Source organism: Agelaius tricolor, unplaced genomic scaffold (assembly GCF_023055355.1).
Source record: "Agelaius tricolor isolate 1412-34295 unplaced genomic scaffold, bAgeTri1.0.p SCAF_27, whole genome shotgun sequence".
NCBI lineage: Eukaryota > Metazoa > Chordata > Aves > Passeriformes > Icteridae > Agelaius > Agelaius tricolor.
Window position 1 is genome coordinate 4,681,111 of NW_027269287.1, and position 144,179 is coordinate 4,825,289.

Below are 144,179 nucleotides of genomic sequence, written 5' to 3' on the forward strand. Positions count from 1 at the left end.
GACGGACACTGAAATGCAATTATTTAGAATAACTCTAGAAACAAACCTGTCTAGTGACATCTTAGAATTTTTATTCTTCTTTGAAGTAATTTAATTAATTCTGTCAGGAGAATTGGTTATTGGTTCTTATGGTGAACTTGGCAAATACAAAACAAACTGCAGAAAGAACTGGTATTTTTTCTTAATGCTTTTACGACACTAGTGCTTACGTGACGCATTTTCATATTAAATACACGACAAACCGTGTTCTTAGTAATAAACAAATCCTACATTCCCTCTTGATATCTGTTTATTGTTAAACTTATGTGAATTTGCAGACATTTCACAATGAGGCAAAAACATTTCCATCATAGCTCGCATTCTTCTTAGTTTAAGATACTTTTCATTTTTAATCAAGGAAGCCCAGGGTTTCAACTCTGAAGACCCTTTAGGAATGGGTTGCATGATCCATAAATATTTCTTCCTTTCTTTTCCCTGTTCTGACTTTACCCATGTATGGCGGGAAGTCTCCCTGCACTAGAAAGTCCTATCTGTTGCAAATCAGTTGGTATAATAATTCAGGGCATTTTCCCTCTCCTATTAATTTGCTAATTGTTGAAATAACTCAGTCAACAGAACTTCACTGTAAATCTCAAAACCTGGCAAAATTTCAGTTCTGAAATAATAACAAGAGGATTAAAAGTACTTCTGAATAATGGAGGATTAATATGAACCTTACAGAAAAAATTCTGGAAATGTCCTGGACATGTGAGTTTCCTATTTCTAGACCTTTTCTGGTAGAATGTGCTTTTCCATGGGGAAAGCACAGAATTTCTCTGAAGTTAGCAGTACACAAAAATAAATTACTCTGCATGGAGCATATTCAAATAGAAGATTTTATTGCTTTCGGTATTCATTACACGAGCGAACTAAAACAGCTCTTTCAATATCTCAGGCATCTTCAGTAAAAAGTGTGAAAAAAATTTTCATCGATTAGTTTTCTTAGTTGCCTTACATGTAATCTGCCCTATAGCTGACTCTACAAATAAGCTACAGGTATTTTATATAAACTTGCCTTCTGATACAAGAATACAGTTTTCAGAGTCTCTGGAACCATAGTTGTAAAGGTATATTAGAAAAAAGAGAGAATTTAAGACTTTTTATTATTACCAAATAAACAAAAATTAGTAACAAGCACCACGTACAGAGAAAAGCAGCTTTCATCACCAGTCACTCTGGGACTTCGCCAGGAGGTAAAATTAAATTATCTATGATAAGAAGTGTTCTTCAGAATGGAATGCATTTTTCTCCCTGGAATTCTGGCTATACTTTTGTTGTAAAAAATACAGGCAGGTCTTATTTTACTGACTACCTTCAATATCTGCTCTGCTCTATACTAAAGAGAAACATAGTTGGCTTGAAATAAAAGGGTTTTTAAGTGTGTCTCAACATTGATGCATCTGAATAAAAAGGCAAATATTTACAGCAATGGATATTTAAGTAGGGAAAGAGTTAAAGATCTCTTCCAAGGTTTGTCCACGCAAGTCATCAACACAGGAAATTAAATTATGCTGATTATATGTGTTCTTACATATTGTTGGTGCAGCATTATTAATGCCAGTATTCTGATTTCGAGAAAAATACTGTCATTGTTATAGTGTAGCTCAGAAAAACAGTTATATTTAATTACTTTCTGAAAAACCTTCATAGGAGTAGAGTTCATAATTGTATCAAATGTATCCCTCCTTTATGCATTTTTATTTCTTTGGTTGGTTTGGTTTTGTTTAGTTATAGCACCTGGACACTAAAAAAATGGAAGCTGAAATTCTGAAGACCAGAACAGAGATTGGGAAATATGTATATTCGTGGGCACACAGACTACGTTTTATCTGACTAAATGTAAAGATTTATTTTCAGGACCTAAATTTTTACTCCGTGTATAATAAAAAAGAAGACACATGCTCTCTAGAGAATATTTAGATTCTTACCAAGAAACATTTCTAAGATATTGTTCTGGAAATTACTGAATTTAGTCTCCATCGGGGTACACGGTGAATCATTTATCAATAGGTTTTACTAAAAGTACCCTAGAATGACTGTCTTACAGATAAACAAGAAGGGCTAGAAGCCATGGTGCAGGAGAAAAACTATGATATTGCCATCACAGAAATATGGTGGAACGACTCAAATAGCTGGAGCGCTGCACTGGATGGTTACAAGTTTTTCAGAAAAGTCAGGAGAAAGAGAAGAGGTGGAGGGGTGGCCTTTTATATTTGGGAGTATTTAGATACCATTTGTATTGAATCAGACAATGGTGAAGTTGAATGGCTACAAGTAGGACTAAAGGGGGAAGGCCAAAAGGATGCTATACAACTGGGAGTCTGTTATGATCCACCCAAAAAGAGGGAGTGGGCAACATATTGTACAAGCAGCTGGCAAATGTTTCAGGATCACCAGCCCTTGTTCTTGTGGGTAAGGAGAACATTTTATTCTTACATTTTATTCTGGTATTTTAACATACCAGACATCTGCTGGGAACTTAATACAGCAGAAAAGAGGCAGTCCAGGAAGTTTTTAGAGTATGTGGAAGACAGTATTTTGTCACAGTTTGTGAGTGAGCCCACCAAGGGAGGGACATTTTTAGACCTCTTGTTTACAAATAGAGATTGACTGATGGGAGATGTGGTGATTGGAGGCCGCTTGGGGCATAGTGATAATGAAATTATAGAGTTCTCCATATTTGGTGCAATCAGGAGGAACTTCAATAAGACTATTGCATTAGACTTCTGGAAGACAGGCTTTGGCCTGTTTAGGAGACTTATTCAAAGTTCCTTGCTAAGAAACCCTGAAAATCAAAGGAGTCAAGGAAAGTTGGACGTGTTTCAAAGCAGAGATATTGAGGGCACGGGAACAGACTGTCCCTGTGTGCTGAAAGATGAGATGACAAGGAAAATATCCAGCCTGGATGGGCAACTAAGTTTTGAAGAAACTCAGAAATAAAAAGAAAACATCATCTTTGGAAGGAGGGTCAGATTTCTCAGGAAGTATTTAAGGGCATTGTCAGGGCATATAGGAAAAGATTTGGGAGACCAAAGCTCAGTTCAGACTTAATTTGACAATTTCTGTAAGGGATAATAAAAAATGTTTTTACAAATATATTAATGGTAATTGAAGGGCACCAACATTTGTTCTCTATTAGATGTGAGAGGGAACTTAATAACTGCAGTTGAGAAGAAGGAGGAATGTTTTAAATCATCTTTGACCCAATCTTTAGTGATAAGTCCACTTGTCCTTAGGAAAACTGTCCTCTTGAGTAGGTAGAGGTGTCAGGGAGCAGAATGCTCCCTGTTATCCTAGAGAAGGCAGTACGAAAACTGCTGACCTTCTTGGATATTTGTGCATCTATGGGTCCATGTAGGATACATCCCCGGGTGATGAGGAAGCTGGTAGATGAGCTTGCAAAACCACTATCCATCCTAGCTCACTGTTGAAGTTCCAGATGACTGGAAGCTGGCCAATGTGACGCCCATCTACAGAAAGGGCAGGAAGGAGGATGCTGGTAACTACAGCCCAGTTGGCCTGACCTCAATATCTAGAAAGGTAATGGAGCTGTATATATTGAATGATATTACGCTGCATTATCAAGATGGTCCGACAGCATGTGTTTAAGCGGGATAGGTCATGTTTGGCCAACTGGGTCACTGTACATGACCAGGTGACCCGCCTGGTGGGTGCAGGAAAAATTGTGGATGTTGTCTATTTGAACTTCAGCATGCCTTTGGCATTGTTTCCCACAGCATACCCCTTGAAAAGCTGGCAGCACATGGCTTGGACAGGACTACTCCTTGCTGGGTTATGAACTGGCTGGATAGTCAGGTCCAGAGAATAGTGGTGTTCTGTTGAGAACCAAGAAATTCCTCTGGCTGCCCTAGAAGACTCAAGCTCCTGTCCAGGGGGCTCAGAGACCTTGGCACAGAGGCCAAGACCCTTGTGCCTTAGATTTAGCCTTAGAAAAAACAATTACCAAACTTTTATGAAGAATTAAAAGCCACAACAGTTTAAGTAATGATAGGGAATTTATCACAGGATGAAAAATAGAATTTTTTGTGTTTTAAAAGGGGGCAAGATAGAAGAATCTTAGTCTGTCCAACCTTTCTCCTTCTTCTTCGTAGCCTCCATCTTCTCATGTGGTTAGCACTTTTAGATAAGTTTAGAGTAGAAGCACAGTGTCTAACATAAATGACAGGTATTAGAAATTGTAAATATTGTACACGTAGCTTTTAGTATAAAAAGATAACACCGCCCCAAAGCAAGTAGAGAGCGCCTCTGACTGTCTTTCTGAGCAGACCTCGGCAAGACAGAAAAAGAATTTTAACGATAAGATACAATAAACAACCTTGAGACCTAGAAATGAAGAATTCTGACTTCTTCTTCGAGCGCTGAGCTAAGAGATTTTCTAACATATCTCAAAGTCACCAGCTAGAGATCCTGAGTGAACTGTGTTGCATCCACTTGGCAGTCACCAGTGGTGTCCCTCAGGGGTCTGTGAGTGCTTAATTAGTAAAGTAAATTTGCAGACGACGCTAAGCTGGGACCATCTGTCGGAAGGTAGAAGGGCTTTGCAGAGAGACCTCTGCAGAGAGGTTGGATGGATGAGTGGAAACCAACGTGATGACATTTAATGAATCCAAGTTCTGAGTCCTGCATTTTGGTCACAATAACCCCCTGCAATATAATCAGCTGGGGATTGTGTGGCTGGACAGTGCCCAGGTGGAAAGGGACCTGGTGGCACTGATCAACAGCTGACTGAATATGAGTCAGCACTGTGCCCTGGTGGCCAAGAAGGCCCACGGCATCCTGGCCTGTATCAGGAATAGTGGGGCCAGCATGACCAAAGTGTAATTACAATTTGTGCTATCATCCCTAAAATTGCAAAAATAATCTTTGGAAACCTGTAGGAAAGAAATTTCCATTCGATTATCAGTAAGATATCCCTCTCAGAGAGGTTCAATTGAAAAATGAGACCAAAAAGTCACATTTTTTAAAGGAGGAAGTCCAGGCTTAAGAGGTCATAAAGCAACATCCAGGAACCTGATCTCTTCTTGTGGATGACAGATATTGGTGAATTCCAGGGACTATTAGTGAGTGTGATGTGACCTTGTTGTAATTGTTCCTTTACCAATTATTAAGGACATTAATCTTTTCTATGATCAATCCATAGAGAATTATCAATTTTGCAGTTCAGTTTTAAAGTGGCAGGTTTCGACACGGTTTCCATCACAGGCCCACTTACATTTTTGTTCCCCTTTGGGACAGGACATCTCTCCCCCCCAGATGGTGAGAGGCTTCTGAACAATAAGAAGACATGCTATTGCTATCCTTACTTCAGGACCTGTAATGTTAATCATGGATGTACTTTGCAAATGCACAATAACAACGTGTGTGGGGGAACCTGCCGGAGGTACCAAATCCCAATCACTGGGCCAAAACATGTGAGAAATTACATTGACATCTGCATCAGCGTCCAGCATGCCTGTAATGTAAATAGTTTCCAAAGTGAGTCAGCCTGCAAGTCAATTTTGGTTGGTTGTGGTCCAAATGTTGCATCCAAAAGACCTCAGAACCTGAGGTTCCAAATAGCACACACATAACTGAATACTCTGGAAAGTTGTTTTGTTTAGGTGTATTCATGAGCAAAAGAAATGCAATAGCTATAGTTGTTTTTGGTGGAATTACCATAGGAGGATTAAATGCAAGAAAGAAAATAACTAGCTCTTCTTTACAATTTACTGAAACAAAACCTGTAAGGATTGAAACTTTGAAAATTTTTTTCTGGCCTTGGCTAGAATAAAAAAATCTTTGTTTTTGTTGAAAAAAACTAATAATTCCACCAGTCCAACTGTACAGTAGCAACAGATTTTTCAAAACTTTTTGTTTTTTCAAGCTTTTCCTTTTTTGTCCTATGTTGTCTCTCAAAGTTTTTCCCAAATTATTTCCCAATGTTTTTCTCAACTTTTCTTTAGATTCAACAATCTGCTTTCCAAAAGCATTGACTTGCACATTAGCAATATGGTATGGATAGGTGAGCTTACTCCAAGTTTTTAGCATCTGTGTTACAGTGGGAGGCTGATCAGGTAAAGTTAAAATAATTTTTTTAATGATATCCTTCTAAGTTCTTTGAGAAAGATTTTCGTATTGTAGATTTACATCATTACTACCGTATCTTACAGGTAAGGCAAGAAATTGTTCATTTGAATCCAAATTATTTTATAAATTCAATGACTATAGACCAATGAATTCGTGGAAACTGAGGATTTACCTCTGCTTTAGACTAGTTTTTTTCTCTCTCACCACTGCTTTACCTGACACAGAAGAACAGGGAGTGTTACTAAGGTCACCAGTCCCGGAAACTCGGCCAAGAAGGTGAGGGAGCAGATCTCCATATTCTTCATAGTCTCTCTCCTGCTGTGAGGGAGCAGCTGTGGAATGTATTGCCTCAGAGACGGGAAGAAAGCCAGAACCTGGTGATTCGTGTCTCAATTCGCTAGATTGAGTCTTTTTAGAATTATTTATCAGCTTGCAAAATTTGGGCTGCTCGTGTGCCACAGAGCCCGAATTTGTGTCACTTTACAATAAAGTGTTACAAATTCCACAACTATGCCCTTGCCCGCAGGCACTCAGCTGAAAAGCTCTCAAGTGTTAGCTGCAATCTCGACATTCTTTTTCTCCCTTCAACAATGAATGGGACAGGCTTCAAGGCTTCTAAATGAACTCTCTATATCTCCACAGAAACTCTCCTGAGCTGTCCTGCCTCCACCCTACCTATCTCTCTGGGCAGAGCCATCCCGACCCATCTTGACCCCTAGCTGCTGCCCACCGCCTCTGTCAACCTCCCTGACCTCTTTCTGCAGGCAGAGCCAAATCCAAAACCCCCCCACCAGCTGTAACAGAAGGCTGAGGAGCTAAAAGTGTCAAAAACCCTGGAAGAGCCTTGGCAGAGGAATTTGTTATGAAGAAAGTCTTCAGAACTGCAAAGCAAACTGCCAGTTCGAGTCTTCTCTGAAAGAGTGGCTTCTCATTAAGGGGAAACCGTGGCATGTGTGTCCCCCACAGACCCTTGGCCAAGCAGAGTGGATCCAGAGCCCGTGGCAGACCCTGCCAGCAGTTTCAGAACAAGATATCGCCGCATCACCAGCAGGAGAAAAGGAGCAGCACAAAGGAACAACCCCTGTTATCCAAAGCTTCCCCAAACTCTTATCTGCCGGACCTGTTTGACTCCCAGCCTGACCCGAATGCAACTGCAAACCTCCCAAATTCTCGGAATGCAACAAAAATTCCAAATTCTGCTTTCCCAGAAACCGTGGCGGTAGACGAGTCCGCAGAGGAATGGGAAGATGCCCCCTAGCAGCACCATTGACACAGGGTATCTCAGAAGACACCAAGGATATAACCAAAGATAGAAGTTGATTTGATTTCCTCTTTTTGCGAACTGGGGCATTTCCACTGCCTGGAGAAAGATCAGATGTGCAAGGAGAAGGGAAGGAACCCTGAGCAAAACTCAAATTCCCCTCAGAGGAGGATGAAGGCTAAGTACAACTCAGAATTAGAGTCCCAGAACCAGGTACCTTGTTTCAATGTTCTAGAAAGTCTCTGTTGCGACCATTCTGTTTAAATTTATCCAGTAAAACTCTAGATACAGGCATTAGTTTGACCAAAGTCTCTTCCTTTTTAAGAGTGTGTGTAAGTTTTCTCGTTTATCTGATCCCAGAAATTAAAGGTAAAAGGAGATTTCAAGTCTTAATTTAAGAATTCGCTTTTAATCAGAATAACAAGTCTTTTGGTTCATATTTTGAGTGTCTGAATGTCTTTCATCCTGGAAAACTGACTCAAGCCAACAAAAGACCTCCCATTCTACTTTAGATAAATTGTTTCCCATCTCATTACCCAGGAGCCCCCAAAGTTACTATTTATTACTTGCAAGTATATCAGCTACAGATGAGGAGGAGGATAGTCCATTCCCCCTTCTAACAGATTGGGCCTTTGCCACTGGAACTGTCTGTGGTCTTCTTTTTGATTTTTTATATTCCTCTAATCTATAATTCCTAACACACGAGGAGCACCATTTAATGCCAGCCACAGGTTTATATGCAAAATCATAAATGGGATGGGATGCTGTGGAACGGATTTCGACCTGTTTATTTTCCACCATCAGTCTCATTACATTGTTAGGACAATGGGAAGATCCCAGAAGCTCATATCCCAACCTGCTGACAAAGAACTCAATACTACAACTCGCTTTAAAATTTTTTGACCAATCACACAAAGCAAAAGCATATTGACAGTAGTTTTATCCAGCCACTATAAGAACATGTACCTTTTTTAAAGCACTGCTTGCTCATTTTTAATATAATAACTGCTTGTAAGCCTTGAAATACAATGCACAGGGTTCCATCATTAAGCCCAGAACTTCCTAATATCCTGGTAGATATATTTTTTTGTAGTTTAGGGACTTATTCTAGCCAAGTATTAATACATAGACCATTGTTCTATTTGTTTCCTTGTTTCTCAGGCTGTTTCCTTATAGTCCTTAGGTCTAGCTACCACTTAGCTTTAACCGCAGTTCTTCTGTTTCTGAACCCTTCCTTTTGCAGCCTTCCCAAAACCCTCTGATTTGAACGATTCCCACATAAATGACTGTGTCCCCTTCTCTTCATGTCTTAGGGGTAGTAGTGTATAATGTTATCAAGGGCCTCATTGAAAGTGTCTTATTAGTATTGATCTGTAATATTAGGTATAGTTTTGACTTTGGTGAAGTTTTGCCATTATTTAGTGCTATTTTGCAAGTACTTTATCAGCTCCTATACAGGAGAGTAAGATGGCTTTTTACCACCCAGGTAAATAGCAGGTCAATATTTTTGACTTGTTATTTGCCATGTTTTTGTGTTAATCGCTTGTGAGCCCAAGTAATGTAGAGAGTCTTCAACTGTGAATAACAAGTGACTTGTCAACAGATCCAGCAGGAGAGTATCAATTTTGTTTGACAGTTTGCTTCTTTCACCCTATAATACTTAAAATGTTTCAGCTTGGCAGGCTAAAATTTTCAGTCACTAACAAAAGAGTGGGGGGAAAAATCAGGTAGTAGGCAATGTGTTTGAGGCAGTGGGAAGCCTTAGATTTCTTTTATTTTACAGCTTTTCATTCTTTAGTACAGGACTCAAGGCAAGAAGGGAATATCAAAAATTGTATTTTATTTCTCATTATAAATTTTAACGATAAGCATCTGGAATATGCACAGAGCATCACGCTGCTTCAGAAAGCCCTTTACTGGAAGTAGCACCTGAGCAGAAGGCTTTCCTGACAGCTGGATTTATGAGAGAGAGACTAGGGCAGATTGCTTAATTTCTAAGATGAGCCACAAAAAAACTGTCACCTTTTAACTTTTCTTTACTTTCCTCCTATTCCAGTGAAGAAGAAGAAAAAAAAATAATAGGAGGCAAAGAAATCATTACCTTTTTTTTATTGCTCATGAAACCATATGGAAGAGTGAACACTGAAAGAACATACTTTCTAAACTTTGCTGTATTTGCAAAATGTACTGCTATAACTCGTGTGAGAGAAATAAATGCAGCCGAGATAATTCATAGAAGACTTGTGCTGTACTGAAGGACCTGATGGTCTTTGTCAGGACCATCCTCAAGATTAGCTAGTCCTCTTTTTGCACCAAGACTTCCTTTTCCTTAAACTGTGACTATGTGAAATATGCACCCTTATTTTTTTTTTCTCTAATTTAATAAACAAGAGCTGTTTTATCAGAATGATATTTGATATCTGTTTAGTAGAAACAGAAAACCAGATAATAATTAAAAATACTTTTGTATTTATTACTGGTTTTTTTTAATTCCACCTTCTTGTGGAGCTAATGTCTTAATAACTGGGTTGTTAAAAGCAAGAGACTTCTGTGAGAAACTATTCTCAATTTCAAAGATTAATTAGACTTTAACAAAATACAACCAATGACTGAATAAGGAGAAAAAAACAGCAGAGGGAGCCTGGAACTAAGCGGCCATGTGCTCAATCATAAAATGTTTGTTCCACTTTTACTCTCCCAGCGTTTCTCAGTCAACTCTTCTTTGTCATCCAAAGATGGCTGCTTTCTTGCAATTTGATTGAAGGTCAGGAGTTGACATGCTGTGGCTCCTAGTAACAAACCTGCCCTCCCATCAAATGCCCCCACTACCAAGCCCATCCAGTGTCAACAATACAAGGGGGAGGGGAAAGAGGACTATGTGGAGAACATATCACAATAACATAACTGTACACCAGTAAAACTTCTCTTAACTTACACATAAGGTTTGTCCTTTAATTGTGAGAAGCAACCATCACATTACCCACCTACAACCCTGCTTTTCTATAAGTCATTTGGCTTGAGAAATTAATTTTCATTTTCAATTTCTGTGATCCACTCCTACTTCTCTTGAGTCAAAATTTAATTTTGGATGAGTCATAATTGCATCTGTTGGATGTGAGTGAGGACAGTGGAAACAGGAAAAAAATTCTCAGGTTTTTCTTAAGCCCAATGATTGGTGGAATTTGTGGCATGACCTGGTTGGGGAAGACAAAGGGAATCACAGACCTCTGGTATGGTGGTGAGCACAAAGGACAATTTGGTCTTTTATATTCTATTTGTCAATTATATCTATATTGGATTCTGGAGGGAAAAGACTATAGAGGAATGACAGAAGTCCGGTATATCTTCTGCTCCCACTTTACCATGCCTATGCCTGTAGCAGGGCTATATAGCATTCTTGGTATCAAGCACAGGAGACAGCCTGGTCTTGCCCTCTAGTTTCTGTCTTACTTCATGTCTTGGTTTTGAAATACAGGTCTGAGGAAGGTAGGAGCCTCCCCTGAAATGGAAAATGTAAATTGCTATAAATTTTAAATTAAGGGACTCTTGGGAAATTAAAGAAACAATATGAGCAGGAATAACAGTTCTTTAGTAGAGAAGAAAATAAAAAAAATACAATACACAATGCAGTAAACTAAAACAGCATTGACATAGAACAAAACATGACACGCCGTTGGTCAAGTTGTTGGTAGGAGTCTAATTGGAATTGTGTCTGCAGTCCTTCTATAGTGTCAGGTGTAGTTCTGTTGGAGCAGAGATCCTGTAGAAAGGCGCAATCTTCCTCGGAAGATCCAGTGGAAGAGGCAGCTGCTCTTTTAGGAAGTCCAGTGGAGAAAGCTGTGCTGGTATTCTAGAATCTCAAGCTATATCTTGGAAATGCTTGGCTCTTCCCTCTGGGCGGAGCATCATACAATATGATGCTATAGTTCTTATCAGTCATGCAGTGACATTCAACAGCCTGTCATCATCAGATATCTCTCCCCAGAAGGAAGAGCGGTTATAGAAGAGATAAGGAAAACTGCCCAATTAACAGAAGACAACTGCCATACAGATGGCAAATAGAATAAAATTTGCTTGGCAATCCAAGACACTCCACTTGTCAATTTATAAGTAAACCACCCCACCGTTTCTCACTGTTCTCCCTGTCCTTCTCCTCAACAGATACTAGCAATCATTATCTATTAAAATAGGACAATTACATCAGTAACTAATAGGGTTCAAATTCCCCGCCCATGGTGTTACTTAAAAGAGTCCTTGAGCTGGATGGTGAAAGCTCTCCTTTTGGGACATCCTGATGCTTCTCTGATTATCTCTTGGTCTCTGCTTAAGAGCCAGGCATGTCTCATTGGATTCTTTGGGTTTTTTTCCACCGGGCTTCTTAATTTTCTCTTGGAGAGCATTTTGAATAGGAGAAGCAGCAGGGGTCAGGCAATCTTCCTGGCAGCCTGGCCAGAACTGCAATGCTGACTTATGAACCATTGCAGACAGATGTCTCTTGGCCTTCACATCTGGCAGAGACATTGCAGTTATCTTAGTTGAGCTTACATGGGAAAATAAATCCATCAGCATAAAGAAAAAAGAAAAGTAATAAATGTGTTTATCCAAGCTCTGATTTTTCGTACCAGCTATGCTTACTAGCTTACATATACCCTCTCTCTTCCTTTCCCACTGCTCCCAGTCTTTGGTTCTCATCTCTAAGACACTCCAGGCTTGTCTGCGCTGGCAAGACGTGGGTGTCTGCCACTCTAGGCTGTAGAGATGTGCCAGTGACATGGACTTCTCCTGGGACAAGAGAAAATGCTGTGGTTTTGTGCTGGCAAGTGAAAGGCACAAGCAGCAGCTGTCACTGAACTGGTTATTGCTGTCACCAATGGGTGCACTGCTACAATTACACCATGGGCTGCATACAGGATGGAAGAGGGTGACTTTGTGAGAAAGGTGACAAAGAGGAAACTTCTTAAAAAGGCAAAAGAGATCTCCTTTTCGGTCAAGGTAGAGTAGGTCCAGGGAGGAAGAACATCCTCGACAGTTATGCACCCACCAGCACAGGGACAGTGACCAGAGGAAGGCAACACCACATCAGGATTGCCATCAACATCCCCTCAAATTTTCTGGGTGTAGCAAAATATTTTCGGCCATAGCTCCCGATTTTCTTGTACCCGGCCAGGTCCTCGGCTGTGATAGGCTGTCAAGACCTTGGGATCATGGAAAAGATAGTTCTCCTAGGTAAAAGGATGAAAGGGACTGGCTGTGCCTAGGATGTCTCTCCTTTTTTCTAGGGCAGGCAGCCCGCCTTTAAAAGTTATAAAAGGGAAATGCAGAAGCAAATTCCTCTTTCTATGAGAACAGAGTGTGCACAGCAAGCTAGGGGCCACTCTAGCCAGCAGAAATCAGAATGACAGACACACACACAAACAGAGACACATGTTTTTCTCAAGTGAGACAGCAACTGGATGCACAGAGCTGTGCATCCAGAACCGTGTTTCTGGAGCCATGTCTCTCGACGTGCCTAGCTCGTGTGTGCACCCAGGGACATGTGCAGAGCTAGTGCGCATTTTCAGGCATCTGCTGACCTGCACAGGCCCCTGGTACTTGCTAGTAGCACACACTTGCATACATGTATGGAACAATGCACTCCTAACCTGCACACACAAGCACAATGTACATATAGAGCTGTGCACATCAATGTGTACACATCAACAAAATGCATATCTCACACAGGGCTATGCTCACATTTGCAGAGCCTGTGCACGCTCAAAAGCACAGAGCTATGTAAAACCTACTCACACTTGAGAATGTGCAATTCAAGACACGTGCACATAGGCACTTACCCTGACACACGTGCACCTCAGCACCTGTGTGTGCCACAGAGCCATGCCCACTGTCACACACATGAACAGCACTCCCATAGAGCTCTCCTGGCCCTGACTTCTCCGTGAGTCTCTCTCTGTGGGATTATGACACAGTGGGGATGGGGGCAGAGGGAATTATTGGGTGGGACATTGTGGCACGGTCTTAACAAATAAGAAGGGCTAGGCCAGTCTTCACATGAGATGAATCACATTTACTGCCTGTTACCATCTGGGCAATATTTAACTGTTTAGACTCATAGACCTACGGTCCAGCACTGCCAGTGCGGTTTTGGAACAGCATCCTCTGTGCCTTTGGGGTGGGAAACAGACAGTGCTGTCTTAAAGAAAAGGTCAAAGAGAGACCATGATGGATTCTTGCCTCCTGCCTCTTAACTCACAAGAGCAGGAGGGCAGAAAACTGAGCAGTTTTTGCTGTCCCGTCTTCTCCAAGGACTTGATGAGCACGAAGGATAGGATGAAAAGGATTTATTGAGGACCACTGCTAGTGCATAGTACACATGGCATTCTTTACTCTGTCCATCATGAGATGCTGCAATAGGAACTAAAACCAGCTCTACTTTACTGCTCTGCAAGTCAAAATTTCTATGGAAGCATTTAGTTCTGGCGTCTTTAGAGAGTTATATTCATACGCCCATCTCCTTTTTTGCAGCAGCTAACTTTTACAGAAACTATCAGAGTAGATGGGGGTTTTTGCCTTGGTTGGTTTCCTGGAGTTAACACAGCAGCAGAAGGCCTCTGGTGAACCTCTCTTTCTCCCATGCAGGTAGTACTGGCCATAGGAGGGGGGCATGTACTCTAAAGGAGGTAGTTCTTAGGCCTAGGTCTCACCATCCTTGTGGGCCTGTTCAGTGGTTTACGAGAGGAAGAGAAGGGGAAAGTGTAGGTGACAGTAGACAAACTGTTGTGATTTTTCAAGGGGTACCTCTTACCCTTTAACTGAGGTGGGTGGTGGGGGTCTGTTCTGTGGTCTCTTTTTCTGTGGAGGGCAACTCATAGTCACTTGGAGATGAGGCAGACACAGTAAGGAAAGCGCAAGGCCACTCCGTAGGGGTGACAGTGACTTTGAAACAGAGTCCATCAAGATATTATTTTGGACTGAAGGAGGGCAAGGTAAATCACTGTACATGCATGGAAAAATATCTAAGCCTTTGACACGTAAGCTCTTCTCTTAACTTGAAAGAGAAGTAGCACATGAAAATATTAAATTTTAATGGAGAATGACTGTTCTGTTATACACTTGATTAAAAAGTAGTGTTCACAGTGAAAGAAAAAAAAGGTAGAAAATGGCATAAGGAAGGAGAAAAGCAAAACATACCCCAAAACATTGTTTTTCTCAAATCCAGGATTTTTTTTGTTTGGACAGAGTGGGGTGTAAAACAGCCTTCTTTTGAAATTCAGCACTGAGAGGCTATAGTTAGAATGTTATTCAATGAGAAGTCCCCTATCCCTGTTCTGTACCGGGGTTGTTCTTTAATTTTTATCTGGATACCCTGACACAGCTGGTCTTCCTTCGAATCACATCACAGCCAGTACACATGCTTGGAATCAATCTCCCTCTCAGTCCAGTCTATTTCACAATACTGCATAACCTTGTCTTCACTCTTGGTGTTGGGGTCACACCTCCACTTGGTTAGTTTACTTCCTGGGGGGCTATTTATAGGTATACCTGACATCTCTTCACTTCTCCCCTTGGGGATTCCCTACTTGTTCCTAGCCCAATTGTTCAGCAGCCAGTTAAAGGTCCTCCCAGCAAGATTCACCTGCCCAAGAGGCCCTCCCAACAAGGCCCGTCTTCCCAGTCAGCTAGAAGGAAAAAGAAAGAAAAAGAAAAGAAGAAAAAAGAGCACGAGGAAGGAAAGGAGGGGAAAAAAAAGCACCTTAATTTATTTCCGGAAAACAAAAATAAACGACCCGTCTGTAATCTGGGGTACCTTGCACTACCGTGTCTGTTCCACCACTCCTCTTGCTGCCGTGCCTCGGGGCCCTCGTCCCTTTTGATGCAAGCAGGGCACCTGCCAAAATCCACCCATGTGTTCCCATGTGTGGCTTTATGCCTGTGAATTCCACAGGGAAACCAGCATGGTCTGAGACCCCGGTGCCTTCTGGTACAATGGAGGGCAGCTGCTGAAAGCCACTGAGGTGGTCTTATGCTTGCATGGCTTTATGCCAGCAGATGGATACTGCAGGGAAACCGCTGCAGTTTCTAAGACCTCCTATGTTGCAGCGTGTTTTTATTTTGCAGGTTATTGTTTATTATTATTTTTTTGAGTTGCTCTTTGATAATTTTTTGGGTTTTTTTCTCCCCCTGCTGTTAGAGTGACACAGACCTTCGTTATTCAATTGAGCCAGGTGCCTTATCTGTGGTTACTTAGCAACTTTCCTGCCTAATTTCAAACCCCTTCCTCCCACATCCAGTTATTAACTCCTTCTTTCCCAAGCAGTTTTTTCCCTTGTATTCCCTGCCTTGCGTTCCACCCACAGTTCTCTTGATTAGCTGAATATTGTATCCTCCATTGAGACCTGCCCCCCCTTTATAAGTTTTTATTCTCCCCCAGTCCTTTGCCTGGGACTGCGGAGCTCGGGGAGTTTACAATCAAATAAAGTAACCCAGTGCCATCCAGGTCCGTACTGTGCCTTTTTTTTCCGCACTGCTCCTCCACTGGTAGCTGGTATTCGGCGGAGACTTGAAAGAGAGGGACTGTCGGCCCCCCACTGTCACCATCTAGTCAGGACGTGCAACACTCGTACACAACCAATCTAGCCCCCGACCTTCAGCAGCACCATACACAAACTGCGTTCAGCACTGCTGATGCCTCAGTTCGGTTAGTGAGCGACATGAGTTACTGTGCTAGGGTCCTGCTGGCCACTACCTACATGGGCTCCTGCCAGTGGTTTCCAAGACCCCCCCCTACACAACCGAGCTACCCCCTGAACCTCAGCAGCTGGTGAGGGTGACCAAACGCAGTGTGAGCTGCGTTTCAGCGCCGCCACCTCCCCAGTTGAGTTAGCAAGTGCTGGGAGCTACTGTGCGGTGTTCCTGCTGGCCACTACGCATGTGAATCCCTGCGGCCCCTGGTCTGGCAACCCCACAACACTGGGTCAACCCTGCTGGGTGCTACCATACTCTCTGCCTCCCAGTCTCTGCAACACCTAGTGGCAGTCTCTTGCCGCCCGTGGTGCCTCACTACCTCTGGTCCCTGCCACCTGGCTGTTTCTGCCACCGCCTTCGCTTTTTCTACCCCTCTTTTGTTCGCATCCCGTTGTCCACAGTTCTGCCACTTCTCTCTTACTCCACATCCCGCCCACAGATTCTCTGCCTTCTTTCACTCACGGCCAGCCTTTTGCAGCTGCCCGCTTTCCTCTTACTTTATGTCCTGCCCTGTATCATCCCAACAGTCCAGTATCCTTAAGCTCCAAAGGTCTAGGTAGAGGTCCTGTGCACTACCACCTGGTGCTAGGGTTAATGCACTTGAATTATGGGTTATTAATCTGGCCAAAATATTCTGAGAATGGTACTCATCTTCGCCCTCTTCTTTTTTGTTGTTCAGTCTTTAGTTGTCCCTGGGGTGCTAACCTGACAATCACAGTTGACCCAATGAGAAATTGATCCAGCTACTGGATTCGGTGAGGCACATGCCTCCCTTTTAAAATGTCCTAGGGCCACAGAGACAAGGTATTTATCCCGAACTGGGCCCCCATTTGTGAGAAATGACTCTGACTTTCAAAATTTCAAAGGTTTATTAAACTTTAACAAAATACCACAAATGACTGAATAAGGAGAAAGAACAGCGCTGGGAGCATAAAACTAAAACGCCGTGTTTTCAACCAAAAAATGGTTGCTCCACCTTTTATACTATGGTGTTGCACCAGGTAACCTAACCTCTCCCAAAGTCCATCAGTCAACTCTTCTTTGCTGTCCACTGGTGGAGACTGCTTTCTTGCAATTTGATTGAAGGTCAGGTGTTGCCATACCACACTTCCTAGCAACAAACTTGCCCTCCCCCCCAAATGCCCTGACTACCAATGCCATCCAGTGGCAACAATACAAGAGGGAGGGGAAAGAGGACTGTGGGGACAGCATATTACAATAACATAACATCAATAAAGCTTCTCATAACATATATATAATACTCATCCCTTAATTGTGAGAGCCAAACATCGCATTACCACCTCCAACGATTTGGAATTCTAGGCTGATTTTCCAAGTACTCCCTACTTTTCAGCTACAATCTATATGAAAGGGCTGTCGGATTACATTGTAACCTATGTGTGCTTAAGTCCTATTGTTTCACACAGAAATGCATAAGGGATATTTTGGAGGTACAGGATTCTGTGAGAAGCTTTGTTCTTGTCAGTCTTCTATAGTGGAGTTATCAAAAGCCAGTGCATTTTTTTTGCACGGCCTGGTTTTGGTATTTGGGTGTGGCTTACAGAGGTGGCTTTCTGTAAGAAGCTGATAGAAGCATCTTCCATGTCCATCAGAACCAATCACTGGTGTCTCCAAAGATGAAAGTGCAATGAACAAAGGCTGGGGCAACTAGAAATGCTGATAGAAACCTCTGTGACAACATATTTAAGAAGAAATGGAGACAAAAGATGTGGGGCTGTATTTTAAGCCGGAGAAGAGTGGAGGGAGAACATGTGAGAAGAACAACTGTGCAGATACCAAGGTCAATGGAGAAGGAGGGGACAGAGATCCACTTGGTACGAGAACTGAGATCCACTTGCAGTTGTGGTGAAGACTATGGTGAAACAGCTGTCCTCCTGCAGCCCATGGAAATCCACAGGGATGATTCACAAAGATCTACCCACAACCCATGGAGGAGCCCCTGCCGGAGCAGGTGGATGCCTAGGAGGAGACTGTGACTCTGTGGGAGACCTGTGGAGAGAGGGGTGTCTCTGCAGCAGCCTATCCTTGAAAGACTGTAGCTTGTGGAAGAGTGATCCACACTGCAACAGTTTTGGAAAGATCGTTGCCCATGCAATGGACTCACATAGTAGAAGTTCCCAGAGAGCGGCTTTTTTGTGAGATTGACTTATATTGGAGATGTCAGTGGAGAACCCCATGAAGCCATGGGTGATGAACTCACCGTAAACCCCTATTCTCTGTCTCCTACCACCGCTAGGAGGTAGGGTTGGAAGGAGAGAGGGGTGGGGGGAAGGTGTTTCTAATGGTTTCGTTTTACTTTTCATTATCTTGCTCTGATCTTGTTAAACAATTTCATAAGTTTGCCTGTGACAGTATTTGATGATTTCTCCTGGTCCTTACATCCACCCATGTATCCATTGGTGTATTTTCTCTCCTCTGTCCAGTTGTGGGTGGGAGTGAGGGAGTAGCTTTTGAGGGTGCCTGATACCGGGCCAGTATCAACCCACAACAGCCAGGTTCAACCACATGGCCTCTCCAGGCATAAACTGCTCACTCCATGCTTATGGCTGACACTGAGGGGAGTGCTGGTCTTCATTTCCTTGTTATTGGCCTCCTGAGAGGCAGCTAATGCTGACTCGTAGGATTTCTAGTGCCCTATCAAACAATGAGAATTCTCCAGTAAATACTGCACCCTAAGTTCTGAACAATATAACAGGGTGTTTGTCGCAAGGATGTCTGGAGTGTGTGTCATCTCCCTCTCCAACCCACATCCCCACCATAACACTATTCTGTTCTCACCGTATGTGTGTATGAGCACACATATCTCACTGATGATGTACAAACTTCTGTCTACATGTTCCATAGCTGGGACATTAGATTTTTCCTTAGGCAGTGTTTGCATGACGTAGCCAGAAAAAGCCCGCTTATAAAGACACTGAAAAGCAGTCAAGTTGGAATTTCCTGAGAGAGTTTGAAGTATGGGAATCAGAAAGATAAAAATCTTCACAGACTCAAGATGATTTGATTTACAGCCTTAGAAGAAGTCTAGATTGGTGTGAAAGCACGTTACACAGGCATCCTACACAGGAGAAATCATAAACTTATATTTGTATAGTTAGAAGGAAGAATATGCCTTAAGTAAGAAACTTTATTAGATAAGATGATAAAAGGTTATATAATACAGTAATGTAGTAATGTGATTGTAATAGAATAAACTGAGTTTAGATATTATAATAGAGCCATATATGTGTACATGTAATAAGATTTTTTGGACAAAATTATCCACATTGCAGTAGAAAGAAGTAGAGATGATAGGTTAAAAAAAAACAAAACATACTCAGTGGTGACTGTCCATTGGATAAGAAAGTTATATATTGTCTTGCAACAAAGATCTTTTGACCATCTTGGATTTTGGCCAACTGCTTGCTGTCTTATAAGTCTCATGGCCTTTGAGACTGATGGTATCAAAGCAATAAATCGTTTTAGTCTGATCGTGGTCCCATGCCTTTGATTAATGCCACAGCTCCTTATGCCTCTTCCTGACCCTCTGTGGAAATAATTGCGCCTACATTCAAGAACTGAGATCCAGAGAACACACTGGTAGATCCAGTGGAGAAGGGAAGGACAAAATGCTCCGGTAAATGTGTTGTGGTTTACGTGTGGCACACAAATGTGCAGCCCTGCACTGGCTTTTACTTCTAGAACCTTTTTTGGTCAGAATAGTTGTAGTATGTTTATCACATCATTATTCCCTTCAAAGGGGTGTTTGCCTCAAGTCTCTTTTTGCTGATTTTCTGCTTGTTCATTTTCGTGATGGCAAGAGGTGTTTTGTAATAGCAAGCGCACAGTCCTATAGCTTGCTTTTCTTTTTATTTAGTCTGTCTAGAAAAGGGAATGACTGACGATCTCAGACAGGATTTTCTCTCCACAATTAGTTTCACTTGGCGGGAATGGATTTGCATCTGTAAGATCATCTACCTAGACTCTTAGCACTGAAGAACCTAGTGTTTTTTTCTTGCATATAGGTAAAACCTTACAAAAGGCCTTGTAAAACCATGGCTCAGGCATGTTATTTTGGCTGAATAGAAAGTGACACAGCTGAATTAGAAGTAGAAATCAAGTTGTGTAATCATCATGTATTCACGTGGTGTATGGTTATTGTCTGAATTATGTTTGTTATGATTTAAAGCTATGTAACCGAGAATGGCCTGACTGCTTTAAAAGCCTTGTTTTGCAATAAATCAGCTCTCCTTTGAACTTGCCTGGCAACTCTGCGTCATTACGGCCCTTCAATCACAGTTTGCCAAGGAGATAGATGATGAGTAGAAATGTTGCAGAGCTGCTATGTGCATATTAACGGAATGGCAAATAGCAAAGTGGTGGACATTTCTGGGGTTTAGTACAATGCTGCTCCATTGATGCCAGTTTAGTCAGTTTTCCATCAGTGGCCATTCGATCTATAGGTGTGCTGCCCAGAGTCTTTTTAGCATTTGATGCCATATCCAGTCTGTCATTTTGATACCCTCCTTCAGTTTAAAGGATGACACAATCTTTACATTTTGAAGCTCCTTCTTGGGAAACGCTATGCCAGAGTAGTCTTGCTCCCTTTTCTTTTTCCTGGTTTGTAATTTTCATAGACTCATTGCAAATTTCTGCAAATGTCAGTAAGAATACTGACACTATATAATAAGGTTGATGCTCTCAGCTGCTTTCCTCTTTCATACTGCTTCATACTGTGTGTAACCTAATGGCTTCTTTTTGTCATCAGCATTTTGCTGTGGTTTGGCAAGAACTGGCATACCCTGCCAACTCACAACGTGTGTTGGGATTTCAAGGGTTTTGATGTGTTCTTTTCTGAGGCTGCCATGCACTAGTCTTTCACATTCCCAAAGACTTCATCTTCCATAGGTCGTTTCAGTATTTAATACTCTTTCCTGGAATGTAGACAAGCAATTACGAAATTCCCTACAAGCCCCGTCTTCCCAAAGGACTATTTAAAAAGATTGTTTTTCTCCTCTGACTAATCTGCCAATATTTGCATAGAGAATTTGGTACCTTAAGCAAACCTCTTAGAAGGGATCTCATCACAAGCAATATCTCGGGCTTTCTGGAAATAATTTCTCCTCTGGATCCTAATTCTATTTAGAGTAAATTTAAGATTTTTTTCACTGAAGCCACTCAACAATGCCGCTTCTCTTATAAAATGTGATGTGCGTGACAAAGATGGATCCCCATGAAAGGTTATAGAGGCTAATTTTAATAATGGTGGCTCCCTCCTGCAGTTAAATTTCTAATTGAATTGATATTCCAAATCTAAATATTCCAGGCCTTTGAACACCAAAGGAAGTCTTTGTCTTCAGCAAAATTTACCCCTAGGAGGATTTGTGTTAATTTTGATTTCTATGGTCTTAGGCCTGTTGCAGAGAAAAAGTAGATCATACTCTCTTCTTGTGTACTCTCTTCTTGTCCTCTCATCCTTCCCTCTCTGCTTTGTGTGCCCTAGTTAATCTACCAGTATGACTCATTTGGTATCATCTCATATTCCCAGTTCTGCATAATTTCATGTACTTACAAATGCTGGTTGCCAAGGATCGTAATCATTCAAAGGGGCAAAGGATTGTAGGGCTGGGCAGCTTCAGTTGCTGAAACTGTAAGAGGTTGAAGTCATGCCATATTAAAGTGACAGAGCGAATCAGTTGATCCAGGACGTCCAGCTGGACACCTCTGAGAATAGCAGCTTGTCAGCAATGACACAGTGATCTTTCTAGCTACAGTAGAGAAAGAGAAAAGGGACACCTTCAGTGATTAAGCTGTTTAGCATGAGAAAATAGCAAGAAATATGCCACAAAATACTTGAGTCAGATAAATTGCATTTTTCTAGTGAGAGTTTTGCTCTTGTTCTTTCTTGTCTATGCCTTTACTTTTCACAGAAAATGGTGGGAGTTTTGATTATTATTTTTCTTTCTTAGTTTCTATCTGCCTCCCTCTTTCCACACACAATTAACAATTTTCCCTTCTTTTCTGGCTTCTCTTTCTTTACTTCTATAAGGTTGCATGAGGTCATCCAACCCTGTCATCATAAATATTCTCATACTGTGGGAAAAAGTGTAAGGTTCATTTAAAGGGTTAAAACAAACCCAAAAAATAGAGGTTTTTTACAGTCCTCTGTGAGAACATCAGCACAAAAGACATCTTTGACTTATGTTAAGCTGTGTTGATTTAACTTTTAGTCCACTAATTACTATTATAAGTGTTTGGCCTTTAGTACATAGCCTTAGAAATCAAGCCAAATATTTTGTCTAATTTTTTTTTTTTTCCTTAGAGAAAAGGCTTTGTTTCTTAAGTAATATACAAGAGCAAGAGCATCCATGGTAGAGTTATGCTGTCACAATCAAAATAAATTCTGGTACAGTTTGTGCTGGTAATACATCTAGAAATGAAAGATTTTAGATCTTTTTTTACTTCTAAATGTACCCATTCTTTGAAATATTTAAGAGTTGAGGTTTCCTGCCCCCCAATAATAGCTCTCTTTGAAATATTTCTTAGGATTTACACATAAAAGCTCACCCTGTAAAATATGTTGTTGTTACTCTGTAGCAACTGCAGCTGAGCAACTAGGATGATAATGTGGGTTAAATGACATTCCTTCTGCAGTGATGGAAACTGGGACTGTCTTCGCAGAGGTTCTCAACAAAGGTTACAATGGCTTAGCTCCTCTCCTAAACTTCATGTGCATTTTAAAACTTCCCAAGAAGGTGAATTCAAGCTCTTTCATTGCTCTGTGCTGGAGTCCCAAGAGAATTTCAATGTGCTTTTTGTCATTTACGGCTGTCATTGCTTAGCTCTTGAATGTGAGATTCCCTCATGACTGATGAAAGTTGTCTAGTTAAGAATGGGTCAAAGACATGATCCTGTTCTAGAAGGAGATGAGAAGGTTTCTGCAGTCTTTGTCATCTCTACTGCTTGTGCTTTCTATACAAAACTAGTGGAAATTTTTCTGAAGGTAGTCTAGGGTCTGGCAATATGGACAGCTTAGAATGGAACACTTGCTGCAGTGCTACCATAGTGATAATAAAAAGGACTTAAAAAATTTAAAAGGGCAAACAAAGCAATTGAAAGGAAAAGAAAATTAACCATTATTCCATTCTTCAACTATATCATGCTTTAAATCATCATTTTCATGCAGTTTCACAGCTTGAGTTGGTATGCTTGAAAAGGAATCTGAGACAGAGCAAGCTTTTTAATGGAGTAGATGTGATAAATGCAGGCTAAGTCACCTTTTTTACATAAATACAGTCATGCTTTAGTTACTCTTTGCTTAAGGTATTTATCTCACGCTTGCTCAAAATTTTACTGTCATGATTGTCATTGAAACTTTTCAAGAAAAGCTCTGATTAAAAATGTTTGTGAAAAAAGAGTAATTTATCTCCTGTATTTGTGTGAAGCAGAAGAGATTTTTGCCATCCACAGTTCTGCCTAACCTTTTAAGGTCGTACCTTTCTTCCATATCCTGCTTAAGGTGTATTAATCGACTTCAGAATTGGCACGGGGAGTACTACTTTTTCTTTTTGAAATCTCATGCAATTTAACCTACTTACAGCAAATATTTCATCAATTTTATGTCCCCAGCTAGCATATTTTATGCACATTCTAACCTTCTAAATAACAAAAGCACTCTAAAATACTTTACATTATTAAGCACAAAAAATGCATCCCTCCTTCGCAGTTGGCAACTCTAAAATGAACTACATGTCTGCAGCCTTTTAACATGTGCCATATTTAGCCAAGTAATTCAAAACAAATAAAATTTTCAATCTGAAAATACTTTAAAATTATTTTTGAATATAAAAAATACACCCAAGCTTACACATTACCTGCTGATTTTGATCGTCGTGAAAGCAAATCCAATTTTTATGTCTGGATGGCACACTTTTCCACAGTTTTCCACAATTGTTCTTGGCACAGTTTTCTGCTTACATGACTGTTAAGACACTCTAAGGTGCTTCTAAGTTACTGTAGTAAGCAGAAAAGGAGGAGAGGTTGTGCATTATTTCTGACTTCCTTTGGTTTTCTTTTCTTGTTACTTCCTCTTGTTGGTTTTCATGTCACCTTTCTAAATACTGTGATTTAGATTTAGAGTTGCAGTTTACTAAACTACATTTTTTTTTCTGGGATTCTTGGAAATTTTAAAAGGAATCCAACCTGTAAATATGCATTTTTTATGATTTGCTACCTACATATAAAATCTTCCTTCTGCTTTAAAATGCTTTTATTTAATATTCATTTTTTCATCATTCAAATTAAAAGAGAACAGTTCCTATATTCACTGCTTTTGTACTGGATTCAGTTCAACGTGCACTAACAGTACAAAAAGGTCCTGATGGAAAAAGGATCTGCATACAAATTGACCAAGACACATGGTACAAGGGTCTTTTAAAGGTTCGAAGTTTCTTTACCTTTCTGGCACTCTGTTTTCACAGCAAGATTTGATGAGGTATTTGGCTAGTATTTATTTGACAGAAGATAGCAGCAAAATGTACATTATCCTCTCTGCTATTTATAATTGTCTAAACAAATTTATTCTTGCTGTATTACATAAAGTCTACTTATGACAACACCATAAAGATGTTCTCACAAATTTGTCCACTCAGATGACAGATGCACCTTAGGTCACTTCTACAGACCAGTTTTCATAAATGTCTTTTTACAGATTCTGTTAGCATTTTAAAAGTGGGAATATTGCTGCAGTGGTTTAAAATATAGCTCACGATCTTTATGCTAGTTTTCTGCCAGACACAAAGCATAAATCCTGCCTGCACTGCCACCATCCCAATTAACAGTGTAGTAGTGCCAGTAAAACCTGATGATGTTACCCTCCAATAGATACATGCTGACAAATGCTGAGAAGCAGGAGTAGTCCTGACAGTCAGCAGCCCATAGTCAAAGGGTCTGTCATTTCTATGGACAGAAATGTGTCACAACTATTCAGTTATTCAGAGTTTTGCCCAGTTAATTACTTGGCCATTACAAAATATTTACTTGGCCATCAATAATATCTGCAATGTTCTTCCCTATTTCTTAAACATCTGCAATGTTCTTCCCTATTTCTTAAACAGCAGATGTTAATGGAATATACAGTTCATGTTCTGAATGAATGGAGATTACATATATGTGGTCAGTGACTTAACAATATTCCAGAGAGATCTGCAATTATTACACTGTACACAAGTACTGTATTTTTTGTTACTCTGCATTGACAACATTTTTTGTTTGTGCTTTTTTTTTTTTAATTCTGAGCTATTTTGCCTTTGTTTTTTCTCTTACTAATTCTACTTTTAGCTTCCATAAGAAGGTGATAGTCCCTTAATTGTGGACAAAGGGAGATCCAACTTCGTCACAAAAGCTTAGAAACAACAGAGAAAAATTACTTTTCTGTAATGTTTAGCGGACAATTAGGCATTTTGAGCAATTGGCTTTATTAAAAACTTAAATATAATTACAACAACACATAAGGCTTAAGTAGTTTTAAAATTGACTAGTTTTTACCAGATGATTTACAACCTAGCTTCAATATGCTACCCAATGATTTCATCATCTTCCCTGAATACTAGGGATTGTGAAAATCTCACCGGTCAGAATAGGCTTCTTCTGTTGCAAGTTTATGATCAAACTCCAATTTGATTTTAGTTCTCAACTTTCTTCTTTTGTATACTACAATCAACAACTTTTGCATACTGCTAAGCAGCAAGTGTAAATTAATACTCAAAGTTCCATTTCCCATAAAATTAATTTAATTGTATTGAACTCCTTTGTAAACACATAGCAGGAAAATCTAGCCCTGTCATTTGTCTCTGAGGAAAACATGGTCAAGTTCCCAAATCTGCTGTCACACCTTTACTTAAATAGGCCAACTTGTTGTGAACAGTTCATCATCTGAGACCTTACCACAAGTTTCTTATATACCACAACATTCTTATAAGCCCTTCTCAAGTAGAAGAATTAATTTTCTTCTTAAACAAAAAAATACAAAAAATTTGCAGTTAAACAGCAGCCATGGACTCTTTCTTACTGACACCTTCTCTTGTGCACAGGCAGTTTCCCAAGACAAGATAATCAGTTCTCTGATAAACCCAGGCTTAATTTTTTTTCTCTCTCCCAAAGAAAATTCCTGCCTAGACATATTTATTTATGCACTCTTACTCTTGTTCACAGAAGTGAAAAAAAAAAAAAACAAACAACCTTTCCTGGAATTAGTTTTAGATGTTCTGCAAAAGCCTGTAGGTAAGGCATCACATTAGGAAGACCTGGGCTTTTCTCCTTGATACATGTTTTTTGTGGACTTTTATGCCAGCATTTACTTCCTCCTCCTTTCTCCCTTCTCTAAACATTAATGTATTCAAATTCAAGGTAGTTTATTACACTCTAGTACACGTATGCTACAAAGCAGTTAAAATTAAACAACAATTTACCTGGATAATACACATAAATTGCCACAACCCCAACCATTAAAGAAAAAACAGAGCACCTACCAAGAAAAGGACCATGTCCTTCCTACTATTCAAATAATCATCTGTTGAAAATTATATATGCCTTTGGGACAATTAACAATACATTAAGGAACTGGATTTACTTGACATGCAACTGAAGGAAATTTAAAAGAACATTCAGACCAGCAATGACTTAAGTCCTTATTCTCACCCTCCTTCTGTTTACTTTAAACTCTATGTTTCTGAATAATACAACAAAAAATGTGTTAGAGATGGCTAATCATTGTATTTGAAAAGAAAGCTTTCTTGTGAAAAATAAACCTGCCTAAAGTCTTCATTTACTAAATTCTGAATAGGTTGGATGAAAAAGAACAGAAAATCCAACAGCTTGTTTTTCCTTGTAGAAAACTTTTGTAGAAAACTAGAGAGTAAAATTTTGCTTTTCCTGCTTTGCCTTGGAAAAAAGAAAATAAACCAGAAATTTTTCAAAATATTGACAAATTATGGAAAAGAATAGCCTTCTGCTCAAACAATATTAAAGGTACCTTCTTGTGCCTCTGCCAATTTTTTATAATCACTTTAAGCAGAGCTGTGTCATCTAGGAGAAATAGTTTATAAACCACACCAACAGAGCTTGAGATCGATCTGAGAAGTTCTTCTTCAGGTGAACATTGTCAACAATGCCATTATTCTGTTCCTTTGACAATGTTATTGTTTTCTTTTATGTTATTTTGCTATATTCCTTCATTTTCTTCTTTCACTTGGCTGTTCTATCCTTCTCTTAAAAAAAAAAAAAGAAGAAAAGAAAAATAAAGTTGGTCTAACCCAGCTAGAAACAGTATAGGGGCACTCAGAGTCCACTTCTCTGCAGAACTGGATCTGACTTTTTTTTTTAATTCTCCCTTCTTTTTCCCACTCCATCTATTTTTGTCCATCTCTTTTGATTATTTTTATTAATTTGAGTATTCACAAGTATTTTAATGTAAAAGAAATAGCTGTTAAAAATTTAAAAAAAGCAAAATAAACACAAACGAAAAACCAGAATGAAACCCCTCACACCAACAGCTGTCAATCTTACTGCAGCTTTTCCTTCTATATACTTGTACAGCAATAAATTTTTTAAAACTCCTAAGGAAATTGCAGCATGAGAGTTCTTTTAGCTTAATAAAGATTATCCACTTCTGACACTTCATGTCAGCCTAGTTCTGCATTGGTTGCCTTGTGTAGCAGAATTGAGGCCCTGCAGTGCATTAGTCAAACATCCTTCAATGATTTTCTCATTGTATCTGTATGGGTGACCCAATCTGCCACAGTAATAATGATGCCTTTTTTCACTAGAGGGAGCCAAAATCCCTCTGTATATAATTAAATATGATATTTCCAAGTTTTCAATCCAGTCTTTTTGTTAGCAGTTACTGGGTAAAAGATAAATGTGCTACTCCTGGAATATTATTTTTATTATCAATAATTTTAATATGTAATTACAACAGAAAAAGGAGCAAATTCAAAATATACAGGCTTAGTCCTGCTAGTACAAGTTTACAGAATTTTGGCAGCTGAACTTAAACATCTTGGCTATAGCAACAAATTTTGACTTTGCATCCTAATACTAGTAAGGAAGTCACTTTACAGCTAATCATCTCACACTAATTCATGCTCAGAACAGGGTTGTCTCAGTGTCTCTGTTTTCACTGACAGACATTAGTCCAGAAGATATGCTAACTTTAAATATGGTAACTAATTGCTAATAATTGCTATGGGACAGGCATATTTGAGGCTCAGTTTTCACAAGGCAAAACAGGGGTAGTGATTATATGGAAGAACAAGAAGTAGAGGGACAGCACAACAAAAAGCTAAAGTAAATCACCACTCAACTTTGGCAGTCCTTCTAAGATGAATATTTTGTACCAGACCTCAGAGCTGAGGAGGAGTTGTACAACAGGATCAGCAACATTACTGCAGCTTGGCTTCATGACATGTATGTTGTGCAGTAACTCAAAGGCAGCATTCACCAAGCAAGCACTTGGGGAAACTACACAACTTAACAAGGCTTAACCATAAAATCACAGCTGGAGAACACAGTGCTAATTTTGAGTGTAACAAGGAGAATGCTCAAATGGGTTTTTGGTTAAAAAACTGATCTTCTCCATCATTTTGATAATGTGAGAAAGGTCAATTTTTTCGTATGTATGTTTGACAATTCCAGTGATGTTGCAATACCGGATTTCTATTTGGCAAAAGGCTTCATACAAAGAATGAAAGAATTGTATTTGGGGACTTCAAAGTTTGGAGTTCTCTTTCAGGTTTTCTTTTTTTTCCTCTTTCCTTTTTTCCCCCGGTTCCTTAATAGCTTCTGAAAACTATGGCCTTAAGTTACTGAAAATCAAATCTACATTTTCTTAGCTAGACATCCTCTTTAAGCCTCTAAAAAATTTATACAAGACAGTTTAGTTTTCATTTGTTATCTAGATTACTATTATATTTTGGGTTATATTTGGTTTTAGCTGTTTAAAAAAATTTATTTATGACTAACTACAACTCACATCAACTCCATTGTATACACCATCACACATTGCTGTTTCTTTAGATTATTTACTGCATGAAATGGATATAACGGAAAAAATGCTGATGCTGGTGGAAAAAGACCCCTATCAACCCAAACCATTCTCTGAATCTATGACATTAGAAAAAAATTTGTTAATAATAATAATAAATATAGCATCTGATCACTTGTTAATCTTGAAAGCAACATGTCTTAATTTCTAATTGAGAAGGAAATCGTGCTATTTTTCAGGCAAATTTTTATTGACCACATCAAAATATCTTTTAGAGGATCCTCAATAGAGTTCCTTTGTTTTTTATCTTCTCAGTCAATTTCAGTCATTTCAGTCAATTTTTTTTCCCAGTCAATTTTTTTTTACCTAAAAAAGTTTTACCTTTTATCCAATCTCATTGCTTTGGAGGGGGAAAACATGCAAGAGAGTAGGGGAAATAATTGCCCTTTACCAGGCAAAAGTAACTCTCATAGATTTGCGAATATAGCAGAAGGACAGCAAAGTCATATTCTGATATCTTTATTGCACTGCATTTATGCTTTGGACATATACTTGTAAAGGTTTGATGAGATTATTGTTTTAAGAATTTACATAAATAATTTGGACACAAAAGTGGAAATTTCTACACATGATAGGAATTAAGGAGAGGTAACATTTTTTATTTTAAAACATCATCTTGGTCTAATCAAAAAACAAAGTGAACAAAATCAAAATATAAGAACATAACATTCGCTTCAGAATCTAAAATCTCTTCAATCTTCAGTGGACAGTGTCAGATTGTGAATGCATATCTAGTGTCTACATATTAATGACCACTGCAGCTTCAGCTCTCTGTGCTGATGACTCATGACAGTCACTCTTGCCCCTCCACTATGTTAGTGAATTTAAGAGCACTTACAGCTGTCTCTGTTAATGACACAGTTTCCTTGTCCATAATATCTCTCCAAAGTCCAATTGCCTTTTCTCCTTCACCCTTCACCTCTGCACTGTCCAAGTCTGGGTGCAAACACAGTGCACCTGGGGATACCTTTTAAGGAAGCTCTCTTGGTGAACCCTAAAGGGGTTCAAACCTTACTTTGCATAACAGAACTGTGCTTGAAAGCCCATTATAGATCAAATAAAGCTCTCTAAGTACAGAAGGAGGAAGTAGGGCTAAGCAAATAAAGACTGCCTAATAATAATTTGCACTATAATAATAGAGTTATGCATTACCATCTGTATACCTGTATTGTCCCTGCTTGGTATATAATTGTTTCTTAATTTCATAAAGCAGGCTTTATGGTGCCCCACTCTGCATCTGTGACCAAAATGTTTTGGTTATTGAACCAGGCTTGCACAGTCCAGGGCCTCTCTGTTTGTCACTCTGTCCCTGCAGCAAGCACACCAGGGGTGAGCAAGAACCAGGGAAGAGAAGCAGCCAGGACAGGTGACCCAGCTGAAGAAATGCAAACGCCGTATGCCATACAATGACATGCTCAGCAGTCAGATGCAGGGGTGTAGTCTGTCCAAAATAGCCAATCCTCAGACACAAGCTGGGCACTGATATGCTGTTTGGAGATGGCAAGTCACTGCCATAACAATATTTGCTCTTTTTCCTCCTCTCTTGTTCATTATCTATCTGTTCTTATCTCAACCTATAACTTTCTCTTCATACAAAAAGAAAGAAGTACCTCTTTAATTACTGTGCCTATTCAGTCCATGGATCACCTTGCAGAATTTTCATACAAGAGGAAGAGGAATGTGGGGGTTGATGTAGGAAATGTATTTACTCTTTATGTCAAATTAGTATGTAGCCTCTTCACATTTTCTCTGAAGGAATAAATTAATTACACAGAAAATAATTTTCTCCATCTTTCATTCTATTAAAATAAAATAAAATTGTTGATTAACAAATTCAGTTTTGTTAAGACCAGAATCATCGGTCTTTATACTTCAGTATGTTATAAATGATCAATCGAAAGCTAAATTATAAAAAATGCGAAAAGATTTGGTTATCTTTTTTTCTGGGACCAAAATATGGTCCTCAAAACCACCATGGCCAAAGAGACAGCATAGAGTCCAAGATCGGCACTGGGTGAACCTGGATCTGACCTCTATCGCATTGAATCCCCCCATTCATGAAAGTCGCTTCTAGTGGTGTGTTTTATACAGTTTATTTTGCCCGAGGTGAAGGAGTCCCAATTTCTTTTGTAACTCTTCACATTCATAGTTGGTTCTTTCACTGCGCAGAGCTGGACAAAGGCCATCTCCTGGTTGATAACCAGTGTTGATCGATGTCCGGTTCGGCTGTCTTTGTCTGCCTGGACACGGGTAGGGTGGTTCTTGGGTAGCACGCGTTTCAAAGGACGAGTCTGGACTCTTCAGCTTTTCGATCTTCAGATTGTTTATTGTTTCTTATCTACAAAATTTTCTGTCTGCCCAACAGAGGTCTGATCTGCAAGGCAGCCAAGGGCACTCTGACCACTCACGGGGCGGTCATGTCTTTTTATACTAAAATCTACGTACATGATATTTACTTTTATTTTCCAATACTTTTCACCCATGTTGGCAAGTACACCTTCACCATAAACCAATCCCCAAGTGCCAACATCACCACAGAAGATGGAAGACAAGAAGAAGAAAGAAGAAGGATGAGACACACCCTGATCCCTCCATCTTGTCTCTATAACCCCCCTGTACCAAAAACCTTAAAGTTTATATTTCACCCTATAAATGTGTCCCTTTTACACCCTTCATTCTAAAGTGATTCTCATGTCCTCAAACTGCTGTCACTTCTGTGGATGGATCAAAATCAAGCCACCAAGCACTCTTGGCAACATTCCAGGATTTCCGAGACCCCCCAAGGGTTCTCCTGGCAACTCTGGACATCGGGAGCGACGTGCTGAGTTCCCACAGATCGAATCCCGGGAAGTCGCATATTCACATGTATCTTTCTGGTGACTTCGGCTATCTTCATCAATGTTATCCACAGGGCGATGATTGCTCTTAGACGGTTTTCGATTACTCAAGATACTGGTGATAATCGCGTTGGGTGGTCTATTCTTGGGCTAAATGCCGATTGTTATCTGTCCAATTCCAGGAATTTTGGAGTTTGAATAGACACCCACCTCTCAGGCTGCTTGTGGTAGAGACTCATTTGGATTTCACCATCTTTATAAAATACATTCTTTTATAGCATGAATTATTTCTAACATATATTACAAGTATAAGAATGTCAAGAATCTTAACGTCTTTGACTCCTAATTTTAGAGATCTTAGGGAATAGAATCATAGAATCACAGAATATGCTGACTTGGAAGGGACCTATCATTGAGTCCAAGTCTGGGGCTTACACAGGACACCCCAAGAATCACACTATAGGCCTGAGAGCATTGTCCAAACACTTCTTGAACTATTTCAGGCTATTTGTTGTGACAATTTCCCTGGGGATCCTGCCCCAATGCCCAACTATCCTGTGGATTAAAAACATTTTTCTGATATCCAACCAAAACCTTCCCTGACCCAACTTCATGCCATTTACTTGAGTCCGGTCACCACAGAGAAGAGATCATTGTCTGTTTCTAACGATGATCACAAACAGACAATGTGCCTCATAAGGAAGTTTTAGAGTCTGATCAGGTGTCTCCTCAGTCAGATCAAGTGACCTTAGCTGCTTCTTGTATGGCTTCCCCTCCAGACCCTTCTTCATTCTCATGACCCTCCTTTGGATGCTCTCTAATAGTTTAATGTCTTTCTTATATTGCAGTGCCCAAAACTACCCCCAGTGCTCAAGGTGAGGCTGCCCTACTGCAGAGCAGAGTGGAACAATCCCCTCCCTTGCCCACTGGCAATGCTGGGGCAGGCTACAGTTGGCCACTTGGGCCGCCAAGACACTGCTGACTCATGTTCAACTTGCCATCAACCAAGACCCCATGTCCCTTTCCATGGCACTGCTGTCCAGCACCTCATTCCCCATTGTATACACACAGCCATGGTTGCCCTGTCCCAGAAGCAGAATCCAGCATCTGTCCTTGTTAAAACTTCATAGTAACATATTCTTGATAAATTAGAGGATTAGGCTAATCCTTATCCTCCAATTTGTCAAGAATACCTTCTTTTATAAGATTTTCCTACTAGGTTACCACTATTGGATCATATGTTTCTCCATAAGCAACACCTTTCACTATCACTGATTTAAAATTTATGATGCAAAAAAACCAGTGACATATCTTATATTCTATTTAGAATATAGAAGCAGATTGATATCTGCTTCTAACAAAATCATTTTTTCCATAGAGGTTTATGTAACAAATTATGTTTCAAAACATTATAGTGAAACTCCCTCCTCTATTTCAGACCTTGTAAAGAACATTAGGCATACTGAGATTCTCTATAGATAACTAATGATTGATTAATGTACATCCTAATGCATTTTAACATTCTTTACTATAATCAATTTACCCTGCTTAAAGCAGTAATTTGCCAGAGCTGTTCATTCAATCAAGAAAGAGCATGACAACACTCTGAAGGATAGAGTCAGTAAGATACTTATTCCAAAATTGACTCACTGTTATGTCCTCAGTGACAAGGCATCTGCATTTTTCAAAAATCAAATAATTTTCTAGTTAGTGATCCAACTAGCCATTTCTTTGTCCCTTTCCAGTATCCATGTTGTCAGATTAGATATCAAAAAGATCAGCAATGAGAGATGAAAGATAAAGGTCTCAATTATAATTTAGTCATTTTGCTTTAATTATCTGTAGACTTCATCCTTCTAGAAAGGAATAAGATCTTCCAGTTTTTTAGTTAATGTAAGTTACCCTTAACAATCTAGGAAAAAAAAAAAACAACCCCAAAACAACAAACCCAGTAAAATCAAAAGGCAAATCAACAGCAGTGGTTTAGAATTAGCGGACCCACATAGCAGTTTAATAAATATCTTCTGTAGAACATCATCATGTGAGTTATTACCGCTCAACTATGACTACTTCAGGACTATCAGTTCTGATTAAAGTAATACAAAGATATGTAAAACTAACACTTAAAAACTATACTGAAGATTCAATTGAATAATTCTGTTGGGTCTAGCTGGAATTCTCACTGGTGCTCCTTCTATTGCACACTGGCAAATTGTACCAAATTTCATCAAGTTTCAGAATACAAACACAAGAACATGTTACATCATGGTTTTTTTCCATTTAGTCTGAATTAAAGTTCAAGTGCCAGTAGTATCTCACACTGTAACTCATCAATGTTACAACACAGATGTAAAAATTATTACAAAAACGATTCCCATTATTATTAAGAATTATAAACTAAAATAGGGCAGATACTTTACTAGTATAAACAGTTCCAACATTACAGAAGTAGATCAATTTAGTAATGAATAAAAGACTGTCATTGGAGAACATCCACAATTCTAGTTTTTACAAATGCTGATAATTCCACTTATGGTTTTCCAGGGCTTGTTTCATAATAAAATTGTTAATAATGTGGGTGATTTCCCCCAGAATTTTAGTGTGTGTTATGAAAAACTAGTATTTCAAACAAATTAAAATTACTAATACTACTACAACTACTACTACCAATTGTAAACTAACTGTGAAAGGCTGTAGTTACATACTTGGAAAAAAAAGTTTAAAAACACAGACAAACTACTTACATTAAATTAGTTTCCAAGTAGAATTTCCAATGAAGAACAGTTTACTTCAAGAAGTAAAAGAGACATCTGTTAATAAAAGAAAATTTACTTATTTCATTTCAAAAATCACTGATTTTTACTGATGCAAGGAATCAACACGAACTACATCTCAGATTTCAGGGACATACAAGTACTAGAAGGTACTGAATACAGACTTCTGCATAACAACTACACAATACCCAGAATCTCTAAGTAAGAGCTACTATTTTTAATTTACCAACAGCTTTCCAAAGTGGAACAGCTGCATAGCATATTTCTTTTTTATCTTCTTAATGTTGGGTAATGTTGGCCACCATAATAATTCCATTTTCTTCTTAAGAATGACCAACAGGATAGTATAAACCTTATAACTCAATATAATTTATAGTACAAAGAAAGACATGATACGGCTATGGATCCATCCAGATGGAGGCAACTTAACTTGGAAATGAAACTTCAGCAAGTCATTACCCCATACTTAATTAGCACTTTCACATAAGCATAAAATAGGCAATTCCTAAGATTTTAAATTACAGCACTACTTTTCTCAACATGTCACAGAATGTTGACAACTCTTTTCAATTAAATTGTTGAACGTGATTCTCAGTAACATAAAAGTGATCATCTGTTTCTTACACAAATATACACTCCAGCTGAAGGCTGAAGTCTTGTAAGTTTCAGTTTGCTCATTCTTTTATACCATATTACATCAACACTTTAACCATAGGCTGCAGTATTCACTAACTGTCTTGTTTTCCTTCCATGTCCTGACTTTGACTCATTGAATTTTCTTAGAAGAAAGAAACTAACATTTTGGGATTTCCTTCTTTATCCAAAATGAGGATAAAATCTGACTTCATAATGAAAAAGGTTACATCTTGCAAGAAAAATCTACCAGAACTTAGATTCAACAGTTTAATTACTAGGTCCCAACACAAGAAAAATGCATGTGCAAAATCTACTACTGGGTCAGAGACAAAAAAATTAAACCAATGTTCTAAATGACAGAGGAGGAGCCAAACAATGGATTTACTACCTTTTCTGATTAGTTTTAACTTTTTCTTTCTTAAACATCCTTTGCTCCTCTGCTGGCTGATTCCCAAGGTTACATACTTGTAAGGAAGAAACTACACAATCTGCTGTTTCCTTTTTGGTAGAAATATGCTTTGTAAATACAAAGGACAAACACTATTAAAATCATTATTTGCAAGCAGCTTTCCCAATCTTCCATTTAGGATAATACAATTACTTCTGAGTCCTAGATCCCTTAAATATATGAAATAATCAGTGTGTATTGAAGGAAGCAACACCTATTCATATTATAATCCAGGCTTTTCTACCAAAGATAGAGATACTGTGGCTCTCATTTACAAGCTGTACATGGACCCCCAAGGTTGTTTTTGAAGGGCTGATTTTCAAAACCATTTAAAATACAAACAAACAAACAAATAAAGCCCTCAAAATCACAGCACTGTAACAGCAAATATTTCTTAGCTAGAAGAAGAATGACTTTAAGACATATTTATTTAGGGACAAATTGATTCAATTATTTGTTACAAAACCGTATCTTAATTTTCCAACAGAAGAAATGATGTTTTGGAATTTTAAGAAATTTTTTTCAGGTTTGACTTACCTCATGATTGTGACAGTAAAGAAAAAGTTTTAAAATAGATACTATTTTAAAATCAGTATCAGAAATCCTCAATCACATGATTTGGAAGGTGTATCTCTATTGTCCACTTATCAAGTATAATCCATTCCTGTATCTAGGAGAATTTTGCTTAATTGCCAGAATTGTCTCACACAGCTCTGTGATCTCAAGCAATTCACAATTGCTATTTATCATCCCACTTCCATAAATGCAGCTCTGAAATTTTTTCATAGCATTAGTATGCACCAAAGCACTCTGAACCAAAAGCATTCTGTATGTTGAAGCACCTTTCTCACTTGTCTTTACATTTCTCTTATTTTTGGTGCTCAGGAATAAAGTTTAGTAATATACAGCCTAAGTAAGTAGCTTTCTCCCTTTGACTGTGTACTTCCTTAATGCCAACATAGATTTTAAATGATTTATCAAACTGTTTGGTAAACAATGTGAAAGACCCTCATTCCTATTCAACACTTCCTTCTTATTTAAAATTATGAAAATATTTTCCTGTCTGGTATTCTCAGCAAAGTTAAGAGTTAAAAGCACTATTGAATTTATCTTTCCTGGACTTTTAAAACAGAAAGTGCCATTTTATTTTGATCTAGGACTTCTTTCTTCAATTAAAACTCAGAATTTTGTCTATTTCAAATTCAGTAATTGAACTTAGTTTTTCTTTAAGTTCTGACCTTGAAAAGAAGGAGGGAGGCAAAAGCAGAATCTCTTTAAGTCCCTCTTTATAGAAAGATGTGGTAGGACTTCTAGTGTATGAAAGTATCTTCAATCAACAACAACAAAAAAGAAAAGCAGCATTTTGGGGGACCAACTAAACTGAGGTGGTAATTTACCTTGAACACTTTTTTTACATTTGCAATACTAGTGAGAATCATCATGATTCCATGGCCAGATTAAGAGAACTAACTGACAACTAGAGATTTATTTGAAATGAAGGCACCTGGTATGGTTCATTGATTTGGTCATATTATTGTATTCTCCATGCCTTCAATGAAAAAAAAGAAATAACAGTTACATCAATAGCGAAGTTTTGGGGGTTGGGAGTTTTTTTCTTTTTCTTTTTTAAATGGGTATTCTAAAAACATCTATTAATGTATTTTTGCAGTAAGATTTCTAATTTATGTATCTGGAAATGTATTTCAAACTAAAAAGTTAAATTAAGACTCTCCAGATACACTTGGTTTGAAGAGACAGTGTCTGCTAAGGAAGGCAGGAGCCTCCCCTGAAATTGAAAATGTAAATCCTCTCCCTCCAAATTGTTATAATTTTGAAATTAAGGGGGCTCTCAGGGAAAGATGCCTGGCAAAGTTGGGAGCAGGAATAACGGTTCTTTATTTGGGAAGAAAATTAAAAACAAAACCAAACCAAACAATGCAGTAATACAAAACAACACTGACAGAGTCAGAATATGACCTGACACCCTGTTGGTCAGGGTGTCGGTAGCAGTCCAATTGAAATGGTGGCTGCAGTCCTCCTGGAATGACAGATGGGGTTCTGTTGAAGCAGTGATCCTGCAGAAGGGTGTTATCTTCTGTTGTGTTGTGTTCTTGTATGTTTTAGTTGCATTAAGTTGTACTTTGGTTTACCCAGTTCCCCCCTGTAATAATGGTTCTGCCCCTACTGCCTCCGCCCTTCTTTTTAATGTCAATCTCCCTAACTCCTCCCCCTGTTCCCCAAAAGAGGCTGAATCCTTCCCTTAACCCCTCCCCAGTGTCCTGTCCTTCACTTGACAGTCCATCCCCTGCTCTAGAAACTTCTACCAAGGGCGTAAAGTGATAGGTTCAAGGCACTGGGGCCCCTTTCTCGGGTGGCCCTTATTGGTCCCCCTACCTGCTTGTTTTCCTGATCCCCACACCCTCCTATATCCCCATTGGCAGGCAGGCAAACCCCTCCCTGGTTTACTTCCCCCTTTATAACACCCTGCAGACCCCACTTTGGTTTTCATTTGGCTGGATTCCGTGCTTTAGAGATTTCGTTTGAGTTCCGGAATAAATGTGGACTTTGCCCTCAACTGGAGTCCACTCTTCTACCTACATCATGCTGCTGTCTTGTCTGAAAGGTGAAAGCCTTAGCTGCTCTCCTGACTTCCCGAGGAACGGGAGAGTGTCCCCCGCTGCTCGCTGTGCCAGAGCAAGCTGGGGTTGACTCCAAGCGCACACTCAGAGAGGCACTGGGACAGTCTTCCTCTGAAGATTCAGCCCCACTGACCAATATGACCCATCCTCTCCACCTCCCTACCCCAACTGGCCCCAGATGCTCATTCCTCCCCTGAGGATTCCCTCTTGGTTAGCTGTTTGTATCCACCCCCTGACTTGTATCTGTACAAAACCCCTTGGAAATATAGCTAGGGGCTTCTTGTCCTGCTCCCTTCACCTGGAATAAACCGTTCCTTGTGGAACCTCAAGACGGGGAGCCTCTTCTTTCTCCTCTGCCTGGTCTCTGTCGTGGCTTGTGTCTAGCATCTTGGAGCAAGTGGCTCTAAAGGTTCTGCCTCTGGTAGATCCTCACACCGAGGCAGTTCCCCATGCCTGGTGTGGCAGTGGAGTTCTAAGAGCTAGCCCAGGTTCCGGCAGTCACATCACAGTCCCACATTCAAATTATATGATACTCTTGCTTTACCAAGTAGTTTGGTATCTGTATCACTGAATGTTCTCAGTTTAGAAACACAGAATGACCAAATACAGTCCTGCCAAGTATTAATTTCCTGTGATGCTTTTCCTTAGGAAACAATATTATTGCATCTTCCTGCTTCATAATAATTTACTAAGTTGATGAAATGTCTCTGACTTACAGCAGTGCTTTTACTTCCTATCTCCACCTAAAGGGCCATACCATTGAAAGTTCAATGCTGCACAGCAGCTGAGAGAGAGGAGTAAGGAATATGTGAAACCAAGATCAGAGAGCAAGGGGATGAGGCGCTCCAGGCACTGGTCAAGTGATTTCTGTACAGCCCATGCTGGAGTAAGTTTATCTTGATAGAACTGTGGCCCATGTTGAAGCAGTTGGGAAGGACTGTATCCACAGAAAGGACCCACTTGGGAGTAGTGGAAGAGTGTGATAAGGAAAAAGGGAAAGTGAGGAGCTGCTACAGGTTGATCCGAGCAGCCATTTCCTGTATCCTGGCACCACTCAGGGAGAGGAGTCAGGATTAAAGGACTGAAGTTGAGCCTGAGAAAAAGCAGGAGCATGAAGGGAAGGCATGTATAGATATTCTGAATTTGTTTTTCACCATCCACCTCTATTTTAATTGGCAATAAATTAAATTATTTCTCCCATGTTCGTCTGTTTCCCCTGTGATGTTACTTAGTAGGTTTTTTCTCTGTCTTTTATCTTGACCCATGAATTTATTCTATATTTCTCTCCATCCTGCTGATGTTCAGGAATGAGAAAACCACTCTGTGTGTGTCTTGCAGGCAGCCAAAGTCAACCCACCTCGTGTAGTGGAATTTGTCACAAAGAAGAAACAGAAAAATCAGATAAAAGGATTTGAATTCATTGACAGACAAGCTATAAGGACAAAAATACCCTGCTCACTTAAAATTGCAAACTGTAGCAGAAACAGAAAATGTTAAAACTCACATTAGAAAGTCTTGTTACTCATGACACCTTCTAAGAAAGTCTATGACACTTTATAACTTCATGGTTCACAACTGCCAAGAATTCACAGAACTTTATCTTTTTTGCTCCTGCCCTCACATACATCTTCATATTTTCTAGCACGTGATGTAAACCCTCTTATACTTCCTTGCCTTGTATGATTGGACAATGGAGTCTTACATGCTAGTCTGACAGCAAAGGTATTTCTCTTACATTTCTTCAAGTTTTAGGGTTGACTTAGCTCTCTTCTGCCTCAAGTAACAAATCCCTGTCTCTAAGGTGTTTCTTCCTACTAAACTGAGTTCTCAGCTCTACTTCTAAAGCTAAATCATTAACTTCTATAATAATCCTTTGGAAGAATTAAGGCTTGGTATCAATAATTTCAGAATTTTTATCCAATCTTGTTGGTAAAACCTGGAGACAGAGATCTATATTTTAATACATTAATGATCTGTCTTAGACAAGACCTCAGAAATCTGAGGTCCCATTGCCCTTCTTTTATTTACATTAGCAGTAAATGAATTATGTAATTAGTTTAAAAATCAACCTGAGAAAACAGATACAGAGACACTGTTACGTCTTCAATGTCTTGCTGTAAAGTACATGCAGTTAACACTTTGTAGCCATTTTTTCTTCTAATGCTATTGTATCCTTTTAATTCTTATTTACTGTTTCTTGCAGGAATATTTTGAGGATTAAATTCTGAATGACAGTACAAACACTGAAGGAATAAATATATTCTTCATTTTTGCAACTCTTCTCAGCTTCAAAATCACTGCTTTCCATCACTCTCTCTATCAAATAATTGATTGGTTTTGTTGTACAGAGCAATATAGTGCAGGTCTTTTCCAAACATGCCTTCATATTTTATATGTTACATGTCAGGTACAGAAGCACGATTCCTCTTTCAGACAGCGCTCCTGCTTATCCTTCATTTAGTAACTGCAATGAACTCTTCACATATGATTCCTTCAAATTCTTTAGTATATTTTTCCTAACAGCATTAGGATTAAATAACAAATCTTAGCTTTGAGCTGAATTCTGCACACTCAAATAGCTCTTCTCAGAAAGAGACTCAGACACTGAAAACTGTGACTCTTTATAAACTTATTTATACCTAGAAGTACTGAAGTACCAAAAGACTACTCATTAGTATAACTTCTAGTATGACCTACCCATTATACCTCCACAACTCAGAGAGAAAAAAACAGTCTTACACAACTTGCACTAAGTCTAATGTAATACATTTTTTCAGTTGGTCCAGTTAGAGAATTGCATTACTTCATACAAAGGGCATAGTTTTCAAGGTTTTGGCCAAATGTAACCAATATGCTAGCATAAAATATGTTGGTTTGCTAGAACTGATGCCTAAGAGTGGCCTTCCTGTAGCAGAGAGGAAGCTCCAAACATCTGCATTTGTAAACACTTGTAGTGCAAGCTCTGTCAGATTGGAATATGAGCAGGGGAAACTTGTGAATGAAATAGGCATGCAAATAAAATTTCCAGGTGTAAATATAGTGTTACACATAGTAGCATATAGTTATGCCACTTTATGCTTCTTAACTTCAGTAAATTAGAAAAACTAAGGCTGACACGTTACAAAGAATTGGCATTATATGCATAAGGCTACATAACAATGCTTATCAAATGAAAAACAGGTTCCTGCTAAAACATGGTCACAGAGGAGGGCCTGCAGCACAAGAAATGCCTTATGATGGGAGCTCATTAAGCAAGGGTGCAAATTCCAACAGACCTGCCCAGTATAATGCCTCTTGCTGGGATATTCTACCTGCCAAGTGTACCTGATCAATGCTTTACAAACCAGGCCAGCTGGCCAGCCATGTGAATTTGGGAAGACAAATCATGAATGAGACCTCTAGAAGTTCATGATACACAACCAAGCAAACAAGGAAAGCAAGAAAGGTGCCAGATGAACAAGACTTGGATGATACGACTGTTGCAAACCCTGAAAAAGACACTCTGCCCTAGAAATAGTATAACAGATCTGTAAAGGAGAGTTATGGCATATTAAACCTACCAACATGTAGAACCTGACATATTTTGATTACTCAGGTTAATATCTAAGAAGAGAAAGAAAAGTACAGTTTACACTCAATTTATACTTTTGTTAGCTAAACATTGAGAAGGAAACAATAATAGACATAACGCTTATTTGACATCTATGGTCTACACCCTGCAGCTGCTTCTGGAGAGAATTAATGCTTCCAACAATCTCTGGTAAATTAGACCAAACAAAACAGTACTTCAAAGAAAAGTGTGGACTTTTCTCAGATGTCCTGATGCATATTAACTTTAAAGGCTTATTGTAACCATATAAATGCCCCTGTTTATATTAGTAATTTCAGCTATTCAGCCAATGCAGAGATACAGTGTTTCTGTAGAGGTCCAATTGTGTATAGATACTCTGTTCAGACAAGGTAGCAATCTGTTAAAACTTTAGTTGCTTGTAATGTGTAGTTTTAAGTGAAGCATTAGTCATGCTTGTCCAGCGACCAGTTTGTTGTTCAATTTAATTAAATCCATATAGTTAAGAAATTTTATGCATACATTTGTACCAGCCAAAGGTGTTATTTTTAAATTGAAAATAATTTAAATTATGTACTGACATATTTTTTACTAATCACACTAATAATGTAAGAAATTTATAATTAAGTAATGAAAAAAATCTCTATGCTTAGTTGGTCAAACTTAACCAATATATCTAACTACTCACTCTTTCTTTTTTCTTCCATAATTCCAGTTTCTGTGCACTGCAGTTGACAAATCTACCTGCACTTTAAGTATTGGCAGATAATTGATATTTAAATCTAACAAGACTTTGCATATTACATAAAATTCTTTTGGAATAACCACTTCTGATCAACTGTTTGTGAAGACCTAAGCAAGTCGCAGATCTAAACTAAACTGATTTCTAACAAGAGTAATCTGAAAGAGGCCCACAGACTAAATTGATAAAAAAATTCAGACTTGCTTTTCCCCCTAGACCTGAATGCACTGAATCAAATTATTTTTCTTTCAACTAATTCTATAAAATAACTGGGGTTTTTGTCACTGTTGTTTTTCTCTAAATCTTATCTCTCTAGTCTTTAGCAGTTTGCAGCTGGCTGGTTGGTTAGGCCCAAGTGAGGACAGGATTCTGGGTATCGTAAAAATAAAAGGAGTGTGAGAGGCAAAGAAAGGAAGAAAGAAGGCAAGAAAGACTCAAGTCACAGGATAATGACTGTGTTACTTACATAAATTGCTATTGATTCCTTCTTAGTAGAAGAGAGAATGTAAAATTAAATGGAATAACAGTAGGGATACAAAATGAACAAAAAGAAGCAAACTAGACAATACCTGGTACATTTAACAGCTACTCAAGAGAAAGAAAATCTTTGCTATGAAATTATATCTCAAGTTATGGTCTTTGAGATCTTCAGGACATGTTTCAGAACTACCTGAAGGGTAGAAGCAGAAGAATCAAAGTACTAAGTGTAGTGAAGGAGTTGTTTAGAAAGAAGAGAACAAAAAGCAAAGAAACCAGAATATAATTTAGTGCATAGTTAAATCTTAAGGCTATTTCTTGCATCTATCTTGCCTCACTAAAACTGCTAGATGCAGTATTGAAGGCTTCAATACTTTAAAAAGAAAAAGCTTCTTTATCCAGAATTCTAAATGTTAAGAATAGAACAGTGGTAAGTCCTTTCTTAAACATAAGTTACTGTGATAAACATGAACCCCTACCAGTGTTAGAAAGATAAATAACCTGAAAACATAGACATTGAAAGTGATTCTGTTCACTGCATAACAGTGCAACTGTGTTGTACAGTGCATTGATTTTCTCTTGTCTATAAGCAAAAATCCAGCTCACAAACTGCTGGGGTGAGGTAAATTGGTGACTCCTTAGGCACAATAAATATTCTCACCCACACCCTGGTGAGGTGCCAGAAACTTGCAATACAGCTTCACAAAAAAAACAATTTAATTCTTTATTTTATATTTAATTATAATTTATTCCACAGGTGGTAGCTTTCTGTAACGAGAAAAAGCTTTGTCCATCTGTCCCTAAAATGTTGTGCATTACGTGTATTTCTTTCTTGATGCAGACTGAAAGCTGTGCGTACCAAAAGTCAGTTTTACTTACAGTATAAAATGCTGCTAAGATAGCAATGTCAGCTATACTTTACTATGGCATCTGGGAAAGAAGGAATTAGTTAAAGATGCAATATGAAGAAAAGTGAAAGAAAAGTCCTTCTCTCACATGGAAGTGGAGAAAGATCTCCAGACAATGTTTTGGCAATTTTTAAGCACTCTAAGTAACAACTGCTGTTACTATCACACTGCACAGGGATCATTGCATGTGCAGCTGCATGGTGACCTAGTTCAGACAGTTAAGGGGCTAATTTTTGGCTCTCATAGCAGATGAGGTTGGTATCACAGCAGTTCTGACTCCAGTTATTTAAATCATTGTAAAAATATACCTTCAAAAGGGATTTCCAAGGCTCAGAACTGAGAAACTCTACTAAACATATCTAGGGTAAAGAAAACTGAAAAAGCCAAGAAGATTATTAAGTAAAATACAACAAACATGTAGGTGTGCTAGTTTTGGCTGGGATAAAATTAGTTTTATTTACAATAGCTGGAATGGGGCTATGTTTTGGATTTGTGCTGGAAACAGTGTTGATAAAGCAAGTATGTTTTAATTACTGCTGAGCAGGGGTTATGCAGAATCAGTGCTTTTCATGCTCCTCCTCCCATCCCACCAGTGAGGAGGCTGGAGGTGCCCAAGGAGTGGAAGCCAGGATGGTGGAGCCCGAAAGACCACAGGGTCAGACCATATGGTGTCATGCTCAGTATATAAAACTGAGGGGAAAAGAAGGATGGTAGGATAGGTGATAGGGCGCTGCTCCTCTAGGGATGGCTGAACAAGCACCTGCCCATGGAAGGGGATAAGTATTTTTTTTAAATTTACCTTAATTACAAGTTATTTTTATTTTGACACTCTTCAATTCAAACTTGATTCCATTCCTCTTTGCAGCACTCTTATCTATCACAAAATATTCTCTGTTAAGATGACTTAGGCAAACTTCAGTGCTTCAGTAAGGAACATAGTATAATTATCCTCTTGTTGTAAACTTTCAAGCTGTTTTCTTGTCCAAGCAATTCCTAAATGCATCTTTCTTAACTCCAGAGGGAAATTTTTTTTCTCTGCCATCTATCACTGAGATTTTGTCGTAATCTCCTATACAGTGCTCGATAACTGAGACAATGTATGTGCCTCATCTGGCCTCTGCAGCTCCTCAGACAGGGAACTGAGTGTGACAGCCAACACCACATCATACTTGGTGCACTGAAGGTTCCTTGGTAGGCTCCAGGAAACCTAACCAACTCAGCTGCAGGGTGGTGTGTGCAACAGCTGTCCCACACATCACTGAGCACCAAGGCAGCCAGCATTGTTCACCCTGGAAGAGTAACCATGACTTAAGGCCTCCAGCTGAGTGACTGTGGCTCACGTGTGGGTTCAAGCCAACACAACTCTTCAATCCTGAATTAATTTGACAGCTGCTGTGACTATCTTTCTCTCGTATACCTACAGGGTGAGTAGCTTCCTTCAAGATCTCCTCCACTGATGACAGAACTGTTTTCCTGCTGATCTGACCTCTTTCACCCTTGCAGGGTGTTCAATGGTCTGGTGCCAGATGTCAGTCAGTAATGCCCCCATGTTATAAATGATCAAATCTGTAGTCAGATTTATAAAAATTTAACAGATTTATTAGATTGAATAACAAAAAAATAGAAAATTTCGAAATCCCACCACAGCCAAGTCAGCCTCGGGTGCAGCCGCTGGGTGATCTTGGGTTCCTGCTGACAGAGTGACAGTGTTTCCCCTAAGGTTCACCCCGAGTGCTCTTCGCAGCCAGCTTATATACAGTTTATTCTGCCTGAGGCAGAGATGACCACATATTTCTTTGTGTCTCCTTGCATGTAAAGTTGAATCCATACATGTGCAGAAACAGACAAGGACAGTGCCCAAGACCCAGACAAGTGTCTGAGTACCCAGGCAGAAGACGTATTCACATGGAGTAGGTGATGCCGGGCTCCTTGAGTACCATAGATTTAATCAGTCCAGGTGTATGGTCTTGTGAGCTTCTCGAGACATTCCATTAATCATCTCCAGGAAGGTCCAGATGATATGTTCCATATGCTGGTGCCAGAGGAAACCCCGTCTGATAGCTCCAGTCTGTCCTATTCAGATCTGGTATTGTCTCCCCGTTGTCCGGGAATCGTTTACAATGTGCATAATTCCGTTCCCAGTCAGAGCAACTGCAAACCTAGCTCATGGCCCAGGGCTTCCCCATTCATACGGTAACAGGTTTGATATTATCTTAACGCCTTCCGGGAATTGGTTATAATGTGAATAGAATGCTGTCCCCGGCCAGAGTGGTTACAAACATAAGTTTGATTTTCTCCTAATATTTTATACATACATATATCTATTTCTACAGCATGAATTATCTCTGTCATATATAACACCCCACAATCCTCTTGCAGAGTGACAGAGCCTTACAGCGCAGGTGTGCTTTCATGGGGAAGAAGGAATGTAAGCTGCTTCCACTTTCCAGCGCCGTGCTGTGTTGTTTACAGCACTCTCTCGCTCAGCTGCTACTTTCCTTTGCCACTCACTCTAGGAACATTTGGACACACAAAATACTTTTTTGCTTGTCTGTTGCTTTTTTCGGGGTTGACTTGTTCGGTTTTTTCCAATAACAACCATGCGTCTCGTTAAACCATGCCGATCACGGGCAAGGAGCAGGTGTAGATATTTGGATTCAAGGAGGAAGGCCAGCTCCCTGCCTGGGAACAGTCCAAACCTCTTTAAGCACGCTTCATCACCGCTTGTGACCACGTAAAGTGAGAAACGCCGTTGCATTTGTCGTCGGGCCGTGATTTTACACCGAAAACCGCAAACAAAACCCCTGCGCAGCGCAGTATCAGGCAACCCTGCTCCTCGGGCAGCGCCCTGCGCCCGCACACCGGGATGGGAATATTCCCAGCACTAGGCAGAAGGGAGGTAAGGGCAGATGGCGAGCGGGAGCTGCAGCGAGCCCGCCGGCTCCCAGAGCGACCGCACGGCTTCGCCGGTGCTGTGCGAGGCCCAGCAGCGGGGCTGCTACTCATCGCCCCCGCCCGAGGCTCCTCCTCCCGCTGCCGGTCGGTCCCAGGGCGCAGGGCTGACATCACGCCCGGGGTTTCCATCCGACCGCGGGAGGGGGAGGCTGAACGGAGCGGCGGCGTGATGGCGGCGGTCGCCAGGACTTAGGAGTCGGCGGCGGAGCGGAGCTGCGCCCACCCCGGTTCTCCCTGCGCCCCTCCCAGCGTGGTCCTGACCCCATTGTTCGAGCGACAGAGCGAGCGAGCCCGCGGCGCGGGCAGAGCGGAGCCGGCAAGAGCAGCGGCGGCCGCACAGGCCCGGCCGCGGCCGCGGGAGCCGCCCGCGACCCGGGGCTGCGGTACGAGCGGCAGTACGCCCCGCGGGGCGCATCATCGGGGTCCCGGGGAGGGTTGGGCCAGTCGGGCCCTACGCACTGCAGGTAGGCAAAGGCCGCCATGGCTCCCTTCGCCGGCCGGGAGATGAAAGCCAGAGGGGGGCGGGCGGTGCGGAGGAAATGCGGGCCCGCTGCCGGTCTCGAGGGGGGTCGATGCCCGGCTGGCTCGTCGGGCCCTCTGCCTGTTCTCTGTGGAGAAGAGGGAGGGATTCTCCGGGATCGAGGTGGGCAGTGTGGCCGAGCTGCTCCCGCGCGCTCCTGCGGGGGGAGCCAGTGCGGAGCCACCCGGGCGGCCCGAGAGCGGCTTCGCTCCGGGCCGTGGGGGGCGCCGGGGGAAGCGATCGTGGAGGGCGGCGGCGATGGCCTTGGAAGCGCTGCCAGAGAGCGGCGCCCGTGCAGGCCGCGCCGATTGCCGTGCGAGCGGGCGGTGCTGCCCGCGCTCCCTGTGGGCGGGCAGCGAGAGAGAGGCGCGGGCGGTGGAGGATGAGAGTCAAGATCGGATCGGCCCGGAGCAGAGAGCAGGCGGCGGGGAGAAAGTTTTGCCGCCGCCCGCGATGTTTCCTGAGTGTCCACGGCGCGGCGGTTCGCGGGATCTCTCGGCGCCCCCCGACTTCCTCGCGGGGTCCCCAGTCGTTCTTCGCGGCCCCGCTGTGGCTGCGGGGCTCCTTCCGATCTCGCTGCCGTTCGTCATCGCCATTGTTCGCGGTCCGGAGCGGCCCGGTGGTGTCAGCGCAGTGTCCGCCTCAGGGCGAGAGTTCCCTCACCCCCGCCTCGATGGGCTCGGGTTTGGGCTGTAGCTTGTTCTTGGGGAGCACCCCGGGCAGGCAAGACCCTAATCGCCTTCACACCACTAAGTCCACGAGGGCGCGAGTTGATCTGATTATCACTGATCTTATACTTGCGGCCTATTTACCGTGAGCCTAAACTTTCTCTGGCTGCATCGAATACTGACTGCGTAGTAATCAGGCCTAGGAGACTAATGTATACGGTATAATGATCATTCCATCTCTGGGATCTTGCTGATTTGATTTTGTGGAAGCTCGTGTACAGTCTTTTATCTTCCTGCTCCTGCCCACAGCTGTAAGTCGGTAGCATTACTTGTGTTCCTGAAAATGCTTGCACTATATTTTGTGTATGAAATACATTTTACTAAGAAGATCTTAGCAGAATATTAATATTTACTTACCTCATCTAGTAGGCATTTTTTCTTTAATATTTAGATCTGTTTTGTCCTGCATTCAATACTATGCCCAAAGTTAAGACACGACGTATAGTGCAGATAGGCAGTAAATTGTTCTCACTCCACAGTACTACTGAAAATATAATTTCTGTAATTTTTCCTATTCTGGAGCTAGTAGTTCAGCAGAAACTGAGCACCATCCATGAAAAATTGCATAAAGAAGCATAATGGCAAAAAGAAGTGCGCTAGACCGCTGCTGCAGTCAAACAAAAAGCAAGACAATTTTTCCCTGCATTTTGTGTATTTTATTTAGATCTTCCAGTTTTTAAAAAAATAATTAATATGAAGACCTGTTGTTATCTGGACATTATTTTTTCTTGTTTTCACAGATAGTAGGAATTTTTTTGTTTTTCTTCAGAAAAGGAAATAGTGATAAAATGATCAGCCATGAACAGGTAACACACACACAAAAAAAAGTTTTTTTGAGTTACAGACATGATGTCAAACATGCCCCCTTTCACTGCTACTGGAAAAAAAAAGTTTATTTTTGGTATATCTTTAATTGCAAACATACTTTAAAATTGTGTTAATGTTTTCCTTTCCTGTTTTAGGTGTTTTGGGAGAAATCTTGAATACCCGCTGAGAACACTAACGCAAACTCATACAGTGTCCAGAAAACATACAGAGTAGCAAGAAGTGGATTCCTGATATCCACCTTGTACCTTGAGTGGACTTCTATTTATTTTTTTAAACTTTTTAATATTTACAATGAATGGGCACAGTGATGAAGAAAGTGTAGGAAACAGTAGTGGAGAGTCAAGGTAAGCACTTGTTTATTTCAGTTATTCTTGGCTATGTATTTTCTTACATTTTATTTACTAAAACTAATTTATATTTGAACTGAATGCTGAAATGTGGTGGTTAGCAGGCAGATCGTCGTAAGGAAGACTGGCTTTGCTTTCTTACAGGTGCTTTATCTGCTTGTTACGTTCACATCATTTCAGCTATGAATGGGAGTGATCATAATAAAGCTGAAGTAGCATTAAAGCCATGTCAGCATCCAGCAGCATAGTATCTCTCTTGAGGGAAAAAAGTGCCTGAAAAAACAAATTCAAAACCATTGAATTAAAGTGTTAAAGCTATCCTCTATAAAGTGCAAGGCACACACGCATAATATATGTTGTATAAAACGCTAATTAGGGTGTCTTTAAAGAAGCAGTGGTTCACGCCAGTTTTTGATATGAAATACTTTATGATTCTGTCATTCTTCAGAGCTGCCAGACTTGTGTAGCTGAAAGTGTTAACTTTGTTTTTGGAAGTGAAAGAACTGTTGTCCAGCTGTGTTCTTAACTAAAAGGAAACCTAAAATCAGTTCTCTAATGTCAAATTACAGGCTTCTATCAAGTGCAGAACATTAAGATGTTTGGAGAAGGATTAGAATGTCCTTGTGTTTATGCAGGGTGACAGCCAGTTTGTAGGGGGTGGAATTAAGTTCACTTACTGGAACAGTTCTAAGTTCAAAAAGCCCCTCCTGTGCTGCAAAGTTCAGATTTCTAAAACTGGAAATATGATAAACTTAGAGGTTTAAAAATCAACTTATCAATAAAAGGTGAGCATTAGACTTCTCTTCTAAGAGGTGGTTTGTGACTGTGCTGTTTTTCTGCCCCTCTTCCTGTCAGATTACAGCCTGTTCAACTGGTTAGCTAATTCTGTCAGTCAGAGGGCCATAAAGAAAACTACGTTCTGCAGACTATGAAACTTACAGCTGGTTAGAGAGAGATCTGAATTACTGCCTCAAGAGAAGAAATGCAAGAACAACATATAACTGCCAGCTAATCAGACAGCCTGTGCTGGCCATCAAACTTCTACAGTGTATGATGGACTGGGAAGACAGGGAAGAGAGAATTGTTTAGGAGACCCTGGGTACAAATCACAAGGAAATTTATGAACAGTGAAACTAAAGAGACTTTTATTATTGTGTATTCTTATGTCAAGATTCCGGTTATATGCAGAAGTGTCGTAGAAAGACAGTAGATTCTCAATTTTGTGAATAATTTGTAAGCTCTTAACACATAGTAATTTTTGAAGATTTCTGCTTCCTATAAAGTTGATACTGTTACAGTTAACAAACAAGTATGAAGTCTCTTATGGGAAATAATATTGCTTGTAGCTTAAAAAAAAAGGCAAAACAAAACCTTCCAAGGAACATGAACCTACCTGGGACAAGTTAGCATGTGAATTTTCTTACTGCTTGAAAGAAGCCACCTTGCTAAACGTCTATGGAGAATCTATTTTGTATTGAACTGTGATTGCTCATAACTATCTGTATATCAAAGTTACTTAAAAGCTGTAGCAGTTCATAAGACTAAAGTAATTAAATGTCATAAAGTTCCCACGAATTTAATGAAAAATAACTATCAGGAGGATGCACAGTGCTCAAAACTTCATTTTTGCCTGGAAAGTGAGGCTTTATTCTTCCTCTTAAATGTCCTGCTGAGCACATCTTAAAACTTTTAAAAATTTTAAAATCCAAACAACTCTGTTTCCTAGACTGTGTCACTTGATAACCCATAGTCTAATTCACAGGCAGGCCTTGGAAAGTTTATTTTCATGTTCATTATCAGAAAGCTGTTTGTATAAGTGAAGCAAGAAAACTTGGCATTTAAAATGATGGAACTCTCCTCAGTCTAACCTAATTCTGTTATTAAAATAATGCAAAATATTTTTATATGACTTAGCCTTGGTTTATAGCTGAGCAGTTTTTTACTTTAATGTGTAGATTTCGAGTACTCTAGATGATTTTCACCCTGAGGTGAGGTACCTTAGCAAGGTGCAGCTGTAGACAGATACTTTACTGTAACTTGGGATGTGTTGCTGTAATTATCCTTCTAATCTGGATGTATGAATTTTAGAGGATGGAGGTAGAAATTGGCAACAGAATATGTTTCCTAAGCTTATAGTGATCCCATTCTGTTCAGAATGCTAGGGGTGGAAATGAAATAAGGGAAGAAAGCAATTGAGAACTGCTGCTGGGAGTGAATTGCAAAGAAGATCAAATTCAAGAATTAGTAGGAAAAAAGAAGAGGTGAAGATGAGTACAGTGATCATCTAAGTGGCAGCATTGGTGTTAAGTAGGAGAAGTCTTTGAAAATTTGTGTCAGTTTGCAAATTTGATACTGCAGAAGTGCAGTAAAGCAGTTTGCTTGCCTTTGGTATATGGTGTCAAGTTCCATTCCTGTGTTGTTTTATTTTCATTACTTTCATTTATTTTCATTCATTTCAAATTTTCATTCATTTTACATTCATTTTATGGAAACACCATGACTTGAAAAAGTTGTTGAAAGCTTGTAGTATTCTCAGCAGTAGGAGGGCTGGAGAAGGGAATGATCATAGACCTTTGACTTGGTGCACTGTGGTAAGGGATTGTAGCTTGCCTTTATTCACTGTGTCTAGCTATGAAGGTGATTGTTTTTTCTTAAGTGAGAAGAATGAACAGTTTGCCACACTGCTTCATACCTTTCCAGCATTGAATCTATTCATCTGTCTGCTAGATCACTAGAAAACTTTCCCTGGTTGCAGGTATTCATCCTGAAGTTCTCTTTTGCTACAGGTGGAAAAGTGCATGGCCACACCATTTGGACTTTGCCTATTTCAGCCTCTGAAGCTCTAAATCACTACTAGAACTGAGCGTGATGGAAATTGTTGTAAACATTGTTAACTAATCTTGTTTCTTGGTATTCCAGTTTCTGTCCAATAATCACAATGGAGTCTAGTTTCCAGTTTCTTGTTTACTAGAAATAACTATTCTATAATGTTTTTATGTAGCTCAAGGTAAAATATCACAGATACTGTTTATCTGGATAGCAAGTGAGTGTAGACGCAGACTTATTAGCAGTATGCTGAGAAGCTTACTCAAGCAGAGTATCTTTGTATAGTGTTCTTGACGTCATTCAGTACAATTCATCATATAAACTTCAATATGAATACATACATTCAAGTTACATAGCAATAAGAAAGCTTAATCAGCAAGGAAGGGCAGTTGTACCTGAACTGCAAGACAAGTGCTAGGTAGAACAAGGACTGCAGTCCTTCCTTGCTGGGCACTATTTGAATAACAATCTGATTTCCTATCTCTTTGCTGTTATGTGTTTCTGCAGAACAAGGTATAGAGGACTTGAGCATACCTTTCTTTCCTAGGTAAAAAGGCATGTGCTCAGTGTTGCTTGACTGGAAGGTAGCTGGCCATTTTTACAGTAAGCAGGAAACAGCTGTTTATACCAAAGACTTCTACAAGTTTTTACACACTTGAAAGTTGATGTTAAAATAAGATAGGAGTTTCAGTGGGTTTAATTTGTTTTGTGAACTGCATAATCTCTGAGCCACATAATTAAGTAAAGAGTAAAGATGTGGTCAACAGGCTTCAATTTACTCTATAAATGCATGCCTTCCATAGAAAGTAAAGATGATTTGTTTAAAGCTGTGAGTTTAGGTTCTTGCTTTCCTGAAATCTAAGTAGGAGTTAAAATAGAGATTGACCAAGCATATTTGCAGAATTTTTTGTATGCACTGGCTTCTTTTTAGTTGGAGTTTAATAGATGGTATTAGTAAAAATGTGTGTATACATCAAGAGAGAGCCTATAAATAGAACTGTATATATTTAGATACATATTTACTGCACAGGAATTCTCAGATCAACAAAAGTACCTGAATGGTGAAGAAAACTGTTGGTAGCATGAACTGTAAATAGCTAGTGGATAAAGCAAGCTCTTTGCAGTATTTCTCTCCTTAATTTACAAATGGTTATTTTATCAGGAACAATCTCTTAAAAAATTAAGCATACTAAAGTATGATAAGGTGTCCAAATCCAAGTTAAAAGCATCTTTTCCCTTCTTTTTGGAAGAGTTCAGAGAGAGCATGTATCCAAGCCCAAGTATTTTTTTCCTAGAAACCTTTCTAACTAAAAGGAAAAATTAAAAATTCATGGTCTGGCTCTTGATCTGCATGTGATCTTAACTTTGGTTTTGTAACTCTTGCTGAGTTTATCCCTGTGTTTTGTGTAACCCAACTGGATGTCACATACCTGTACCACATATTTTGAATTAAATTCCTTTATTCTGAGAGTTTCAGGATTTTAGCTGATGCAAGCTTTTCATGTTCCTCAAAACAAAGTGTTACGATACCAGCAGTGTATACATCAGACCTGTCCAGATGTGGTCCCTCAGCTGTCTTCAACTGTTTTCTTTGGTTGGGTTTTTTTGTCTGTTTGTTTGTTGGTTGTTTGTTTGGGTTTTTAAAGGTTTGTTTTGTTTGTTTGTTAAATTCCATGTAATACTTTTTTGCCGGTAGTCTCTAAGGAGCTTCCAGTAAAGACATCATTGTGTTGCTGCTGGATCCAGCTATGTGTTGAAGGTTTCTCAGATTACACAACAAAGTAGTAGACCCCTGGTAATCACTGATACCTCCTGCATGTGAAGTGTTCCTGGAACAACTTTGTGCTCTTAAGATGTGTGACTTGCATCTTTCAAATAAAGACTTCCAATGTAGTTCATAGGTTCATGAAAGTTGGTAGGTAATCAGTTTAATTTTGATAACATTGCTTTGCTTACAGTAGCAGCAGCAAATAATTAGTCTGCAGGACAGGAAACACAATATTGGTGAATGTTAGCCCATACCAGGAAAATTCAATGCAGTTCATACTCTGTAACAGCTGAGAACAGGAAATAACATTTGGCAGATTGAACCTTGTACTCTTTGTGCCCTCTGTTCTTTACTGGCAGTGATGAATAAGATAAATCTGCCTTATGCATTGTAATTAAGTTAAATAGTTAAGATTTCTGGAAGAAATAAAACTGTTTACATAACATTTGCATATAGAAACTTATTTGTAATTTTATGAGTTTGGCATTTAGTATCTGTTACTTCTGCATATTTTGAATGGGCTCTTCATATTCCTATGCTTTTCTTCTTTCAGCTTTTTTTAACAAACCCAGTAACCAAGCATCAAAGGAGACAGTCCATTGTCATCTCAGATATCTAAGTTTCAAAAACTTTGCAGATAGAAATCTCTTTACTTTTTAGTGTGTTGAGTTTTAGTTTGCTTAAATAGTTACGCTCTGTCTTACTAGCCTTGAAACAGAAGATAACTAAGGTAACATTGTCTAATGAATGCACTTGAAATCAGTGATGTTAAATTAGCTGTTATTGGATCAGTTACTATCCTAGACAGGAGTCTAAATTTTCTGTCAGTTCCTCCAGAATGTGGCTTGTTTAGCTTTCCATTTTAGGATTTATATTCCTAGTGCCTAGTTTCTCAGTGTACGATCCTCTCAGGGGCATCTTGTTCTAAAGAATCAACTAGTGAAGCTGAACTTGAGACTGTGGCAGCTAAACTAATGGCTGTGTGGCAGGACTTGTTTTGAGCCTGTCATTTCCCCAAAGTGTTCCCCAGTTTCATTACATAGGTATTTATTCGGGGAAGTTGGGAAAAAAAAAATATTTGTTTTAACCTGTTACCTGCTTTGGTACCTTCTTTAACCTATGTTTCTTTTCTTTCAAAGAGTTCATAAATAAATACTGCATTCAGGCATAGATTTGAACATGTAGGGAGTACCCAGAGACAGTGTTCATTAAAACAACAGGCAAATTCTTTTCAGAGTGTTTCTAAATTCCATACGAAATCAGATTTGACATGTGCTGCTGTACAGTTGGAACTATCAAGGGCTAGAAGTAAGAGATTTCTTAAGTGTATATCCTGGAAAATGTTCTTTCTAGACTTTACACCTCAGTTTGTCAACATACACGAAACTAATTTTTCATGTACAACTTCCATCCTGACATCTGCTATTCATTTTCAGTATATGCTGTTGGCCTGCTACTGAAAGTTACTGCTGACTGGTAAATTTATCATCATTACTGGGGTTTGTGCACAGTAAAGAAATCGTCTCACTTTAGCAGTACCAAGAAGATCATTAGTGCTTTATCCATCATGCTTGTTTCTATTTTCCATATCCTTATGAAGGTCCACTGTTCTGCAAAGTCTTTTATACTAGTGTTAGTTTAGTTTGGAGAGGGGACATTCAGTGTTTTAGGAAATGCCTAATGTTCCTTGCCATCGTTCCCCTAGAGATATGGCACCAGAATCTCATTAATTTGTGATATCAATTCAGGTGCCTAATTTTGTGAAAGTCAGTGGTGCTGCTTTGCACTAATGGGCATTACTTGTTGCAAGGAAAGTTGGTCAAATTATGCACCTAGTTAAATTGTATTAGCTGACGCTTAAAGTTCTTTGGCTAGAAAATAAATTGCTTATAGACTGTGCCTGGAAAAATGAAGGTGAAGTTAAAGAATCCCATAGGCCAACATGGAAAAGAAAGCAATCAGATATTATGACTACCTCACTGCTATTATCTCCCTGTGTTATTAATACCTGCATTGCAGAACTTAGGTTCTGTTTCTTAAGTGCAGGTAAACCGCCTTTCTGTCAGACAGGTTTTTTGTCTTAATCGTAGCAATAATTTTAAAAGTCAAATTTTAGCATAGTGTGAAATATTCTCACTTATCATTTGGTTTGCATTAGTAGCTTCCATTGAATATTTTCAGAACATATATGTTTTCGTCTTATTTCACATTTCCTTTCCTTTTCCACTTCAAGGAATATTAAACCATTTCTGAAATTCTGCTAATACAAGTTGTTGAAATCAGAGATTACTTAAGAGATTATTTGTCTTCATGCTCTGAAAAGCTTTTAGATCTCTCTCCAGCTGATTATAATTATTTTTGCCTTGTTATAGCTGATTGTTGGGGTGTCCCATTTCAGCAGATGAAGAAAATGTCAGCTGAGCTACTAAAAATCTCTCTGAAACTTCTGTATGTATTTTCCTATGACCTTCAGAAACTGAAAACAATTGCATTTCAAAAACTGGTAAATGGGCTCTAAATTTGCAGTGGTGCTGCTAGACACTGCAGTGTGGTTTGAGTTGTCTATGCTGTTGCCTGTTTTATCAGTCACATCTGCAGTTCCATGTGCTAGGGAAAAGGAGAGAAGGTGTTACACCATGTAGTAGATGTGCTGAAATTGAATAATACAAAAGACGTCTTTTTCATTTGAAATTGGTTTAGTGTTTTTTCCTAGATTATATGTTGATTTCCACTGGTTTATGCCTTGGTTTCAGGACAGCAGTCTCAAGAAATACTGCCTGATTGTTCCTGCTTGTTTCTTCCACATTTTCATAGATGCTTAAGGATGTTTATGAGAACAAAAGTGGTTTTGAAAAGCTCTGTCTTCTCTTTGACACCGTAGGGGACATTGGAGAGGGCAAAAATATCAGTGTCAGAAAAAGTTGTTTTTATATATCCTCACCAATAGATGAATGTATTGGTGAGGACTGAATGTGTTTTCAAAGTGTGGCAGGGCATTCTGTTCCCAGTATGAATTGTGTAAATATTTCTGTAACTCAGAGCAAAGGTAGGAGCAGTTAAAGAAAAGTTTTACAGTTCTGTTTCTCGTTTCTGTGTTCCCCTTTTACTATGAGGAGATGACAGATGTAAATGCTCTCTTTGAATCTATGTGTGTAAATGTATATCCCTCTTCTTAAGTAATTCCCATTTCTATAAGTTTAGCATCTAGCATACTAGGATTTAATTACTGCTCATGTGGAAGAGGGTCATAGTTAATCTTGCAAAATAGATTACAGACTGATCTTTGTTTTTAATAACCAAGGCTTGCTCCTTGTCTGGGTGAAGGAGGACATCTCTCCTTTACCTTTTTTATTTAATGCCTTAGTGCAGTGGTCTCCAAAATTGTTGTTTGTGCACTCCTGTCAATATTTCAGCATGTATCTCAATGTATATATATTTCATTTATGAAGTATATAAATGTAATAATACTTGTACTAAAATCTACCTTTATAAAACATATTCAAGAATTAGAAAATTTAAAATTCTGAGATAAAGATTTAATATTTGAAAATATTAGATTTTTATTGATAAAAGAGCTCTTTTAGCACTTACTAAAAATATTAAGAATATTATCGTTTAGTAATATCTTGGTTTAACATTTTGTGACACAGTGGCTTGAAGGTATGGTTCCTCATTAAGTTTATTTTGTTACCTTATTTTAATGACTAGCACATCTAAGAAGATACCCAGCAAATATACATGGCTTCATATGGAGAAGTGCATTGTCAACTGCACTTACTAAGTTGTAGTACTATTTTTTTTCAATCCCATCAGCTAATTATGTGAAGCTTTTTATTATAATTTGTCTAGTAAATTTCCAAGTACCCTGTCAATCATTTCATGCCTGTTAATCTGAAGGGATAGCAGTTTTCGTGTTTTTAACAAATGGATTCAAAACCCACTGAAACTTCTTGGAAGATTTTTATAAAGGCTGGAAATTTTTATCTCCCAGCTTTTAATGTGTATATATACAATAGCTTTTTTAGGTAACAGGCATTGGTTTTAGTAATATCATATAATGATGGAAACCTTTCCAAATATGTGTTTTCAAAATGCTGTCTCTATGGAATGAGTTTCTTTTGAAAAGCACCTGCTTTCTCACTGTTAAAAATGTCACCTTCACTTAGAAGGGATACATAAAGTCTGTTTATTTTTTTCTAAAATATCTGCTAGGTAGCATACTACTGGTAACAAATTATTTCCACAGAAATGGTTAGTATATTTGAAGCACTCTTCTTTTTAAAACAAACACCCTCAGAGCTCACCTAGAACTAATATTCCTTGTCGACAGTGCTTCTTAGCAGTTAAACCTCTTATAGCATAAATAGTTTCATAAGTTAATTTTCTATCTTGTTACAAAATATGGTAAATATTTTACTATTGCATAGACTTATTTTCATAAAATTAAGAACATCAGTGACTTCCTGCGTTCTTCTGGCTCCAGATTCTTTGCTGCAATAGCTTACCTGTTGTTGATGGAGTGGATGAACATATTTTGTACTGCAATCTCTTACCACCCTTACTAGACTGTTTTTTATTCCAGTCAAAGCAACCACACATTCCTAGTTATATTTGCATAGTTTTTTCATAAAACTTTTTTTAACTTTTTTTAATTAAAGAAGTAGTTTACTGTTGATAAAGTAACTTCTCTAATGCTTTTCCTTTAATGGCTTAGGAAAAGTAATTTTTAATGTACCTCATTATTAAAATTCCAGAATTTGAGACATGTTAGAAGCATCTGTACTTTGATCCAATTGTAGAGCAAACCTTCTGAAATGGATGATTTGTTCTAGTACTTGTTTTTTTCAAATCTTCAGCAATGTTTTCTGTGTGTCTTTGAACAGCATTTCCTGACAAAGAAATGAGCTTCAGGTTGTCACTGTAGTTTTCCATGCATTATTTTACCTATTTTTAAGTCACAAAAATTCAATTCTCAGATGGCATGATGGTTTTTTCCCCCTTGATCTTAGGTAAGAAAATCTCAGAGTAGGCTGCTAGTTTAATTTATCATTAAAATAAGGGACATTTTTAAAAGTCCAAGATTTACTATTACTGTATTACTTGAAACATTGCTGGAAAAAAATGAAGGTTTATTTTTGTGTTTTGGATGGTTAGTTTTCAGATGTCTTGTTAATTGTGATGGTTTCATGCTACCATTGGCTAATAATCTCAAGATATGATACACATTTAGGGTATGAGTAATTGTTAACAATGGTCAACAAGTAATTGTTAACAATGAGTAATTGTTAAAAAGTAGTATTTTGAATAGTCTTGATAACTGAAATTTTCTTTAATCCAAATTCTTGTCAGATGTCACTAATAGTCATTGTTTGTTATCTTGGAGTGTGACTTATGAAGAGCTCCTACTGTAGTAGAAGTGTAGTGCTGCCATTTTCTTTTCACATGCATTCACAGTACTTTGAGTCCATTGTTTCCTTACAGGACTCTTTTTAAACTATTCCATTCTGTAAGGGTTAATTTGGTCAAAACTAAGTAATATGATCCAGGAATCCACCTCATCAGGCAGAGATAAGCTGCACACAAGTCTGTCTCACTTGCACACAGAAGGAATGGAGTGATTGTGCCACTGTCACCCTTCTGGGTGGTGGAGCACATACTTACTCCAGGGCCCCTCAACTGCCTTACTTGACACCGGGCCATCAGACAGACATACGGGCTGAGTGAGCTAACAGGTGTCAAACTGTTGGCGATGGAGAGAGACTGGGAAGACTGATTCGTTGATCAGAATCCAGTTTTATTGGTGGATACAAGCGCTTATATGCTATTTCAGAGAGACTAGTAATGTGTACTACAATGATCAAGTTAAAATCACATACACAAACCTAAGTATATAACATCTCTTGCTTGCAGAGTTTAGGTTTAGGTTTTTTTTCCGATAAACCTGTCTGATTTAGTCTTCTTGCAATTTAGGTCTAATTTTCAAAGTCCCGTTTGCTTTTGTCAAGGCATCCTGTATAATCAAATCTCTTATGTTAACCAGGTCCAAAGTCCATTATCTGTCTTATGTCCCTCAAGATTCCAACATCAAACCATTTATTTAATAGTTGAATGTTTGTAGAGTTGAATTTGTGGTTTGGGGTCTCCCTTCCTCCCCTTCCTTCCTTTCTGTCCCTTGCTGTCCTTCCCATCCTTTCCTTCTTGCATTTCATAGGTTGTTACTTTGGTTTGGGTGGGGTTTTTTGCTTTGTTTACTTGTTTTAGATAAAAATTAAATCTTAATATCAGTTCCAATATATTCTTTACATACCCCCACTGATTGTCTTGTCTGCTTATGTGCACTCCTCTTTGATAACCATTGTCTTCATGTGCCAGTTTTCTTTCATCTGCGAAGTGTTGGTGAGGCTGGGAGAGGGGGAAGCTATTTCTCATACATAAAACACCTTAGGGCAAATACTGCAGCTCCAAGGCTGGCTCCTTGGAGCATGATAAAGCCTTTAGGTAAATCCTGGCATTCCTCACATCAGTTTGAAGTATGGATTGTCTTTATCACTAGGAAGGCTGTCTTTAAGAGATAGTTTCTCAGCTAAGTCCTGAGGCAGGGTCAGTCTGGCTCATGCGATAATGTGAAGCAACGACTCATTGTTTTGTTCTGTGAAACAAAAGTAGAAGTACAGATAATGTCCCAGTGATGTTATATCTGCAGAGGCAAAGTGCTAGAAATCATTGGTATCTCTGTGTGTTAAATTGATATGATATAGTAACTGCTAGTATCTATGCTTAATAGAAGTTGAAATGGAAAACTGCTGCTACATTGGGTTTTCAGTAAGACTTAATTTTTACTTTCATTATGGACAGTGCTTAAGAGATATGGCTAGAAAATGCCACAGATATATTTAACTTTTCCATCTGTTGTGATGGGAAACGTAATTCTTTATTCTCCTCTTTACATAACTCTTCTCCCTTTGTCCCAAATAAGTCTGTGCACATTTTGGTGGATTTGTTCATTGTCAGAAAAAGTTACATAGGTCTATGCTTTTACTTCATTGCTGCTGCTTTTTTACAGGTGTTTTGTAAAAAACTAATAAGGTGCTCTGTTATATCGATAGTGGATTGTTAGTTGAGTCTGATATCAGTCTAAAACTGCTTTACATGAGATATGTGAAGAAATAAAAAAAAAAAAACAGTTGATAATCAACTCTTCTTTCTGTCTTGTAGATACAGAACTTTATAGCTAATTAAGAACTAATTCTTGGACTGAAAAATTATATTCAATTTCTGTTTGAATAGATACCTAGTCCTGTTAGACAACAGAGGTTTTGTTGTTGCTGTGTTTATACAAAAATGTTTTCTTTAAACTGCTGTGTTACACAAAATATTATAATTAAAAGTGCTAGACAAATATTTTATTTTTTTTAAGTAGGGGAAAAGCAAAAGGACAGTATGCATCCAGAAGTGTATAAAATTTTGATCTTGGCATAAACATGCTCTCTTTTGGGTCTTTGACTTATAGAAAGAAAAATACTAATTTTCTCTCTAATATTGAAAATATTTTACACACTGAAAACTGAGCCCTAAACCTGTAGTTCTTCCTGTAGATGTGTTTTTTGCCTTATGTGCCTCATCTCTGTTACTATTGCTTCAAATCCTTCATATTTCTGTGGAGGAAAGTCCTTTGAAGTATGGACTGTTGCAGCTGTCGGGGATTTGTAAGTGTTCTAGCTCATGCAGTGCTGCTTGTCTATACTGTCTTGAAGATCTGCAATTTGTCGTTATGCAGAGCTTATTTATTATTCAACTTTCTATCTCCTTTGCAAACAAGAGCTTTAGATTTCTGACTTATAGTGCTATCTTTGTAGAGTTTGTGCCTTCAGGTTTCAGGCTGAAAGAGTGTATGAAAGTACATGATAAAAGAAACATTGCTTTGGTAGCCCTCAAGAGAGCCTTTCAGTTACTTGTTCTGCGGTAAGTCAACCAAGAAGAAGTCAACAGGCAAGTCAACAGTAGAAATGAAAACCTATTTGTTATTCTTACCTAATTTTCTTAATACACATTGTAGTTCTATGAAGATATCTGAGATTTTTATCTGAAGATATCTGCACAGGCAGAACTTGTAGTTCACACAAGTTTCGCGCAACTGCATTAATTTTGATGATAATAGTTGAAGTAGGCTCTTCCCAACATAGAGTAGCCTTGTGTGTTTGAACTTCTGTAGTGCTTTTTGTGAGTTAATTTCAAATGTTTTATGCGTGTATGTAAACTGTCATGGATTACTAAGCTTTGATAAATATTTCAGCAAGTTGTTGCTGTTACCCTGATTGTAAAATTATTTTAGGCTACCTCAGTTTGTCATTTCCCCTTTCCTTGTTCTGATTTGACACTGTGGGATAAGAAAGCCTAGTAAGTTATTATTGGTGCTATAATGTTTGTATTTCATTTGACTATTTTTTCTATGTACCATATATTAATCTCTCGTAGGGATCCTACATTGTCCTTCGTGCATGGTATCGTGAGGGAAGCTCTAAATCAGTTGTGGTGAACTTTATTATTTGTTTTTTTCTTCTTGTAATTTCCTGTAATTTTCTTGTAATTTCTCTCCCCATTTCTTTTACTTCTGTGTGCAGGTTTGTTTTGTAGTCTTACATTTATTAGTAATGTGGTTGAATTAAGATTTTTACTCTTTGTCAGATGTTACTGTGTGTTGTGATGTGAGTTCTATTAGGCTGTTCTTCTCCAAATCAGGCCAATTTATTTTGAGAAACAAGGGTTATGTTTGCTGGTCCTTCTTATAAGCCTAGTGGAAATTTGTTACCAGACTCAGAGGTTCAATGAGAGGTAGCTGACAAGATAAGGAGGAGCCCATGTTCTTGTTTTCGAATACTACATGATCTACATCAAAATCCACATGTTGACATGTTGGTATTGTTTAACAGAGACCTTAGATGACAGGTAGCTGATCTCTTAATAAATAATAAAATCTGGCATTAGCTTTTTTTTTTTTGCATTGAACTCTACAGCAAATAGCATTACCCACTACAGTTTTATTTTCCCTATTTCAGTCCCCTTTGGTTTTGAACTTCACTCAATTTCTGGGAAGAACATAAAACAACTTAAAATTTCCCATCAATTGTTTATCCCTGGAGATGTCCAAGAGGCATTTCGTCTGGTGCTGGGTGAAGTGGTTTAGGAGTTAGAGTGATAGTGCTCGGTTCACTGGATGTTCTTGAAAGGCTCTTCCAATCTTGATGATTCTGTGCTTCTGTCTAATCAGTGTAATTCTTGCTTACTTATCTGAGTAAACTGAAATTTTTTTTGTATTTTCTTTTATCTCTCCACCATTCTCTTCTGTATCTGGTTTAGATATTTCTTACAGTGTTAGCAAGTTGACAAAGATGTATTATTCCAGTGTTAGTTTCCCCATGTTACCTTAGAAAACAGGCACTTTGTCTTGGTTGCCTCTGTCTCTGTTATGCTGTTAAACCTATGGTTAGCACTGTATTAGTATGTGTGAACAATTTTACTGCTATATGGAAAGCTAACTTAATTACCATCCATATGGCTTAGTGTTTTGCATAAGTTTTTGATTTGGTAATACATGTTATTAATGTCCTCTTCAGGCAAGCCTTGTCCTGCATGAAGGTACTTGATTCCTTTCCCCTCCTTCAAGGTTCTGTAGGATTTACATATTTTTGTTAGCTTTTTATGACTAGAACTTTGTCCGGTATCTACTTGTGTCTCTCCATGCTGAGTTTTCTTTTATATATCTTCATTTACAGTTAGTAAAGGCCTTCTGTAGTCTCTCTGGCATGTATTGATGGCACTTTGCTTTGCTGAGCAATATGGTTGTTTTATAAAGGTGCAATTCACCTAGGATTTAAGGTAAGGCAATACTTGTGTGCAAAAACTCTATTACAATAGTTTTTCCTTCTCTTAAGAAGACAGTCATGGAGTGTCATTAATTTCTGGTGATATTTAACCTCCAGTCATATATTGTAGCATCATATTCTGTAACCTGCTTTTTGGGCAGGTGGAGTTAGTGTTACAGCACCATGCCTGAAGTAAGACTTTAATGAAAGAAATTTCGGAGCAGCCTTCTTGTTTCCTAGCTTTCCTTTTGGCAAGTGCAAGGAACCCAGTAGCAACATGTTTCTCCACATCTTGCTCTTCAGAGCAAGGAAGCTTTACTGTGTTCACTTTGCCCCTCTTTCTTTTCCTGGTTGCTGGTTGCAGATGGCTGATGGAGGTGCATTCTGCAGGGATCTGTTAATGAATAGCTTCATTTCTTCTTTTCTGGCACGGTTTTGTTGGTGGCAGCAAAAGCAGAGGAGCGATTTTGCTTTGTTCTGCAGTTCTAAAATAGTCAGTTAAGTATATTCTGGGGCAAATGATCAATCTTCCCTCTCCCCCACCTCACCTCCAGCTGATTGTCAGCCAGATGAATTGTGCTGGCAGAGACAACTGGGCTTTGATATGGTTTTGGCTTTAACATTTTCAGTTCCAGCTTCATGTTTACTCTGGTTTTTAAGCATTTGTGTCAGTGTGTACATAATTTGAAATAATTTTGCTATGTGGTGTTTCTTTCTCATGATATCTTTGAAATATAGTATTAATCTAGTAAGGAATTTTACTAAAGTTTCAAACTCATCTTCTCTGTGAAAAACAAATGCTAAAATTTTAAAAGAAGTATCTTTAATTAATGCGTGTTCTAATTATGTTAAATGTGGTGTAAGATGAATATACAGATGAAGTAATTTAGACAGCTCAAGTGTATGCCAAGGAAAGTGCTTTGGCATAAGTCATACCACCTCTGACAAATTCAGAGTTGCCTGTGTGGGAAAAGTTTGTACTGCTCTTTTAACAGAAGACCACAATCTGTGTAGCTTTTTGTTTTGTTCTAAGGACTACCACAGCTTTATGAAGATTGAAAACAATATTGGATAGTCTTTTGTGAAGTAGACAAAACCATTAGCTAGTGTGGCATTTGATGGCACTAAAGCAGGGATTTTGAAGGGAGTGAAGCTTGTTTGTATGGCTACAAAGCATTTCTACCGCTTTTAATTTCCCTGTATGACACTGCTGTATTAATTTGATGGTTTTGCTTTATCTTTATTTTGGCTTCACATAAAGTATCTAATTACACTTTAAATTCTTATTCCCTGTTTATTTTTAGTTTTATTCAACTCAGCTTATGTAGTCTGGTCTGACTTAGCACTTGAGTTATAGGTAAAGCTAAGGTGACTTATTTTTTAATCTTAACTTTTAATCCTGTTACTTTGGCACTTGTGTAATATCCTACTAACTTGTCATTGCAGCCGATCAGATGATGATTCTGGGTCAGCATCAGCTTCTGGATCTGGTTCAAGCTCTGGAAGCAGTAGTGACGGAAGCAGCAGCCAGTCAGGCAGCAGTGACTCTGACTCTGGTTCAGAGTCAGGGACTCAGTCAGAATCAGAGTCTGACACATCTAGAGAGAAGAAACAAATTCAATCTAAACCACCAAAAGTTGACGGATCTGAGGTAAACAAGATATATAAATGAATTCTTTGTCAAGGAAATGGCAAAGGAAATACTAAAAAATTGGCAAGGAAATTATATTCAATTTTAATGTTAAAATTATTTTAAAGATCAGTGCTCATTAAAAAAAAAAACAGGTAATGAAATGTTCTTAATTAGATTTTAGCTTGATTGGGGCAGTGAAAGCATGTACTTTGCTGCCTTAAACATTGGGCAGGTTTCTCATATAAGTGTTTAGATTTGTGCTTTTAAAATTCTCACATTTGTAGGTATTTTCAGTTAAAAGGCTGCCTAAATTTCATCATACAGAAGCATGTGCTAATTTACTGGAACTTACTTAAGAGAAAAATAACATATACTGTTGTTCCTGAAATCTGTTTTTACATTGTTTCTCAAATGCTTGGTTTCATTGTATGTATACATAATTGTGTAAAAATTTCAAGCTTACATATGGTTAGCTTTCTTTATCAATAAGTCTGCTAAGAGCAGGAAAAAAGTGATGTTGAGAAATCTCTTCAATCCAGTGGGCCAGAATTACATGCACTCTCCCATGTTTATGGAGTGGTATACCATATTTATGAAGGTAGTCATGGATGAGTCACAGCAAGAACTGAAGATTGTTAAGGATTCTCTGTTAAATTTTTTCCCATATGTTTAACTATTACTGTATGAAACAAAATCATAGCAGTTGAGCAATCTGAAAGAATTTATCTGTGTGAATTTAAGAATGTACTTTACGAAGTTTTGCTTTAACAATTACCTACACAACTACGGTTAAACATGTTTCAGTAATCATCCTAGTGATTAGCATATAACATTCTGTTTTGTAGAAATCTTACGACTTTAAAAAGCTGTCTGATATTGTTAGTTAATGTTAGTGTTTTGTAGTGAATTTTTTTTGTAGTGAAATGTTTTAATTGATAAAATTAAGATGCTACTTAGGAAAAGTAAATATGTGGTAAACTGGAGATTTTCAGTATGTTTAACTGACTCTTGCATGTCTATTCCTGTTTAGTTTTGGAAGTCTAGTCCAAGTGTACTTGCCGTGCAAAGATCAGCAGTACTCAAGAAGCAGCAACAACAAAAGGCAGCCTCATCAGACAGTGTTTCAGAAGAGGTGATTAATGTAATTTTTAAAATGTACACATTGCAATAAAATTACATTGAGCGAATTTATATTCTCTGAGTGAGCATAGAAGCCTGGGCTTAGTCTATAAAATTAACATTCAAATAACTGACATTTTTATGCAGAAAAGTAAAGATACCTCTGGTTACTTGTTTCCAAGTGAGTTGTCCCAGAATTATAGCAGTGCTATTCTGTGCTTTTTTTAGGTAGCTATTCTGTGCTGTCTAGACAAAATTTTCAAGCCACACAGTACTGACTTACACTGTATTTCTGGCTTCTTGAGTTTATTGTAAAGACAAATAAAAATGCTAAATTATTTTTTCAACGTGTTTTTGGAAAAGATATCTGCTATAGTTTTCAGAAATTCCATATGAAGTAGAAAACTAATTTTTACAAGTCTTGTAATAGTTACTACAGAAGAATTCTTGTATTTTAAGTATGAGGCCTGTATTCCAGGTATTTCAAAACCTAAATCATAGGCTAAAGAAATACTGACTTTTTGCAGTAGGAATATCTTTTAAGAACACTAATCAAAACTATGAACTGTATTTTATTTGTAAAGATGTCTTTTTGTCCTGTATTACAAAGACTTTGTACTGTAGTCACACTCATTTGGTTGAATTTCTGGTTTTGTCTGATTTAGGAGCTCATCTTTTAAACAGAAAATTTAATCATGTATCATTAAAATTTTAATTTACACCTGTTAAGCACTCTCTTCCAGAAAGATGCTTTTCAGGATAAAAGTTATTCTAAACTAAGTTTAAGACAATGAGACTGGCCTTAAGAAAACCTAGCCTTAAGGGGGCTCTTGTTTTTACTTCTACTGTAAAGAAAGAAGGGATATGCTATTCTCAAAATATTCTTAAACTGGTGTTTTAATGTGAACGGATATGAAAAGTGGAAAAGCTCTTGAGGGTAGAAGATTTCATTAGGATTTTTATAGAGACGTCATCTTGAGTAATGTGGAGCAGTTTACACCATGACTGTTTTTATGTGGGCACAATGTTGATTTTTTAAGATGGGAGTTTTATGTGGTGTTCTTCAGAGCAGTATTTGCATGGTGTATTCATAGATGGATAAGTACAAAAACAATACCAGGATTCAAGCAGCTAAATTGGAAGGCATGAAGAGGGTAAAATTTGACAGTGGAAACTCAAATTTGGCAGTGGAAACTCAAATTTGGCAGTGGAAACTGATATATCTTTTCAAAATCTACTTGTTAGAAGATTTTTTTACATAATTGTTCTTGTAAAAATGAGTTGCCTTTGGTTTATTTCCTTTGGCTTTGGTTTATTTCCTTCCTCTGCAGGACTCCTCAAGTAGTGACGATTCAGCAGATGACTCATCCAGTGAAACCAAGAAAAAAACACATAAAGAGTAAGCTATTTTCCTAAGTAATAGCACACATTTTTTATTATAGAGACAGATGCTTATGTTTGATTTCCTCACTCTTAAGATGCTCAATTTCTCTTCTTGTCTTGATCTTTCATTTCTAATTTTGTAATTTTAAAATGAACTGTCAAATGAGCATCTCTATCACACTAGTTTCTCAGCATGAGTCTGCAATATGTTTGAAAACATTCATCAGTGCTTTTATTTCTAAAATACTTTGTTGCAGTTTAATAACTTCACTTGATTAAGTTGTTATTTAAGGTATTAAGATTGAATTTTCCTGTGTAAAGTAAGAGTTTGAGTCAAGATACTGTACATCATCTTTCCTGTCATGAAGTAAAAAATTTCAGTTAAGCAGAAATCAGGGGATCCTGCTACTCAAGAGTTCTCTGTTGAAAGCAAAACCAGTGAGAGACTCCAAGTCAGAAACACAGTTTATTAGGAAAAGGGAATAAAACCTGAAGCAGCCAGCTGGAGAAGGATTGTCCTTCTCCGACGTCCCTGCTAGCAATCCAGCACCGCTAGCAGTATTGGGGCACTATCCTGATTTCAGTGATCGAAGACAGCACCTAAGGCAATCGCCCTGTGCTATGACAGCAGCGATAGCCTTATTGAAGGACGTGGCTTGCAGCTACAATCAGCAGAAGACAGCTTACTCCAGCTGTGCTGAATCCAGGTTTATCGGGTCCCAGGGGAACCAACAGCCAGAGACAGTTTCAGAGAGGTTACAGCAGCTTATAAGGGGGGAAGGAGACAGGGAAAGAGTTGGTCCTCAGGCGAATAGAATTTCAGAGGGGAGTGAGATACAAAAGATTGACTTAGGGAAAGCACCAATGGGGATAACTTGAGGGGGGTCCAGCCCCTGAGCCAATCACTTGACGCTCTAGCTGGAAGTTTCTGGAGAGAAAGTTGGGAGCGCCAAGTGATGGACAGGGCACTGGGGAGGGATTTGAGATAGGATACATTAGTTGCCATGGCAACTGGGGAGGAGTTGGGATAACTGGCAGCACAAGGGAGGGAGGAGATAACCAGGGCTGAGCCATTACAAGAAAGGGGGAAACATAACAGTCCAACCTTAACAGACACAACACAACAAAAACCAAATACATGCAATAGTACAAAAGAAGAAAACCATTGACAAGAGTCAGAATACAACCTGACACCCTGCTAGTTAGGGTGGTGGTAGCAGTCTAGATAAAAGGGTCTTGTTGAAGTGGTGATCCTGTGAAAAAGATCTGGAAGCTCTTGTCCTCTGGAAACTGGTAAGGGCTGCCAGTTCTGTCCCAAAGCCCAGATTATATCCAGGTGGTGATGCTTAGCTCCTCCCCCCTGGGTGGAGCATCTCACAATGGGCTGATACCATTCTGAGTCATGCAGTGGGTTCTTGATTACCCATTAAATAGAAATGGCTCCTGGAGGGAGTTACCTCTGAGTCATGTGGCAAGGCATTGTTGGGCCCATTAAGAGGAGATGAGGAAAAAACAATGCCTCTCCTGGTTTCAGCAGCTTTTGAGGATGGGAATAGAATACATCTTTATATTGTAACCTAGGACACTCAGTCACAAGTGTCTTACTCGTAGTACTTTGCCTGGCTGTGAAGCACTAATTTGACAGTTTAGTAGAAGCTTTTGGGAGCCAGTGCTACTCACTAGTTGTTGCAGTTCAGGTTTTCAGGTTTTTCTGCATTTCTCAAATCTGCCTGTTATTTTTCATTTCTCGTGCCAAAAGTTGCTGATTCTTCACATGGGCCACAGAGACCATAGGCATTAGACAATATGTCAAATATGAGACTCTCCAGAATACAGTATGATAGAACTTTATGCTTTGAATACATCTAACTTCTGATGAATATGTATCTTACCAGGTAGACTTGTTTTCTTAATGTCACATTAACTCATTTCTTCATGCTGAAATTTATATAGAAATCCAGACTTTTGTTGTTATTTTAGATTTTAAATCTACCTCTTAGTCCAAATCCCTTTCATGCCATTGGACATTTTTTAACTTACCTAGTATTCACTGAGGACAAATTTCTGTCTCATCAATTGAAATAACTGTTACAAGATTTTTATTTCTGTGAAGGATCTTGAAATAACAGCAGGTCCCTCATGGGCGAATAACTGTTCTAAAAAATGCAACAATATGAAATTACTGTTTTGTCTTTCATCATGTACAGTGAAGACTGGCAAATGTCAGGATCAGGGTCAATGTCGGGAACAGGTTCAGATTCTGAATCGGAGGAAGACAGGGAGAAAAGCAGCTGTGAGGAGAGTGAATCTGACTATGAGCCAAAAAACAAGGTCAAAAGCCGTAAACCTCAAACCAGGTAAGAAGTTGGGCATTTGAATGCTCTATTCTAAACTATTTCTAAAAAGCAATTGAGTATTTACTACTACTATGCATGCAACTGAAAATGGTAGTACTTACTGATGGAAAAAAAAGGGTTTTTTTTAATATACATAATATGATAATATATTAATGCTTTCTAGTGACTGCCTTTTCCTTTGTGTTTTAAATGAGAGTAATTGAACATTCATTAAATACTTGTATTCAGAAAACAATGCAGAAAATTAATTGTTGCCTCCATTGAAACATCATTGTTGTGTCATACATTATTGTCTTGAAGAATTAAGCCAAAAAGTGGGAAAAAGAATGCAGGACCAAAAAAGAGGCAACTTGATTCTTCAGAGGATGATGATGAGGAGGAGGATGATGATGATTATGATAAGAGGGGATCTCGTCGTCAGGCAACCGTCAACATTAGTTACAAGGAAGCTGAAGAAACCAAGACAGATTCTGATGATTTACTAGAAGTTTGTGGAGAAGATGTTCCACAACCTGAAGAAGATGAATTTGAAACTATAGAGAAATTTATGGATAGTCGAGTTGGCCGTAAAGGAGGTATATTTTTTAAGTGTTTTTAAAATCCTTGTTAAGATCATGGTGCAACTTCAACGCATATTCTCATCTATAGGTTAAAAAGCAATCGTTTTAAAGTTACAAAGAAGTCGTACTGTTGCACCTTTTATATTCGTAAGAATGCTTCCGTTCCTTTCTAAGTATTGTAGAATACAGGAAAATTGCATACCTGAGTAGAATATAAAAATCAGGTGGAAGATAACTCTGTATTGCATGAATGCACACCATGTTGTTATGACACTGTTTGTACAGTTCAGTGGTCTTGATCAGTGCAAGTTATGTATGTGGAGAAAGTAGACTACATGGGAGAGCTGACTAGTAGTCGGAACATTGAAAGACAGTGTTGGTAAGGCTAAACCACTGAAATAATGATTTCAGGTACTGCAGTACAAATACAGAACAATGGGTGGAATGGCTACAAAAAATGCATCTAAAATTGCAATGGTATCTAGAATTCTGCTTTGTATTTGAGTTTGCAAGTTAAAATCATAGACTCACAGAATGGTTTTGGTTGGAAGGGACCTTAAAGATCAGCTAATTCCAACTCCTCTGCCATTGGCAAGTATACGTTTCACTACACCAGTTTGGTCAAAGACGCATCCAACCTGGTCTTGAACACTTACTTCCTGGGTTACAGCTTCTCTGGGTGTAGCCAGGCAACCAGTTATGGTGCCTCACCCCCCTCTTAGCAAAGAATTCTTCCAAATACCTAATCTAAGTCTCCTTCAGTTTAAAGTCATTACCTCTTGTCCTACTACTATGTGCCCTTGTCTAAAGTCCCTCTCCAGCCTTCTTATAGCCTGCTTTAGGTACTAGAAGGTGCTGCAAGGTCTCCCCAGAGGCTTCTCTTCTCCTGGCATAACAACCTCAACTGTCAGCCTGTTTTCATACCATAGCTATTCCAGCCCACTTTGCCGTGTTGGTGGCCTCCTCTGGATGTACTCCAGAAAGCCCATATCATTGTTACAGTGGGGACCCCAGAGCCTGGGGTCTTCCTTTTTTCTCTTTTTCGAAAATGAAGTTTATATTTCTCCTTTTCCAGTTAGTATGAACTTCCCTGGACCACCATGACCTCAAAGATTATGGTTGTGGCTTAGCTATTTCGTCTGCCAGTTCCCTCGGGACCTGTAGATGTATCTTATCTGGTCCCATGGACTTGAAACTTTGTTTCCTTAATTGGTCTCAAACCTGATCTTTTCCTGGAGTGGGTGATTCCTCCTTCTCTCATTCCCTCCCTGCCTTTGCTTTCTCTGGTGTGGTTTAGTCACTTGCCTAGTGAAGACTGAGGCAAAGCAGTTGTCGTGTATCTCAGCCTGCTCCTTGTCCCAAGTAACCAGTTCTCCCTTACTACTCTTAAATATCTAAACAAACACATGAAAAAACCCCACCCAAAGGCTGAGCCCCTTGCACTGCAGGGCTACCTTTCTCCATTAGTTATACGTACTGTCTTAAATGATTGACCCTTGTCAGAACTAGTATTCTTCTCTCAAATTCTCTCTCCTGTGCTATCCCATATCCTGCTCCAGTGTATGGTGTTACTGCTGTAGTCAAAGACTTAGGAACAAAGCTTCTTTTATTCTTCCTGCACAGATGATGTTGCTGCTTTTTTGGCATTACCTTTCTGGGCAGAGTTTATCTGCCCCAGCAGCTTGCTGGTCTCATTTCCTTATCAACACCACTGAGATAAGCTCACTTGGTTAGATCTGGATGGTAATAATGCCGGGGTTAGGGTTTGATCCCTATACAAGCTGAAGAGTTGGACTCCATGATCCTTGTGGGTCCCTCCCAGCTCAGAAATATTCTGTGATTCTGTACCCTGTCCTCACCAAAATGAGCCTGTTACCTGCTGCTAGTGTGCTGCAGCTACAGTACAGTCTGTGCTTAATCTGTACTTTATAATTGTTACCTCATAAGATAACAGAGGCAGGACAAGCAACAAACTTGTTTAGGAAGAAGGAGATTTATAGTGTCCCTGTTAGTAGGTTTTTCATGTCTTGAGGCTGATCAGACATAACATCAGATGTCTTTTTTATGCTCAGAGATAAGACTAGTGTAACAGAAGATGACAAGCATTGTTAGTGTGGAGCATTCCCTAGTGACTACTTTAAAAACCAGGAATACAAATAAAATTTTCATGAGGAAAGATAAGATATTGCAGTGTAGAAATGTTGGTTGCTCTTTTATTCTCTTGACTACTTGTGCATGTCTTAATATATCTACATCATAATCTTTCAAATAATAGTAATGACATGAGTCCAGTAGACAATGGTCAACTATATGCTCATCTAAAATTATCACCAATTACTTTGCTACATTTTAACTGGTTAACTTATGACAATGCACACTTACTCAAGGCATAGGATGTGGTTTCTTTCTTAGCCACAGGTGCTGCAACCACAATATATGCAGTTGAGGCCGATGGTGATCCAAATGCTGGGTTTGAAAAATCAAAGGAGCCGGCAGAAGTACAGTATCTTATTAAATGGAAAGGTTGGTCACACATCCACAACACTTGGGAAACTGAGGAAACACTGAAGCAACAAAATGTTAAAGGAATGAAGAAACTGGACAATTACAAGAAAAAGGATCAGGAAACAAAACGATGGTGAATACATTTTTTTAATTATACTTATTTTGAAACACTGTAGGTATTCTATTGTGTTTCTGAGACCTGTTATCTGGTTTTGAGAAGGTAACAGGTTTTTGTCTTTTTGGGAAGACAAAAACTTTGAAAGCCAAAGCCCCTTTAACATGTTCCAGTAACATAATTCTCTGAATCTGGTATATGTGTGCACACGTGTGTGTATGTGTCTGTATGGTATCAATGGAGTTTTAACAAGATGGGTAGTATTTAAAAATGAATAATAAATTGTAGTTTTTGGTAATTTTTCCATTATACTTTGATTGGAGTTCTTCAAGAATTGCTTCAAGGATCAATGTTTTTTTGGTGCATTAGCCATTTCAGGTGACTTTGCAGAATTCAGTTTTCTTTGCTGAAACCTGAGGTTGAAGCTTGAGAATAAAAACCATGAAGAAATACATGCATTTTAAAGTCATCTCTTTGGTGTCCAGTTTTATTAGTATGTTTAATATAATCAGTGAATGCTGGTGGGATTTTTAGCAACTAATCATTAGATGGATTCTTACAGAGTGAGCCACCCTGAATACTATTCCATGAAAATAACCTCTAAAGTGTACTGCTTATTTGGAGGGATAGCTACTACAGTTATCAGTTGCACTAGTCAAGCAACTAATGGAGAATACTAATTTTCAGCGATAAGTATTTTCAGTCATTAATGGTGAGGCACTTAGGCCAGACGCAGCCATTTTGTAGTAGGGATTTTCAAGTTGTTCCTTAAAAAAAACTTTCCAGGCAAGATTCGTGGGGTGATTACATTCAGAGCTGTAGAGTTGCTGAATTTTCTTAGTTTTAGAAGTATATGGTGTAATAAGTGTTGTGAATTAATTCCTGCTCCAGGCTGAAAAACGCTTCTCCAGAAGATGTGGAATATTACAACTGCCAGCAGGAGCTTACAGATGATCTACATAAACAATACCAGATAGTGGAAAGAATAATTGGTATGTTACAAACTTGTGGACAGAAATCAATGTGAGGGATTCTGTATGTTCTCAATGCTCTTGTATTATTAGTTAAGAAATGTAAAATATTGATACCACAAAATTATAATCCAAAACAAAACTTCAGGTAAAGAGAAGAGCTGTCAGGCTGTCTGTATGGGTCTAGCTTCTGTTACTATGTACAATGAATGTTTCCATACAGTACAGAAGTAAAATGCTGATCAGACTTCTGATGCATTTTTGCAGCTCATTCAAATCAGAAATCAGCTGCTGGTTATCCAGACTACTATTGTAAGTGGCAGGGTCTGCCTTATTCTGAATGTAGCTGGGAAGATGGAGCTCTCATTGCCAAAAAGTTTCAGGCACGCATTGATGAGTACTTCAGCAGAAATCAATCCAAGACCACTCCCTTTAAAGATTGCAAGGTGAGTAGGTAACTTGCAATGGATTTATAATCAGCTGTACTGGGTCTGACTAGGATAGGGCTGATTTTCTTCATAGCAGCCTCTGCAGTCTGTGGTTTATTTTTGTGACCTAAATGGTTTTGGTAACACATACTGGCTGTTACTGAACAGTGCTTGCACAGTGCCTTCTCTGTATCCTGTGTACTCATTCCCCACCATGAGCAGGTTAGGCGGGTGTACACCAGTAACAGCTGAACCACCTGCTGACCAAAGGGGTGCTTGGTGCCGTTTAATGACTTACTCAGCAATAAATTAGGTGGGCCGAGCAGGGGCTGCCTGTTGCCTGGAGATTTGTTGGTCATCAGTTTGCTGGTGAATTGATGTGTGACTCATTCTGTCCCTTGTGGGATTTTTTTCTATGTGTTTTTTGTTTCGATTGGGTGGGTGTTTTTCCTTCACCCAGTAGACTCCTTATTTTGACCCACAATTTTTTTCTCACTTTTTACATTTTCATTTCTCTCTCTTGTCTCTCTAGGGTGGTAAGTGAGTAAGCAGTTGGGTGGCGGCTTGGCTCCTGGCCAAGTTCAAGCTACCACATCAGTTGCAATAGTAAAAATGTGATTTTTTTTTTTAATCTACATATCAAATGCACATTATAAGTTTTTTTGAAAGTTTTTTTCAGAATACCAAGAATGATGTATAGTAGGATGTCTGGACAGTAGCACTACTGAGAACAGGTTTTGTAGATGCCAGTCCCCTGCATTTTTACTAGCATTCAGAAATGGATTTGTTTAGTATTGTAGTTTATTTTAAAAGAAAACTTTGAGTGAGTTAATGTCATTCATGTTGTGACATTTAGGTTGGCAATCAAACTAGTTTCAATTTGCTAATTACTTGGTGTTTTTATATGGCCTGGCTTACATTGGTAGATAAAAACTAGAGTTGATGAACTAGTAAATACCTCCTGTTACTTTTTCTATAGGAAGATCTTTTGGTAATTTCAGTTACAGTTCAATCATTGACCGATGATCAATTTGCTTTTCACAGGTTCTAAAACAAAGGCCACGATTTGTTGCACTAAAAAAACAACCATCTTACATTGGAGGACACGAAAGTTTAGAGTTAAGAGATTATCAGTTAAATGGGTTGAATTGGCTTGCTCACTCATGGTGCAAGTAAGGACTCTCAATTTTGTTTGTAAATTTAAAGCATTTGTAACATATTGAAATGTTTTTTTCTGTTGGGTGGTTTTTTTTTAAAGTTGGAAACTTTCATATTGTAAGCTCAAAAGAGACATCTGAAGGGACTGGTTTTGCTCTGAGTAGCAAAATTATAATTTTATGGCCATTCTCAACAAAAAGCAGCTAAGATGTGTCATTACTTTGGTTTTAGTTTCAATGGAATAAGTAATGGTTTTAAAACAACCAACAGACCTAAAACAGTAATATGAGAACAAACACTTATGGAATGTCAATATTACTGTTAAAATTTAAAAATTAGACTCAGGAGAACTGCTTGAAACCTTTTAGTTAATTCAGGGGGGTAGGAGGGATTGGAAATCTTTGGATGGAAAAACAATGTAAATAAATGTCTTCAAAATGTGTAGTAGTAAAATCTTGAAAACTGTTATGATTGGATTTTATATTCAAAAGATAATGATTTCTTTTAATCCAAACCTTCCCGATCTCCACACATCCCCTAAATAGTTTTGTTTCCTTTTTTTTCTTCTTTTTGTTTTAGAGGGAATAGCTGTATTCTCGCAGATGAAATGGGTCTAGGTAAAACCATACAAACAATTTCTTTTCTGAACTATCTGTTTCACGAACATCAATTGTATGGGCCATTCTTGTTGGTTGTGCCACTTTCTACCTTGACGTCTTGGCAAAGAGAGATTCAAACCTGGGCTCCTCAGATGAATGCTGTAGTTTACTTAGGAGATATAACTAGTAGAAATATGGTGAGTATTTTTCCTTGTCATTGGAAAGTCTTTTTCGTAAACAAGACATACTTAATATTTTTATCATCTGAATATCTCAAATTTTTTTGGTTGGGACTGAGGAAATATTTGCTGAAGCCCTATGTCTTTAAAATGTGAATTGAAGACTTGGATTTTGATCTCATGTAAATGTGTGTGAGAAGTTTCCTTTCTACTTAATAGTGGACAGAATTAAGAATTTTGCATTTGAAAACCAGTTATCTTCTCCCATATGATTATTTAGGTGGATATAGTGAAAATAAGTATATAAGAAAGCCAGTCATGATCTTACTTTCTTGAAAGGTTGTTGGTTTGTTAATGTTATTAATCTTACCCATTAAAGTAAAAAGTTCGTGTCTGTTATAAATGTGTATGTGTGTGTGTGTGTGTATATATATAGCGCGCATATGCGTGTGTAGTTATTTATGTATAAAATGTATATATGTTCATATGTATATATATTTATATGTTATATACATACTAATATATGTGCGTGTTGTCCTTCTGTTCCCTTATCATATTGTTTTATGCTAGTAAATATCTACATTGTTGTAGTATTTCAGTTGATTCCAGTCAGCAAGACCTTTTTTCTGCAGCTAATAGTTGACTTGTTTCTTTTTGTAGATAAGAACTCATGAATGGATGCATCCACAGACCAAACGATTGAAATTTAACATACTCTTAACAACATATGAAATTTTGCTAAAGGATAAGGTAATTGCCCTTCTTGGGGGAGGCAAAAATAATTTCCCCAGTATAGAATAATTCTGTTTAGACTTGCATATATTTGATTTATGGCCCATTAAATTCATGGAGAGTCTGATAGTTGTGCTACAACAGTGTGTATTTTGGGGTTTTGGTTTTTGTTTCTTGGGAATCTTCTTATTTTAAGCACTTCTGGATTTTACATACATGTGGTGAGGCTTTCAGCCTTTTCCCATTTTATGAGGTGGGTAACACTTAATTTTCTTCAGTTTGCTTGAGAGTGTCATTGCTGTAATGATCTCCTCTCAGCTTCTTCCTCTGCTTCTTTGCAGACCACTATCAAGGAACTGAAGCAGAACCTAACAGAACCTTAATCCCAAATTTGATACAAAACTAGGAAATCCCAAATTATTTTTCTGTGATATTCTGCATATGTATGTGCACATGTATTAATACTGTCTCTGAAGTGATAGCACGCAGAGTTATTGTTAATACTTCTAACAGTATGTGGAAATTGATACAGTTATTCAAGGAGCACTTGACTTTGTTTACTTCATTGTTTGTATGGGAAGAAGTCAATAACGATTTTTTTTCCTGCCATGTAAAAAAATGTGGGTCAGAGTTCTGGGCATTTTTTTAAATAAGAGATTGAATTTATGTTTTCTTAGGATGACTACACAGCTTTTCATTGAACCTGAAAATGTAAAAGCCATAATTAGTACTAAAAACATATAGCTGTTATTTTATTGAAATAAACCAAGAAGTAATTGGGTTGATAGCTTGTTTATATTATGTGGAAAATAATGTAATTTGTTGATTTCAATAATGTTTTCCCCCATCTCCATTTCCTTTTCAAGTCATTCCTTGGTGGTCTGAATTGGGCATTCATAGGAGTTGATGAAGCTCATCGTTTAAAAAATGATGACTCTCTTCTGTACAAAACTTTAATAGACTTTAAGTCTAACCATCGTCTTCTTATTACCGGAACACCTCTGCAAAACTCTCTCAAAGAGCTTTGGTCTTTACTGCACTTCATCATGCCAGAAAAGTAAGAAAGATTTTTTTTGTTAAGTTTTTTATTGTGAAGTTGTGTAGTGATGTGTGAGAATCGGTAGAAATAGGGAATTATACTGAAAGATAGCTTAAATATCCTACATAAAGTATCTTTTGATGCTGCTTTAGGCAAGTAATGCTGGTAGCAGATGTCACCTTTTCCCATTTTAGCAGTGTGCAAAAATGATGGATTGATGTATGGGTCAGAACCTGGGGAAAAGGCTTCATCTTCACCTAAGAGAAAAACCATATAGATTTGCTCTGGGGGAAGAAGAATGAAATTTTTCATATGGTAATACTATTGATGAAAACAAATTTGTGTCAAGAAGCAAAAAATACTGTAATTTAATCAGATAGCTGATTTTCCCATGTGTTTTGAATACAGTAAACTTATTGCATTGACTTGATTGTGTACTGACTTGTTTAAACCTAAGGTAAACTAGAGGTCGTGTGTGCAAGCACATGTTCCTGTGAGACATCTTGTAAATCCCAAGCACCACAGCTCTGTTTAACTTGAGCTATGGATTATACAGGACAGTACAAGCAAAGCCACTGAGGTTGGGTAGCCATTATTCATTTGTTTGGTCATAAACTCCATTCTCCAAGTCTATTAGTACCGACAATAGCTACACATTAGCTAGACCATACAAGCTGCAAGACATATTTTAAGTCTATTCTTATTCTCTTGCACACCCTCTGGACATGGAGCTGGTTTTTTATGCTGTCTTGATAAAATATAATAATGGACTTTTCTGCAGCCATCTAGACAAGTGTCCTTGCAGAGAAACATTGCATTTCCATTGTGGAATCAGAAGTTTTCATTCTGTAGACATTTTTGGAAAATTCCATTCTTCTATTTACAGGCACAGTATCTGGGATTTCTTGGGAGGTGAAAATTCAGAAATGGGATGAAACAGAAGGGAGTGGGGAAGAAATCTGAATGTATATGTGTTTTTGTGGTATATGTTCTGTGTCTGTGTTACCTTTCTTCCTGAATTTTGCTTCATCAGGGTGTTCACAATATGTCATTATTTTGTGCTTACACTTTTTTATGTTGAAGGTTTTCTTCATGGGAAGATTTTGAAGAGGAGCATGGCAAAGGGAGAGAGTGTGGTTATGCAAGTCTTCACAAAGAACTTGAACCATTTCTGCTGAGAAGAGTTAAAAAAGATGTAGAAAAGTCCTTACCTGCTAAAGTTGAGCAAATTCTGAGAATGGAAATGAGTGCATTGCAAAAGCAATACTACAAGTATGCACTGTCTCTTTGTATAATCTGTTTCAGTGATTATGTCTATGTACAATTTACTGAATTACAGTGATTTGTATACTGTATGGAAGTTGGGGCTTTGATAGAGTTTCACAGCAATAAAATCCTGTGAAGCAAGGGCTCAGGAATTGCATTGGTCTAATGTCTATATATGTAGTTTCTTTTATTCAGCATATTGATATACTCTTTTAGGAGATGCTTTTAATCTTTAGCTTGTTCATATTTTGACAGCGACATCTGTCTTACTTCCACATATGGTTAGAAGTTACTAATATTGTACATTTTATTTCATAGGTGGATTTTAACCAGGAATTATAAAGCCCTTAGCAAAGGTTCAAAAGGCAGTACCTCAGGCTTTTTGAACATCATGATGGAACTCAAGAAGTGTTGCAACCATTGCTACCTCATTAAACCACCAGATGATAATGAATTCTATAATAAACAGGAGGCCTTACAGGTAGTGTCACTTTTTAATTAAAAAAAAGAGATTTTACATCTGTAGTTTTCACAGAATTTTATAGTTTCTTGGCAGTTCGTTACTTCTTATTGAAGTATACTAAGGAAAAACAGGTTTTCCATTAAGTGCGCATCCTGTGTTTTTACATTGGAGTATTTTTTTATTCTTAATTGGAATTGAATAATTGACAGAGAATTGAGTAAATAAATATGCCCAGATTTAATTACATACTATTGTATGGTATTTTAAATTGTAAAATTCTTCAGGAATGTCATAAATACCTTTTATTTTTCTGCCCACAGTAATAGAAAGAAAGGCAAACCTCAGATGAATGTCCAACTTACCCCCATGTGTATTAGTGTTGAGATTAATTTATTTTGCAATGTGTGTTTCTTGGTTTTTGTAGCATTTAATACGTAGCAGTGGGAAGCTAATCCTTCTTGACAAGCTACTGATTCGTCTGCGAGAACGTGGCAACAGAGTCCTGATTTTTTCACAGATGGTAAGGATGCTGGACATCCTGGCAGAATATCTGAAATATCGTCAATTTCCATTTCAGGTAAGAAACTTGCTAATAATAACAGCTAAGAAGCTTTGATCTTGAATATTAATTTTTTTTTTTCTTTACTGTGTGGGTGTCAAAGCACTGGAACAGGTTTTCCAGAGGTTATGAAATTTCTGTTTCTTGTTGAGGTACAAAAGCTACTTGGACATGACCTTGGGCAGCATGCTTTAGCTGTCCCAGCCTGAGTAGGGGATTTAGACAAGATGACTTCCAGCAGTCCCTTTTAGCTTTGTTTGTGATTATGTAGCCTTTACCCCTTTGATTAAAAAAAAAAGGATGAAAATGTCTTCTTTTTCCAGGAGGGGACTGGCTCTATGATGAATGTTATTTTGGAAGTGAAACAGATGAATTAAAAATTATGTGAGCTGTTTATTTACTTTTTTTCCCCTTCACGTAATAGTTTGGCAGCTGGCAATTGAAATTGCTCTGATGTTGAGTACAATATAAAATTACTTTTTAACTGTAGTTCTCAATCTCTCTAGAGACTCGATGGATCAATAAAAGGGGAATTGAGGAAACAAGCACTGGATCATTTTAATGCAGAAGGATCAGAGGTAAAGTTTTTTTTCCCTGGGGAGTCTGTCTTATTTTTTCCCAAGTACCAAAAGACATTGCACAAAAAAGGAGAGAAGAAAAAAGTGAGGAATATATCAATTAGGTTGGAAATTCATTGCTACTGCCTAGAGTGTAAGGTTTATGTAATATTTTTTTAAGATGTTAAGTAGATAACACATAAATTAGGAAAGTGGTAGCCAATTGCTCTATAAATGCTGCAAAATTTTAACCCCAGCTTTGTTCCTCTGTAGAAATTAGTAATATTTACAAAAGTACTGAACTTAAGCAGTTACTATCCAGAAGTCCTTTGGCAATGGGGAGAACTAACTTCATATATCCTTGCACAAACAATCATATTTTACTTGTTTCAAATACGATTCCTGTTGTCTTCATTTGTTGACACTCGTTACATGCCATGGAAGAAATAGTAAAGTACTGATTTCTAGCAATTCTTTGTGAGCAACCTGTGAGTACATAGGCATCTGTCACGGTTCTTTAGATTCTGAACTGGAATATTTGTACCTTATTTAGCACTCCTGTTAGGCATGTCATTCCATACTGTTGGATTGGTTTAAATCTTTTGTCCTACACTCTCAGATTTGAGGGAGAGGAGGTTGGTTGGTCATTGATTTTGGTTTAGTTTAATTTGTATTTGAAGACAGCATTTCTTAGTTGCTGCTGAGCTTGTTTCTGCTTTGTGTAGGGAGAAGGACCAAACTCCATGTTAAGTACAAAAGCTAACTCTCTTTCAAATTTCTTTCATAGACATTGTTGACATTTTCCAAAATGTTAGCAGTAACACTATATATTTTTTGAGATGAAGAAGAATTTATGCATTTCTAAAATTGAGGCAAACTCTGCATTTGTGCAGCAAGAAGAAGAATGCTCTCAGTTTTATTTATTATTTCCTAAAATTTCATAATATTTTTGGGTGGCTTTTGTAGAGTTTTTGTGTTACTGAGCTACAGGCTACCTGAAAATCTTTAACACAATTCTCAGGACTCTTTCCTTATTGTAATGGTTGCTGCTTCCTGTAACTGTACTGAAAATTTGGTTTGGTTGGGGTTTTTTAACCTGCTTTAGTTTAGCTTGGATTTCATATCTTGTTTTTCACATGTCTCAATATCCTTCTACAGGATCATCCTTCTCAATAAGTTTATATTGCCTACAATATAAACTGCTTACCCATTTTCATATTGTTTGTGAATATGCTGAACAGCATTGAACTTGAGAAGATTTTGCTTCTGTCTCTTAATCAGTTATGCATAGGCTCAAGTGCTTTCCCTGCTCTGACATGACTGTTTAGTCTTCCAGGGCTTGAGGCAGGGAGGGTGGGAGAGGGTTTTTGTAGCATTACAGGCTTTGACAATAAGATTTGGTAATTTTTTGGCCAGTCTGGTTTTGTTGGGATGTCTTGCTCAGTGATAGTCATCTAGGACACTATTTCCTTTAAACTGACTTGAGAAGTCAGTAACTTTATGAAAGAAATTGGTAATCAGCATTTGCTTTATATTTAAAGATGCTTTAAGGATAGAACAATTATGGATTTGGTAGCACCACATACTGCATAAAGTATATTATGAAGTGTGTTGTCTCCTTTAGGAATATTACCAGTATTGTATATAAAACTATTTCCTACTTTATGATTTCAGGACTTCTGCTTTTTACTGTCTACCAGAGCTGGAGGATTAGGTATCAACTTGGCATCTGCTGATACGGTGGTTATATTTGATTCTGACTGGAATCCACAGAATGATCTGCAAGCACAGGCTAGAGCACATAGAATTGGACAGAAGAAACAGGTAAACACACTCAGTTTAAGCTCCAGACCTGAAAGACAGTTCTGTACATTAGCTGTCCACCCTCTGTCTGCACCATTCAGTCCTCATGTATTTTTGAGAATAACTAATACTTTCTGCATATCTCCAGAAATGTTAGTAATGCTGATTTCTTTTTTCCTGAGTCTCTATACAGGAAGAAATAATATGGCAGCTGTGGCATTTGGGTGGGAGAGGGAGACAAGTTGTCAACTTGTCTGTCTTATGTTCGCTGGTATGATGTCATTCTACAAATTAACTGCTACATCAGGCACATCCCCAGTGCTTAATTATTCTAGTTCTCAAGATGATTCTTTCCTTCTTACTGAAGACATACAGTAACAATTAGAAATGTGACATTATTGCCTCTGGCAAAGCTTGTGCCAAGTCACTGAAGTTTATAAAGAAAGGTCTAAGATGATTTAATATAAAACATTTCTGTAAAGACTGTGGTAATGTGATTAAATTAGTATTTCATATTTGAAACCCATGAAAAAGTTCAGAAATCATATAACAAAGACTGAGATTTCTGCTTTTAATTTTTTTATTTTTTAAATACACATAGGTTAATATTTATCGACTAGTCACAAAAGGATCAGTAGAAGAAGATATTCTTGAACGAGCCAAGAAAAAGATGGTGTTAGATCATTTAGTAATTCAGAGAATGGACACTACAGGGAAAACTGTGTTACATACAGGCTCTACTCCTTCAAGGTACCTTTATGTTTGTTTCTCTACCAACTTACCTTAAGAATATTTCAGTTGTAAATGAAAGGCAAAACAGAAGACGCAAAGTCTTTGTAGATTTTTATTTGCATAATAAATGCATATCACAAATATATGAAGAGTTTGTATTTGAGTATATTTAAGTATATATATATTTAACAGTAAGAAGAATGCCTAATTGACTCATGATTATAGAAAACTTTTACAAGTTTATAAATGAAAATGTTTTTCCTGAAACATCATTTATTTCAGCTCAACACCTTTTAATAAGGAGGAGTTGTCGGCAATTTTAAAGTTTGGTGCTGAGGAACTTTTTAAAGAACCTGAAGGAGAAGAACAGGAGCCTCAAGTAAGTAGTGCTTCTGGACTAGGTAGATAAATCAGCCCAAAATATTTATGAATTATTTAATTGTAAAGAGAAACTTCTTTTTTTTACCCTCAGGAAATGGATATAGATGAAATATTGAAGAGGGCTGAAACTCGGGAAAATGAGCCAGGTCCATTAACTGTAGGAGATGAGTTGCTTTCGCAGTTCAAGGTATGGCTCTGTTCCCTCCTTCCTGCCATAATTATACTTTCCTTTTTAAACAGTACTATTTCTCCTCTATGTATCTATCTCTTGATTCTTCAGAAATAGATGCCTCAATAAGTCAACTCTGTATCACTTCCTAGTAAAATGGTTTTTGCCTCTACATATCTTATGATCAGTGTAAACAATAGAAATATGTATTTTGATAATAAAATGAGATGTATTTATTAATGTGTTAATGCTTAGAATTTAAGTTTATGTTTTATTTACTGTCTTTGTTATTACGCAGCTATAGTTTCAATAAATGCAATGTGTTTTTTGTGTTTCTTAACTGATCATTTCTCCAAGTTGCTTTTAGCCCCAAAGTAAACTTGGAATGTCACATATTTTTAAGTGTTATCAGTTATACATATTATGTGTGCAAGAAAAAAAAAATGCAGAGCATGATATGTTTGTTTAGTTCAGGAGATTATTAAATAGCTCTCCTGCTAATCACTCATTCACAACATATTTTTATATCAGCATTGTATTAATGTTTGATTAATTTTATATTATTATAGTTTCACATTAAATCAGTCATTTAAATGTTGTTAGCCCTATTTTGAAGGAAGTTAAACCACAATCATACAGGTGTGAGTGGTGTGATTCTCCTTGTGTCTCTTCTTAGCCCATGCTGAAAGGAGTCTGTCTTTCCTAAATGATTAAAAGTACTTTCATTAGAGTCTGTTTCATGAAACATTTTTAATTTATAAATTTAATATATATCTTATAAAACAATAGCATATATATATAGATAAAATATGTACGTGTTATGTGTATAAATGCATAAAATATGGGATCTGTAACCTTGTTTTCCTTAAATAGTAGTTGATTAGTTTTTTTTTAATTGTATCATGTATTGACTTGATGAGAATGTATATGTTTTGATGTACAAGGTGGCAAACTTCTCCAATATGGATGAAGATGATATTGAGTTGGAGCCAGAAAGAAATTCAAGAAATTGGGAAGAAATCATTCCGGAGGTCCAGAGGCGAAGAATAGAAGAGGAAGAAAGACAAAAAGAACTTGAAGAAATATACATGCTTCCAAGAATGAGAAACTGTGCAAAACAGGTATCTCTTGGTTTTGATTGAATTATAGTTCTGTGTTACTTTTGGTATAGTTTGTTGCTTTTGGTATTTGGGGTTTTTTTTCTTTTTCTGAACACTTTTTTTTGGCAGAGCAGGTAAAACTTGCTTGTATTTGTTACTTACATAGCTTGCTTGCTCTGGAATTCCAGATTAGCTTCAATGGCAGTGAAGGGAGACGCAGTAGGAGTAGAAGATACTCTGGATCTGATAGTGACTCCGTCTCAGAAAGAAAAAGGCCAAAAAAACGTGGAAGACCACGAACTATTCCTCGAGAAAATATTAAAGGATTTAGTGATGCAGAGATAAGGCGGTAAGATATGGGAGGACATGCATATTTAAAGGAACAAGAAATTATGATTATTTTTATTAATAATAATATTATTATCAGTCTGGAAACTACAGCTGGTAATTTGTTTTTCCTGAAGTTGTTTGAAGTCTTTTTATTCTAGATGTTTATTGCTTTTACTTTGTGGTGCTGACATAGTGAACTGTTATAGCAAGAATCTGAACCCCATTTTAATGAGGTATAAAATTAGGTTTTAAAAATATGTATGATTGGTTTAAATTTTTTAGTTCCTGCAGCCTATGAAGACAGTAATTTCACTGAATAATTACTGACAATGATTTTACAAGGGGTGCTTTCCTTTAAAAATAAACAAGCAGAATAATCTGGTTTCCACCAATTTATCTAAAACTTGTAGTGTTCAAAGTCTATGTTACGTCTCTTAGGTGGCAAAGGAAACAATTTGATTGGATTTTGTTTTCATTTTAAACTTCTTGGGTACTATAATTGAATTGTTACATCCTGCTTTTTTAAAACTAAGAAAATATAAAATCCTATTTGAAACTTGTATTATCATTGATCCCTTCTGTATATGCAAATAAATATTTGCTGAAGTATTGTTTTGGGAGGAGGAATTCTTTTGGTTAGCATTTTTGGGTTTGTGAAGTGCTACTTTGCTTCCGAAATTGAAGTAAAGTCTTCAGAGTATTTTTTTTAGAGGAATAACTTCAAAGATCCTTTTTGGCTTTCTATCTCATCTAACAGTGGGGCAAATTGGTACTTTTTAAAGGCTATTCTTGTGCATGAACAAGCAATTTCATTGTTGAGGAAGTTTTCTTTCTTCTTCTTCTTTTTTTTTTTTAATTTTTAAAAAATTATTTCTATTTAATTTTCTTTCTCCTCCAAATATCTCCAGTTTCTTTCCATTGCTTAGATATTTGAACAGAGAGTATCTTTCATGTAATTTTCCTAAATCTTCCAGTTACCTGTTGGAGATGCTCTTTTTAATAACCATACATAAAATGATGTCTGAAATCTTCATTTACTGTAAATCCACATTCAGTTTTCATTTTTAGATATGTACAGCTGTGGAATCCTCAGTCGTGTGAAATTAATAAAGTGATTTCTGAAATAAATTATATCTTCTATTGTTTTATTTATATCAGTTCTTAAACCCATAGAACTGATTTTATTTGTGTTATCTGAATATATGAAGCTGCTCTACTTTTTTTTCCCCCCATTGTCCACTGTAGCATTATACTAAGATTAACAATTGTATCAATGCAACTTTAAAACAAATGTTATTTGTTAAGCATATATTTAAATGGTAACATCATTTTCTGTTACTAGGTTTATCAAGAGTTACAAGAAATTTGGTGGCCCCCTTGAGAGGTAAAGTTGTTTGATTATTATTTGTGTGGCAGCTTGAAATCTCTTTTTCTATAGATCTTAGAATGTACCATGAAACTTTGGGCAGTAGGGGAAATACATAATCTTGAATATAGAGTGACTTTAGTGTAGTATCTTCCTTTTCTTCATGTATGGTATGTGTGCAGACTGCCACACAACAGACTTTGCCGTTTGGAGGAGCACTTGCTTTATATGTATCTGCTGACTTCCATCTACTCTTCATTGGTGATAATCATTCGCTTGTCATGTTTGATAAGCCTGTTGAAAGCCTATCAGTTTATCCACTCTGTCAAAGTTAGTTTAGCATTTTACATATTGCCAATTGTCATTTTTAAGCTTCTTTCATTATTCCTATTTTAAGAAAAACTTCCCATCCTTAAAAATATTAATCCTTAGAAATATTTATAGTGCATATGATACATATATGTATGTATGATTTAAAATTAATTTTCTTTTCTAAAGAAATGTACAATAATTTAACACTAGGGTTATGGTTCTTTACAGTTCTTGTTTTATTGTCCTCATACCTCAGATTACTGAGGTTTTTTTCTTGGATCAAAATTGTACACCAAACAGAAATCACAGCTGACTACTAACTTATACGATCATATATTTTGTTTTCAAGTCTGAAGGAAACATTCACAACTGACAAATTTTCAGAGTTACAAAAATTAGTCTTTTTTTTTATTACAGGTTAGATGCTGTAGCTAGAGATGCTGAGCTAGTTGATAAATCAGAGACAGACCTCAGACGTTTGGGAGAGCTTGTACATAATGGATGCATTAAAGCCTTAAAGGACAATTCATCTGGACAAGAAAGAGCAGGTACAATATTCAGGGGGCTTTAGAGGACAGTGAAAAATGACATGAAAATTAGTCACTCTTGTACTCTGATGATAACAGAAAACAGTTTTGTTCGGAAATATGAACAAAAATGTTAGGGTGCATACTGGAAATTTAAATAAACCCAGAGTTATAGTAAGGTGACTTTTTCCCCTTTCCGTGTGACTTACCACTGAAAAATGAAATAGATTTTTGATTTGCTGTGAAATTTAGATGTACTTGTGTTATGTAGGGACTTTTCAATTCTGAAGCATTTAATTCAAGCATTTGGTCAAGAAAAGGTGATGTGATATAATTGTTTTCTGTATGTTTTTCTCATGTTATTTGTAAAGGTAAATATTTTAATAGCATTGTCATTTATTTTAAGGAGGTAGACTTGGGAAGGTTAAAGGCCCAACATTCCGAATCTCAGGAGTGCAAGTAAATGCAAAGTTAGTCATCTCTCATGAAGAAGAGTTGGCACCATTGCACAAATCCATTCCTTCAGATCCAGAAGAAAGAAAAAGGTACTGATTTTTGCATATTTTTAAGGGAGTAGTAATGCAAAAAACTTCTCAAGTCCTTTTTTTTTTCTTTTTGCAACTTTGATTCAAACACTCTATTAAAAGCATTGTCCCTCTATTCCTCTATTCCCTTGAAGAACAGGCAGCAGTAACTTGTTCCACGGCTGTACTTTGTTTTTTCTTCCTTTGCCACAGAAGTCATTAAGAGCTTTAATTTGTCGATTGTATTCACTATGAACTGTGTTCAATTACTAATAATAATTAGGACTAGAATTCAGACTTGAGGAGGAGCTAAATGTGTCACCTCCGCTTGAGAGGAGTATCAAAGTGCAGCAGTAGTTGTTCCTAACCTCTAAACTTGCCACCTTGTGTATTGCAGTTCCTAAACTATCCACTTAGTTAGAACACTTGGATGTTAATTTTTGCTTTTATTCGTGGCTAGCCAATCCTATCACAAAGCTCATGGCTACAGACAGTAGCTGTTCTGTTCTTCATATTTTAGCCTTAATCGGCTTTAAAACACATTCCAGTGCTGATTTCAACAACTGTTTTATAGAAACACTAAGAAAATATTAATATTTGGATTAATTTCTTAAATTTACCAGCATCTCAGCAGAGAAAATAAATCTAGTTACATTACCTTCAGTATGTTCTCTTTCCCCTCACTAAGTTTCAGATGTAAAAATCACGTATTTTTCTTTCTATTACATTTCTTGTAGATACGTCATCCCATGCCACACTAAGGCTGCTCATTTTGATATAGACTGGGGTAAGGAAGATGATTCCAATTTGTTGATAGGCATCTATGAATATGGTTATGGCAGCTGGGAAATGATAAAAATGGATCCTGATCTCAGTTTGACACAGAAGGTATGTCGTCTACAATAGTTTATCAAGGACTGTTTGCTTAGGTATTGATGCTGCTAAGTAGTGTTACTGAAAGAACTCATTTTATGATAAATGAAATTGTAAAAATATTATATGTCAGTACTTCATATGTAATTCATATCCTTGTCGTAGTATAGTACTAGATTTTGGGTTCTTGAGTATTTATTTTGAAGCATGCATTCTTGCAGTCAGTGTGTGTTTTCATATTCTCATGTGGTTGGTTCTGTGTAATTTGATTTTTTTCAGTCTTTTCTTTCTTTACTTCAGATGTTCTGGTTTTGTTTCTCCATCCCTGCTTAATCCCCAGATTCTTCAGTTGAAGCTGTCTTCCACTCCCAACATTGAGAGTAGCTATACTAGAATTAGTGCAGTAACTTCTTAGCAATAGTGAGCAGCAGATACTGAGGAAAAGCCTGGGGTGAAGTAAGCTTTGTGACAGTGACAACAACCTATAGCTTTGGGATTTGAGAAGACAGGTTTGTGTCCAAATTTGCTTAGTAATGGTTCCTACACCTGATTTTCATTAATTTGTCTGGCTTTTGAAACCATGTATTTGTGTTTTTGGCAGCTGCATTGAGAAGATGAATGAGTCAGAGGCAGGAGTTCTGTGACTGACTGGTACAGGTGCCTGTAATTTCTTAGATGAAACATCAGAGTGGAGACAGAAATATGAGGCTGGTTTCTTGAGCTGGTTTTAAACTCTGAGGCAATTTCCAAGACTGCATTGGTTGCTTGCATTGGTTTCATTGGAGAGAAATGAAAACTTATAGGAATCTCTCCTTCGCTTTAAACATTCTGATATATTTACTGGGTATAGTTGGAATGGATTGTTTACCATGTCCTTTTGCAAGCTTTTTCTGTTCTGTGTGCTCCTGGCTACCATCTGAAATTGATAATCTGTACTCACAGCTGTGATGCTACCATTTTCTCCTCAGATTTTGCCTGATGATCCAGATAAGAAACCCCAGGCAAAGCAGTTACAGACCCGTGCAGACTACCTCATTAAATTACTGAATAAAGACCTTGCGAGGAAGGAAGCACAAAGGCTTGCTGGAGCAGTAAGTAAAATGTGGCATTCATTAATAAGGTAAAACAATATGCTTATTGGCATGTCACCTGATTGTTGTCATTTTTCAGTTCTGCACTTTTTATTTGTGTAGCATGACTCTATTCCTGATTTTAGAACATAAGACAAACTCAGGATATTAATTGCAAGTTTCATAATGTATTAGTCTCTTATTATTGGTGTGTATTCTCTACCGTTGCACTAAGCTCTGTCTGCAGTCCTGAGTAAAGTGGTGGTCATTAGTGGCAATAAATAAGATAAAAGGAATCCTCTCTTTGATGTAAAATCAAATCTTACTTTGCAAATATAGTGCAAGGATGCCTGTCAGTTGACATGATTAAAGAGATCAATTTACATTCAGGGCAATTCAAAGAGGAGGAAAACAAGAACTAAGAAGAATAAAGTGCTAAAGGCTGCAAAATTAAAAGAAGAAATAAAAAGTGATTCTTCACCACAACCGTCAGAAAAATCTGATGAAGATGATGATGAGAATAACAAGGTAAGTATCTTTCACACAGTAAAGATACTTACCATACATTCAGTTCTTCCTGTTAGTATCAATTTGTAGTTCATCTTCTGCTTGGTTTAATAAAATTATAACACCTGAATGTCATTCTTTTCCCATGGCCACTACAACTGATGTTGCATCAGTACAAACACATGGAAGACTGTATCTATTTCAGTTTAATGATAAATAAATAAATAAGGAATTATGAGTTTTCCAAATAGTTATTAAAATATTATAGTCTAAATACCAGTGACATTGCTCAGTTTCAACTTTTTTTTTTAACCATTAGCCCTGTATTTGCAAGAATTGCAAATCACAGTTGTAAAACTACTGGATTTTGCTCATGTGTTACTACTACTGGTAATGATTCTTAAGGTAAAAACTTTTATTGAAGCTGAGAAAAATGTCACCAAGCTCCATTGGAATGCGCAGCATCAAAGATTGTATTTGAAGGCTTGCATATGAAAGCTCATGTATACATCAGGGCTCTCATTTTTCAGAAAAACTAACCTTGTTGGGTTTTTTTACATATGATTATTAATCTTGGTATTATGCTTTTGTTGTGTCTTTTTATTTTTGTTGTTTGTCACATAGCAAAATCACTGGACATAAAAATTTGGATAAAATTTAGGGTCATGTCACAGCTAATTTGAAAGCAGCTGAATTAAGTCACTGCAATTCTGTAATCAATAAAATACTTTGCTTAAAGCAAACAGTTACAAGCCATTGTAATTGTCAGCTTGTTCTAAAAGAAAAACTACGTATGGAAATACATAGTTAAAATTAGCATTAGAAAAGCCATTATAAATCTATGAAAAAATAGTAATTTTTAAGCACTCTTTCAGTGTATGTCTTTAAATTGTACTATAAAGAATAAAATGTGAGGCAAGGAATAATAAAAAAAAAAAGTAGACTGCCCTGTGTTTATAGCTAGAATAATCTGCCTGGAATGTAAGACTTAAGACCTGCAAATTTTGCCACAGTTCCCAGTACATTAATGGGGACAACTGGACCCTAAAACTAAGCAAATTAATTGTTTAACTACTTTAAAAATGAGTGTTAGTCTTCATCTCCACTCAAAAGAAAAGACATTGCCATCAGCTGATGGACTTAACTGTGTTTTGGGAAACTGCCTAGAATGCTGTCCTCTCTGTTAATAACAGGTACTCATCACTTGAGTACTTTTGGGCACTGAATAACAATTCCATTTCTGAATACTGGACTGTATACTACAGCCTTCCTAAATTACTGGCTTTTGTTACCTAGATTCCATACTGTGTGCACTATCTAAAACTTTCCTATTTTACTGCTAGAATTAACAACAAAGTTTTTAAATCATTGGATTTTTGCTAGAAAGTTCTCATGATACCTAAACACTAAAACCTAGCCCTGACTGAGCTCATAACTTCATACTTGTTCTAAGTAACTTGTTCAGTTCAAGTACTAGACAGTCTTTCATCTGTTTTCATGCAACAGATAAGCAGTTTCTGTATGTGCCTTTCTGGTATGTTCAAATAAATTCAAACATGATAATGATTCTTCCATCTGTGTTGTAATAATACTTTATTTATAGTATTTTTCTGTGTCTGAAAGGATATTAGTTTTTATCCTAGACCTTCTCAGTGAATATTACAAAGAGCAGTGAGTAATACTTTGTTCACCTCCAAACAGTTAAATGGGCACATAACAGAGAGTCTGTAATTAAAGATTTTTTAAAGCCTAGTAAAAGTAACAGTTCTGGAAAAGAGAAAGTTGGGATTCTGTTACCTTCTCCTGTGAGTGTTTAATATGGGACAGAGCTAATTAGATCAGAGGTCTTCTAACATCTCGCATCACTTGACTATCTTGACTGACCAGGTCAGTTTTGCAAAACCATACTTCCTTTTAGATTTCAGTTCTTCAGTCTAACAGCCTTTAAAGGGATTAAATTCAAACTTTATTCCAAGTTGACTGGATGCAATTTCTCATGCCCACTGCCTCCACCAATCAGTACTTGCTTTGTCACATCAAGGAAGTGAGTGCATAGCTCTCATATTTCTTGACCAACTGCATTCCAGTTCTATTTAGAGGTGATTTGATAAATCTATGACCAGAAATAAAAAATTCACAGATAAAAAATGTTTTAATCTTATATCTGCAAAACTTGTATAGATAGGAACCCTGTTTGATGTTACGTATATGCTTGCATATTGCAGGATGAGATTGTTTCAGTGAAACATCTGCATAAAAAATTTAAAGCAGAAAAAGAAAATGAAGAAAAGCCTGAGCCAGATACTGGTATAAAGAAGGAGGCTGAAGAAAAAAGAGAGACAAAAGAAAAGGAAAATAAGAGGGATTTGAAAAGGGAGAAAAAAGAAAAAGAGGATAAGAAAGAATTAAAAGAAAAGGATATTAAAGAAAAGAGAGAAAACAAAGTAAAAGAATCCACACAGAAAGAAAAAGAAGTAAAGGAAGAGAAGGTAACTAGGTTTACTTATCTTACATAGTGCTAGAGAAGGCCACCAGCTTTATGTAAATGATTTTGAGATGAAAAAGTGTTGTGGATCTGATTAGTTGTCATTTCAATAAAGTATTTTATGTTATTTGAAGCTTTACTTTTACTACCTGAAATCATTAGGACAGGCATTTGAAATGGGGAACTTCAGTGATACAGCTCTTAATTGGACTGAATGTGTGCAAAAATTCTATTTTTCCATTTTCCTTTTCCATTTCACAGAGAAAGTAAAATGTACTGTCATTGAATGTCAGCATATATTTTATACATTGAAGAGAATGCAGTGGTTATGGATATTGTCATCTGTTATAATTGCAGAACCAAAATAAAATGTAGTTAAATATTTTTGTATCTTGTTCTTAGGTTAATGAAATCAAATCTGAAAATAAGGAAAAAACTAAAAAAATTCCATTGCTGGATACTCCAGTTCATATTACTGCATCTAGTGAACCGGTTCCTATATCAGAAGAATCTGAAGAGCTAGATCAGAAAACTTTTAGTGTGGTAAGTCACCTTTTAATAAATTAGTATGTATACTTCATAGTCTAAATAAGGACAATTACTGATATTCTTGATATTGTTACTTGGCACAGTAACACAGGTGATCTTTTGCTGTGTCTCGGATCAATGAATGTTATTGACAGTGTCCTAAAGTGATTTTTGACTCTATTCTAGCAGTTTTATTTTGGCTTTTTGTTGTATATATGCAAGATAATAGAAAAACTTTCCCAACAGTTTGTAGGATTAATAGGTTGAGAATATAAACTAAAGGTTTATCCATGAGAATCACTTGTATATCCTGCTTCTTAAGAGCAGATGTGTATGAATGTTATTGGAATTGATGGAGTCTTTGGCTTCACCATATAATATATGCTTTTCTTCTTTGTAAGATAGCAAGAAAAACTAGGATTCTACACTTCTCTTCTGAAGTATTGCAAACTTCAGTTAGTAAACACAGGAAGAAACAATGCTAAAGCACTTAGAAATATCTTGCTGAGGTAATGTCTCTGACACCAAAAGAATTCTGTTTAATCACTACTGCTTACAAAAATATAATTTAGCATTTGAGAAAAATGTATATGCACAATTTATATGAAGTTTTATAGGTTGGCTGAGGCCCGTGGAAAAGTATCAGTGAATTACTTTCACAGCTGTGGTTGTTTTGTCATTCAGATTTCAACAGCTGTGTTTTTGCCAGCTAGGTCTGTTTGGTGTATTGTGGATACTGGCCGTGAGAATGCCAGTAGGATTCTTATGAATATGGCAGTTACTGTCCATGGGTTTATTCTTAACTGACCTGTGATTTTCAGCATGGGCCTTGAGTGATTCAAGTGGATATGTCAGTGTGGCTAATGACAGAAAATAATTTGATTTCCATATGCAGTTATATATTTCTGATCACTTCTCTATTTAAGAATTGCACTTTATAAGCTGTCTTTTAAAAAGCTACTTTAATCTGTGGCAAGTGCAATATGTAAACCAGATGCTTGATTCCTTAGTAGCATGAGATGGCAATGGAACAGCTTCCCCAGTTTTTCTGAGTTGTCCCTAGATGCTTACCTGGTAATGGTGATATTCCATTTCATTCCATTCCAGGTATTTGTTTGGTTTTTCTAGGTTTGGTAGCATATAGTGGGGAAGAATGGGGGAACGAGGTGACTGGTGTTTATCATTATGCCATGGTCAGGTGCAGTCTAAACATACTAGTTAAGTGCACTTTCAAATGGAAATGTTGTTCAGGCTTAACTGATAGTGACCTTGATGACAAGGAGGATATTCTTCTGGTCATGGGCACCATGCTATTGGAGTTTGATGTATGATTAAGCGAGTGTCTGCAATTTAAACCATGCCAACTGGATTTGTCTGGATTTATTATTAAAACACTGGATTCAAAATATGAAAATTCAAGAATGCGTGACCTTTTTCTGTGGCTAGTCTAAGCATTCCCTGCGGCCACATCTTCAGTGCTGTGTTCAGTTCTGGGCCCCTCAGTTCAAAAAAGGACATTTTGGTACAGAAGTCAGTCCAGAGAAGGGAATGGAGCTGGGGAAAGGTCTGGAGCACAAGTCTTACGAGGAGTGGCTGAGAGAACTAGAGTTTTTGAGCCCAAAGGAGAATCAGGGGAGACTTTACCACACCCTACAGCTGCCTGATAGCAGGTTGTAGCCAGGTGAGGATCAGGTCTTTTCCCGGGGAACTGGTGACAGGACAAGGAGAAACGGCCACAGGCTATTTCAGGGAAGGTTTTTGTTGGATGTAAGGAAAGATTTCTTCAGTGAAAGAGGGGTTGAGCAGTGAACAGTCTGCTCAAGGAGGAAATAGAATCAATATGCCTGGTAATGTTCAAAAGAACATGATATGGAACTTGATATAGTTCAGTTGGGATGGTGGTGTTCAGTCAAAGGTTGGATTTAATGATCTTGGAGGTTGTTTCCAATCTTTATGGTGCTGTACCCAAACTAGCTTTCTTCTAGGTAGCTTAACTTCTGCTAATATCTGCAAAGGAGTGAGGTTTGAAAAATGCTCAGAGAAGCAATTTTGATCCTTTGTTGAATGCCAAGTGTAATGGTGGCAGAAAGTATTTGTTTGAAATGTACTGAACACTCTCATATTTAATTTTCACATTGAGTTTGTATAGCTTTGTAGGTAGTAAGTCTTGCCCTACATGATTATGCTAAGAGTTGTAATTGCAAAATACAGTTGTAGTAAGTCCTTTTCCTCACAAATACTATATATTAAATTAGTGCTTTCTCATATCCTAGTGGTGTCCTACCCTTAAGGGGAGGACATCACCCTAGATTTGTGGAAGCTTGCAAGAGAAAGGAACTTCAAAAGTGAGCAGGTCTACAAAAGCTTAGAAGGTTTTATTAGTAGATTACACACTTTGAATGAAAAGCATTATGTTAGTCCCTGACCTGCTATGTAAGCCCACAGCAGTGGGTTTTGAACAGAAAAAAATGTGGCTTCACAGCTATCCGGCTGCTGATGTTTGAGATATACACATTAGCACCTTCTACATCTTGATATATGTATTTTATACAATCTGATGCTTTCATAGAGAAGTGAATTTCCAGTTGGATTGATAATCTTCCAAAGGGAACATGTAAAACATTTTTAGACCTCTGAGGCAGTCTTGTGTTTCATTTGACTTCTAACAATCCTGTCTTCACCTCTGGTTATATATCACAGTAAAAGGTGAGTCATGCTTGAGAATGAATTTTTTTCTTTTGAATTGATACATTGCTTTTTTCCATTTTACAGTGCAAAGAAAGAATGAGACCTGTCAAGGCAGCATTGAAACAGCTTGATCGACCAGAGAAGGGCCTTTCTGAAAGAGAACAGCTAGAACACACTAGACAGTGTCTTATCAAAATTGGGGATCATATTACTGAGTGTCTAAAGGAGTACACAAATCCTGAACAAATTAAACAGTGGAGAAAGTAAGTTATTTTCTTGGATTTTACTTGAAAAAGGGAAATCTACAATTGGTTCCTTTGAGAAGAGTAGGTTTTAGTTATTTCTCCTGTTTATTTTTCCCCTTTTCTTGTATCTTTCTGCTGTTTTAAATAGGAGTCTATTAAAAGGTGATTATACATTGTTCTGTCTTGTAATGGATTGACTTTAAGCATTGATGCAGAGCCCTGTATTTTGTCCAGAGTGTGGAGACATCTCTCTCCTTAACAGATGTGGAAAGACTGACAGCAAATGCTGGAGACTGGTCACTGCCACTGTATTCAGTGAAAACCATTCTTACCTTTAACGATCTGGTTTTTCAACTTCAGGTCATTTTGGTTTTTTAATAATTCATGTTGAAAATACACAATTCTAAAATTGTGTTGAATGTATGATTCCAAGTTGTAGAATTCTTTCTTTTTTTTTTAATGTACTCTAAAATGAAATTGTGTATTATGTATTAACTATTACTTGATAACAAGTATTTATCATAATATACCCAAATGCACTTGAAAAGCGAGGGAAGAGTTTGAATCTATATCAGATGACAATATAAAAAGAACTAAGAAAAAAATACTGCTCTTGTATGTCATTGTTACGTTCTTAATGCAGTTTTACTTACTTTTGTCAGAATGTTCTGTTAATGTCTCTATGCTTGAAAATACATCCTGTGATTATATATATCAAATTCTAAGTCTTGCATTTTTTTGAAGAATTCTGTTAGTGTAATTTGCTTCTCCTGATTTTACTTCCTTTACTTGAAAATAGTAAGGTGATCTGAGATAGAAAAACAAGATCCGTGTCTTAGGTTTTGGTAATTTTCCACTATTACAAGTGGAAACTTGTAATAGAGCTGTTTTGAGAATAATGCTGTGATGTTATGTGTAGATAAATAAAATTATTTTAGCTACATTTGATAAGAAGTATTGTAGTTTATATTAAGTTAGAATGGTCTCATTAGACACAGCATTGACTGGCTGCATACTTAGTCAAACTTGTGGACAGAAATTATCATGTTTAAATAATCACAGTGAAGGAGAATCCTGCTGCTTTGTGAACCCCCACACTTCAAATATTTTTGATCACTGTTATTCTGTAGACTTTTCTAAGCATGCCACCTGCAAATTTCACTTAAAAAATCAGTTAAAATCTGTAAAAAATCAGTTAAAATCAGTAAAAATCTGTTAAAAAAACTTTACCTGTGATCATGGAAGAAAAAGTTTTCTTCAAAATTTTGGCATCTTGACAGCAAAAAACCTAATTTGCTCTTCTTCAGTTCCTTCAAGCACAGATTTGGCACAGATTTATTACCCTATGACTTCTGTCCTCTTTCACATCTCTTACTTGGTTTCCAAAAGCCTTGACTAGACTTCCAAAAGTCTGTGGAAAATTTCTCTTGCTGATGGTTTAATACAGTAAGGTTTGTTGTATCAAGTTGTGTTATCCTGTAAGAAATTTCACGTTTGAAAGAATTTTTACTTCCTTTAGGTACTTAAATTTTTTATTTACAGACTGGTAAATACTCAGAATTCAAACAAATTTTTAGAAGATATATATATATAAAGTCATAGCTATGGTTTAAATAAGCATTTTACAAAAATTTAACAATTCTTATTAGTACTATTTTCCTTGCACTTCACACTCCGAAGTACTTATAATAAATATTAAAAAGTGAAAAATTTTTAAAGGGATCAATCTTTCAAATATTTAATTTACAACTGCATAACATTTCTTGTGCAATTTGGCAATATTGTGTAGCTTATATACCATTTCCAGTTTACTGAAGTACTGTTCAAATAATTTCAGTCAAATCCATGTTCTGCTACATTATAAAGGACAAAGAAATTTAAAGACTTACAGCTTCTCTTTTCTTCTTCCTCAGAAATTTGTGGATTTTTGTCTCTAAGTTTACAGAATTTGATGCCAGAAAGCTACATAAACTGTATAAACATGCAATCAAAAAACGTCAAGAGTCTCAGGTAATATTTTTAAATTGTTTTGAAATACACAAATACATATTTTAGTTATTATAACTTCTATTAGATTTAGAGGATTATGAAGAACATGGAAATACACTTCAAGTTGATATTTGTGTTTGCAGTATAATAGTCTCTTTTGATAGGGTATTTTTCTAATGTATTCAAATGAACTTTGGGATTTATTAATATGTACATTTTTACCATTTTACATTTTTACCATTTTACATTTTTGTCTTTTTTAGCAACACAACGATCAGAATATTAGCAGTCATGTGAATACGCATGTAATTAGAAATCCAGGTAAGAAACTTTCAAGTATATTCTTGTGTTAAATACCTTAAGTAATCATGTTTATTTCATTTCACATGTCTTCTGGTTCTGTTTTCCACATGGTTAAGTACCACAGTAATAGACTGATTGGAAAACCTTCACTAATTTGGTCTTGAAATCCAGCAGAGTGCAGAGTGAAGCTGGTACTTAACAGGTTATTTGATCATCCTTTAAAAAAAAGCAATTTTGTGTTAAATTTTGGAGAGGGCAAGAGGTCTACTTAAAACCTATAAATTTATCAGAAATTCTGAGACTGTAGCTGTCACAGTATCACTATGATGAAAGAAAGCAGTTCATTAGTCAGTCACAGTCTGACAGGGGCTGTCACAGTTGTTAGTTACAGGGGCTGTCTTTTATTGTTGTCAGTAACACTGATTTTTTTCCCCACGTGTTCCCACACCTGCCTTTTTGTATGTTGTGCTTTATTTAATCTTGTGTTACTGAACTTCCAAGTGTATTTTCATGGACTTGAAATCAACAATCACAAATTTTAGGAATACTACTGAAATTTTTTTGCTAACAAGGTGTTTCTTTAAACTATTACTCATACTAAGTCTATCCCTTCTTAGAGAGGAAGTTGCTGCCATTCTATCTAAAATTGCTCTACTACACGTACCCTCTCCTCACTGCCCATTTGGACACTCAGCTTCATAGACTGAATGGAGAAGTTGAGAAGTTCTATGCCTCTACATTTCCAAGTCCTATGCATCTACATTCTAGCTTGATTTCCTCTTAAATCTGAGATTTTCTTCTGTTCACTGGCATTAGTGCATTTCATTTTCAGCTATTTAGGTCTTGTTTCTTTTAAATTATGTCCATTTCATACTGGTTTACAGCTGATAGATAGAAGTGCTGTTTGAATTAGGTGAAGTAAAAATGTTATGGTATTTCCTTTTAACCTCTGCTTTATTAAACAGATGTGGAAAGACTGAAGGAGAATACAAACCATGATGACAGTAGCCGGGACAGCTATTCCTCTGATAGACATCTGTCACAACACCACGATCATCATAAGGACAGGCATCAGGGAGATGCCTACAAGAAAAATGACTCCAGGAAAAGGCCTTATTCAGCCTTCAGCAATGGAAAAGATCACAGAGACTGGGAACACTATAAACAAGACAGCAGGTGAGTTTCTTTAGCAATTTTGAAATCTGGTCAGAATTCCCTTTGTGTTTTTGTAGTTATGCTTGTAGGAAGTGCCAAACAGTCTTTTCTGAGTAACACAAAATTGCAACAATGATCTTTCTCTAATGCAGTTCTGTCAATTTTACATAATTGTGGCTCTTGATGTGTTACCAGTAACTAATACAAATAAGTTCTTGGTTTTTAGGTACTACAGTGATAGTAAACATAGGAAGTTAGATGACTACAGGAGCAGGGACCACAGGTCAAGCCTGGAAGGGAGTCTAAAAGACAGCCGGGTTCATTTGGATCACCGTTCCCATTCAGACCACAGGATACATTCAGATCACCGTTCCTCTTCCGAGTACAGCCATCATAAATCTCCCAGAGATTATAGGTACCACTCAGACTGGCAAATGGACCACAGAGCTTCAGGTAGTGCCCCAAGGTCACCCCTGGATCAGAGATCTCCTTATGATTCAAGATCTCCCCTCGGTCACAGATCTCCGTTTGAACATTCATCAGATCACAAAAATACACCTGAACATACATGGAGTAGCCGGAAAACATAACAAAGACTGATATTTTTCTGGACCTTCTTTTAGCCATATACAGTAAATTAACACAGTAATTGCCTTACATGACTTGAAAGATACAGACGGGATATTCTATCAGTAGCAGTATTGTTACTTCTTTCCAGGATGCAAGGTCTATTGTCCCAACAGAAGAAAAATATTTTTGTATTTAAAGTTTATGCTGCACTGTGCTGCAAATGCTGTGGCACTTTTTTTTAAGAAATGGAAGATGTTTACTTTTACAGGGACCTCAACACTGCCCATTTCAGACTGGATCTTAGTATGACACTCTTCATGTCAAAGTGGTTTGAGGCTGATAATGTTTTAAGTTATGTTTGTAAATGAACTTTTAAACACTGATCTGTGCTCATATTTCAGGAGGGAATGGGGAGAATATTTTTTTTTCTTAGTAAAGAATTCTCAAGGACTTTGTTCACTTTCCAAAGCTACTTGTTTACATTGTACACTGCGACCACCTTGCCGCTTTTCATCACAAGCTTGAATATTTAAATTCTGTACCTATAACTGTAAAATAGTCAGGATTTGTCCTGTTTGTGATCAGTTACAATGCCTTTTTACAAAACAAACAAACAAAAAAAATAAAAGCAAAACACAAACTAAAGGCTGTAAATTGTTGTAAATTTATTAAATGAGCTTTTTCCCCCCTCAGGCTTTTTTTGACTCTTCCTTTCCTCACCAACTCAGGACTTCTTGTCACAGTTATGAAACAAAATCAGTGTACGTACATTTTTCAAGAAAAGATTTTGATGGAGTCACTGTTCAGAATGTAAAAATGGGGAAAGGAAACTATTGCATTTAGTGCTCCCTTTTTTTGATACTTTAGATACATGTTTTGTTTTGTGGTTTTGGGGGGTTTTTTGTTTGTTTTGTTTTGGGTTTTTTTTGTTGGTTTTGGTTTTTTGTTGGGATGGGTTTGTTTTGGTGGGAGTTTTTTTTTGTTGTTTGTTTGGGGTCTTTTGGGTTTGTTTTTTTTTGGGGGGGGGGGTCTTTTTTCTGTATGAAGCTGTCAGTGTTGTGATTGTTTGTAATGAAATGGTAAAAAATATCTAGCTAAACTGTGCTCTGGAAAGCTTTTCAGGTGCATTGGTTTTAAAGGAGGTGTGTCAAATACCTGAACAGTTCAGTATCCAAATCAATCAAAATTAATTGTAAATTCATTTGTTCCCCCTTCAACATGGGCAATAATGTCAAATGTGCTATGCAGGTAGTTAATATTTTAAAAGATTTGAATTATGACTTTATTGACAGAATTGTTACAATGCACACTGATTGTACATAGATAACTTCTATCTGACAAATTAAATTTAAACTAAAAGGACATGTGGGTCTTGTAGTTTTCTGCTGTGTTTTTCTATACTGTGTTACTTTTCCCCATGTTTACCATAAAAACGTTAAAAGTACTGAATTTTATTCCTGGTGATAAATAGAGAAGGTACCTAGCCTGGCATCAGGTGGCAGGAGCTGCATCTGCTGCTGCAGTTTTTCTCTGTTCCTGCAATATGGAGTATTTTTTCCAATTAAGCAGGTTTATATGGAAGCATTTCCATGGAACCACAATTTGTCCACAGAGTATGTTGAAGGACCTTACTGTAGGCACAGTTGCTGCACATTAAGTAGTTGTTGCTCATTTAGTGTAGGCTGGGACTTGGTTAATTAATGCTGCTTCATTTCTTAACTTTTCATCTTGACAGGAGCTGAGGGGTTTGAGTGGTTCTGCTTTCAAGCTTGATTGTTGAGCAGTGTTCTAGGCAGCAGAGTCTGATAAGGTTTTTCATGTGTACCATGCACATTCCACTTCCAAGGGTGGAAACATAGAAGTCAGAACATCTCCAGACACATCCTGTAGCATAGACAGGGCATTCCCATGGAGCCTGGTTTTCCATCAGTGTGGCTGTGATACAACATTGCAGCTTCACATGACATGATTGGTCTGTACATTTTCACCGAAGGTCCCTCAGGTCTCTGAAATACTTGATGGCTTTGATGATGTCAGTCTTTGGGAATTAGTCTCCTTATACTTTGTAAATGTAACTTTTACTCAGTCATATTTTCAGATCACATTTCCAATAGTTTAATTTTTTCCCCTCTGCTTTCCATTACATTTTAAGTACTTGAAGTTTGATGATGGAAGTTATCTTCATTGCTGGTAATGCCTCTTATGCTGTATCTTACTTTTCAATTCCATATCCTCTGCAAATGATCCTTTTATCATTCAGTCTAAATGTAAGTTTGATCCTTGTTTTGCTCATTTTTAATGAAAAGTCTTTAAGGAGTGTGTCCAGTCCTGAAGCATCCATCAGATACTAATGTTGCCTGTCTGTCAAAGATTTTGGGAAATAAGAATTCTGAAGACTGCAAGTCCTCATATGGCTATTTATAAAGGCTTAGGTGTTTCGTCTACCATGCACAGAAGTCTAAGACTTCCATCTTAATCCTGTTATGTGTTTCTAGTCTACCATTCCCAGTACTACCCAAAAAAGAGTAGATTGTTTTTAAGTGTGAAAAAGCAGATTAAAAAATGCATTACTGCTCTTAAAAGTTTTAGGGTCAGAGAAATGCATATTCTGATTGCTGTTAGTTGTCAAGTGTGATGTGATCATCATTCACCTGATCACAGTTGCTCTATGTTTTCCCCTATTTTGATCCTCCATGCATATGTCATGGTGTCTGATCAGCATTCAGACAGTTGCTGGTTTCTGAGAGTCTTTCACCACAATCAACAGGACTTGCAAAAGACGCGGGTACCTCTCACTGAAGGATTGGCAGTTCCTGCGGTGTTAACATGACACTCCTATGAAAGGAGTGTGCCCTGACCTCCCTTTGAGACTCCCTAGGATAAGTATCTTTGATGCCCTTTTGAAGCTTGATTACTTGTTTTGTCCCTGTGAGATAGTTTGTCATCCACAGACACATCTTGTGAGTTTCGAAGCCCTAACTGGGTAGTTGCAGGGCTCCACTTACAATATAAAAATCCCAGGAAGTACTCTGGTAGCAAAGCAGTTTTAAGGAGCTGTTTTCATCTCCAGTGTTGCACCTAGTGTTGTGTTCAGTGACAATAGCTCTTTTTGGTAGGAAATTACCTCACCATTACTTAGGAATTATACAGAAATCAATGTAGAAAATTTTTTGCTTCAGTTAGAGAGTAGTAAATAATGTTAAAATAGTAATACCTGGTATGAGTTATCCATTTGTACCAAACAAGGTTTGTTTTACTGAACTGTGTTGGGACAGGTGTGTGCTGCCACTTTATGTCATCATTATTCCAACAAACTAGTGTGGCTGCAGCTGGAATTTCAGTTTTGTTCTTAAAATTTTACAGTGAATCTTTTATTTGTGAAACAGTCTAGAAGCAGTAGCTAAGGAACACAAATTTGTGGGATGCTGATAGGAGCAGAATGAAGAGAAGGTTCATGGAATTAGTTGTTTGTTTCTTAAGCTTTTATTTTCCTCCCTATTCCATTTACTTATCTTAAGATATAAGTGGAGAACACCTGAGTAATGGTAAGTACCTTCTGGTCCACCTATCCTTAAACTCCCATGGTGTATTTGGATATGGCCAACACAAAACCAATATTTCTAGCATGTATTTTCCAGGCCCATAGCCCTACCAATTTATTGTTTTGTTGTTGTTGGTTTTTTTTTTTTTTTTGTATTTTTAAAGCTTTTAACAAATGAAAAATTTGTCATAAAAGATGAAATTTAGTGATGATTGTTAATTTTCATAAAAATGTAAGAATTGCTGTTTAATTGTCCTGATTAAAAGAAAATAACTATTTCTGAACCTTGCATAACAAAATAATTCTGATTTGTAAATTATTTTTAGCATCTTCATAAACCTATTCAAAAACTACTCTTGAGATTGAGGCATTACCACAGTTGATCCCATTTTTGCAGTAACAAAAAGAAGGGCTTTGCTGGAAGGCTGACTGTCTCAGCTGTGTTAGGATGTGTCAGGTGAGTGCATGTTTCTTGTATGTCAGATAGGTGACTGTGAAGGAAATTGTGCCCCAGGCTGCTGCAAGTCCCTCTGACGCCTGCTATTTAAACTTGAAGTGTCCAAACCCAGCCTGATACTGAGTGAACCTATTTTTATGTCCCAAATTCCCACCCCACTACTTCACCCTCAGTGTTTCTTGAAGACTTTGGAAATCGCAGCTGCAAGACTTCTGAGACATTTTGACATATAAACTTTAGATCTATATTCTAGTTCAAGAACTAAGAATGAAGCCTGAATAACACACTTGAACATTACACATTATTTATTTCATGCAGTTTTTTCATCAGACAAGTCTGTCTTCTCTGAAAATAAACACACAGATATCATGGCAGAAAATCATGTGACACTGATCCCATGAGAGAAAATAATCAGAGAGCTTTTATTGCTGCAGTATTCTTAGACATCTTATTTGCATCAGAACTAGTATTTGCTGCAGTAACTGAAGCCTTTGGAAAGTAATCTCATTCATCACTTAAAATTAGCTACCAGATTTGGGTTTCCCTAATTCTAGGATTGATAAGTGGCTACCTGTATTGTATAGACCAAATGACACTTTGACATTCTTTTTAATCGCTAAGAAGCACAGCAAACTTCAAAGCTTTGATTTGTATAAGCATACTAGCTCATCATTCTTTTGCAGTCTTGGAACTGTGAAAAGTAGTCAATGACTGAGCAATGTCTTAGTTTAAAAGACAGGTGTCCACTAGGACAGGAGCTTTGAAATGGAGAATGTAAACCCTCTCCCTCCAAATTATTGTAATTTTGAAATTAAGGGGCTCTCAGGCACATATATGAAGATAGTGTTATAAATGATCAATTAAAAAGCCAACTTATCAAAAATGTGAAAATATTTTATTTTTCTTTTTCCGCGACAAAAATACGGTCCTCAAAACCACCACAGCCAAAGAGACAGCATCGAGCCCGGGGTCAGGGCTGAGTGAACCTAGATCCGACCTCTATTGCATCAGATTTATCCCTGTTCACGTGCACTGCTTTTTGCGGGGCTGTTTTATACAGTTTTTTATGCCTGAGGCAGAGGAGTCCCAGTTTCTTTCACTGTGCAGAGCTGGAAAATCGATGTTTCCTCGTCGATAGCCAGTGTTAATCTCGTCAGGGGAAGTCACGTACTCAGATGTATCTGGCAACTCCTGCTATCTCACTCGGGATAGTCATCGCGCTGGGCACGTCTATTCATCGGTTACCTGAGTATTGTTCTCCTCCTGCCTCCAGGAATCTCAGAACTCAAGTAGATGTCTGTCTTTGGACTGCTTGTGGTCAGAGACTCGTTTGGATTTCACAATTTTATAAAATACATTCTCTCATGGATTATTTCATAACATATATTACAATAGTGTGTAAAATGCATGTATTTTATGATTGGCTTTTCGCAAATATTAAAATGAATATTATATGTGTTGTGTTAGAAAGTAATGCTGTATTAGTTTTCTTAAGTACTGTGTTAAATATAGTTTTAGGTTATAAAAATTGTTAAAATAGAAACGATGCTATGTAGGATACTTTTTTAAAAAGAAAGGACTTGCAGCAAGATAGCAGCCACAGGACACCTAAATCTTTCAGAGAAGAATTTATGGCCCTCTTATGAGAAGAAACTAACTTCTTCCCGCCTCGAAGGGAAGGCGTTGTTAGGATTCAGAGGAAGAAGTTGACGATGACCAGACAGAATCCTGTATTTGAATGGAATTTATGCATCATGTATGAAGTGTATGAATATGCAACAGGCTATTGTTTTTAAGGGTTAATCCTTTGTTAACAGGTGTCCTTTTTCGGGCTCGTGCTGCCCAGAAAAAGGTACCTGGACGTCTGTAACTCTTTGTCTTTATTGTCTCATATTGTCCTAATTCAACTTGTCCAAATTATTACTCTAATTGTATTACTATTTTTATAACCATTTTATTACTATTAAATTTTTAAAATTTTGAAAACAAGTGATTGGCGTTTTTAACAATTTGGTAGCAGAGGATGGTTAACACCTCGCTGCCGGTGCTTTAGGAGAGTCAGAGTGGGGAAGGCACGCCCTGCCCTCTTTGGCAGCCTCGCTCTGTCTCCTCTGAAGTGACCGACAGACGCAGGTTACGATCTGTGGACAAAAGGAGGCAATAAAACAAAGAGAAGGGAAAAAGGCTCTCTACAACTGCGGTAATTGGCCCCCTAAGACTAGTAGTGTGCACGAAGAACCCGGGAAGGAAAAAGGATTGGTAAGTATTTCTCGGGCGGGTAGGTACGGGGGGATGAATGTGTGTGAATGAGAGGCGGGCTGGTTGTCCTAGACCTGCCAAGTGAGTGATGAGTCTCCCATACTGCGTTTCTGTCTTTTCGCGAGAAAAGCAGCCAGTAAAGAGTCGAAGCGAGTGATAAGAGAGTGAAAGAATCCCCTGGGGTTACTGGGACTGGGTCTCAGGGAGGGGTTGGACCCCTTGGAGGTAGGGAGCAAGGTTTCCTAGCCCAGTCCACTAGGAAACAGGACAGGAGGGGCCCCTAAAAACCTGCTGGGTTGAGGGATTTATATTCCAAGAGCATCCAAGAGCAGGGTTGAGCAGAATTCTGTCGGAGTGAGGATATGCCTGAGAACACTCAGGGTGGGACAACACAGCTAGACTGAGGGGAAAAAAATGCCCAAGAATGTCCAGGGTTGGACAACACAGCAAAACAAATTAAATGCCCAAGAGCATCTGTAGTTGTATCACACTGCTAGGTTGAGGGACAGAAAATGCCCAAGAGCATCTGGGGTTGAACAACACAGCTGGATTGAGGGAAAAATACCCAAAAGCATTTGGGGTTGGACAACAAGGCAGGACTGAGGGAAAATTGCCCAAGAGCATCTGGGGTTGGACAACACAGCTGGATTGAGGGATATCCAATAGCACCGGGACTGGCCAGTAACACCTAAACTTGTAATAGGTGATGTGAAAGTAAGAGGTACCTTATTGTTGTCTTGTTGTGTGTGTGAGAGTGAGTCACACACAAAATCAGCCTCAACTTCCCAGGCGGGTGGGAAGGGGGAGGCAGTGGAAAGAGGAGTGAGTGACCCGCACACCAGGCTATTGTTCCCGGGTAGGTGGGAACTTTTGGGCCGAAGTGTATAAGAGACCTGCACACCAGGGTATTGTTCCCGGGTAGGTGGGGACTTTTAGGACGAAGAGAGTGAGTGACCTGCAAACCAAGCTAGTGTTTTCCGGGTGTCTGAGGGGGCCGTAGCTGAAGAGTGTGAGTGACACGCAGGCAGCCTCACAGGTGAATGGGCACCAGAGGCAACCAGAGTCAGGGCCTTTCCAGGAGGCCCGGGGATACTGAGACATAGAGGCCAACCCCAGGGCGAGGGGGGCCACAGGGACCCGTGATTTTCTGGTGACAGAGATCCACTTTGTGTCTTGACAGTGTGAAGGAATGTGTGAAGGTGAATGAGAAATAAAAGTGAGTGAATGTAGACGAATGAAAGTATAGGTAATGTGGATTGTGCATTTTAAGCCTTACCATATCTCCTTGGAGGGAGGTGTATTGTATTGAAAAGCAGTGTGAGAAAAAGGGGGGTTTTTTTGAGTGTAAGTAGTTGAAATAAAAGTGGTATTTAAGTTGTTGGTAAAAAGTGAAAAATAGAAGCCAGGGAAAAATAGATAGAATATTGAGAAATGGGGCAGAAATCCAGTAAGGTGGATACGGGAAAGAAAAGTGGGGAAAATATTACCAACAGAAATACCCCAAGATAGCCCTTTGGGAGTTATGTTAGCAAACAGAAATACAACTCCTTGCAAAATACAGGGTATGTAGATGTTGATGAGAAAAAAACATGCAAACTTGTGAATTACATACTCTAAAAAGAGCATTAGAATATTTAACACAAAAGAAAGGAGTTATATATTGATTCAAGGTATGCCTTTAGAGTAGCACATACCTTAAGAAAAATTTTAAAAGAGAGATTACTTAATTCAAGAAGAAAAGGATTAGTACATGAGAAACTTATCTTAGAGGTTTTAGAGGCATTAAATTTACCTAAGAGAGGTAGCTATAGTACATATTAAGGGATACCAAAAGGTAAAGACCCCAGAAATAAGGGGAAATAATGTGGCGGATCAAGAAGTTAAAGATGCAGCAGAAAATGGAGCTGAAATTCCAAAGTTCAGGGAAGCAAAAAAGGGGAATTAAAACAAGACAGGTGGCGAACAAGATAAATCGGGGAAATAGAAACCTCTTGATGAAAGGCAATTAGATAATAAAATGCTTACTAGTCAATAGCAGAGGACATGTATCAAAAAGCCCAGTGGGATACTCGGGCTTTGTGTGTCGTTTTTTTTAAGGAACTATGGGTGCATTGGGATTTTTGGAGTAGAAAAACAAGTAACTGAAAGATGTATAATTTGCCAAAGGATAAATAAAAGGCGTGATGAGAAAAACAACATGAGAAGGTCGTGAGTTAACTCGTTGACCATTTCCAAGTAACCAAGCAGAAGTTTGGATTTGTTAAGCTCTGGATTTATTTGTAAAAACCGTTTAATCCAGAAGAAAAAGAGTATACCACATGCTGGGGAGGGGGGAGGTTGTAAGAAAATAACATTTTTTAAAAGCAATAAAAGAAAAAAACAGAGAAAGTATAAAGCTGGGAACAAAAATATTACCTCATCCATTCCCGTCTGTTCCCCCACTCGTTCGCAGCTGCACCACCTCCCCAGCCCCTGTGCCCGCTCCGGCACAGTCCGTCTGTCCCAGTCCGTCTGTCCCATCCCCAGCTGCCCTGCAGCCGGGGTCAGTCGCCGGCTTTGTCTCGGCCAGATCAGCCATGTGGGGGTGATCCACGCTCCAGCTCGGTTTGCACCGGAACAGCCCCTCGGGCAATCCCGGCTGCAGACCCCGCCTTTGGAGGACCGAGACCCTGAGCTGTGCCGAGTCCCCCGTCCTGCCCTGAGCTCCGTTCCCTTGGTAACCACAGCTCCGGCTGCTCAGGGGAGCTCTCTAAAGGAATCACCTTATCAAAACACTAAAAGTGCAGTTAAAAGAAAGCCCTCTCCTGATTCTTCCTAAAAATATGGGAGAAAGGCTATAGAAGATAAAAATCCAAAAAGAATGGCATTAAAGGGATTAGTCTATTTCCATTAAGAGAGGTTCTCATAGGAAGGGACGGACCAGAGGTTGTAAACGCTCCTTTGACTTCGTTTGAGGTCTGAAATTTTAAGAAATAAATAAAAAGGATATTTAGAGGATTCCATAGGCATAGCTGAACAATTAGACCAATTTTTAGGTCCAAACATTTATACTTGAGAAGAGATGCGGTCTGTAATGAAAATAATATTTTTCTCAAGAAGAAAGGTAATTGATCAGAGCAACTGAAATAAAAGCTTAGGAAAAAGATAATCCACGGGCACCCCCAGAGAAAACAAAATGTCAACTGTACCTCCTAAATAAAGTTAAAATATTGAGGAGGGGAGAAAACACATGAATAATTCTTGTAATTACATAACCAAGGGAATAAATGAGACAACATATCAAAGGCGAATGCAAAAACAAAAGGTTTTTGAGGGACAGCTTTTAGAGAAGAAAGAAGAAACTTCAACTAAATAGATAAACAAACTTAAGAGAAATAGGAAAATGGTTCTAAGTAAGCGGAAGATCTGAAAATCTTTAAAGAGATGGGCACATAGGAGGAATAGGGAGGTCATAAGCTCTAATTTTTTTTGGGGGGGCAAATACCATTTGGGGCCTGTGATAACTTTAAAAGTGGGTCCCCAAGAAGAAGAATTAGAATTTGTAATAGACACAGGGGCAGAGAGAACCTGCCTGTTATATGTTCCAAAAGTTACAGTGTGAGCAAACATATAGTGAAAGTAACAGAGGCAAAAAGAGAAAGTTTTACATTTCTGGTCATTAAAGATGTGGTAATTGAGAGAAGAAACTAGAATTTGGATGGGAGATGTCTTATTGGTCCCAGGGGCAGGTAGCAATTTATTGGGAAGAGTCTTACAAGTGCAATTAAGAATAGGAGTTATACCAGAAAATGGGAAAATGACAGCTAGGGTTTTAAAATTAGGCCAAGAAGATGAAGGAAAAAAAAATCAACAAAGAAGTTTGGGCTGGAGAAGGAAATAGGAGAGGATTAAATATCAACCCCCTAAGGGTTACAATTGAGAGAGAAGATTGTCCCATACGTGTACGTCAGTATCCTGTATCTTTAGAAGGACAGGAAGGTTTGAAGCCAGTAATAGAAGGACTAATAAAGGATGGGGCATTAGAACCTTGTATGTCTCCTAATAATATCCCTATTCCCCCAGTAAAGTCTGATGGGAGTTATAGACTAGTACAAGATTTAAGGGAGGTTAATAAAAAAACTCAGACTCACTACCCAGTGGTAAAATATCTTAGACACTTAATAAATAAAAGTAGCTGGAAACCCAACCATGAGAAAATTGCAAGAATTTTGTTCCTTCTCCCTCCCTCTTCAAAGAGGGAGATCAGAAAATTACCTAGATTATTGAAATATTATAGATTATAGATTGAGGGGTACACACAGGTAGCAAAATTTGTGTATGAAAAAATTGACAGAAGGAGATGATATAAAATGGACCAATGAAGATATTGTTAAATTAAAAGAGTTAAGTTAAAACTAGCCTAAGTACTAGCTTTAAGCTTACCCTTGTTTGAAAAATCCTTTATCATTTATACATAAATACAGAAAATGGAGTAGCTTATAAAATTTTAATTCAGGAGTGAAGAAGAGTAAAAAATATCTAGTAGCTTATATATCAAAGATGTTAGACCCAGTAAGCCACAGCTAGCTAGTATGTATTTAAGTTATAACAGCTACTGCAATCCTAGTAAAAGAAAATTCTAAGCTTACTTTTAGAAGTATATTAGTTAAGTTCGCCTCGTACCGTCTGAGGTGTGTTGAATCAAAAAAAAAAAACAAAAAACAAAAAACCCAAACAAAAAAACAGGTAAGAAGGAAAGACAGAGAGAAGTTGAAGTAGGGGGGTGGTTAGCAAACTCTGAGATGTTGGAATGTGGAGTGATGATATCTTGGTGCTAGAAGAGAGCAGGAATGTGAATGCAGGTTTTTGCATGAAAGGCAGGGAAGTGTCTTAACACATGGTCATTAAGAGGTTATTCAATGCCGAACTGGGGTCCAGAAAGGGTTTAGCAGGACGGACCCTCCTTGAAGAGAAAGGAGGGTAAGTTGACTAGAGAAAGAAAAAGAATGTCAGGAGCACCTGAAGACGCCAAGTTTGGGGTTGTCAAGGTTGGGAGGTGTCTGACCGCTCCCTACGAGTGGTGGGGTCTCAGGGGCTGCGGCAGGGACCGATCCATGGAGGTGACCTGGCGGCGGTGCTGGCAGCAGAGGACACAGGTTTGCCGGGCAGGAGCGGGCTGGCTCCATGGCGGAACTGCTGGGGTGGCTCCCAGACTGCCGGGGTCCCAAGTCCAGGATGGCAGCGTTGGCCCCGGTAAGTGGGCCGAGAGAAGGAAAGAGAAAGAGAGAGAAGAAGAGAGAGAGAGAGGGCACAAGAGACCCAAGGCTGCCCCCAGGGTCCCCATGCCCATGGCTGTTCTCCCCTGCTCCGGCCCTGCAGCAAAGTGGCAGCATCAGGAGAAGGGCAAAGAACAGCATTGACAGCAAGGCCATGAAGAGAGGGGGAGGGGGCTAGCACTAAAAGATAAAATCAAAGCAGAGATTGCTGACTCTCCAAACCTCACAAAGTGGTTTGTTTTTCTTAAGTGGTTTTTTTCTTTTGTGTGTTTTGTTTGCTGTTAAAAATAAGTTGTTGTTTGTTTGGTTTTTTTTCCTGAAGAATGGGTTTGTAAGGCTAAAACAATTAAATGCTGCCCAAAAAGTAAAAAGCAATAGATGTGATACATCTCGTGTTGAAATTGGTCAGGCTTTTCTTATTTAACTAACTGTAACTCACAGAAAGAAGAGTTTGCCTCTGCAGCTATTAGCACAGCTGGATAGAAGAAGAGACTGCTGTGGAGAAAGCTTTTAGCTAAACCCAGAAAGTTTAGAAGAAAAGCGAATGGTAGAAGTTAATGCAGTATTGTCTTTCTTTTATTACTATGCTATTAAGAAATCCTTTCCAGGTACTACTGAAGCAACAATCGGAATCACAGAAAGAGGGTGAATTAATGCCAACAGAATCAAAAGACTTGGGAAGAAACCTGAAGAATAGACTATCACATTTAAACCGGGTGATACCGAACTGACTTTCCAATGGGGACAGAATGGTAATAGTTTAGAAAAACCCAAACAATCCAAGAAATATACAAAGAATAATACTGAATTAAGAAGTAAGACAATGCTTATATCACTGGTTTCAAGCACTACCTGAATAAAATATCTCCTTTGGGGAGGAATACTTTAGCTAAAAAGATCAAGACTGATTTTGTATTCTGACCTTAGCCTGTGAATTGTACAGGGGAGAAGGGAAATTACTATTTCCATTAGTAAACTTTATTTGATTCATTCCAATACTGGACATGCTAGCTGGGTTATAAGTAAATGCTTGAATTGTGGGAATAATTAGTATTGTGGTTCACAAAATCTATGCTCTTATTGCAAAAAGTGTTAAAGTAATAACTTTGTTTTGTGGATGGGAATTATTAGTGCCTGTTGAATGAGAGATACCTGAGGAATGGTAGGAGACCACAGTTAAAGGGTGTCAAAAACAATTTGCCTAGAAAATAGTTAAGAGAAAGTGACAAGGAAATAGAAGGGAAGACCAGATTAGTCTCTGTATTTCGCCACCGAGAAGATCAAATACACCTGCTGTGGGTTGCAACCTCACAGGCATGGGAGGTGGGAGTATAAGCCATACTGGACCTCTGTTATTCCTGTTTCTGGCACTCATTTGTTGTCTTTTCCCTTTCGGGATACCAGCAAGATCGTGTCACAAATGCTACAGAAAGCATCACATGGAAAGAAACCAAAGTTCCTCTTTTACACACACCTATGTCAACAGCCACTGTTATAACCCATCCAAATTAAGAACCCGTAGGCAAAAAGGAGAAAATTATTGGATTACAAGAAACTTAGGAAAAAGTGGTAATAGATTTGGAATTGAATGTCCAAAAGGAGAGAGATGGATTTGTTTTACATTTGATCTGGAATTGAATGTCCAAAAGGAGAGAGATAGATTTGTTTTACATTTGATCTTGAAGAGACAGTTCAAGATTTGGTAAAAAAACATATAGTAAATGAAAAGGTAAAACCAGCACAGCAATTTAACTCTGTATTGACCCCAAATTATCTATTGAGTCGTATTACAAGACTCCAAGCAGTTATAGAAATGATAGCAAATAAAGCCGCCCAGGCATTAGAGTTAATATCAAGTCAGCTAAGCCAAACAAAACCTGTAGTGTATCAGAATAGGTTGGCTTTAGACTATTTATTGGCAAAAGAAGGAGGCGTTTGTGGAAAGTTTAATACGTCAGATTAATATGTTGAAGATTGATGACCACAGAAAAGTCATTCTAGCAAAAGCGAAAGAAATCAAAGAAGAAAGATATATATATGCATATAATAACCCAGGTACTGGTCCAAAATAATTAGAAAACAATGTTAAAACCTAGCTGGTGGGGTAATGTAGAAGAAGAAATTAAGATCTTTCATTTTATGTGTTACAACTGTTTTTATATCTCTTCCTTGTGTAATCCCCTGTTTTATTTTGCCAGCATAGTCCAGAAGATGCAAGTAGATAAGAAATATTGCTCAAGCCAAATGATTTACAAAGAATAAGAGTGGGGATTGTGAAAAATGCATGTATTTTATGATTGGCTTTTCGCAAATATTAAAATGAATATTATATGTGTTGTGTTAGAAAGTAATGCTGTATTAGTTTTCTTAAGTACTGTGTTAAATATAGTTTTAGGTTATAAAAATTGTTAAAATAGAAACGATGCTATGTAGGATACTTTTTTAAAAAGAAAGGACTTGCAGCAAGATAGCAGCCACAGGACACCTAAATCTTTCAGAGAAGAATTTATGGCCCTCTTATGAGAAGAAACTAACTTCTTCCCGCCTCGAAGGGAAGGCGTTGTTAGGATTCAGAGGAAGAAGTTGACGATGACCAGACAGAATCCTGTATTTGAATGGAATTTATGCATCATGTATGAAGTGTATGAATATGCAACAGGCTATTGTTTTTAAGGGTTAATCCTTTGTTAACAGGTGTCCTTTTTCGGGCTCGTGCTGCCCAGAAAAAGGTACCTGGACGTCCGTAACTCTTTGTCTTTATTGTCTCATATTGTCCTAATTCAACTTGTCCAAATTACTATTACTCTAATTGTATTACTATTTTTATAACCATTTTATTACTATTAAATTTTTAAAATTTTGAAAACAAGTGATTGGCGTTTTTAACAATTGGAATAACAGTTCTTTACTAGTATGTGTAACAAGGCAAACAAACAACAAACAGAACCAGGAACCCCGTGACAGCCTTCTCGGCCAAGATGGGAAGGGATGGAGGAGCGGCTTTGCTTCAGTAAGCCCTGCAGCAGTCAATTCTCAGTGCCCCTGCAGGACTCTGAGGTGCACCAGGCTGGAAAACAACAGAAATGAGCAAAAAAATCCCGGAGTGGTGGACGGGGTGTATCAGAAGCTCGGCGGCGGTAGCTGGAACTGCAGGATGTTCTGGCAGGGCAGAAGGGTGCAGCATGGGGAAACCGAGAGCAGTACATAAGAAACAGCGGGGACAGAGGAGCGGCCTGTCGGCTCTGAGCAGGGCCGGGAGAGGTGAAGCTCAGGATTCCTGGGACACGCAAGCAGATGGTAATTGGTCCTTCAGGGCTGAACTCTAGCAGTGCCAGTGAATTCTTCCCACAGTAAGTGACAGTCTGACCGTCCTTCTCTGGATGCCAAAGAATGAGAGGGAGCAGCTGGCCCAGCCCCTCTCTTTTACCTGCCTCTATTCTCGAAGAGTCTCTCCAAGAGAAACTCCCTGAGAAAAAAGTAGCCAGATGCCACACTCTTCTCCCGACTTCAGCTACTTCTTTTGTCTTTAAGTACCCGTAAGTACTCAGTAATTAGTTTCCTAGCAACTTATTGGAAAAAATTCTGTAAGTAAAAGAAAAAAGAAAGAAACCCAACCCCCAACAATATAAAACTACCATGGCACCAAGTATCCATAATAAAGTTGTTACATGTCCACAACCTTAAATGTCCTTTAGTCTTTTCTTCTGGAACTTACAATTCCATCTTTTTTTAGTACTGCTTGCAAAGAAGCTGTTAATATGAGAGCTTTCTATTTTAAATTTTAACTAAATTTCACTTGGGATTATTATAGATGAGTAATGAGATGGTTGGCTCTCACAATTAACAGGTAAACATTGCTCATGTTCAGAGTATGTTAAGAGAAGTTTTGTAGATGTGTAGTTGTGTTACCTGCAATATGTCCTTCTCCTCCCCACATTGTTATCACAGGATGGCCTTGGTAATCGGGGCACTTGGGGAGGGTTGGCTTGTTACTATACTAATACCTGACCTCCCATCAAGATGTAAGAAAGTGATCTTCACAACTGGACTGACAAGCCTCTAGGAGGGGCTAAAGTTGTAAAAGGAGGAGCATCCATTTTGAAGAGGTGCTCGTGGCTGGTAGTCACAGTGGCTCCCAGAGCTGTAATTTTCCCTTATTTAGTCCTTTTTGTTGTAGTTTTCGTTAAAGTTTAATAATTTTTTTTTAAAAGTGAGCAGCCATTTCTCATAGGGGGGTTGATGATATTCCTTCTGTAATGAAATCTGCAGGTGAAACCTCTATCCAGAATACAATAAGCAGGAGGTCAGTTTCGAAATACCTAGACTACAAAATTGTAATTCTACCTCACAGAACTCTATCAAAACTATAAAATCTGGAAGGATAAGACCTAACTCCCTTTTTTTTCCTTGTAAGAAAACAGGGCTGGAGAACTACTTTCCGAGTGTTCAATAAGTCATGTCAAACTCCAAATAAACACATCTGAAGAGTTAGGTTGGAGTTATGCATTAACCATAATGCTGGAGGGAAACATGCCCAGGAGTATGCACCATAAGCTTTAATGGAAAAGAAAAAAGCACATGAAGCACAACACTCCCTAGTTTGATGTTTTAAAACGATTCTTTTAAATGCCTCTGCTAATGACTGAAGAAAGGTGAACTACCACAACAAATCATCTTCTAGCATGTCCTGGACAAGTTTTTAAAATACAGCTTCTATCTGATGTGTTACCTTTGACAGTGCAGCCTTCCTCCTTTTGTTTTAATTAAATGAATACATTGTAAATGACTGGACTTTATCTTTGGGATAAATAGATATCTTTGGGATGAATGTTGGACCCTCAATTGCCTTCCTTATGATTGTTCTAAACATTGAGGCAGATGGAATCACACGCATATTAAGCTCACTAACAGTACATGGGTAAAGTGATCCTACCACATTTATCTCAGGGATTTTGAAGGCTGTAAAGCACTAGGGAGGGACAGTTTTCTAACTACCTATTTTATAAGTAAGACACATGTCCATGATAATCAGTGGAAGTGGTAACATCAGAATAGAACTTGAACCCTTTTTAGTGAATTCTGGTCCAAATCCAACCAAACAGCTTGGGATGTAACTGTAAATGGAAACCCCATTTAGGAGCTTGGAAATGGAAATATTGTGGCTTTTATGGTGTGGCAGCTACTGTTGGAATACTGTTAGGCCCAGGAAACACGCTACATTTTGACCCACCAGTTGTTGACGAAGGCCCCTTTGCCAACAGAATATGAAACTTGAAAGGACATTATTGGATTTGTGGCCAACATCATTATCCCAAGTATCCCAAACTGGTCAGGGATATGTTATATATCCTATATTGGACTGCTGGAGTATTTTTGCTACCACAAATTCAGGGAAATCAGGGATCAAAGCATATAATGATTTAACAGGAGAAAAGCAGTCAATTGACACATCCCTCGCTGGAGGGATTGCCCCAAAGCAGGGAAAAGATGAATGGCCACCAGAACAGATTATGCAGCACTGCAGACCAGCCACTTTACAAGCCACCAACAAATTAGGTAGCAGAGAACCCATTTATAATTGGAATTTGATAATTAGGTTACAAGCTGTCTTTTAAAGAATAATCAACCAGACAAGTATAGCTCTTGATCTTCTTGCTGATAAATCCACTCAGTTGAGGAATGCAATATTTAAACATGGGATGGTGTTAGATTATTAGCAGAAAAAGGAAGAGTTTGTGGAAAGATAAGTGGCTCAAACTACTGTTTTCAAATGGATGACAAAAGTGGTCAAACAGATAGCAAAGGAAATAAGACTAACTCACGTACCAGCCCAAACATGAAAAGGATGGTAATGGGACATTTTTTTATGGTTACCTGGTGGACTATGGGTTAAACAAATGCTATTTTTCCTTTTATATGCTATAGCAACTCAAATCTTTTTTTACCCTGCATGATACCCTGCTTAGTGCAGCTCATTCAGCACGTAATTGAGGGGATGCAGGTGGTAGCTGTTGTGAATATGAACAAGGCCAAGCTTTCTCTGGAGAAAGAGGTTCTCGTTTATTAAAATAGCTGCAAGGAACAGAGTACCCAGCATAAGCCCAAGCACCCACACAGCGAGCCAAAACCAGAACAGTGTGCTACCCCCAGGTGCACTGGGTTCTCCCCAGAAAACAAGTTTCCAAAAAGAAGAACCCTGACCCAACCAAACTCCCCCCATTTATAGCCCCCTTTGAGTCCAGGATTGGTCCATTTTGGATCCGCATGGTGATTGGTCCATTTCCAGGTTTCTCATTGGTCTTTAATGCCATTCATTCTGGACCAATCATTTCTGCAGGGCTTCGAATGAGTGGTCAGATCTTCCATCCAATCCCTCTTCAACCTCGCCTTCCCCCCGCCAGACCACCCTTCCACCAAATCCTGGACCCTTCTCCTAGAACATTCTAATAACCCCCCCCTTAACATAATACAATTATTATAACATAATTAATACAATATAATTGAACTATACCCTAATTTAACATAACTTAACTTTTACTTAAAACAGTAGCCATGCCTACTGATCCAGAAATGGTTAAAGGAAAGAAAATGATGTCACTGTGCAAAACCAAAGAAGACCCAGGAAGAAAATATTAAATGAATGATTGTCACAGTCTTGGAGACAGAAAAACAACAAACAAACTTTGTGTTCATGCAGCAACAGCCAGTGTTTATTGAAGGGCAGCCCTTTTCATAGGGGCTTCAACCTTCCTACTCATACTGAGTTGATTGGACAAAGGTTTCAACTCCACCCAGCTTACTGGCCAATGATGTGGGCACATCCCTGGCTCAAAGGAATTGGCTGGGGTCCTCATGTTTGAGCTTGAATTCAGCCAATCACTTTCATACTTGGGGACTTCTGTACTTCAATAAGCTAAGGAGCTAGCTGGTTGAGTAAGTGACTGTCAAGGCTGAATTGTTTGTGTAGGTGTATACCAGCTATAGCTGTCACAAATTATAATTAAGGTTTGCAAAGAGAATTATTGAGAAAATTAAAAGAGGAGGGATTGAAATGAGTAAGATGAATGTGTCTTTATAAACAGACCATGTGAATTGGCTTGTAGATAGGGCCAGGAACTTACAGATAAGGAAGTAACAGAAGAAAGAAACTATCAGTTCTAAAAAATTTTATTAATTGACATAGACTGATGCTCAACCAAGGCTGTGTTAAATTCCTGAACTTAGAGAAAATGAACAGAGACATAATGAAATTATGGATAGTGTTCTGTAACAAAATTTAAAAAAGGGGGGGGTGCATATTAGAAGGGGTCACAGAGTAGGCAATTCAGAGTGTCTCTACCTTCCAAATACCTCAGTCAATGGGGAAAGGAAGATGGTGATGTGCCTGAGAACTTCCGATAATAAAGGAGTTGCTTTCCCCAACAATTTTAAAGACTCCAGGGGAAATGCCCCATGGCCTCTCCCTTTATTTGAATAAAGTTACAGGACTCCTATGTCTCCTCCTTGGACATAAACTCTGGCATTTTGAAATTTTCCACACAGTTTCCTCTTTAAGATTATGTGACTATGAAATCTTCTGAAGCTCTTTTATGGTTACAAGAAATGTACTTTTAAATGTCTGCATGAACAGGCTTATGTAAAAACATATTGATTTCTATAAACTTGCTAGCAATTGTCAGTAATGCCAAAGAATACAGCACCTTTGAAATATTTTAATATGGTTGACTTCTTTTCTCAGAGCACTGTTAATGTTCAACTATTTTTTAATGTTAAATATGTAATAATTAATCATAATTTGTATTAATTTTCAGCTTTGTGAATAGTAAAATTTTCATGATTCCTACAGTCTGTGTATTTCTCTCGAGCCTAATTCAAATGCAAAATATGTATGTTAGCTGTAGTTTGAGCTCCAGAATGTAGCAACCTTCTTGCAGTTAATGCCAAAACTAAAACTTAGAGAACTAGATGGTTGGCACTTTCCAGACTCTGAAGTGAGCCCACCAAAAGAGCAGATTCTAAAATAATAACTACAGCACAAATATAAATGTATAATCATGGCTATTTCTGATGTACTTTATTGATTGAAATGAATATTTCAGGTAGAGTTTACAACATTATAAACAGAGACAAGAGAGACAAGAAGAACAAAGCATCACACAGTCTTTAGACTGTCTGAAGTTCCAGTTGGTAGATAAAAGAAAGTGAATCTTTCATCATGTGTTTGGATAACACCATGATAGTCTTGCCAGACTCTTAGTGGGCATGAACAAGGGCAAAGCAGACAAAGAGCAAAGGCGAGTATTTCCAGCAATAGACTGATCCTTATTACATGCCAGAGTGGTCTTGTGGGGCTTGTTAACCTGTGCCTGACCTTCTCTAATAATTTCTCCAGACAGCAACAAGGATGTCAGCTTGTCTGTGTCAGCCTGAATCAATTGGGGGCTGCACTTGGGGGCACAGGCAGAGTCTATGCACGCATAGAGGTGTGGGAAATGAAGGTCTGTACTTACAGGTCTGTACCTACAAAAGGGATTTAGTACCCCAAAAACATATGAGGGGCTGGCACATCCCCCCATCTGGCAGCCCTGAGTCTCCCCAGGAAAAGCTGGGTGAGGTGGCAAGTGACATTGGAACTCCCTGTGGAGAGGCAGAGGTTCCCTCCTACCATGCTGTCTGGCCTGGGTCAGGATAAAGGAGATGTGCTGCTTTACAGGGGCACTGTGGGGAGGCTGATAAGTCTTTAGTTCCTGGCCAACTTGAGAACCAGCCATACCTTAAGGTGAGGTGACTTTTGCTTTGATCCACAATTAAGCAAAGGAGTTAGGTTCTAGACATATCTGAAAGTGATATTAAAACACAAATGAGATTAGATGTTTGGATTCAAAGTGATAACTCACTTATTTTTTCATGAAGGAAGGATAGAAAGGAAATAGAAAAATAGGAAATTTCCAAGAATAATGACGAAAACCACAGGAAAGAGATTACCAGGGGTCCAGCACTGGCTTATAGAGTGCATGGGGAATATCTTCATTGGTCATGATGGGTCTTTCCCTGGTGTAGCTCCTCTGAGAGCTGGCCAGCAATCCAGCAAGGGAGCTGAGCCAGGCAGCCAGACCAGCAGAGGGATGCGGCGGGGGTGGAGGGAGGAGGAGGGGAAGGACAAACAGCTTTGTAGGAGCAGCCAGAACAGTAAAGGACAGCAAAGACAGCAAAGACTCCATCCGTTTGATAAGTTTTTAGACATGGGGACAGGTTGGCCACATCCATCATAACTTTATTTGCTCCCTTGAGGTTGGCTGGTTCATTGGTGTTCAGAAGAAGTTCACCTGATGTTTCAAAGCTTATTACTTACTCTGCTGATGTATCAAGTACAAGCCCTTCAAATGACTTGAAACAGGATGCCTCATTTTCTAAAATGAAGCAGTTTCTAAAGTTTTTGTTAGAGGCAGTTGAACAGTTCAACTTTCAAACCTTAATTTTCTAAGAGGCAATTGAGAAACATTCCTTACTTTTTACTCATTCCCTACACCAGGGGAGACTTGGAGCAAAGCAAGAATGAGTGTGAGGCTGTGCAAGTGAGGACTGGGGTGCCAGGGCCCAGTGGTGCCCTGCCCTTTCACTTGCCAGTGAAAGCAGGAGCTTGAGGAGGAGTAGATAGATGGTGCAGGTCAACAACCACTGTTGCAGCTGGTCTTGATTAAAACTTCAGCTTTTATGACCATAGGGCCATTTTGAAAGATGAAGGATGGGTAGTTGGTCCAACATGACTATGACAAAACAGCTTCTCATGTCTGTCAAGTCTGGGCAAGCTAGTGAGAAGAGTTTTGAACTAGAAACAGCAAGTGATGATCCACCATGTAAGAGATAAAATGATGTTTTGCTTCAGCCATAAGAATGTATACTTATGTCTTTTAGGCAAAGATGTGGCTAGCATGAGCCTAGGCTGCTTGAGTGTGGGGTGGGGTGGGGTAGGAAAAGGGGAGTTAACCAGTGCTTGGTACTTAGAGGTATAGAAAGTGGGGGGAGAAGGGAGGTATCAGCTTGAGCACTGTGGGCATTCAGAAAGAATGTGAGAAATGTGAGTTCCTGATACCCAGCCAATGTGATAATGGGACAGGGAGAACAGCGGTTGAGGAAGGGTATAAAAGTTTGTGCATTTTAGAGAGATGCATGCCTCCTCAGTGAGATGCATCTGACTCAGATGACTTGTTATCAGTAAGTAAGTGATGCTTTGATGACTTTGTTCTCTTTCAACTTGTTATAGATGGATAGTGAGATGATTGGCTCTCGCATTTGAGGGATGAATACTGTGTGAATATTAGAAGAAGCTTTATTGATGTATAGTTATATTATTATAGTTTAGATGTCCTCTGTTCTCCCCATAGTTCCCTTTCCTCCTCTCCCCCTCTGTATTGTTGCCATCAGGCAGCCTGGGTTGTCTAGGACAGGTAGAAAGAAGGCGGGCACATGTGCCCCTTCCATGGGGCAGTTGGGAATGGAAAAGCTTGTTGCTTAGGGGCATGACAACACGTGACCCTCCAATCAAATGACAAGAAAGCAGTCTCCACCAATAAACAGCAAAGAAGAGTTGACTGACAGACCCTGGGGATGGGCCAGGGTTCGCTGATGCAATCCCAGGGGTATAAAACACTGAGCACCCATCTTGAAGATGAACCAGCCACGTGGTAGGCAGCCATGAAGGCAGTTCCCAGTGCTGCAATTTTTTCCTTATTTAGTCCTTTTGTTGTATTTTTGTTAAGGTTTAATAAACTTTTAAAAATTTTTAAAGTAAGCAGTTGTCTCTCACAAACTTTATCAGCAAGAGAGTATTCCTCATAAGCATCAAGAGAGAAAGTTGTGATCTGGACTGAGGTGCAAAGGGCTTGTGCCAGTAAAACAGGGCAGAAGGGGGCCCAGCTCACAGGAACAAGGATGTGCAAAGAGCACTTTGTGCATTATGGTGAAAGTTACCACACTTTAGAAAGTTACCACCTTTTACACAGGATCATCATGACTGCGTGCATCTCTACATGCATGGAACATATAGTCATTATAGACTTCACCTGACAGCCATGGCTTTTCAAATACAAAGGATGAGAATGTTGAGATGCAGCTCACTAGGTCCTAGGATTTTTGGATATTCAAAATGAAAGCTCATCTGCAAAAACTGGAGTTTGTTAATTTGCGGGGATAACAGGCTTTTGCAAGGCTATTCTTGACATAATCCCAGAAATGGGTTTACCCATGTGTAGAAGGTTATGTAGTGGATTTTTTCTGTCTAGATAAAAAATCAGTATGAGAAGAAAAGTGAGAGCACAAGGCTCTGTTAACTTCACACGTGAAATTTCTCTTGTAGGATGCTTATTTGCTTGTTAAAATTACAGTTGTGGGTGCAGACTGCTGGATACTAGAGATGAAATGGTAACTTCAACTCGGCTGTTCCTTGGTAGCATAAGACAATCAGTGTAAGGAAGTGACAAGCATTGTTTTGTCCCTTTGTAGAAAAATGCAGCTAACAGTGAGTGCTATGAGTTTGAAAAAAAGCTTTGGAAGTTACATGCAGGGGAAAGAGTCTGTCTGAGATTCTAGGATGCAGTGCTTTAACCAAAGGTGATACACAATAATCCCTATATTCGAAGTTATGTGTAAGGGTGAAAGAAATTAATAATGGAAGAATTGTATTCCCTCTTTAGGAATGCTGACTCTATGCATAAGCAACAGAGGTGAAAAGGCAAGATGGAGAAATTCCTAATTGTCTTAGTCTCTAAACCACCAAATATTTTGGCATAAAAGAAAACTGGATCTGGAATCTAAAAATCAAGGAGACCCTCTGTATACATAGTGGTCCACACACACATATAATAAAAAACCCCACTAAGGCATGCTGTGGTGTGTTAAGTTGGTATGTTCTGTTCCCCCCTGTTTTGTAATGGTTCTGCCCTGGTTCTCCTCCCCTCCCGGTTTCTGTCAGTCTTCCTAGCTCCTCCCCAGTTACCCTGACAGCGAATGTATCCTCTCCTGAACCCCTCCCCAGTCTCCCTGGAGACCAATGTATCTTCTTCCAAACCCCACCCCGGTTGCCTGCCAGTCACTCTGCACCCCTACCTTTTTCTCCGGAACATTCTAGCTAGGGCGTTGAGTGATTGGTTCAGGGGCTGGGGCCCCTCCCTTAGTTGGTCACTATTGGTATTTCTTCTATGTCAATCCCTTGTACCCCACTCCCCCCTGGATTCCCATTTGTTCCTGAATGGTTCCCACCCCTACGTCCCACACCCTTTATAACCTGATGTAATACCTCCCCCTGTCCTGTTCAGTTCTTGGCCTTCCCTGGATTTATAATAAACGCAGACTAGCCACCACTGAAGAGTGCTCTCTTCTTCCTGCGGGCTGAAGCTTTAACGCGGCCACATCCTCACTCAAGGTGGCACTGCTACTATAATGTAGGGTGCTGACCTTAGGCGCTGTGCCTGACATCAAAGTCAGGATAGTGCCCCCCTTGGCTGCAAGCGGTGCTGGCCTGCTTGCCGGGACGTCTCTAGGCGACACCGCTTCAAAGGCAAAATTAGTGGTAAAAAATCCTGCTTAAATTGTTACTTGGGAAACTTCATTAACAACTGTCAATGTAACGTAATGTAATGTAATACAATTCTATTGTGCACAATTACACTGCAGTTAATAGCCGTTAATTTAAAGCCTCCACCAGAGGCCAATATATTGCCATTTAACTACTGGCACTTTGCTCAGAGGATATTTTTACTGGCTAGTTAAAGTTGAAATTGGGAAGGTTTTTTTGGTCATTAGACTAATGAACTGCTTTTAGATTGCAGGGTTCTGGTTGTTATTTTTTTATCCAGAGATATTAGATAGAATATTGATTTTAAAGGTTTGCATTATAATTACCAGGCAACTGACCTTTTTTTAATATTGAAAGAGCTGGTGAGATTTTCACTTTTGAACAGAACCTCCTTATTTCATCCTCCCTCTTACCCTGCTTTTGATTCACATCTCTGACTGGATGAAATGAATCCTTCCTGGTAGAACTAAATGGAAAGAAATGCTCAGAAGATTATGTAATGCACTCCAGCTGCTGACAGCTGTTTGCTTTGTTTGAGCTAGTGTGGAAGAAACTTAGAGCAAAATTGCCTCAGCTGTGCAGAATTAAAGATTTCCCCGCACATTTTGCTCTCAGCAGACAATGTAGGAGCAACATCTTAACACATTTATGAAAAGAGCTCTATTTGGCTTCATTTTTATTATTGTGAAATTTGGATTTTTATCTGAGTCTAAACCCTGAAGTAGAAAGTGTTTCCACTTTCAAGGCTCTTCTATTTCTGTCCGCAAAACAGCAACATCAGGATTGTCAGATTTTATGATCAGAGTAAAACAATATAAAAAATGCATCCAGAGGAAGTCAAAAAGTAATCCACTGTCTTAAAAGTTGTCTGATGGTCTGCTGAGACAGAAGAAACTCTCAGCATTTCTGTCAATGACAGACACATCTGATTCTGGAAAGCTCTCAAGGACTCAAACACAGAGGGTCATCTCTGCAGGATTTAATATTTTTAGCCAAGAAGCCTAGACTAGTTGCGGAGAGAGGGCAGAAGACTGTGATTGCCATAGACACAGGCACATCTGAAATTATTTTTTACCAATTATTCTTATTAAGTATCTGTCGTATCTGTCTGTGGTTTCCCAATATTGATCTCTTTAACATACATAAAGCTCAGCTCATTTGCAAGAAGATGAGACTTTGACTTTTTTACATGCACATTAAAAAAAAATCACTCTGAAATGGTAGCATTCCAAAGAATCCCAAACACTACTGTGCAAGGCACAATTTAATGATTAGGGCCTTTTTACAGGATTTATAATTGCTAAAGCATTGTAATTTTTGCCCCCCCCCGCCCAAAAAGCCTGTTCTGGTAACAGTTCTCTATTATGGCTGAGTATCAGTTTACTTATTTTTACAGAGAATTTGTTCATGGTGTTTTAGGCAAGCTAGTGAATGATGACTGACAGCACCTGAAGGAAGAACTAGATAAAGGCAGGTCATGCCAAACCACTGGCACTACAAAGGTCAGAAGTAAGGGATTAGAGATGGCATGACAGATGGTGATGTACGCGATTTTTTAACTTGACCAGCCCACAAGGGTTTACCACTGCTGAGATGTCTCTACAGACAATGTTAGAGAAAGTTATTCCTGTGACATACCCCACCTATAGAAAGTGGGAGTAGTTTCAATCCAACATACTCTTTGAATCCAGGTCTCATACACTTCCAAGCAGAGCATTTTTCCTGAGAAAGGACAGCAACTTGCTCTTTTATCGTGGTCAGATAAAAATGGTAAGCCTAGTAGGAGAACTATTGCAGTCACCCAAGCAGGCAAGAAACCTTTGTTTACACATCTCCTTCACAAAGTTTGGAGTGGGGATTCAAACAAACATCTCTTACTTTCTAGTCAAATACATTAATAATATGGCTGCAGGGTATGTAAGGGTTTTGCCAGCCTCAGCTGTTGAAACTGTTTTGCTTTCTGTAAAACACTTGTGTAGTAATGGCAGCAAGGACACATCCAAGTAGAGCCTAAAAGATAAAATTCTCTAATTAGAAAACGTAGCCCTTGTTTCTTGGCAGACTTGCTATATACTGTACATAATTCACTAGAAAATGTAAACAGTTTGGGATTTAAACACCGCTAAGATCTTACCCACATGGTCCACTCTCCTCTTTACCCTCTGACTTCAGCTTCTTCGTTTCTCTTTTCCACCCTTCCCCTGACCCACAGAGTGCTTTGGGAGAATGGGCCAGTACAACAAGCATGGGGTGGCCTTGTTGCCTTCTTCAATTCTACTTTCAAGATAATCAAACATTGAAAGTTTGAGACTACAGGCAAGACCTAGGTCTGGTGTGAGACTTTTGCAGGCCAAGGTGTCTCCCTCAGCCAGGTCTGGAAGACAAGGAGCTGTGCAGGAAGTGCTGGATCAGGTGGCTTGTCTCTAGTGAACTTAGGCTGTCCCTGGGTGTGAACCTAGACTGGAATTTAAAATGTATCCATCAGAACTGGACTAGTTTCACCTGACTTCAGCTACTTAAAATAGCTGTTTCCTCCTCTCCTGGACAATAGCAATAGGCATTTCCAGAAGATAATTTGATCCATCTAAAATGTTGCCATTTGCTCCACCAACCACAGAAGTAGCTTACAGGTTTAGTTTGCTGAATTCAGGTGAATTACCTCTCAAGTGCTGAAGTATACCTCCATCTCTTTTGAGGCACCTAGGACCTCTGGACCTAAGTCTGGATAAAGCTATCCCCCTGTAATACCACAAAATTGTATTTATTCAATAATAGCTCTGAGCTATTACTCACAAGATGTGAAAGACCAAGGCAGAAGAGGAATTTCAACTTGCCTCTCCCAAACTCCAGTAGAATGCTCATCACTGCTATACTCCAAACAACTCCACCATCACCTGCCAAACATGAGTGAGCAAGTTAAAAGGTCCTGCCCAAAAGGTCCTGCAAATAAACCAGGCAAATGACCAACATCTGACTCTGGCTGGGGTAGGTAGGTACAACTCTGAAGACTGCTTTCATTTTCTCTGTTCAGCAGCAAAACACAGATTCTTTAAAGGGGCTCACTGGACTAAGAAAAGAATTAGAGATCCCAGAGAAACATCTGCGTTCAAGATGAAAAGGCTTTACTGTGTGTCTCAGTTTTCGATTTTGATACTTCACACACTAACTAGATATACAGAACTTCTGTAGATCCAGCCCTCAGCACATGCTAAATCAATGACATGTACATATTTTGTGTACATAAATAAATATTCTTCTATTGTTACAGTGTAGACAGACGTGTACATTAAGCTTTAAAATAAATGTAAAATAATGTAATAATGTAACTGTAAAATAAGTGTAAAATAATTCCTATAAATAAGGTATTGGCACACCTCGTATGACATGCTTTTTTTATACGTAGTTAATGAGTTCTTATATATACACCTCCACAAAGACTGTAATCAATCTTACTGTTCACAGTTAATTTAGTAATAGCAGCTTTTAATGTCAATAAAGTTCAGTTACAAACATAAAGAATTCTGAATCAGATCAGATGCAGTTGTTTTACATCATCACAAATTTACCTGCATACTTGTGCTCAATCTGTAGCTATGTTGCTCTTGGTAACAAGGTAATTAATGAGAACTATAAAATCTAATGGACAACACTGATTCCCATAATCCCTGTTTGTTTTGAATACAATTGAAGAGAAGTAGCAGCACAATACAGAGAATATTTACCTCGTAAAAAACACAGAATACCTGCTAAAAAAAGGGAATTGTTACTTGGCTATTGTATAGCTGGAACAGGGAAAGACACAAAAGAATTTATATCAGTCAAGACATAGATGGGCATTAAATAACCAGAGCATGAAAATTTCAGTCTAAAAGACAAGCTGGACCTACATGAAGAAAATGAATGCAAGATTTTAAACTGTGCTCTGTGTCTCTTCTCAGAAGGGAAGAAAGCCATAACGCTCCTAGACATTTCTTCAAAACATGTCCAGTAATGAAACTCTCATTAGGCAGTACAAAGCTTGCAGAATTGCTTGCTTCACTTAGGAGTATATATAAGTAAATAGACACTGGCACAGCCTCAAAACTCATAGAACAAAGGCAGAGTAGTCATAATGCTAAAGTAGGAGAATGTAAATAATTGGTATCCTATTTTCTGGCAATACAGCAGTAGTCTGAAAGGAAATGCAATACTGAAGGTCTGTGACTTGACCAATAAGAACAAAAAGTTGTACTCTCCAGTTGTATTCCACTTAACAGATGCTCTATGTACATTTTTCTTCCAGATAGGTTTTCCGGGAAGAAAAAAAAAAATCTTTGGTTTGACAGGCAATTGAGCCTACTGTTTCTTTTTAGAATACCCTTGTTTAGGAGCCTTCTGTACACACAAAATAAAGGATTAGGCATACAGTCTCTGCCAGTCCTGCAACATGCTTACTAAGGAAGTTGTCAGACTCCACAACTACAAAGAACTATCATCACCTGTTGTTAGAAGCTCTGTTAGCATATGATTAGGAAAGTTCTAGAAGATACTCAAAAACCCTTTTGAGTGATAATATCCAAGGGTAGCTTAAGACAACTGTAAAGCATCAGTAGCATCATAGCATCAGTAATGGCTGACTGGTTGTTGCATTAAAATACCAATGGATGATCACATTACATAACCTTCTCCAGAGCTTGTGGTGTTAGACTGACACCTGTGAGAAAGCTCCTACAGATAGGACAGCTGCCTTCTGTGTACAGTAAACATATACATATTTAAAGCTCCTTTTGCCTTCTATGACAATTTCCACAACTCGTTTGACTCATTCATCTTCCAGATAAGATTATTTCTCACACACCTCTACTTCCAGTTGTAATACAATCTTAGTGAGGCAACATTCACAGTTGTGATTAGGTTTATTAGGTCTGTATTTCTTTGTATGTATCTGACATAACTTTTAAGTTTTGGCACTTTCAATTTACCTTTACACTGTGTGATTAGCCTTGCAGCTGAAATACTCCATATATATTTAACAGATCATCTTGTTACACAAAGTTCTGTAATCTTGTTGACTTTATAATTTATTCAAATTTCCCTACCTCTTCTTCAGTTTTACAGAAAATAATTTTCTGTTCTGGGGTTCTTCTGGTCTGAGAGTTCTCCAATAACTTGAAAAGAGGATTTTTATAATGTCTCTCAGGAGGGATGCAGAAGTAACACAGATCCCTGTGTTAAAATTCTTGTAAGTATCTCTGCAAACACTACAAAGGAACTGTACAACTGGAAGTTGTAGATCTTGAGGGAATGGTTCCTCATCTTAGCTTCCTCATCTCTTTCAATAAACTCATCTTTTTCAATAAACTGGCCTGTTTTGCAGCTGCTGGTCATAAATTTACATATCTTATATAGCAGAGGGAAACAAGCATCTGCAAGAAGTATAACAACTGTATTCGGCACATAGCTATCCAGTATCCTATCCATCCTGTTTGGCTAGGAGACAAACTGAGAATTTGTTTATAGATTACCTGCCCAGTATGTGGTCTATATATCCAATTTCTGTGCACCCCACCAGGGGTCACTTATACCACCTTACTGACATTCCTCAGCAGGGGCAGGGATGGGACACGACCACTGTTCTTCTATTATAGTAATTTAAAATATTTACACACTGCACAGCCACTCTATTACACACGCACAAATACTTACTGGTATACTAATGAATCACACCTACAACATTTTGCAAAGATTGATACACTGTGGGGTTTCCAAGCATGAAAAAACCATAATCTGTAGCCTTCTAGAATACAGACAACTGGAGGGCCTGTGGAGAGAAAAAAAAAAAAAAAAAGGTGTTCCCTCTTAAGTTTAAGCTCTCTCCAGAGACCATTCACTAACTTCAAAAGATACATGTTTGGCATTAACTAAAGGTCTCTTGGGAAAACAGTTTAAAAAAATGTGTTAAACCAAGTAGTACTTAGAGAAAAGAGAGCACTGTGTAACACATAGTTACTGAGGTACACACTTATATATTTAATGTGTGAAAAATAAAGTGCTTTTTATCAGGTCTCCATGCAGGGACACTATAGAACTTTTCAACAACTATAAAACAAATAGATACATAGAATACTGAATCAAACATACAGTGAACATCCTATCTGATTGATGCCGCAAGACAAAACATTCCTTCATATACATGGTATATACAAATATATTCCTCTTTACTCAATATATTATGACAATATATATTTCAAAATTTTGTTAGAGTCTAAAAAAAATCATACAAATATGGAACAAGGATCAAGCGTAGAAGTTCAAGACTGACAAAGAATTTGCTATCCCTGCCCATACCATCATCTCCACTCCTGGGAAAGATATGCCAGTGCTCTTTGCTGGGGTGCAGTGCCTCCACATCCTGCAAGGCACTGTGAGCAGCAGCTGTGAAGTTGTCATCACCAGTGGTGAGTAGATCAAATAAACATGAGTAAAAATATATGTCCTTCACAAGCATCTTCTCATGGCATTTGGTGGTGGCTGTTTCCACTGTGTACCCTGATCGGGGATGAGATGCAGCACCCCAAGGAAGCAGCTTTCCCATCACAGGCAATGGCAAGTAGCCACTCTGATCAATACGTTCACTGGAAGGGCAGCCATTCAGACACAGCTGCAGATCCTGGCTCTCCTCAAAGGCCATGACCAACTCCTGGGGCATGCGAATGGCCAGGGTCAGGTAGTGCCCAAGCTGGCGGATATACACTGTGGTTCCGATGTACCTTGCATGCATCTCAATATATTTGCCACTGACTTTCTCCACAATGTGCAAACTCCTGGTGTTCTCATCTCCTCCACTTGTTGTACCATCAACAAAAGCTGCAGGCAAGTCATCAGTCATTGCTTGATATACTTTCTGATCTGTACAGTCTTGGTATGATTTGAAGATTATAGTTATCTGTGGGGGAAGAGGAAAAAAAGGGCAAACTTAGTGGAAAGAAATCATCATCTCAATCCCTTTTCCATTTTTTAACTGAATATGTCTAGAACTGCCCACTACCTTAAAACCTGACAGCTGTCCACAACTCTTGCCTAAGGAAAGCAGCCTGTACACATGCTTAAAGCAGTATTTTACTGGATGGCAAATGTTAGATTTGTTTTTTTGTTGGTCTGGAAGTAAGACTATTGGCACATGGCAACAGCCTCGAGGTCAGGAAAGGAAAACACTTTGTATTTAATTAAGCATAACAACTACCTCCTGCCTCACACTTCATTAACACTTTGGAATACATCCTGCAATGACAGAGAAGCATAAGGACTGAGTAATTCCCACAATGCTGGCAACTATGGCAGAACCAGAATGAGACCATGCAAAATCAGAGAAAGGTATAATCAGGACCAAGAACAACAACTAGTCAAATAACAGCTTAGGGACCCTGGATACATTAGTCCTAGGAACTGGGAGATTTGACATTTGAGTCCACTGTGCTAGAAAATGTGCCCACAAGAGAAACCATGCAAGACTGAAAGACATCCAAAGATGTGCCTTCGAAGAGTGAGTGACGTTCAACATCAGAATCATTAGCATGAAGCAATTAATTTTTTTTTTTTAAGATTAGAACTAGCCTTTTAAACCTTCCTATTTATCGGAGTAGGTCACAACAAAAGAAAAACCAGGTCCTCCAGTCCTACTTGAAGGGAATAACTAGGCTATATGGCAGACCAAGTTTGGAGTATCTAGCAGCTTTCTTAAAACAAAAATTAGAATTAGAATTCACATCCAAGTATTACAAACAGATATGCTACTCCCTTTAGAGGAAGAATGACTAGAGGGGAATGACTTCTTGAAAAGCTCAAAAGACATTTTGCACCAAGAATAGATATTTTAATAATTATTTTCATCATTGATTGATTATATCAAATGATTTACAGTCTATGATTTAAGTAGTCTGCCATGAGACTCACATTACTTCAAAACATATCAGAAGGGATTTTTAAACTAAGGTTAAATTTAAAATCTGTTCCACAGCACCCTCATATTTTAATTTCAATTAACCATCACACTTCTGCACAACTTTTATTTCTGTCTCTCTGTTTTAAAGTAAGAGCAAGAGGTTAAATCAAGAGCCAGTCACAAACAATTTGAATAAAACCTCTGCCCTCATTAGCCTCACCTCTCTACACCACTTGTATAAGACACAAGTCTTCCCACCTCTCTCCTTCCATTGCAACAATTTCTTCTTCGGAGTATGCAGATGTATCCTAAGCAATTTATTTTCATTTATTTTCAATATTTGGTTCATCTCAGGTGGTTGATGCTTTGTCAGTGTTTGTCTCACAGCATGGACACTACTTACTATTTTGACTTCATATATTCTCACTAGTGCTGATTGGATTTTTCCAATGGTTCTTCCTTGCATTAATCAATTGTACAGTATAAGATGTATCAGCTATATACCTTGAGACCATCTGTAGTCAAGTAATTTGGTAAAGTGATGATTGTGAACCACAGCTGAGCTGGAATGCTTACACCCAAAATCCAGAAAACACACAAGTGCCCCTGTTGCTGTAAAGATGATCTCACAGCTTTGTTCTTAGTAAAGTAAGCTCAGTAACCTACAGAAGAGAAACTTGAGGTCTCTCAAATGATTAATATTTCTGCATATAATCCAGGCCATAATGCAGTAAAAGGCCTTTTATTTTGTGTAACACAGTTTGAATGAAAGAGACTTCAATCTCAGCCTGCTAAGACAAAGAAGCATTGCTATTTCCTTGAGCACATTTGCATTGTTCTGCCAGGAAAGAATAATTTACACAGCTACAGAAGTAAAGCTCTAAGTCTCCTTAGCCCGGAGCCAAAAAGAAGTCTCATGGTTTTAATGAGACACTGAACTGGCTGTTTGATTAAATATTTAAGTAAGGCACCTGGCAAAATTTATCAGGAAGCAGCTATCAAATTGCTCTCTCCAGAACTCCCTCATTTAAAAGTTTGAAATGCACACAATTTCAGAACACAGAGAAGGAATAAGAAGCCTTCATCCTAATTTAAGATTAGCAATAACAATGGATGCTGAATGACAGCTGAAATACTATTATATGAATAAAGGCCTCCATGTCCATTGCAAGGACTCTCTAAACAGAGACTCAACAGAGACCATTAAGATTTTCCAAGGACATAATTGTATTTAAACATTGCAGCTCAAGACACTGATTTTTAATACTCTATTGTCTATTGGGTGGCATCCATCTAATCCATAGGCCAGATCAGTAAAACCAGAGTGCTGCATGGGCTTTGCCTTATCACACATTCCTATCTCAGTATCATGCCCTGGTACTGATAGATACTTCAGAACCTGTTGCAAAGGGAGATGAAGCAAAATATCATTGCAGAGCTTTCTCTCTAAATTCCCAAGGTATCAGAGAGCATTAAAAAGTGAGAATGTACCTACAGTACTTTTCATATTCTGTCTGGTTCCCAAGAACACCTTCGCAAAGCTGCTTATGCAGTACTGTTTACAGACTAGATTAGCTGCCCTTTCTAAACTTAGGATGGAAAAATCCAAATGCCAAAATCTTCACATGAAGAAAGATCTTTGAAACTATCAGTGTATCAACCTTGTTCTTTGGGCACATACAGAGGTCTTCTGCAGTGAGGCACCCTGAAAGATGAAAGTAAAGGTTTCCAGAGGCTTATCTGAGGATACAATAAACAAACATCAGCTATAGTAAGATTAAACCAAAGAAATCCCGCACATAAAATTTACACATTTCATTTTGGACTTCATCCTCCCACTCCTACTGATGCCAGTACTGATGAGTACACTGCTCAAAAAGCTTTCTTAAATTCCACTGCACATACAAAACCTTTCATAGATGGTGTTACTGAGCTGTAAAACTACCATTTCTAGAGAAGACCCTACTGTGTTTGTAGAAGGTTTAAGGCTTGCATGCCTTAAACAAAACCAACACACTTTCAACTCTTGAGTTCTTGTACTTCTCTTCCTGTGGGAATCAGACATGGAAGGGTTTCATCTGCAGCCTTAGAAGCTTAGATTGATGAAAAAATACAATACACAGATACTAAGCAGAAAAATCATAAACTTGTATTTCTACAGTTGTAGGTGAGAATATGCCTTAAGTAAGTGAGAAACTGTACTGGTAAGATGGTGAAGGGTTTATAATGTAGGGGTGTGGTTGTATGGAATAAGCTAAGAGTTTAGAAGTTATAATAGAAGCATATGTGTGCCTGTGAGTTAGAAGACCATTGGATGAAAGTATCCACACTGCAGCAGAAGTAAGTAAAGGTGATAGGTAAGAAAAGTAAAATAAATCCTGTGGCAACTGTCTATTGGTTTAGAAAGTTATATATTGCCGTGTAACGAAGAAACTTGTGACTACTTTGTGCTACAGCTGACTGCCTGCTCCTCTAAAATCTCACGGCCTCTGAGACTGATGAGCAATAAATTGTTCTTAGACTGATGGTAGTCCCATCCCTACATTTCTAGTGGCAACAGTGATATCTTCCCTAGTGTCACAATTCAATTACAATGACGAAGGTATCACTATGTTATTTTACTATGCATTTCACAGAATTCTAGAATTGTTTGGGTAGAAAAAGACCTCTAACATCATTAACTTCAACCTTTATTATAACACTGCCAAGCTTGGGGAGGAGTGAGTGAAAAAGTGCCTAGTGGAAAAGGACCTAGGGATGCTGGTTGTTCAGCTGGCTGAATGAGTCAGAATGGGCCTAGGGGGCCAAGAAGACCAAGGACATCCTGCCTTGGGTGCCAAAGTGCAGCCATATGGACCAGGGCAGGACTGTACCTGGTACTCAGCACTGCTAAGATGACACCTCAAAACCTATGTTGAGTTTTGCACCTCTCATAATCAGAAAGACATTGAGATGCTGGAGCAAGTCCAGAGGAGGGAAAAAGAGCTGGGAAGGATCTGAAGCACAAGCCTGATGAATAGAGGCTGAGGGCACTGGGGCTGTTCAGCCTGGAGAAAAGGAAGCTCAAGGGAGACCTCACTGCTCTCTACAAGTCTCTGGAAAGAGGTTGTAGTCAGGTAAGTCAGTCTCTCCTTTCAAATAGCAAGTGACAAGATGAGAAGAAATGGCCTTAAGCTGTGCTGTGAAGATTTAGATTGAATATTAGAGAAAATTTCTTCACTGAAAGAGTTGTCAAGCACTGGAGCAGGCTTCTAAACCTCTTGAGTCATTACCCCCAAAAACGTTTTAAAGGCATGTAGACACGGCACTTACAGATCACATTTAGTGGTCGAATAGACAGTTTGCAACTGGACTCAATGATCTTAAAGGTATTTTCCAACCTAAATGATTCTATTGCAGCCTCCAATGAAACTGTAGTATAAAGCTACTTCTATGTAATAAGACAAATTAATCTCTGCCTTAAGCAAAAAGTCCATAAAGATGAAAAGAATAATGATGTGACAAGTTACCTGATTCTTCTACTTCTTAAAAACATTTAGAACATTTATCTTCCAATTACCTTTTAGTTATTTTTCTATTACACTGTGCTCACTCTGCAATAATTTCCTGCAAAAATGAAACCACGCTACAAAAGAGATATTTAAAGTTTTTTGACTCTGGGTAAAAGAACATTTATCCCCAAAATTCCTTTACCCTGCTGATAGCACCAATTCCCAGGTTCCAAGGTTTATACCCAAGAAATCACTACAGTGAAAATCACTACAGTGAAAAGCTCTGTAGTTTTTTTCCTTCTCTGTGTCCTTAAATTCACTCTCTCACCCTCAAGCTATCTATTATAAAACACCTGGACAGGAAAACCCTCATTTCCAATTAATGCCAACAAGAAGACACTTCCAAACAAGAAAGAAAGCTTTCCATTGGCAAGCCTAAGCATCCCTGCCTCAGTTCCTATTCAGGGACAATTACTTTAGTGATATCCAGAATACCTGTCACAGGTGCAAAAGGCTATAAAGACTTTGTACTCCTCCAAATAAAGCACACAATAAGTAAAAATTTAAAAACCTCAATGTACTATTTCATGCACTATACAATACCCTTCCTACATGCTCCCTGTAACAGACATTTATTCTCAGGGAATTCAAAACTCCTTCCAAGACAGGGAAGCTCTTTATCTACAGCTGCAGAAATCACACATGAATAATGCCAGTGACCTACTCAAAACACGTGCAGGAAGTCTCTCGAAAAAAAAAAAAAAAAGAAAGAAGAGCCTAAACTTAAACTCAGTTTCCCAGTTATCTGCTGATGATCTTCCTTTTCCATCTGAAAGTCCCTAGGATCCTATGCCAAGGGGCATAAGCACATCAGGCAAGCTCAAAAAACTGGAGTTTCAAAGTTTCAGCTAGACCACAGAACATAAAATAGCTCTGCTCATGGTGAAAGACATATGTTACTATGAGTAACACAAATGTGCAAAAGATCTACAAACAAATTGTCAAGAGCATTTTTGTAAGTACACAACTCTCCCAAGATGTGCTCTTCCAATTAAGGGATTCAAGGGAAATTTTTCCTGCTTTTTGTACTTTCATGCCAGATGCAAGTTGATGGGTAGGGGAGAGACAACATGCGTTTATTCCTCACATTCTTACTTGAAGTGTCCTCCTGGCATTCTCTTATCCTTTATGAACTTACCGGATAGTCCTCAGGCTGCTAGGGTTCCCATAGTCTCTTAGGTTTTGGAGAGAGAAGAAAACTTCACATATAAAGTTGCCTTCATTGTCAACTCCCTCAAAGATTGGTACAGCAGAAAGCTAGGATAAAAGTGAAAAGTACTAACTCCCTACAAGGGCAAGGGCAAGTTTGCACCTTTCAAAAGGACAGTGGGCTGAAGATTAACCACTCTGTTTCTATGGCTTCTTAAACCACTTCCCTGAAAAATGCATTCAGGAAAAATTAAATCTTCTACTCTTGTTGTACTTCCTTTCATTAGACCTCTTTAGACAGGACTAATTAGGTTAGTATTGGCTTGGGCTTTTGTACAATTTAAGCTCAGCATATACCTTTGTTTTTATTTCCCATTAAACATCTATTTCAAATACATGCAATTTAAAAACAGCCAAACTAACAAAAAGGAATAGTCTGAAAACTTTTCATATGATGAAGGTAGATGACCTATTGGATGCTCTCAGGTAGGGATTACTCTATGTAGATAAATGTCAATGAAGTGTAGCTCTTTAGAAGTCCTTTAAGCTACCCGGTGGCCAAAATAGTTTAAGTACATCCAACAGCAGATAGTCAACCACAGTTAAAATGGAATACTTGCAGAGGAAAATGTTACTGGAGTGAATGAAGCAGTGGTAGTGTAGCTTAACAGGCCTTTTCTATTTCATTATAGTAGTCTGCTCCTACTAGAAATAACAGAGTCAAGAGCATGTATTAGAGATATTAAAGCTTATCTTCTAAGCCACTTGTACATTCAAACAACTTTCCTTGCCTATAACAGGTGTGGTAAATTCTGTTATCTGTCAAAAAAAAAGGAAAAATATTCAAGGACTAGGCAACTGTGGTGGTTTTCAGCTTTATTGCTTTTAGTTCTGTGCTGCAACATGTTTGTAATGTCCTGTTCCATGTACCCCTACATTATTCCCTAGTTGGTTTCACCCTACATTGTACCAACCATCTCTATCAATCACCCTTGCTCCTGCCTCTTTTTCCAGACACTTTGATGTCAATCCCTGTAATCCTGCCCCTACGCCTGTCAATCTTGGTAATCCGCGCCCCTTTGTCTAGATTCTTCCATGTCAATTATGTAATTTTCCTCCTCTTACTAGTCGGTTACATCTGCTCTCCTCCCCTCTCCTATTCCATTGGTTATATGATAATTTAGTCCCTCTTATGCCCCTCCCCACTTGTTAACCACTGGTTGTTAGGCTGACTCCTCCCCACAGTCAGCCCCCCTTTATAAGTTAATGTATCTGCATACTCCTTGCTCCTCTGTGTTGTCTTCCTGCTGGTTTGCTTCTTTGTTACCATCTGCTGTCTCCTCTCCCGGAAGGAATAAAAGCAACTTGGAAACTGTAACCAGAGAGTCCCTCTCTTTCTCCTTAACCACTCCCACTCGAGGAGGACTCCTTCGGTCACCTGCTCGGCCAGGTCACGAGAAGGGGTTCCTACCAGTGGCCAAACTGCTGCCTTCGGCCCTAGCCTGGGGCTCAAGGTGGGGAGCGGCCACTTGGAGGCGCATGCCGAGGAAGGGGGTTGGAGCTAGCTGGCAGCCAGCGTCACCCCCTCTCCCGAGATCAGGGGTGCAGCATCATGCAACATGTAAGATATATCAGCATTAGAAATATTTCTAGTATTGTAAATAACAGATCTTGTTTTATTTGATTGCTTCTGCACACTTAGCTGCACTTGGGCAAATGACAGGGATTACTAGAAGAAAAAAAATACCCAAATCAAAGAAAAAGAAAAAAACCCCTCTTATCGAGAATAAATAAAGACAGAAAGCACACTTTTTAAAGTCATACTTTTCCTCAGTATGTGCATATATTTACTCCTGGTGTTCTCCTCTTTATCTCTTTGAAAAGACATATATGTTCTAGCATAATGTGCTACCATAATCAATAATTTTCAGAATGGGGCTAAACTTATGATCACCTATCTACTACAACCACACCCTAGCCATCCATACAATTTGCACACAAGAATCTCAACTTTTTCCTCTACTACTATCAGAAACAAGGAAATGAAGAAAATTCAGGGAGAGTTTAGTAAAACTGAGCATAAAAGCTTACTGCAGATTATGAAATGCAGCTTTTTCTTCCACTTTAAAAAAAGCCACTGGAGGAGACTGCAGGAGATAAGTCTCTTTTGCAAAGCACACTCATATTACTCTCATTGCTTATTGTATACACCTTCAGAACTCATTCACAATGAAGACTGGTTTTGAAACTGGTATAATTTAAGAAAGTGTAATTCGGAACTTTGGTCCAATCTCTGTTCATTCATCCAAGCATTGCCATTACTTCAATACTTCAGAACCCAGCACAAACATAATAGTAAAACTGATTTTTCTTTATTAATACTACTGCCCAGCCAACTCCACAGACGATGCTCTACCCTACTGTGACAGACAACTCCTGCTTCTGAGTCCAGTAATTAACAAAACCTACTTCCAGGTTTAACAATACAGTGAAAATTCTCTAGTGTAATTGTCTTGAGGCTGTGTACACATAGCTTGACAATACAAGAGCTATGGTACCACAATTTTTAAAAAAGCCCTTTCCCTGCAAAAGAGAGATGTGACAATATCAGCTTCAAATGCATGATTAAGTAATTGATGGACACACTTGCTACCCACATCCAGCAGGAAGAAACAAGGACTTTTCTTAAGTTAAAGAAATAGCATCAGTTATTAAATACTAGCGTATGTATTCCTACTCAAGACTCCTCAAAGTATCTGAGAGGCATATAATCCTAAATTTTGCCTGTCTCAACAAGGGTTTAATATTCTTGGCACAATTTTAGGGCCACTGCTTGTTTAAAGCTGAGGTACTAAGTCCTTATCACAAACATTTAGCTTGCTACCTCCTCTCAGTCCTTTTGTTTTGGCTCTGAATCATCAGTGTTTTGGTAACCCGTTTTGTTTTAGATGTGAAGTTTAGAAAATTAATAAAAAGCAGACACATATATTCTTTCCATCTTTAAATTCCCCTCCAACCCAAAGCATTGTATGATTTTTTTAAGCTTCTAGTTAGTGCAGAGGCAGTCACAGATGTAAAATAATCAACAACTGTTTAAAGTGTTACATCAGTATCATTACAGGCTTGTGTGGTGATACGCACAGATTTTCTTGTCTTAAGCAGGAGCAGAGGGAAGAAAAAAGCCTGTTTTGTTTGCTCACTAAAGAAGATGCTACGAGTTTTACTTTTTTATACTACTTCATAGAAGATTCTGAAGCTAATACACTTCTTCACTCTTAAGAGCTAAATGACTTACTTAACTGTCTTCGCCTTTTACTTCTGCATGCATGCACAGTGCACAAAAATAATCTGTACCTTGTTTGTAGCAGTAGCGCTGGATCCTGGGACCACAGGCACATTGGTCACTTGCACTGATAAGTATTTATTGTCTATGAGGGGCCAAGCGCCTTCCACTTTGCATGTCTGGAAGTGATCTTTAAAAGTCCTCAGATGAGGATCCCCAAACAAACCACAAAACAGGTAAGTAGGAGGAGGTGTCTTCTCTCCCCCCTGACTTTCTCTCGCTTCTGTGTAGCCACTGTAATTGCAGAGATCATGGGTCATTTCAGAATTGGTGGAGGATGTAGGTCCATTTTTGGTACAGTTTCTCTGGTTCATGAGATCACCAATCCCAAGCACTGCAGAATGGTAGACTAGGTTTCCACGGCATACTTTGGAATTGCGATAGGTACACACAGAGTATGCCCGCAGGGCCTTGCAGAATTCCAAATCAAAGTCCTCAAGAGCTGCGTTTAGATGTGAAGTAAAGGATACAAAATCAGTGGTGCACTTCTGGATTCCACAAGATGTGTGCAGCTCACAGTCACCTAAGCATGAAATAGACAGCAGAAAGACATAAAGCAAACCTCCTCTATGGCAATACCCCTTTCCACTTCCACAAGTACCATAGAAAACCACTTAAAAGAAACTTAAAAGCGCTCACCCATTAGGGAAACATTGCATTTTGGAAAAAAAAAAAAGGTTGAAAGATAGAAAGATAACAACAGAGACTATCTCAGATGACAGGACTCGTGATGTCTTAATCCACTACTTCATATTGTCCAGACGAAAATTAAGAGCACTAAGTCCTATAAAGTACAAGCCAAACATTTCTTTCTAGATACCAAGATGATGATGCAGTTCTGTGTTCAAGTCAATAAGAAAGTCTCCATTTAGTCTTTAAGTGCTTTACACAATTCACTGAATTTTTATATAGAATTCTGCCCCTCCGAAAAATGTGGTAAAGGCAACAAAAAAACGTTGTTTAGACGTTAGACATCAAACGTCTAAAAATGTTTAGACAAAAACTAGACTGAATAAAACAAGTTCTCTTTTAGAAACCGGGGGGGGGGGGGGGGGGGGGCGGGGGGAGAATGGGTAGGCAAGCGGACAAGCACTTTGCTTTATTTCCCTGGCACTGCCTTAGCTAAAGCTTCACTGCTCATTTTTTGGGGACTAAAGCGTGAAAAAACCCAGCTGTCTGAAGTGCAAATTTTCAGCTAACACACCTATACATTGCAGTTCCTGTACCTTTCAGAGCACAATTCAGTAATAAGACAGGGGGGAGAGAAACTCTCTGCCCACAAAAGCTTGAAGTAATTATCAGATGTATACAACTCCTACATAGTTCAGTTTACATGAACAAATGTAAACTGAACTATGACAGATTTTATCTGATTACCTGATTTCCATAAAAAAGCAGTTAACATCCTTGCAAGCAAATTGAAGTTTTACAGTTTTCTCCTCCACAGTTCTAACACGTATGATCTGAAATCCTTCCAGATTCTCATGGCAGTTAACAACAGCTTTCTGAAGGTAACTTTTACCAAAGAACTTACTAGGGGCAAAAATTAAATGAACAAGACACACTAAGGGCAACAGAACCCTACTTTTCACACAGGTTAAAACCAGGAGGACCCTAATCTAGGAGAGATCACATTTCCTGCCATCCAAAGAGAAAATGGACCTTCATAAAGAATAGGTACACAGCTTCATGCAACAGCTGTTCAAGCCTGCAAAACTATCTACTAAAATTCATCTGTGGGAACATTTAACTGAAATTTCCCACTGTCATAAAGCAGGTTTTGAATGCCACAGAGACACACAGAAAAGTTAAAAAAAAAAAGGGAAAACAAAATGCATGAGAAACTCCTGAGCCACGAGAAGTGGAAAATAGCCTGAATAACAATATTTTTCATTTTTAAATAGCTGTTTTCGGCAATGCACCCAGTGATAAGAGGATATCAGCAATTTCTTTGCCTGCCCCTTAGCTGACCTTCCTGAGTCAGTATTCTGGTGACTTACTCTGAATACCTAAACCATGAATTTATAAGAGCACTGTTTTGCCAGTGATGCATAGCTAACACAAATTTGTCAAAATCCCAAGACAACACGAAGTCGAATGAGGAATCCCCCATCTATAGCTAAGTATGACCATGACTCGTGTAGGTAAGCTAAAAATTTCTTTGTGCAAGAAATTTTTACATACATACCTCTGCAGAATACGGGAAAAAAACCCGAACAATAATCAACTTCTGTGTTTTCAGATACACAAAAAAGACCCACACCAAGCAAAATGACAGAGGGAATACTGGGTTTAGAGCCAGACTTTCAAAGCATCAAAACTTTTATTTCCCTTTAGTTGTATTCATAATAATTTTTTAATCACAAATAAATCAGGCTAGCTGAGCAAGTCTGTTAAGTTATCAAGCAGTCCAATAAATCACAGAATGACAAAATTTTTAGGGCTAGAAGGGACCTCTGGGGATCATCTAGTCCAACCCCCCTGCCAAGGCAGGATCACTTGGACCAGGTGACACAGGAACGTGTCCAGGTAGGGTTTGAATGTCGCAGCAGAGGGAAACTCCATGACCTCCCTGTCAGCCTGTTCCAGTGCTCTACTACCCTTGATGCAAAGAAGTTTTTCCTAATGTTGAGGTAAAGCTTTTTGTATTTCAGTTTACAGCCATTGTTCCTCTTCCTGTCGCTCGGTACCAATGAAGAAATCTGGCACCATCCTCTAGGATGGAGATATTTATACTGCACTAACGAGATCCCC

General features: G+C 38.3%; 2 protein-coding genes across 3 annotated transcripts in view; one reads left to right on the forward strand and one right to left on the reverse strand.

Annotated features, from left to right (window-relative positions):
• The first annotated feature begins 47,140 nt into the window (after positions 1 to 47,140).
• CHD1 (chromodomain helicase DNA binding protein 1) lies at positions 47,141 to 102,737 on the forward strand. 2 transcript variants are annotated; one of them, XM_071448577.1, is made up of 37 exons: positions 47,141 to 47,159; positions 49,426 to 49,635; positions 65,542 to 65,746; positions 66,759 to 66,860; positions 68,179 to 68,246; positions 70,438 to 70,587; positions 70,888 to 71,162; positions 73,560 to 73,785; positions 74,659 to 74,759; positions 75,006 to 75,184; positions 76,211 to 76,338; positions 76,904 to 77,120; positions 77,763 to 77,852; positions 78,701 to 78,891; positions 79,957 to 80,145; positions 80,458 to 80,620; positions 81,027 to 81,179; positions 81,668 to 81,739; positions 83,393 to 83,542; positions 84,123 to 84,271; positions 84,536 to 84,632; positions 84,726 to 84,821; positions 85,748 to 85,924; positions 86,092 to 86,252; positions 87,576 to 87,617; positions 88,329 to 88,459; positions 88,845 to 88,983; positions 89,700 to 89,850; positions 90,804 to 90,926; positions 91,296 to 91,433; positions 93,638 to 93,901; positions 94,300 to 94,440; positions 97,198 to 97,376; positions 99,272 to 99,368; positions 99,611 to 99,668; positions 100,616 to 100,826; positions 101,032 to 102,737. In XM_071448577.1, the coding sequence occupies exons 2-37, from the start codon at positions 49,583 to 49,585 to the stop codon at positions 101,393 to 101,395; spliced, it is 5,430 nt and encodes a 1,809-aa protein (XP_071304678.1). In that variant the 5' UTR covers positions 47,141 to 47,159; positions 49,426 to 49,582; the 3' UTR covers positions 101,396 to 102,737. The 2 variants fall into 2 exon arrangements, with proteins under 2 accessions (XP_071304678.1, XP_071304677.1); XM_071448576.1 differs by lacking the exon at positions 47,141 to 47,159 and adding an exon at positions 47,361 to 47,679.
• A 26,186-nt stretch (positions 102,738 to 128,923) lies between these two features.
• The window catches only part of RGMB (repulsive guidance molecule BMP co-receptor b), a 15,707-nt gene continuing 451 nt past the window's right edge, over positions 128,924 to 144,179 (reverse strand). Inside the window, exons 2-3 of the mRNA XM_071448561.1 lie at positions 141,437 to 141,948; positions 128,924 to 132,386 (exon numbers count right to left, since the gene is read on the reverse strand). Of these exons, the coding sequence (XP_071304662.1) occupies positions 131,706 to 132,386; positions 141,437 to 141,948 (1,193 nt within the window). The 3' untranslated portion in view covers positions 128,924 to 131,705. The remainder of the gene's footprint in view (positions 132,387 to 141,436; positions 141,949 to 144,179) is intronic.

What these genes read in the sequence shown, in the direction of transcription:
- CHD1 (XM_071448577.1), top strand. Translation starts at nt 49,583, where the DNA reads ATGAATGGGCACAGTGATGAAGAAAGTGTAGGAAACAGTAGTGGAGAG. An exon ending in CACAAAGGCTTGCTGGAGCA is followed by an intron (nt 90,927 to 91,295) that starts GTAAGTAAAATG and finishes ATTTACATTCAG; the next exon opens with GGCAATTCAAAGAGGAGGAA. An exon ending in CACTATAAACAAGACAGCAG is followed by an intron (nt 100,827 to 101,031) that starts GTGAGTTTCTTT and finishes CTTGGTTTTTAG; the next exon opens with GTACTACAGTGATAGTAAAC.